Below are 115807 nucleotides of genomic sequence, written 5' to 3'. Positions count from 1 at the left end.
GCACTGAACGACACTCTAACCCTCACGTTAGTGGGACTGAACGGGTTGTCAAAAACTGCGTCGTCCGTGACGCAAACGTAAGAGATAATAAGAGTTATGATGTTTAACTTCCTGTTTCGAGAGCCATGATATTCAGTTTGCGTTATATGATGCCTTAGCAGTTCTGCTGAAGAACCACTTGGACTGTATCAACTTTATACATGTGGTACTCAACTGTCGGATGTTGTACAGTCATCGTCGTCGGCTTGAATGTGAGGGCCCTAATGGGGTTCCAGGATCCTCAGAAATTTAATCCGGGTCCACTTGCATCACTGAAAACACGCTTTATTGGTTCTTACCAAACAATTTAAGAGAAGTAATCTTTCGTGGTTTTGAAATACCTGAATGTTCAAAATTACTCCAATAATTTTGATTTTTTATCCATAGTACTTACGATTTGGAGTTGGAGATGATAACGTAACTATAGATACAATTTAATGTTCTTAAAATAGCAAACAGACTCATGTTTTCAAAATTTTTTTTGTTTACGCAGGAGTTAAGCAGCCGTACGAAATATATTAGCAGCTGTTATCTAATTTACATCCGGTGAAAGCAACCTTATGTTCGCGTCGAGTAATACAAATTTAAAGAGCAAACCCACTGATGAGAAGATTGATGCAACTAAACTAGGAGATACTCTTTCGCTTAATTTTGACTCAACACGTCTCGCGGACACCAATTAAAACTGGGTAACACGGTTGGCCTTCATCCGAGAAAGGAATTATTCCATCGTTTACTTGGTTTGGATTGTATAACACGCAAATAGTAATCATAGACAGTACGGTCAAATAGATTTCACCCAACCGCAAGCTCGTTTCATGCCAATGGGAGCTGGCGTCATCGGTCAGTGCCCACACAGCACCGGGCTGTCTTTAAGACGTCCTGAAGATGTCCAGTTGTCCCGAGTGGGGATGTCCAAAGGATGTCTTTGAGCTTTCTTAAAGACTCCTTACTTGTGTCCCAATTGACCGGGACAAGTACTATTTTCAGGATGTCTTTCAGATTAGCTCAAAGACTTCCTAAAGACGTTCTTACGACATCTTGCCGCCGTCTTAAAGGCATTCTTGTGCCGTCTTTTACATGTCTTCCGATAAGCCTAAAGACTTCCTCAAGAAGAACTAACGACATTTTTCGAAATTTACAAAGAAATCCTTTGGTCATCTTTCTGATGACATCTTAATGATATCTTTATGACTTCTTAAAGCCATCTGTTTGTCATCACAAAAAAATTTCGCAATGTTTGCGGGATTGTTGGCTTATTTTTTATTTGGTCCTTTTGTCAGTTCTTAATTCATCTGCACATATTTATTATATTACAACATGTTTAATATGCTTTGACATATATTTTTAAACTGTATTAAGACAAGATATTTTTCTTACGTAGATTGTTGGATTCGAACTGCAGACCTCTGAATTCTTGGCTCAGTATCCTAACCATTATGCCACCTTAGTAAATAAACAATTAAATCAAAGTACTTATTGAACTGACCTATGGATTTGTTACTTAGGTAGTATCATTGTCAAGTCCCGACTTAGTCTGGCTCATGGATATATTTAAGAATTTCTTTTTTAGTCTTCGACAGCTTTATCCAAAGGTAGTCCTGGACGGACATCTTAAAGACATCTCTATATAGTCCCAAATTGCTTTGGCTATAAGTGTCCCCTACAGGACATCTTAAAGTCATCTCTATATAGTCCTAAATTCCTTTGTTTATAACTATCTCTAAGAGGACATCTTAAAGACTTCTTTATATAGTCCTTAATTTCTTTGTCCATAACTGTCCCCTACCGGACATCTTAATGACATCTCTATATAGTCCTCAATTACTTCGTCCATAATTATCTCTTATAGGACATCTTAAAGACATTTTTATATTGTCCTTAATTTCTTTGTCCATAAGTATTCCTTACAGAACATCTTAAGGACATCTTTATATTGTCCTTAATTGCTTTCTCCATAAGTGTCCCTTATAGGACATCTTAAAGACATCTCTATATAGTCCTAAATTGCTTTGTCCATAACTATCCCTTAGAGGACATCTTTAAGACATCTTTATATTGTCCTTAATTGCTTTCTCCATATGTCTATCTTTATTTTGTCAGGCAGGTCCCTGTCCCAAAGTATCCCCGACAAGACATCCAAAAGACATCTTTTTTTGGTCTGGCATGCCCTTGTCCTAAAGTATCCCCGACAGGACATCTTTAAGACATCTGTTTGTAGTCCGAAAAGGCCTTGTCCAAAAGTATTCTTGACAGTACATCTAAAAGACATCTTTTTTTGTTCTGTCATGCCCTTGTCCTAAAGTATCCCCGGCAGGACATCTTAAAGACATCCTTTTCTAGTCTTTTTTTGTCTTGTCCCAATAGTAGGGATAACGGGACATCTTATAGACATCTTTTTTTTGTCAGTCATGTCCCTGTCCCAAAGTATCCCCAACAAGACATCCAAAAGACATCTTTTTTTGGTCTGGCATGCCCTTGGCCTAGAGTGTCCCCGGCAGGACATCTTAAAGACATCCTTTTCTAGTCTTTTTTTGTCTTGTCCCAATAGTAGGCATAACGGGACATCTTATAGACATCTTTTTTTTGTCAGTCATGTCCCTGTCCCAAAGTATCCCCAACAAGACATCCAAAAGACATCTTTTTTTGGTCTGGCATGCCCTTGGCCTAAAGTATCCCCGACAGGACGTCTTCAAGACATCCTTTTTTAGTCTTCTTTTGTCTTGTCCCAAAAGTAGGCCTGACGGGACATCTTAAAGACATCTTTTTTTTGGTCAGGCATGTCCTTGTACCAAAATATCCCTAACAAGACATCCTAAGGACATCTTTTTTTAGTCCGGGATGTCTTTTGGACTACCGGATATCCTTTGGATGTCTTAAAGATTACCCGTTGCTATGTGGGTGGTTTTCCGTCACACTCATCCTCCGCAGTCACCTAATGCTATTTCTGTTGAGTTTTCACCACATCATCACCCTCCAACCATCAGGAAGGACTTGCATCAGCCGGGCAACGGTGTAACCATCGAAATTATGGTTTTTTGTTAACAATGTTGAATGTTTGCAATTGTTTAAATGTTTTCAAAAAATTACGAATAATGTTGACTTAAATGTTAATTGTTATGCATTATCATGTTATTAATGTGAAAATAAACCATCCTTGAAAAAAAATTTATCCAATTAATGTTTTTCAATACTTAAACAAGATTATTAAGTGCCAATTTCTTCAAACTACATTTACATTGACAAGATAAAGAAACTTTTGAAGGTTCTCTTGGCTGTTGCAGGGACATCCTTAGGATCATATTTTAGCACATCCATTGGACTACAAATTTGTTCATCCAACGGACATTCCTGGAACTACCAAAAAAGGACAGGATGTATAGCGGATCTTCGGCCATGAAGCGGACGTCCGCCGGCAGAAGTGTGCTATGTGGGGTGCTGATTGACGGCACCTTCTTTTACTAGAAGCCCATTGATTCATTATTTACCGGCAATCCCACATATTCTTCGTTTACTTACGAAGGGGAATATTTCTTTGCCAGAGGTGGTGTATTTTCACTTTCGTTATGAAATTTTTATTTCCATTTGGCTGCATGGGAGATTTCATTTTCTCTTGCCGAGATGTGCTAGAATATATGCGTTCTGCCTGGTTTTCGTCAAATGGATCAGACCACATGCGATCTTTATGCAAATAATACCATTAGAATTGATGAAATCAGTATCCTTAGGTAGAGTATCTTTCATCCAGAAAGCTTATCAACGTGGACGTTTTATTGATTTCTATTGAGGGACCCTTCAATTAAATTTTGAATAAAAATTATTAAAATAAAATAATATTTACATATAAATCAAATTTTTTAAAGAAAAATTATTCCCATAAGCTTCTGCTACAACGATCCAAAATCAGCTTTAGATCTCTCGATCAATCAACGCTAGATTAAAACTGGGATAAAACTCCAACGGAACCCTCTGACTTAATGTACTACGTGAAAAATGTGCAAAAATTAACAGAAGAGTGCTTGAGACACAATATCTTGAGAAGATTACTTGAAGTTATTGGGGTCAGCTGTTGTGTACTTGTGGGATCTCCTAGTCCACTCGATCCAAAGTTTCCCCTCAAAAATCGAAATAGTTCCAAGTGGTACACTCTTATATATACTGCTTTAGCATCTTTTTCCAGGGCAATCCCAATTCTGTTTTCAATAATTTACACAGTTTGGGCAAAACTGGTTTTTCTATCGTTTTGTAGCAAAAGGAAAACAAATAAGGAAATAGTGTTAGTTACCGTGGTTGTGCCGATCACGTAGGATCTCTCCATAGCAGGAATGGAAGAGGCCGTAAAGGTGAATGACAGCGTCTTTTACCAGAGTAATAGAATACTATATATATTATACATAGTATTCTATTACTCTGGTATATATATATAGTATTCTATTATATATATAGTATTCTTTTACTCTGGTAAAACTGAAGGAAAAAAAACAAAGGGTTTCTAAGAATTCGGTAACTCTGGTTGATGCCGCAAAAAAGGAATTTCCATAATTTCGTTTTTTAACCTACTCTAAAATCGTTGAATAAAAAGTAAAAAATCTTAAAATTAGGATACAGGTAGAACTAACGTAGTTCTTTTTTTTAAGCCCTTTTGCGTCTTCGTAGCCCTAGCTGTTTGTTCAAAAAAAAAAGCCAAAGTGACCTCATTTGCATAACGTCCTCTCGGCTTTCTAAAGACGTTTTCATCGAATTTTTACCCACCCTTCCCATTTTAAAAAAATTGTTGAAAAAATTTGGGATGTTCTCACTATTTATGAGAACGTACACACAAAAAATAGTACCGTTTGGGTGAAACTTGTAGCACTGAGAGAACCGCAAAAACGGCGTTTTTGCATAAGGTTCTCTCAGGCTTCCAAAGACTTCTGGTAGGTACTATATATTTCAGTTCTTGCCTACCATAAAGTTTATGACATCTATATATTTTTTAATTACAAGAAGTAGTAAGGATTCACAATTGAAATTACCTGCACACAAAACAATGTTGTCTAGTCAGGCAAATCGAATAAAATTTTAAAAATAGGAATTTTTGCAATATTCATGAAATAAACACAGAAAAATAGTTAAAAATGAGTAGATACTACGATAAAAATGCTCCCGGTGAAAGTAATGGGGAAGATAGGTAATTTAATTAAATAAGTTTTTGTGGGAGAAAAATAACATAAGTATGACAAAAAGCTGAAAAGCAGACGACATAACATTTTGTGAAAGAGAACGAAAATGTTGTTTTTCAAATAATTTTTGTTCTGTATTCCATCAAATTGAAAATTAAGTTACATTTACTTGAGGTGATGTTTACAATTTTGTTTTACGATGTGTGACAAAGTTTGTGTCATTTGTAATCGTGTTGAAAGTTATGTATGTTGAGTGTTCTGAGTGAAAAGGGTGCAATTTCATTGAACTCAGCAATATTGACGAGGGGTGACAGCATTCCTATTACTTCAGAAGGACAATACGTTCACTTTGCAGAAAGAACTATTCTAGCAAACGGAAAATTCTCCAGGCAATTCAAAATAATGATACCCTTCAACAACGTAACTACTTTTCAGTCAACCACGAAGAACAAGGAGTTTCAGATTTTCCATCACGTTTTGATTTCAACAAGAACTGCTTTCTTTGTGGAGATTCTGTTGATATTTCAGCCTCACACAAAGTTAAAAATCCTGTGGTAAATGGGAAATCTAATGATGTTCATAAAGCAATATTAAAACGGTGTGTAGAGAGGGCTGATGAATGGTTAGCTGCTGTAAGCTCTCGTATAGAAACTGGTTTTGATTTAGAAAATGTAACTCCAGTTTATCATACCAATTGTTTTACTAACTTCCATACATCTAGGCGAATTCCTGTAAAGAGGAAAGTTGAAGATGACGATAGTGAACGTTACAAAGCCTTCCTTGTTGCACCAACTGACATTACAAGTCACGAAAAAGATTACGTTTCCTTCAAACAACTCAATGAAATAATGGCTAAGGAAGGTGTTCAACCGTATTGCTCAAAAGGATGAAATTTCGGCTATTGCATCATTTTAAAGAACAAGAAGTAATAATCGCCAGAGTATCACATATAAATGATCACGTTGTAATACTACATAAAAAATCAACCAGAATTATTCATAATTTCTACTCAACAACTATCAAACAAAGTGAAAATGATAAGAAAATGGAGATCATTAAAGAAGCAGCAAGATTGATCAAGAGCGAAATACTGTCCATATCTCCAAACAAAGAAGAATTCAATTTGTTTAAAGATTTAGGATCAACTAGTGAAATTTTGAATTTCATTTCTCAGTCCCTCCGCACTTTTATGGAAAATATTTTTACTGGAAAAGACATTGAAAGAAAAATTGGTGGAATTGGTCAAGCCAATGTTCAAGCAGTTCACCCTAAATCAATCGCTGCGCCACTTCAACTTGGATTAGCAATAACCCTTCATCATTCATTTGGTTCAAGACAACTTACAGATTTACTTCATCCACTGGGTTTATGCTCATCTTATGGTGATGTAGTTGACTTTGAACGTAATTCTGCAGTTGAAATTAACACTGATTTAGAGGGATATTCTCCTCAACTTTCCGTCCAACACATCGCAGATAACGCAGATCACAATATAGCAACAATTGATGGGAAAGGAACATTCCATGGAATGGGAATTAGGGCCGCAATGTGCCCAGCTCAATTGGTGAGAAAGAAAGCTATTCCTTGGAACAGAAAATTACAAATGAATACATATTAAATGCTGGAAAAATCCCAATCATTTCCTATCGTGGGGACAACAAGGTTTGCATCATCAGCTTCAGTAAATGTTTTGTTCATTGAATCTAACAGCCTGTTCCAATTTTATAATTATATTAATTAATATATGAACTTCCAAGAATTTACTATAACACCCTACTTGCTTTAAAAAGGAATGATAACGAAACGTGACTCGATTTATTATGGCCCTGCTCTTGGTTTTTTGGTTCAAGTAATAGACCTGGATGGAAAGGAGTAATGCAACGTGCAGTAAAAGGAAGTAACAGAGAAAAATGTGCAATTTTGTACTTCCCATTTATAAACCAATCGGCTAGTGACCCAACGTGCATTACTTCAACTCTCTATTTCATTGTTAATCAAGGGAGGAAGTATGCTTTTACACCGGTTCTAACCTTTGATCAACCACTGTACCTACAAGCTTTTGCTATGAAAAAGAGTAACAGCGATTTAGCTCATGTTGTTCTAAAACTTGGAGGTTTCCATACTCAGATGAGTTATATACATGCAATCTGCTCACTGATGGATGGGTCTGGTTTAAAGGAAGTGTATGAAAAGATCTATGCGGCGGAAACTGTAACCCATCTTCTGTCTGGTAAAGCTTATTCTAGGGCAGAAAGAGCTATGCTACTGGTAGATGACGCGCTACATCTGCTGTTATTAGAAGAATGGTTAAAGAGCTGTAAACAAGGTTAGTAATTTTGTTCTGAAGCTTACAGAAATTTTTGAAAATAATCAAACACTCCTCTACAACAATTGATTGTGTAGCAAAGGAAAGTGTTCTCATTGAGGTACACAACTCTCTTCTCAGTGAATTAACAAAGTTGAAATATTTAAGGTATTATGGATTTTAATTTCCTTATCGAACAATTACACATAGGGGAGACCGGGGCTACTTGGGACACGGGTTATTTGGTGTAATGAACTGAACGAGACGTGATGTGAAGAATACGGAATCTAATCTAATTTTTCAAATGTATTTGAATTGACCGTCGGCCATAGATGTCTACACAAGACTCAGGACAAAAAGAGCTTTTAGGGTCGAGCTAGATTCCGTAAGGGGGTGGGGGCTGTGCTGCCAGATGGCGTCATCACACTTGGGACAGACAACTTTCTGCGAACCCACCTGATCATAAAATTATGAAATTCACACAAGACGTTTATGTGTTACAAACGCATTGGAGGACGAGTTTTCGTTGAAGTTCTCGCATCGGTTAGTGAGATATGGCGAGAAGAATTTTAAAAGGGTCTCCAAAATCAAGTTTGATTCCTATTTAATCTTTCTTTTTGGCCTAGCCGTTTATTGTTCAACTTTAGAAAAAATAATATTAAATAAACTGTTCATTTTCACACATTTTTTCTTTTTCAGAATAAATTTATCGTACGCGGTTTACTTACAATCGAACTTTATCAAAGACCTCACCCTTGGGGTAGTTTGGGACACAGCTCTCTGGGGTAAAATGGGACAGAGTAAAAAGAAGCGTATGATCAGCTCGCATCGCGCACGGTTGATGAATCATTGCATCTTGTTAACAGTTACCAAGAGAAAAAAGTAACGTAGTTTTGGCTTAAAAAAGGGAGCTGGCGATCAGCTGTCTTCGTATATAATGAAGTAAATAGACCATTGTCGTCATAACTCACCTGTCTTCGGTCCACTCGACAACACCTCGGATCTGCTATCAACTTGAAAACGGTAAGCTTCTATTTCGTATAATCACTGCCATTTTGGGTCTGATTTTGACTTATTCGACCAAATGCGTGGCGCAGTAACCTCCGTGTTATCGGGAGGAATTTCTATCCGGTAAGCGTGTTCATTTTACAATGTCACGAAATCCACTTGTTCCCACTGTTGGAACCTGAAGTCTCAAATAATCTCGTAACCAGGATAAGTTACTTCTCCACGGTTTGTATTTGAGAGCGGGTGATGTTGATGCTAATGGATGAGGAATGAATGCAAATGAAAGAGAAAGCGAAAAGTGGTTCCTGGTAAGAGACAGGCAGAAATTAAAACACGAGTAAGAAAACATAAATGCGTGAATGAGCTTTACCTGGTAAGAGACAGGCTACGCACAGAACAGATAGTAACAATAATCCACAAGTGGACGGAATTTGGGAGAACCTAAACATGGAAAGGGAACCTTACACGAGAGATCAAATCACAGATAACAAGAAATATAATTTACCCGAGGCGAGAAAGAACGAGCATGTGAGTGAGATATGACCATACAATATCTGGCGAGTGTTGACTCACTCCACAGACTACAATCTGATAATCAAGTAAGATCAATTAGAGGGGATAAATTACAACAAGATATAAATCAACTCACCAGAAATAATAAGCACAATAAACTCACGAAAATGTGAGATCGAGTTTCACGAGACGTGACAGGACACATAGAAAATGATTGACAAGCGAGCAGACTAAATAATGAAAGCGAATATAAGCGCTAAGCGTGGGCGGTGGGAAAAATAAGAAGTAATAAAGAGATAATGAGAGAGAGGAAGAGTAGGGAAACAAAAGAGAACGACAACAGCGCCATTATGCGGACTTCGCGGAAACACCACTTTAGGTAGATACGTGAAGAAATTTCGTGAAAGTGGTCCTTCGAGTTCGACACAGTCTGTGATGCGAGTCGTTCGCCAACGTCTTTCCACTTGCGCTCGAGATGAACAAATTGGATTGAAAAAGAAAAAGCGTCTGAAGATTGGTTTTCATATTTTTTTAAAGCGAAATCCGTCGCTGTCCATCCGCGCACCTGAGGCGACAAGTTAGGCACGGGCTAGTGCATTTAACAAACCCGTAGTTTCCAAGTTTTTTGACAATTTGATTGAAGTTGTTACAAAACATAACATCAGATCCGGCCGCGTCTGGAATACAGATGAAACGGGTGTCCCAGCTGTCATGCCAGCTCCAAATGTCATCGCTACAAAGGGGTTAAAGCAGGTCCAACAAACGGTTTCGAATGAGCGTGGAGTTAACACAACCATGGTTGCCTTCATCTCTGATGATGGAACGCACATTCCGCTCGTCTACATCTTCCCCCGTAAGAATTTCCTTTCTTCAATGTCTTGTCACAGGCCCCCTGGTTGTCTTGCCCTTGCCCATCCTAGTGGTTGGATCAACGGCGACACGTTTTTAACATCACTGCAGCACTTCAAAAAGTTTGTAGACTGTTCCGTCAGCAATCCCGTCCTCTTTTTTCTTGACAACCACAGCAGCCATCTGGACTACAAAGTTATCTGTTTTGCAAAGGAAAACGGAATTCACATGCCCACGTTTCCTCCACATTGTTTCCATCGTCTCCAGCCGTTGTATATCACCGTCTTCGGTCCTAGTAAATCAGCTTTGAGAAACAGTTTTCAAGACTGGCTCAATGTTAACCCCGGAAAGAGAATCAGCATTCATGAAGTTGCGGAGTTAACCCGGAATCCTTATTTGTTATCTTTCACGCCGGAGAACATTATATCGGGATTTAAAAACAGTGGCATTTCCCTTTTAATAGAAACATTTTTCCTGCATCGCTCTATCTGCTGTCATTTATCACTGATCGCCCGATTGTAAGACATAACCATAATTTATTTTTAAAAAATACTTTTTCATAAAAAATGTTTTTATTATAGAGCCGCTGACGACCGATCCAAGTCCGCCGTCTCCGGCAGCGCCAGTTATGATCGATGCATTGGGTGCACCGTCTCAAGAAGTACCGTTTCCGATCTATCAATTGGATCCGTCGTCTTCGGTTGCGACCAATCCACCAATTTTAGAAGCTCCATCAATCCCCGTTCAGAACAGATCCAGCGGGATCTCTAGTCCGATTGTTTATCCCGTCAACTTGCAACCGTTTCCGAGAGTTGGACCCATTTCAAGTGTAGGAGTTAGGAAGAGAACATAGGGACGGACGAGAATACTCACGGCCACACCAGAGAAAAATGATATTGAAGACGCAGTGAATAGAAGAAGAAGCCAGCCTCCCGCTCGCCGGTCGGGTAAAAAAGCAGACAAAGATCAACTACGAAAACCTCTTTCCTCAAGGAGAAGATGATTTTAATATGGATATCGATCCCCTTTATCATCCTGCCTATATCGCCTCTGCACCAGCCATTACGCGTTCCGGTCGTCGGACTAAAGCAAATCCACGGCTGGATTTATAAATTGATCTCATACCTAAATGAATAGCCGTCTCTTGTTATGCATTAAAGTGTCAACCGTTTCTTCTTATTACAAAGAATTTCAAATATGATCTCACTTTTCTCGTTTTTTCTCGTCCCTTCAATGGTCTACAACTCTTTTCAAAATTTTCCCTCATTATTGGAATAAACCATGTCAAACTACATACTGACTGGTTCGTTATACAATAACGTACATGAAACAAATTTTTTTATAATTTTAAATCAAACCGGTAACAAGATATTAGCCCTGTCATGATTAACCCCTGGCCTGTCCCAAGTTACCCCAGCGATGAAATGAATCAACCGATTTTGGGAAAATTACTTTATTTTTTTTTTGAAATCGTAAAACTTATTGTATTTTATCGAAAAAAATACAACTTATAGATTTAGACAACGCACATTTAATGGTTTTTTTTATATTTGTTCTAACTCATCCCAATCGTGAGTTGGACCTGAATATAATTACGCGTCCCAAGTAACCCCGGTCTCCCCTACATAACACGCATTCTTTTTTATATTAATAACATTTCTGTAAGACCGCAAGGCTGTAGATACAATTTATGAATATGGTATCAGTTTACCGTAGTTTTTTGCGTGTAGAACGAACTTGAAATTGGTATCTCCATTTGCAAGCTTATGAGATGTTGCCTTATCTAGCAGCTGCTGGTCACAATAATTACACTAAGTCTCTATACCTATATCTTCAAGAAATGTCTCAACTAAAAGAAAAAACATTCTGATGTTCTTCAACAGTTTGAGAAAGAAAACCATTGTAACGATCCACCGACCAAATTAAAATTCAAACGGTAAAATTTAACGCGTTGCTTTTATTGCCCTGTTTTGACCCCAAATTTGTTGTCCCGAATGACCCACTTTCTACTTTTATTACTCTAACGGTAAAGTCAGTCTTCTTCCGCCAACCTTATATTTTTGAACACGCCTGACCTCGTTTGACTTTAAATTCGACTCTCTGTGTTACCGTATAAAAGAAGGACAAACTTCACCAGCAGTCAGCCGAGTAACCAGTCGACCAGCGAGGCCGTCAGTGAGTCAGTCTTCTCCCGATTCCTCCCCCCCGTCTGTTACCTTTTTCCTTTTGCTTCTGCAGCTGTGTTTTGTAATGTAATTGGTGTCAAATTTAAATAAACATCTTCATCACCCCAATTGTTTCACCATGTTATCGAAAGAAGTAATCCCGATTTTGCTGCTGTTTCATCTGATCACGCAATAAGCCCCAATTGTTTCACCATGTTATCGAAAGAAGTAATCACGATTTCGCTGCTGTTTCATCTGATCACACAATAGAACAGGATTTAATGGCTAGTTTCAAAAGTAAAGAGTTTTCCTATGCATAACGATATTTTCATTACCTATTTAGTTTTATGCAACACAACATTTATTCCCATATAGGAGGACTAACATCTAGACAAGGAATAACAGAAATACAGCAAATTACGTGGGTTAATTCTATACACACATGTGGTGTAATCAACAAGCTCACTCAAGACTTTGCTGGAATACGTTGTAAAACGAGCGAACAACACAAAGTACTAGATCAAAGTCGACCTAGAAGAGATCAAGAAAACACTAAGGTCATCGTAAATTACATGAAATCAGGTTCGCCGTTTGAAGGCGACCCCTGTGTCTTGAGGAATATTGCTACTGGTGTAGCAGATGCTAGTCACTGTAACGCTGATGACGCTAAGTCCGTGGGAATGCTTACACTTCAAACGATGAATGGACATTCTGTTGAAAACTATACGTTCAAGAAAAAGAATCAAGCAGTCCTCATGACTTCAAAGTGAAAAAATGAAAAAAACAGTCAAAATCGTAAAGTAGACCCTGCGCTTCTATTTCAGCGATTTTTAAGGATATGTCAAACACAAGATATTTCAAAAGAGACATTATTCCAATACGAATTAAGCTCACAAAATGTATTGAAAAAAATGTGGTCATTGATTCTTGCTGTGTAACATTTGATAGCAACTTCAGAGATTCAGGTAGGCCTATTATATCTCTTTATTATTTTTAAATATCTTATATGTGTTCCTAACGCTCACGTGCAATGGAGACGTTGGAGCAGAGATGAGATGAGGAGGATGAAAAAATAATGAAAATGAAAAATATGACTGGAGGGAAAACACACGGCTTTATTCTTTGTTGAAAAAGGGAGAACAAAGAGAGAGAGAGAAAAATTGGGAACTTAAAGTTTAGACTGGATTACGGGGGAGGTAAACGAGAGATCCTCGTTCACGACCGTTACGATACAATAACTGAAAAAACACAACTGAACAAAGGGGGCAAGGGCCACTTCCAACATGAACACACACCGAAGGCCCTTGCCACCTACAATCCTGCCCGTGAGGGCAGCACTGTAAGTGACAGCGGGCCCACCTGTCCACAGGTACTAAAATAACACAAAAGGGAAACAACAAAACAAAAAAAAAAACAAAGCTCGCCACGTTTAGCATCCACGGCTACGTTTATTCAGGGATGACTCCCTGATACACCCGCCTTGGTGCGCAGAGAATTTGGTGGTGGTCGTTGGTCCCGCACATGGCACAGAAGCGCGGGTGGGGACAACCGGCCAGCTTCAAATGACCAGCGACGGACAGCGGGAGAAAGCAGCCAAAACATCGGTGCTGTGCGAACAGCAGCTCCATCCGCTCCCGGTTAGTCAGCAGCATGAAGCCATCACACTCCCTGATCTTGCGGCCGCAGGACACCATGCCTGGCTGATTGAGGTGGGTCCTCAGGAAGCACACGATCGTCGGGGTGTGACGGGGCGCGACAAACTGTGGGGCGTTCGGCTGGACCTCGGCTGCTTTCTTTTTTTCCTTTAACAGGGATACAACAAAGCTGTTGAGGATTGTTTCCCGTTCGGACATGAAGTGAACGTGCACGTTCTTTATGTCCTTCGAGTTTTCTTCGAGTTCCAGATCGAGTTGGACGATGGCCTTTTGGTGGGCCAAAACCACGTCGATAACCGCCGTTCGCGTCTTCAGTAAATCCTGTCGACGAAGATGAAGATTGGACGTACACTCCTCTTCACGTTCACGGGAAACTTTTAACTTCTCTTTGACGGATGAGACGGATGGGCACAGATTTTCAGCCATGATGTTGAGTCGGCAACGGTCACTTTGGTGTTTATGGTACGAGAACTTAAGAGCAACTGTCGTCTAATGTTCGTGAAGGACTAAACAGTTTCTTTAAGTTCAAGGGTTAAACAGTAGGCGACCTAATTTTGCCTTTGCCCTTTGAACTAAGTATAGGTGGCGTTGCGATCGGAAATTTTACAATGCGGTTTTGGGGTTCCCACTTTTTACATTGTTACATATGACTATATAAACCAGTTTTACATTTTACATTTTGCCATTAGACATTTTACAATTTTACTATTTTACCATTTATACCCCTTTTTTTTTACTTTTATACAAGGATTGACTATTTACATTACATTTTGACCTAACGATCTCGATTTTTACTCAGGTGACCCCATTTTTTCATTTTCTACGTAAACGTCCTGCTCTTTGGCCGTAGCCATAACACAGAGCTTAGTCACTGGACGAATACAGGGGTTTTTGTGGTTGCTGATTTGCACTTTTACCACTCGTACAACGTTATCAGAGTCACTGGGGAGAACCTCTATCACTTTTCCCAACGGCCACTGTCCACGTAGAGTATTCGGTTCAATGACGAGTACTAGGTCTCCGACGGTAACGTTTGGCCGATTTTCCGACCATTTTCTCCTTTCCGTCAGGTGTGGAACGTATTCACGAAGCCATCTGTTCCAAAAATGTTGTACGATGGCCTGGCTTTGGAGGAATTGTTTTGATGTGACGTCCATGTTCTCAGAATCTCCCAACTTTAGCGGCACGTAGGGACGGGCTCCTCCATGAAGAAAGTGATTCGGCGTTAACGGATCGGGATCTTCTGGATCCATGCTGAGGTGGGTTAGTGGCCGAGCGTTCAAAAGGGCTGCTACTTCTGCGATCACCGTTCTTAGGACCCGATCGGTGACTAAACGATTCCCGACGCTGACCTTCATGGCTCGCTTGCACGATTGCACGAGCCTTTCCCAAACTCCACCGAAATGGGGTCCGTGAGGAGGAGAGAAATGCCACTCTATTTGTTGGCATGCCATCTTCGACTGCAACTCCTGGTGTTGTTTGACTAACTCCGTTAGAGCTTGTCGGAGTTCTTGTTCCCCAGCTACGAGATTTGTTCCGTTGTCACTGTAAACAACGTTCGGCTTTCCACGTAAACTCACGAACCGAGTTAAACATAGCATGAATTCTTCGAGACTGAGGCCGTCGGAGACTTCTAGGTGAACGGCTCTAGTTGTTAGGCACGTAAACAGGCATACCCAACGTTTCTCGTGTCTACATCCTCTTCCACCGACTCGTACCGTTAGAGGGCCGAAGTAATCGATTCCAGTATATGCGAAAGGTGGAAGATAGGGAGTAAGCCTGTGAACTGGTAACGATGCCATGAGTGGTGGAATGGGTTTCGAGGATCTCCGCTTGCAAGGCCAGCAGGTGTTGACAACCGATTTGATGACGTTACGTCCAGAGATTATCCAGTAACGTGAACGTAAATCCGCCAACAATCTTTCAGATTTAATGTGGAGATTCCGTTTGTGATGACCCCATACAATCCGCTGCGTCAGGAATTGATCGGCTGGAAGCAGGATGGGATGCTTTGTGGAATAATCAACTGGAGCCTGAAGTATACGTCCGCCTACACGTAGCTGACCTGTTTCATCCAGGAAAGGGCTAAACGTGCGTAGTTTTGACTTCAGAGGCAACTCCAAGCTCTTTTTCAAGGCGTAGATTTCTTCCGCAAATGCCAGTCCTTGGGTGCGTTTGACATAAAGCGTGAGGGCCGTCATCATTTCTTCGGCCGTCAACTCCCCCACGGTTGGTTTGTAAATTCCCATCTTAGCTCTGGCGTTGGTCGCGAACCTTCTGCACCAAGCGATAACTCTTTGGATCTTGAGTAAGCTGGAATACCTCTTTACACAGTCATCAATCGGGTGATTTTCGTCTTCCGTTTTGACTGCGAAGACTCGAATTACGTTAACGTCCCTTTCTTCCAGCTCTGTGATCTCTTCCCAAATATCCCACTCCGACGGATCGAGTTTCAGGAACGATGGACCCTCGTGGAATTTCACCAACTCGTCGACGTTCTTCGGGTCAATGCCACGACTACACAGGTCAGCTGGATTGTTAATTCCGGAAACGTGACGCCATTGTCTTCGATTCGTGTTCCGGAGGATTCTGCCAATCCGATTGTTCACGAAGGTTTCAAATCGGCAAGTGCGAGAATGAATCCAACGTAAGACGGTTTGAGAGTCGGTGTGGAAGGTAACTTCACGTAAATCGATTTCGAGCTCCCGACAGATTACTAGGGCGATATTTAAGCCTTCTACAGCAGCCTACAACTCTAATCTTGGGATCGTGAGTCCTTTTACTGGTGTTACGTGGGTTTTAGCCATGACGAAGGAAACGTTGATCGACTGGTCTCCGAAGGTGAAACGGAAGTACGCCACAGCTCCAAATCCTTTTGTGCTTGCATCCGTAAATACATGCAGGTGCTGCTGCGTCCAACGTCCACGTTGATGCCGGAAACATCTTGGTACTGTTAACATCTCCAGGTTATCCAGATGCTCGTACCAGTAGTGAAAGCGTTGGCCTAATTCTTCGGGGATAGGGTCATCCCAGCCGATCCTTTTCTCGTACGTCCATATATCTTGCAGAAGTGACTTCATTAAGAAAACAACAGGAGCGACGAGTCCCAACGGGTCGTAGACACTGGAGATTATACTGAGGAAATTCCTTTTGGTGAGAACGTCATGGCTAGGCTGCTTCCGTATCTTGAACGTCAGCATATCCGTTTCTCCGTTCCACATCATTCCAAGTGTTCGCTCGATGGGCAACTTCTCCAAATCAAGGTCCAGTGTTGGTGAAGCCAAACCGAACTCACGTAGGGCCGATATAACCTTCCTTGATGAGGACGTCCACTTCGTTAGATTGAAACCGCCTAGTTGTAAGAGTTTCTTCATCTGGCGGGCCCTTTTTACTGCCCCGTCTTCGGAATCAAAGGAATCGAGGTAGTTGTCAACGTAAAAGTTTCTTCGAACGCTCTCTGCTGCCTCCGGATACTGGTCGCGATGATCGTCTGCAGTCCGATTTAGGGCGAAAATACAGGTCGTTGGGGAAGATACCGATCCAAAGACGTGGACTGTCATTTGGTACGTTAACGGTGCTTGATTACTGCCAGGCGTTCGATAGACAAACTGATAGGCCGCCTGGTCTTCTACTGGGACCTTCACTTGGTGAAACATCTTCTCGATATCTGCGCCAACTGGTACCAGGTTCCTTCGGAAGCGTAGTAGGATACCGAGTAGGCTAACGAGAAGATTGGGTCCACGTAACAGGTTCTGGTTGATCGACGTTCCCCCATACTCGGCGGCTCCGTCGAATACAACTCGAACTTTGGTCGTAGAGCTGGATGGGCTTACGACGCCGTGGTGCGGTAAATACCACGTTCTACTTGACTCCTTCCGCAACTCTTCGGTCGTGAGGAGTCTGGCATGATCCAGGCCGATGTACTCCTTAAAAACTGCATCATACTTCTGGGCGAAGTCTACATCTCGTTGAAATCGCCTCTCCAGAGAATAAAGTCTCTTCAGTGCAGTTGCCCGATTGTCCGGAAGGTTTACGTTGTCGGTTTTCCACATAAGGCCGACTTGATACCGGTTACCAACATTCTTTACTGTTGACTCGAGGATACGTTGCCCACGTAGATCGTCTTCGGAGGGAACAGGCTGCTCCATGTCTACGTCTTTCGCCTCCAGCTGCCAGAATTTCTTGACTAACTCGTTGAGGTCTTCGGGACGTTCCTCTGCTACTATATGGGCGATGAACGGACGCCCATCTTGTGGCGGGCCCGTTTGACCACCCAGGCACCAACCAAACGGTGTTTTGAAGGCGATAGGCCCAGTTGTTCCAGCCGGCGGCTTGACGGAATCTACGTGATCGTGGGCTTCTGCTACGTCAATTCCAATTAATACTCCAACGTCTTCGGGTTGTATGTTCGGGACATCAAGACCGCGTAGGTGTGTCCAGGACTCCATTTGACGAGGGTTGATTGGAGGATTTGGCGTCACCTTCAAATTGTCGACGGCGTAGGCGTGTTTAACTTCAAACCGGCTTGTTCCGTCGACGGACGAGAGGGAGAAATCCACAACGGCAGCTTGGACATTTGATGTGGCTCCATCATAAGAGACAACGTTGATACGTTTATGCTGACCAACGAGTCCCAACCTTTTTACTAAATCTCTCCTGATCAGTGTGGTGTCACTTCCGGTATCCAGGAATCCGAAAGTGTCGACCCATCTTGTACCGACGCTAATACGAACGGGTACAATCTTGAAACGTACACGTCGCTTTACCGGTTCCTTCTGGGTTAGTGTCCCAAGGAATGCAGTCGATGTAGACGCTGATGGAGACGTTGGATCCGATAGTTTCCTCAGTGGGATGAACTCAGACCCGTGAAGCAAGGGATGGTGTCTTGATCCAGTGCATCGACCCATGGTACATTTGATGTCCCTGGGACACTCCTTGCGTTCATGTTTGCCGGTTAGGCATAGTAAACACCTCCCGGACTTAAATACGGCTTCATCCCTTTTCGTGGGCGTGAAAGACATAAACAGGTTACAGCTGGCCAAGTTGTGAGCCCTGCCGTTACAAGCTAGGCACCTCCATTGGTCAGTCTTTTCGGCCGCTTTCTCCTCCGTCTTCGGTTGTTTTCCCTTGGGAGCAGCCTCCGGAGGTGACGACACCGTTGATTTAGAGCCTTCTTCTGTCGAAACGTGTCCAATGGTCGACGTGTGAGCAGCGTTCTGTTTCTTGACAGGCTTCTTCTCATCAAACCGTACTTTGGACGTCGACGTAGGCAAGGACTCAAATACGTTTTTTCCATGTTGCTTGCTCATGGATTTTACGGTTACCCAGTCGTCCAGGTCCAGAACGTTCAGCTCTGCACCGGTTCTCTTTCGTTTTTCATTCCACTTCTCTTTAAGGTACGTCGTCAGCTTTACTTCCATGGCCATCAGAGTAGTACGGCTATGAAGCTCGTGGGCATATCTTGATTGTGACAGCATCACCACTGCTCCATGCAACCGGTTTGCAAAAGTCTTGAGGCTCGCCGCATCTTGGCTCTTCAAAGGTGGAATCTGCAGCAGGTCGTCGAGGTACGTTTGATCCATGACTTCGGTGCGGCCGTAAACTGCATCGAGTCGTTCCCACACCACGGAGTACATAGCCTCATCGGCGAGGCACTCGCCGATCTCATTCCGGACCTCCTTCGACAGCAGCTCTTCCAACATGAACAGTAGGGCAGGAGAACCGTTGTATTCTTGTTCGTATAAGGCTCGAAATTTAGCCTTAAACCGGGCGTAGTTCTTCGGATTTCCATCAAACGGCTGGATCGTGAAGGTCGGAGTACGTGGACGACTACAGCAGCCGCCATGAGGATGATTGGAAGGGCCAGCGGCAGGTGGAGGTTCAGGGGTCGTGTCCGAACTCTCCGAAGACGTATCGTCCCCAGGGGGTGGGCATGGATTGCAGGTTGAAGGCATGATGGGCAAGAGTCTTTGGGTAGGATCCTGTGCAGAGATACCGGCTGGAACGCAACGATTTGACAAGTCTCTACGGTGCATTACTGTGGCCTCAATTGACTTTAAGGACGCCCGAGCAGGGATGTCTTGTGTAGCAGCGAGTGACTGTGATCGTTTTGGAAGGCGTGTCTCTTGGTCCAGAACTTGCTCTTGTATCGTTCTCAGATGGATCTTGTTGACTTCCATCGTTGTTTTTAGACCTTCAATCTGAGCATTTAGGTCCAAGTTAACCTCTTTGATCTTCTGATCCATTTCACGTAGACTCTGACGTGAATCTTTCACCAAGTTGGTGTTAGCGGCGATTTCTGATGACGTCTTTTCCGCGCTGTCAATGAGTTTGCTCAGGTGCTCACCCATGCCTTTCAGCGCCTTGCTTAACGTTTCCGTAGCCGACGTGGTGCTCGCTTCCATCTGGATTCTTGCACGTTCCATCTTGACTTCCAGTTCCAATATCTGTTTCTGGATGCACAGATCACGCTGGCTGGGTTGACCAAGGGAAACATTTGACGCTGAACGGGTAGACCTCTTCCGTGATAGCGTGGTGCTAACTGTGACGTCAGAAGTTGTCGTACCAATAGAGCTGGCTGAGTGACGTGACGACGTGGCATACCTAATGGCGAAGTTGAGGATTTCCACGTGGTCGGTGTCGAATTGTACCTCCCATTTTTCACATGCTTGACGTTGTGGATCCGTAATATCGGGCAAGCTCTCCATATACGTGTGGTGAAGATCTTTGGCGTCTTCGTAGATACGAATTAATTCGTCTCGCCATGCTGCAACTTGCAACTTCTTGAGTCTGATGGCTCCTAACTTGTGATCTACCACTGCTTTTCTGAGCTGATTCGTTAACTTCGTGTGGGCCGCCTTTCTTCTCCCACGTTTCTGCTTGAGATCGTTGTCTGGGAGGAGGGGGCCTTCATTCTTCATTGCTTCTGGCTTCATTTCGTCTTCTATAGAGATATTGCACCCCGACTCAATACTCTCGGCTTTTGCTACGGCTTCACTCATGACGTAGAAACGTTCAAAGACAAGGAAGTAGTCACACGTAAACAGATGTCGATGATTCACGTAGATACAGCGACGATACAGTCAGATACGTAAAGGCGTGGTAGACCGGGTTTTGCCTTTAGGATGGCGTGGACGTGTGTCAAAGTCTTACAAAGGGAATACCCGACAATTTTACTGAGTCTAACAAGTTTTACTAGGGATAACAAGAGAAATGCACGTGTTCGTTAAATCCCGGGTTTCGGCACCATTTGTTCCTAACGCTCACGTGCAATGGAGACGTTGGAGCAGAGATGAGATGAGGAGGATGAAAAAATAATGAAAATGAAAAATATGACTGGAAGGAAAACACACGGCTTTATTCTTTGTTGAAAAAGGGAGAACAAAGAGAGAGAGAGAAAAATTGGGAACTTAAAGTTTAGACTGGATTACGGGGGAGGTAAACGAGAGATCCTCGTTCACGACCGTTACGATACAATAACTGAAAAAACACAACTGAACAAAGGGGGCAAGGGCCACTTCCAACATGAACACACACCGAAGGCCCTTGCCACCTACAATCCTGCCCGTGAGGGCAGCACTGTAAGTGACAATATGTATCCAGTTTTTTTTAGTTTGGAAAGGAAATAATACTAAATTTGTTCTTGATGGTGGAGCTCTTTTGCATCGGGTGTTGTAGCAGAAAGGAGAAACATTTGAACAGATTTTTAATAAGTACTCGTCATTCACGATACCTCTGTTATTGGTGAAGACACCGATTTATTAATTCTATTACTATTTCATGCACAGTCCCACAAGTTTAATTTGCATTTGGTTAACAAAGGAAAAAAAAAACAACCCGAACAAGTACTGGAACATTACATCTATTAAAAATGGTTTGGGAGAAAGTGTTTGTCAACAATTAATGTTTGCCCACGCAATTTTAGAATGCGATACTACTTCTCGTCTACATGGAATCGGTAAAGATTTTGTACTTAAACAGTTACTCACCAAAAATTCTCTTTTCGTAACTGCGGCTGATGGGTTTTTGAATCGTGAATCAGTGACACCTGAAATAGTTAAAGCTGGTGCATAGGCGATAGTCGCACTATATGGAGGTATCTCAAATGACGTCAATTTGGATAAATTTTGCTATAATTGTTATCTTAAGAACTTGGGTACTGTTCAATCCTTTATACACCCAAAATGTTTACCCCCCACTGTTGCAGCTGCAAAGTATCATAGTCTAAGAACTTATTTTCCAGTTCAAGAATGGAGAGAGAACAATAACCTAATACCTTGTGATTTTGGTTGGAATCTCAGAGATGGACAATTGCATCCATTAACTACCGACCTACTGTTGAATTGTAATGATAAAGTGTGGATACTGTTTATCTTACACCCTTTAGTTTTCGTCTGTTTACCCTTTTGTTTTCGTCTGTTACTGAGAGTGCTAGGTTTTCTGAGAAAACAAAAGACAGAGAAAAAGTTGGTCTGGTGTCAAGTGTGTGTTTTGCTTGTACGTTGTAATTCAGTATTGAAGATCAAGAGTGTCTGGAATATTCTATCGAATTCTGCTAGTGAATTTTGTGTTGTCTACGTGTAAGTATAAAGATACTCATTGTAATAAATGAATTGAAAAACTGATTCCTCGTTTATATTTTGACAGGTTATGGGCCCAGCTCACGCTTTGTTGAAATAAACGAGATTGTCGATTCTTTAGCTCATGAGGGCATTCGAGATAATATACGCCCTGTAATATTTGATGGAACCAATTTTGTGAATTGGAATGTAAACGTTTGGTTTTCCATTCAAAGAAATGGATTGGAGGAGATAGTCCTAGGAACGGACAGGATTCCAGATTAGGCGAATTTTATTATTAATTATATCATTCTGAGGCAAAAACTAACAAAAATATGGGTTTCCACAAAAAAAAAAAAAAATCATTTTAGGTGATGGAAGGAACAGCAGCGGTACTTGCTGCAAATGTTTTAACCAGAAAAACTTGGCTCAAAAGAGATAACCTTGCTCGCAGCTTCCTGTATCACTCTTGTGATAAAGGTCAGCAAGAAACTTTAGTTACATGCAAGACTGCATTTTCTATGTGGACGTCGTTAACGACACGATATATGCAAAGTACCGAGGAGAGACAACAAAGTCTTCAGACTGTTTATCTGAATTACAAGTTCAAGCCTGAAAATGAGGATGAAGGAAGGATGAAAATGAGGATGCTAAAGCTCCTGTCACTGAATCCAATCTTATTATCAGAATAACTACGTCTCTTCCTCCAAGCTTCCATAACTTTCTCTCAGCTTGGGGAAGTGTGGCAGTTGTGGATCGCAAGATTGATTCGCTCACAAGACATCTTATTCAAGAAGAGTCCAGAACTAAGGAACGAAATGGCGGTGATAGAAGTAAAGACGACAAAGCCTTTTTCGGAATCGTTGATGATCCACCAAATACTCGAGGAGTTTATGCAGGCAACAGATTTTCAGTACATCCTAGAGGACGAGGTTGTTATGTAAATCGTGGAAGTCGAAGTTTTGGAAATCGCAGTCTCCGAGGTAATCGGGGTGGAGGACAGAACGATCAAACTGGACAAGGACAAAGCAATCAAACTGCAATTGACAGACAATATTCTATTGATTTCGAAAACGGAGCTTGTTACAACAGTCACGCCCCAGGTCATCTCAGTCGAAACTGTCGTATTGGGAAGAAAGAAGCTCAACCTCAAGGAAAAATTGCTGAAGGTACTACTCCTTTCTGACATCAGGCTATTGCCCTCGCAGCTCGAACCAACTCGGACTGGTTTGCTGACTCCGGTGCCACAGTGCACATGTGCAGTCAAAGATGGATGTTCAAAACTTTTTCCCCTATAAAACCCGGATCTCAGTCGATTGTTGGAATTAACGGAGTTAGTGTAAAGGTGCTCGGAGAAGGAGACATAGTCTTTGTTACTACACTAAATGGCTCAAATCATCATTTAACTATCCAACACGTCCTTTTCGCCCCCGATCTGGGAATCAATCTATTTTCAATAGCTGCTGTTACGAATCTCGGTTGGGATGTACACTTCATTCGTTGTGAAGTACTATTCTTTTTGCAACCAAGTCAATGTCATAGTTGGGAGTCGTGTCGGTCTCTCTCTTTATCATCTGAACATCTCAGTTCCTCGGAAAGATGAAGATGTAGCTTGGGCACATCAGTAACGACATCATAAAGAAAATGTCTACCAATGGAGCTGTCGACGGTCTCACTTTATCACAGGATGCTCCACTATCAACGTCATCTTGTCATGGCTGCATCCTCGGTAAAATGAAAAGACTTGTGTTTTCAAACAGTTCTTCGCCAGATCTAAAAAAATCGGCCAACTCATACATAGTGATCTCTGTGGCCCAATGCAAGTTAAATCTCTTGGGGGTGCATTCTACTTTCTTACCTTTAAAGATGATTGTAGTGGCTATCGCACAGTAAGATCTCTTAAACTAAAGTCAGAAGTTGCTCAATGTTTCCAAGAATATGTCAGTCAGCTACATACGGAAACTGGCCAACTTGTCTGTGTTCTACGAACCGACAATGGGGGTTATTATGAAGATAATACGTTTCAATCATGGTTACGGAAGAAAGGAATTCGCCATGAGACTAGTGCTCCTCGCACCCCGCAAAAAAATGGAGTTGCGGAACGCGACAACAGGACAATTGTCGAAGCAGCTTGAACTTTTTTGTACGCAAATCGGGCACTCCCGTTGGAATTATGGGCTGAGGCTGTTCACTGTGCTATTTATGTTTTGAATCGTGTTCTCTCTAGCACCTGCACTGTCATTACACCTTATGAGGCTTGGTACAAGCGCAAGCCAAATGTTTCAACGTTGGGTATTTTTGGCTCTTATGTTTACATTCTCATTCAAAAGAAAGATAGACGTAAACTTGATCCTAAGGGTACCCTCTGGCCTCTGCATTTACCTTGGGAATTCTGATGCTTTCAAGTCTTTCCGTTGCTGGAATCCTATGTCTCGAAAAATTAAGACCAGTCGGGATGTGATTTTCCTTGATCAGTGTATTTCTCGTCTTGCTAGCCCCTCTAATCTCGATCAACCGGATAATCAACAAGATATGGATGTCTTCAATTCCGATTAAGATCAAATCAGTTCTATTGACGATCAAATGGATGTGACCCCTACCACTGATCTGCCGTCTAACGAATATATTCCTGATCTACAGCCAGTACCTGTTCTAAACTCAAGACCAGTACGTGAACGTCGTCAAACTGTCTGGAACAGTATGGTAGCAATTCTACATGGACACGCAGAGCCAAGTGATTATCAAGCCATTTCCAGTACCGAAGCTGATTTATGGCAGAAGGCGATGAAAGAAGAGTACGATTCATTAATTGAAAATGGAACGTGGGTGCTTGCAAAATTACGTCACGGTCGTGTTTTCATCAAAAGCAAATGGGTGTTTAAGCTGAAGCCTAGTTATCTAAACCTGATTCCTGCTCGCTACAAAGCTCGCTTTGTAGCCAAAGGCTATTCTCAAAAACCTGAAATCGACTATAAAGAAACTTTTTCTCCTGTAGTGAAGCATGACTCTCTTAGAGTAGTCATATCTTTGGTTGCAGCATTCGATTTGGAGATGCTTCAATTGGACGTAACAACCGCATTTCTTCATGGAGAGCTGGCCGAAGAAATTTATATTGAACAGCCAGAAGGTTTTGTTGAACCTGGCCAAGAATCATCCGGGTGTTGTCTGAAGAAATGTTTATACGGACTGAAGCAATCTCCTCGTATCTGGAACCAGAAATTTAATTCTTTCCTGGTGAAATATGGTTTGCAATCCTCTACAGCTGACCCTTGTGTTTACGTTGGTCATAGATCAGAACCAGATGACCTAACAATTATCGCCGTATGGGTCGATGATGGTTTGGTATGCAGCCGGACTAAAGAAAGAAATGATCTGATTATAAACTATCTTACCAGCCATTTTTTAATGACATCAGGACCAGTGGACCGTTTTATCGGCCTGGAAATTTCTCGAGTTTGTGCTGAGAAGAAACTTTTTGTTTGTCAAAGTTTGTATGTAGCAAAAATTCTTGAAACTTTTAATATGGAAAATTGTGTTCCTAAAACGGTTCTCATCTCACTGTAAAAGATTCTCCAGTCACTGTCACTGCACAATATTCCATGTCCTCCACTCCTTATCGCCAAGCCTTTGGTAGTCTTATGTATGCAATGATTATGACCCGCCCTGATATGGCATTTAGTGTTGGACAAGTTTCTAGATTCAGTGTTAATCCAGGACCTGCACATTGGGAAGCTGTTAAATGAATTTTGTCGTATTTAGCTGGAACCCCACGGCATGGTCTGTGTTTTACCGGAACAGATCTTACTAATCAATTTTCGGGTTATTCTGATTCTGACTACGCTGGATGTCCAGGCACAAGAAGATCAACAACTGGTACGTTGTTCATACTTAATGGAGGTCCTATTTCCTGGAAAAGCCGAATTCAAAAACCCGTGGCCTGTTCTTCGACAGAGGCCGAATACTATGCAGCTGGTGACGCAACTAGAGAAGTAGTATGGTTAAGACTGTTACTTGAGACTTTAAATTCCCGTCAAATTGAACCATCGCCTTTATTCTGCGATAACCAAAGCGCTATACGTCTTGTCCATAATCCAGAATTTCATGACAGAACCAAACCCATTGCTGGGAAATTTCATTACATTCGTCAAGTATTTTTCGAGGGAAAAATTGCTATGTTCTTCATCCCAACAACTAGTAATTTAGCCGATATCTTTACAAAAGCTTTACCCTCTGTTGCATTCACTGCATTCCGGACGGCTAAAGCCGTCGTTGCAGTTCCTTCATCTAACAATTAAGTTTATTTCAATATCACGTTATGATTAAGGGAAAGTGTTGAATTGTAATAATAAAGTGTGGATGCTGTTTATCTTACACCCTTTTGTTTTCGTCTGTTTACCCTTTTTTTTCGTCTGTTACTGATAGTGCAAGCTTTTTGAGAAAACAAAACACAAAGAAAACGTTGGTCTGGTGTCAAGTGTGTGTTTTGCTTGTACGTTGTAATTCAGTATTGAAGATCAAGAGTGTCTGAAATATTCTATCGAATTCTGCTAGTGAATTTTGTGTTGTCTACGTGTAAGTATAAAGATACTCATTGCAATAAATGAATGAAAAACTGATTCCTCGTTTATATTTTAACACCTACCACCTGCCCCTACTAATGTTTTGAAGTTATTTAAATGTTCGAGTTCTGGTTCATGTTCCAAAAGATGTTCTTGTAGAAAAAATGGCTTGGAATGTACCTTAGCTTGTAAAAATTGTAAAGGTTTAACTTGTACCAATTCAGATAAATGTAATAAAAATGATAAATCGTTGCAAAATACAGAAAAAAATTTAAAAAAAAGTATAATTCTGTTATTCTTACGCAAAGAAGTACTCTAGAGTACATTACAAATACATAAAGTGGTGTCTAAAAACATATATTACTGTTTTGAAACAAATAAAATGAATTCGTAATTTAGCAGCAACATAAATCGTCTGCTAGATGGCAGAAAAACATATTTTCAATGAAACGTCGTCTACTTTTAAGCTTTTTGTCATATATATGTAATTTTTCTGACACCACCACCATCTTCCCCGCCGCTTTGACTGGGAAATTTTTTTATCGTAGTATGTACTCATTTTTCCCTATTTTTCTATATACAGTAGGTGCCAAAAGTATCCGAACACTTCGCGTTTTCGGACCATTTTAGCATGGGTTCAAATGACGGAGCGCGCTTAGCGCGATTGAGAAAATAGGGTTAAAAAATCCACTAAAGTCAATGAAAATAATTTTGTGACCTTATAATAGATAAAGGTATCTAAACAAATTTTTTTTTTATTTTTATGACTTGTAGCCGCAAGCCAGCATATCAGTGCACAAGTATCCGAACAAGAGTTTTTCCGCCGTGCTTCCTTATGGCACTACGTGTCTTCTTTATTATTTTTTAAAATATACCAAATATAATACTATCAAAGGCTAACTAGGCTTTTTATGTGTAAAAATACGTAACCTACTCATTCCGGCCACTTGCTATGCTTAAACTTAAATCCCTTTTTGGTAATTAATTTTTCCGTGGCAGGCTATGTGTCATTTTCTGATTTTTTCCTGTCAGAAAAATAGTTACACATTCGGCAACTAGGGGCGCGGGTATGTGCCATTCTTTGTGAGATTTCGCGCATTTAGAGACAAAGGCTACCTAAATTTGCATGGTTTTCAAGTAGAAAAACAACGCGCCACTAGTTGTGTGGTTCATCTAGTGTCGTGACTAGACGAACCTTGTAACCACGTGAATGTTAAACCGAGAAATCGTGTCTATGTGTCAGGAATAATAGACCGAGTGAATTCTGACATTGATCTTTCTTTTAATTAATGGCCTGAATTCTTAACAATATTAAGTTGTTAAATTGACCGCCAGAAAGCGTGGGCGTGCACTAAATGTAAAAATTATTCCCGGAAAAATCTATTGCCCCTCAACTTTTGAGGGGTAATAGCCAAAATGTCTATTGCCCCTCAACTTTTGAGGGGTAATAGCCAAGATGTCTATTGCCCCTCAACTTTTGAGGGGTAATAGCAAAAATGTCTATCGTCCCTCAACTTTTGAGGGACGTTTCAGCTACTGCACCTCAACTCTAGATGGCACTAGTCACGGGGAAGGGTGGACCTATGTAACTTTTTTTTTTTTTTCACCGCGATCACCTTCAGTATCTCTGTTTATTGCTTTTTCCATTACCCTTGTTTTCTGTACAATGAGATTTGAAATAAAATAACAGAAAGAAAAGACGACCTTTTTGAATTTCAATGGCCTTGAAAATGTTCATCAACGATGAAGTGAGTCAACACGAACCCTCGCATCCGCACGGCGGTGGCCTTTAATGAGGCGGAAGTGGTGATGAGGGCCTAACACACCTTGTTTACCTTCCGCTTGTTATACAATCTCAAGGGATTGCAAGCAAAGAGAGGGACGGAAGGAAGGAAACGGGAGGTGGGAGAAACAACAGTCAATCCATGTCAGTTCGCCAGCGAAGACTGTCCATCCTAAGTTCTCTCAACAAGAATAAGTTATTTGATGGTGTAGAGGAGATAGTTTTTTTCGTGAAAAAGGTAGAAAAGACCGCCTGGGGTAGTCAAGGTCAAAAAGGGGAGACAGGGTAAAGGGATGAGTGAAAATGGCCGCCGAAGCCAATATTTTACATCAAAATAGGGAGATTTCAAACAATTAAATCGGCACCAAGGAGAATTTAACCCTAGTGGAAAAAATAGAGCATATACTATGATATGTCCTCTTTTTTTTAGTGCAAAAATTACAAATAAATCTCAGAAGCGAATCTGTTCAGGTTTACTTTTTAAAAAGAGCGTGAAAAACTGAAAAAGACGTACTTATTCAAAAATCAATAGAGAAATAAAAACTAGTCTTAAATAAATAAAAATGAAAACGCGGAAAAAATCCTAAGTTACGGCAAAAGGAAAAAATCTGATTTTCATTTTACTGTAACTTTTTCCCTAATTGCGCAAAAAAAAATCCTTTGGCCAATAAATTTTTAACATATTTATTGATTCACTTACCAAATTTGAACGAAATCCGAGTTTTGGTCGCGCATCGGATTTGTCAAATCCGCGCGGATTAACCCATTCATTACTAACGACTTCTGTCGTTAACACATATAATCTTCTTTCACATCAAAGACCACATTGAAACCCTGCTGGATCATTTTTGGAACATTGGCGGAATCAATGTTTAGAAGTAAAGAACTCATTAATTTAAAATGAATCCATCTAACCAATAAATAATTACCTTTTCAGAATGATGTGATCGTTCCGACAGTTGTGACAGCTCCAACTGGATTACATCGAACGAAGCAGGCCGTCCATCCAAACACTGATAAGGACCAGTTTAATGAAGCGATGACCTTCTTTAAGAAACTCATTGACACAATGAGCGTTTTGCCAAAGCCTAACTTCATTCAAAAAATGAATTTCTTCCAAGAGATTCATTCTTTGATCAAAAATGATAAGCCCCTGCAGATAATGAGGACAAATGATGCTTCCGCTGAGAGCCTTCCTTCGAGTTCCAAAGTGTTATTAAATCCTGGATCTACAGCTGTTGAGGCACCACCTTCTTTGGCAATAGAGGGTGCATCTGCTGACGAAGAACAAACTTTGCTGTGTTCTACAGAGAAAAAGGTAACAGAAATTAATAAATCAAACCAAATACTTACATCACACTGTTGTTGCATTTAGGATTTACCTCATTCTTGGACATCCCTCCACCTTCCGGCAGCTCCGAAAACAAGAGGTCGTCCGAGGAAAAATGCTGGGTATTTTTCATCATACCACACTCATAAGAAACGACCTCGAGTTGATCAGGAAATCACGGAACTCCAAAATATGATACTTGACGAAGAGGCCGAGATATTGCAAACCGAAGAGATGTTCATAGAAGATGAGTTTGTTGAAGAATCAGTATTGCACACTGAAGCGTCTTCTTCCATAGCATCATCACATGATGTAGTTGTTCTACCTAACGAGGTTACTAAATTTAAAATTATTGTAATTTATCTTCATGGTAGTAATTTGCTTTTTTGGGGTACCACCGAAAGGGCTTATCCTTAACTGCGTGCCGTCCAACGCGGGACAGAAGCGCTCAACCAATGCTATTCCTTGATAAGGTAGAGCCGCTAACGAAGACCAACCAACTGTCCTCAAGATACATCAACAGAGCTATGGAAATTTTGAAAACCCAGTATCCGGATATCGGTGGACTGTTTTGTTGCACTCTTGGCGGTACGCTCGAATATCCGCAGGCAACTGGTCGTCAGTGAATGCAAATTGTGCATGATGCATCCCAACAGTGGGTGTTGGTGGCAAACGGTTTCTTCCAAGAGAACCATGTCCTGGTATACGACAGCATGGCCGGAAGCAATTGGCGGTCGAAGCATATCCTAAGCTGTATGTCATCCCTTTTAAAAACACCTGAAAAAGAGATTACATACATCGTTAAAGCGTGCCAGCGGCAAGGAAACGGTTTCGACTGTGGTGTGTTCGCGATTGCCTTTGCAACAAGTTTGGCGAACGGCCAAGATCCATCAGGGTCCATCCGTGCCAACCAGTGTTTTGTATTTGGACAATAAAATAAAATACTTATCAAATAAAATACAGAAAAATACGTATTTTAATACGTATTTGTATTTGACATTTGAACGTATTCTCATAGCTGTATTTTATTTGGCATTTGATACTAAATATGATTAAAATACCAAATACATTCGAAAATACTTTTTGAATTTTAATTTTTAAAAGAATGGTCAAGTTTGATAGGAATATAGGGCTGTTTAACACGGTGTATTACAGTGCGGCAACCCTGTAAATCTTTCAATGCTCATTGGCTGGTTTCGGCTGGTTCAATTTTTGTTTGTTGAAGCAGACGAAACTAGCCAATGAGCATTGAAACTTTGAAAGTTGGTTCACAGATTTTACCGTGTCAAACAGCCCTATAGGATTAATTTGTGGAATATTTCAGGAGTCGCGTGGATTGTCTGCTATGTGCTACGCTACAAGAGAGCAAACAAGTGTTTATACTATTTGGGAAATGGGAAGGTTAGGTAAAAGGTATTGAACTATTGATGTATAACCTTAATTTGATAAATTATAATTATAATTTGATTTGACAGTCAAACAGTCCAATCTCCGTCCATTCTCATTGGAATTTCATTTTCAAAGATTGGATCAGTGGAAAGTGGATATTCTTGCATACTGCATAGTGGTGCGTTGGACTTTCACAAGTCAGACTCATGCATAGCTCGACTTAGTTAAACAAAGGTATTTCTCATGATTATATTGTTCAATCCCAGCAATAGGTAAATAAGAAATCTTTTAAATGTAACTTAGAAGCAGGCAAGCAGAAAAATTTCAAGTATAGAGAATGTCACCACCCTCTGCAGCCAGGGGAAAATCAGTATGTGGTGGCCAGACTGGAAGACCAAGAGGAAGACCACCAAAAGCTTTAGCTGGGCAGAAAACTGTTCCATCCAACTGTCGATGAAGAATTAGGTATGGAAATGATATTCAGATCTATTGAATGACATTTCATCAAATTTAAACAAATTTTTTCCCTGTATCAAACTTGACAGGACATGTACATGAAGAAATGATGTTGGAGGAGGCACAATATAAAAATTTTGAGTATTTGGTATTTTATTTGGTATTTGTATTTTATTTTATTTGGTATTTGACCAATTAATGAAAAAAATGTATTTGGAATACCATGTATTTTAAGATACATGTATTTTATTTGATCAAATACATAACTTTTGTCAAATACAAAACACTGGCGCCAACTCCACAAATCGGTGGCGCGATGAAACCTCCGATTTTATTCAAATTTGCACAGTAGACCAAGAACTACTATGCAATCACAACCCCCAAAGGATTTTTAAAAATATGTAGCCGTTAAAAAGTTACGGTGTTTTTAGTTTTGATTTTTGACACTTTCCCGTGGGCCTCTTTTGAATACATTTTTTTTAAATTTTCATTCTGTCTCGTCCCCTTATTCATTAAACATATAACATTATAACAATTCGATAGAGAATTTGATTTTCTTTCGAATGCTTGTTTAATTTTTAAAATTTATTCATAAATAGAGGAGTTATGTGAAAAAAAGTGTTCAAATGTTTGCCCACTTTAAAAATTAATTGTAATTAAAGCTGCTAACCGATTTTTATAATTTTTTTGTTAAATAACAAAGCGTTTTTAGAACTGTTAGCTGTATTTTTTTTTAAGTGTTTTTTGTTGTTGTCCTGTAATAATTCTTCAAACGCAAACCGTTTTCCGGCTTTTCGCCGGTTTCCCCCACATCTTGCCCTTGAAAGGGGTGGAGCCTAGTTCTATTCGGGTTTGACCCGGTTCCATTTGCGGCTGTTGCCGAAAACCTGTTGTAACAGAATTATAACTATTTTCCTCGGTGAACTAACAAAAAAGAGATAAATCTAATATATGAGCTTTATTTATATTTGTTTACTAAATATTATGGAATAAGAGAAAAATAATTATTTAAGGTATTTATCAGTTTATTTCACAAATAACATTTGGTGGCTGTGTTTTTTATACAAAAAGAGAATGAGAAAAGGAGGCTGAAAGGTAAATTTATTTCTTAAGAATCTTGCATCTTTTTCGTAAACAGTTCGGATACTTGTTCGTACTCAGTAGGAGATAATTTAAATGTTCTTCCACTTCGTGAAGTCTTTTCGAGGGAATCAATTTTTCTTAAAACATCGACACAGGGAATCCAAGCCTGGTCTTTAGAATTAGTTGTTGATTTGAATCCACGTATAGATGCACTTTCTCCCGGAGGTTGATAAAACTGCAAGAGACATTCTTGCTGTTCTTCTTTTTTTTCCAAGACAATGGCCAAATACCACCTGCCATCTTCAGAATACAAACATGCAACATGTTTTCCAACTGAAATGCTTTTAAAATCAACATTTGTAATTAGATCAAGTATTGGAAGAATTTGAAAAGTTTTAAAGTTTTCATTTTCTGAAATATCATAAGCATCCATGTGGGTCAGTCCACGCCAACTCATTTTTTTCCGTCGCAAAAAAAATTTGATTTGGCTGATTTTTTGTCTGTGTGTTCTCTATTATATTGCAATACACCTTGCAAAAGGAAATTTTTTTTTGCTTTACAGGAGATGAATTAAAAAAATCTAAAGTTTCTGCGCTTTTCACTGATTTTTTGCGCGTTTTTACCATAAATTCCATTTTTGGCCCGGTAAATTTCATTAAAAAAAAACAGAAAGGGCGACAAGAAAGAAAAAAATTTTTCCTTTTTTTTTGTTTGGGTACAATTTTGATAAATTTTTGTCGCCAGGGCGTAATTTCCATTGAAAGAATTTATTTTTAAATGCTCGCAGACAAAATCTTTTTGTTCGGACGACATTCATTTTTGGCAGAGCTATTTATATGATTGTAATGAATTACCACACAAAAATTGAAGCTTTACCCGTTATCGGTTACTTAGTTATATATTTTTTTAAATGGTGTATATTCCCCCATGCTGTCACCGCGCGCGCTCCGGCGCGCTCGCTCCCCTTCGATCAGAAAAGGCGCAACGGCGGCGCAACGGCATATGATCCCTTTTGAAGGCGGCGGATGAGAGAGTTAACAAGCTTGTCAATTCCACAATTCGTATGCTTGTTTAAGGTTAATGATATTTCCAAACAAGTATTTGGTTTTTACTTGGAAAAAAGAACAGTTCCATTTCATAAGTCCAAGAAATCGGTAGTTCATGACAGTTCTCCGCAAAGTTTAGTTGTGTATTTGATTCAGTTTCAAATTTTGCAAAATGGATATCTCTTTAGACAAGTGCTGTGTTGGTGTAATTTTAAATTCCGATTGTTTTAAACAGGTGTACACTACTAGTTTGGATTTAATTGTTTTACTCGATTTGCCTACTGACGCACAGCGTGTTATTAAGTTTAGAGTTAGCAGTGACAGTGTAAAAACAATCTGCGCTCATCATTTTTCAATGTACTATGAATACTACGAAACGCTCCATTTTGCGAAAAATTGTTGTGACCCATTTAACATTCACAAGCGCGTTATTCGTGGCTTTAAGAAAATAGATCTTGAATTAAGTGACCGAGTGTTTTCAGCCGACAATAATTTAAGGTTAATTCCTGGCAAAACATTATGTCCACGTTGCTTAACAAAAATAACTGTGCTTTCTCGTGAGCCACAAACACCGCGGCACAACGATGTTGAAGCGATTGAGAACGACAACGAAATTGTGAGTCCGTTCGTTCTTGAAAAAATAATAACACCTCGCCGCGTGATTGACGCTCTTTGTAGTGCTGCGGTCATCACACCTATCGTTGATCTCGATAAAAGTAATGCTGAAAGACGTTCTCGAATTTGTGCTAGTGCGCTAGAAAATTTAAAACGTAACATTCTCAGCAGTGAAAATGACTCGTCAATAGAACTGAAATCAAGTGACTATTCTGAGTTGATGAAAGCTGTCAAACAAAAAATCAAATCAACTGAGAAACGAGGTCAAAAATTATCACTCTTAACTCTTGCTCCCGCAAGTTGGACACATCGACAAACTAGTGATTATTTTGATGTGAGTGAATATGCCGCTGCTCAGGCAAGTGAATTAAAGACTCAATCTGGAATTTTAGCGTGCCCAGCTGCTAAAACAGCGTCTTGTCGGATGCCAAATGATGACAAACAGCGCATCATCGATTTTTACACATCAGATGAATACAGTCGACAGCTCCCTGGCATGAAAAATGTGAAAAGTGTGAAACAACCAAATGGCAAAAAACTTAAAATACAAAAACGTTTGCTTCTAGTCAACGTAGATGAACTACATTCTGATTACAAAAAGAAGTATAAAAACATCGACGGAATAAAAACATTCGGCCTTTCCGCATTTGCTGACCTCAGACCGAAACATGTCATTACTGTTGGGTCCAGTGGTTCGCATTCAGTGTGTGTTTGTATATACCATCAGAATGTAAAACTCATGTTATCCGCTATTGGACTTGGAGAAGAGCGCCATTTATTAATGGAAAAAGTTGTTTGCTCGGTCTACAACAAAACGTGTATGGTGACTCGCTGCCCAAGTTGCCCTAAATCGGAAGCGCTGGAATCATTCTTAAAAGATTTAATCGGGGATGAAAATGAAACCATATCGTACAAACAATGAACACACACCGATGGCAATAAATTGGAAAATATTCTGTGTGATAGTGACGATTTCATAGAAAGGGTCGTCTCTGTAGTCCAAAAACTAACCACTCATCACTTGATCGCTCGGAACCAAAGTGCATTTTTCGTTCAGAGCAAGGAAAGAATTGATCACGAATCTTGTGTGTTAGTCAGTGATTTCTCCGAAAACTACTCTTTTATCATTCAAGATTCAGTGCAAGGGTACTACTGGGCCAATGACCAAGCAACAATTCTTCCTTTTATGGCCTATATGAAAAGACATGATGGGAGTGTCTTTAATGTGAGCATAGCCATAATCAGCGACCATCTAACTCACGACACCATATCTGTGCACGCCTACCTAAATCCAGTGCTGACATATCTGAAGGCCTTAAATCCGTCGCTTAAAAGTGTTAAATACTTCACAGACGGCTCCGGTGCACAATATAAAAATAAAAAAAATTTCGCGAATTTGTGTGCTCACTTTGAGGACTTCCAGCTGGATGCTGAGTGGCACTTTTTCGCTACGTGCCATGGAAAAAGTGCGTGCGACGGAATTGGCGGAACTGTGAAAAGACTAGCCAGACTTGCCAGCCTTCAAAGAGGCGTGAACGACCAAATTACAACGCCAAAGCAGCTGTTTGATTGGGCAACGGCAAATTTAGAAATTAAATGTTTTTATGTCACATCAACCGAAGTGAAAGCAAATGAGGCATTAATCAATGAAAGAATGCAGAATGCAATTGCAGTTAGCGGTACACGAAAGTTTCATTGTTTCGTGCCAATTAATTTGTTTCAAGTCAAGGCATCAGTGCTATCCGGTGATGGTGCGGACTTCAAGACGTTCAACATTTTGCCAAACCCCACCTCTGAAGTATTTGATTTTTTCTCATGCGCTGTCAATGACTACATAGCATGCATAAACCCAGATGATATGTACTGGTACGTTACCCAAATTATTAGTCTTGAAGCCAGTAAGAAGGAATTTTATGTTACTCTTTTATCTCCTGGTGGAGAATCCGGTTTGATTCAGGGATATAAGCCAACAAAAACCAAAAAAAATATACCCTTGTCACACGTATTGTTAAAAATAAAAACTCTGAAACCAACAACTGTAAAAAATAGAATGTTTAAGCTTCAAAAGGATGAGCATGATTATATTTCCGAAAAATATACTTGCCAATTGTCAAATTTGGAATAATAAAAACTTGTTCATATTATTTTTATTACTTAGTTAAGCGTAACGATCTTTTATATGGGTATTTGTTGAAAAGTACTATTAAATAATCTCGATTTCTAAAACTCAGCCGCTAAAAAAAAGGATCGTATATATGCCGTTGCGCCCTTCTGATCGAAGGGGAGCGAGCGCGCCGGAGCGCGCGCGGTGACAGCATGGGGGAATATACACCATTTTAAAAAATATATAACTAAGTAACCGATAACGGGTAAAGCTTCAATTTTTGTGTGGTAATTCAATACAATCATATGAATAACTCGGCCAAAAATGAATGTCGTCCGAACAAAAAGATTTTGTCTGCGAGCATTTAAAAATAAATTCTTTCAATCGAAATTACGCCCTGGCGACAAAAATTTATCAAAATTGTACTGAAACCAAAAAAAAGGAAAAATTTTTTTCTTTCTTATCGTTCTTTTCATTTTTTTTTTTTTATGAAATTTACCGGGCAAAAAATGGAATTTATGGTAAAAACGCGCAAAAAATCAGTGAAAAGCGCGGAAACTTTAGATTTTTTTAATTCATCTCCTGTTAAGCAAAAAAAAAATTCCTTTTGCAAGGTGTATTGCAATATCATGGAGAACACACAGAAAAAAAAATCAGCCCAATCAAATTTTTTTTGCGACGGAAAAAAATGAGTTGGCGTGGACTGACCCATGTGATATTTGCTAGTCAGACTAGGGACAAACCGATGAAACGCTTGAGTCCCAGGTAAAGTTCGCGCATCACATAGGCTTCCTTCCAAACGCTTCTGATTTTCGTTGACATCTTCTGATGAGACATGAGACATAAAACATTTTCAGATTTTCAATTTGTTGCGCAGCCCACTGAAATAAAGCAAATGGTGTTTGGATATCTCCACCTTGCAAGCTGTGTCGATACGCCAACCGTTTTATCGTGCCCCCAATTCCGTCACATGGCCCCTTGCCGTGCGAGGTAGCAAAGAAATTCCATTCAGCGTACTTGATGTTGAAATCCTCCTCGTGACGTAAAAGGTTTACGAAATTTTTACAGTTCTTATACTGCCCGCTGCACCATCTGAGAAATATTTCATGGTATCAAGTGAAGGTGAAATAATCTTGATGTGTTGCAAAACGGGTTTCAAAAATGCATTTACGGAAAGAGCATCGTGATTTAAACAATCACTGAAGACGCACATGGAATGAGGCACATTTTTTCCGTTGATGTTGAGATAAGCCAAAAATGGATGTAGAGTAGCTTGACGAGGTGCATTGAAAAACATTGCTTGTGTTGCGTCTTGCACAATCATAGAGTAATTCTGGGAATAATCTCCCTGTAATAAACACTCATTTGGTTTCAATGTTTCTTTCAAATCACGACAATATTTCCCTTGTTGTTTGGCCACAAAATGATGTCTTGTAAGATCACTAATCATATACACTAATTTCCTTAAGAAATCGTCCGTTGGAAGCTCTGAGACTGCTAACGCAGTTCGATCAGTACTTTCCCACGGTTGAAATTTTATAGTTTCCCTTTCATTTGTAAAAGATCGCAAATGGTCAAGCAGGACGGAATTTGGGGGACAAGAAGCACACCTTGACATCATGCAATCATGATTGCCGATATCGCAAACTAATTTATCCATAAACAAATGCGCGATCGGTATGTTTTTGCACAGACAGTCGATCATGATTTTCACATTTTGGTGTTTTTCACAGACACAAACAGAGTGGGTTCCAGCGGAACCAACTTCGATGACGTGCTGCGGCCGTAACTGAAAAAATGTTGTCCGGCCACAAGGCTTCATAAGCAAAGTTGTTATTGCATAGTCTTTATAGTGGGAATACAGCTCGTCGATGTTCATCAGCAAAAGTCGTTTTTGATTCGAACCTCGGATCATTCGCATCACCGGCTAACCGGCTAACCATTACACCACCGTTAACATGCGTGGCAAAGGGAAAACATGGGGCCGTATGGTGTGGCTCAGGTAAACCCCCCCTTCACTGTCCCCTCTCCCATGGGTACGCGCAATCCCCCCCGCCCGACCCCCCTTCTGGCCGGCTTGGGCAGCGCGTCAGTTCCGTAAAACTTGAAACTTTGTACGCGTTTTACGGACACTCCCGCTCATTTGCACACCCTAAACTCTATATTAAAAATGATCAGCGTAAAAAGATCTACAACCCTGTATTAATCGTTTTTGGATTAGAGAAAACTTGTCTTGCTAGGGAAGAGCCCTGTCTTTAGTAACATATTTATCACTGAAACACAACGCGTCTCTTAGCTTTAATCCCACTGAACACTCTTTTATGTTGTTTCTGTTGAGGGAAAACAAACATGTAAAAGTAAACTGGCCACCAGGTAGCACTGACTTATGTAGGCTAACTAGAAGTATCTTAGGATACTGTTTAGCTACCTACTCTCTCTCTCATCTCTTGTCACTTGTGTTAGTAACGACGTAAATCTATTCTCTCGTCACGTCACTGCCAAATACTAGTGTCATATTTTCTACATTATCTGGTATCTGTCCTTATCTTTGTTCGTGTGTTTCCTGGTAATTATAACTGTTTACTATATTCACACAACTCAATCTATGATTTGTATCATAAGTTGAATGATGTTATATCCTGTATTAATATACAGAAGCCTCGTATTCACTATCCTTGTATCATTATTTAATAGGTTATGGGCCCAGTACCTTATACCAGTTATTGATTACATACAAGATGAATTCAATGCGAGATGTCAATCACATTGCCAAATTTAATGGCCAGAATTTTCCTCTGTGGAAACTTGGATTTTGGATTCTTCTCCAACAACACGAGTTGGTTAAAGTTGTAACTGGTGAAGAACGAGTTCCTACTGAGGTATATAGTAACATTTATTTTACATAAATGATCCAGTAGAAGTTTTTATATACCTCATATTAATTCATAGATACGTAATGAAGGACAAGTCACTAATGCTGCTGCTATAGCAAGTTGGCACACCAAAGACACACTCGCTCGTGGTTATCTCATCTCAACTATTGAAAGTCAACAACAGAGATCTCTTATCAACTGCACCACAGCTCATGAGATGTGGGTACGTCTGTCGGCACAATAGCTTAGAAATGCTGTTGACAATCGGTATGTACTTCAAACCAGATTCTTTGAGTACCGTTTCAAGCCAGACAACGACATCATGGCGCATATAACTGAAATAGAAACCATGGCCACACAACTTACTGATACTGGAGCAGAAATCGACGCCATCTCTATCATGACGAAGATCATATGTACTCTGCCACCCAGCTACAGAAGTTTTGTTACAGCGTGGGATAGTGTCCCATTTCCAGACAGGACCATGGCATTACTAACATCCCGTCTACTAAAAGAGGAAGAGATGGCGAAAAGATGGAACACTGGAAAACCTGACTCTCAGGACGCAGCTTTCTTCGCCCACCAAAACCCGTCTTATTCACAAGCTTCCAACTTCAACTCGTGTGGTCGCGATCGTTTCAGACGTGGTGGTCGTTCTAACTACAGGCAACAACCGTACAGATTTTGCAAATATCGACGCTGCAACATTGCTGGACACACCATAGAAGTTTGTCGAAAAAGAATTCGAGATGAAGAAGATGCAAGGAGAGAAAAGAACAACGCAAGTGCTGCCCAAGCTGCATCAACTCAAGAAAAAGAAGCTGCTGATAACCCTGAACAACATCTTAATGATGACGCTTATTTTTCGTCTTCATGTTACATTGGGTGAAGCAATTCAGACTGGTTCGCAGACTCAAGTGCCACGCAGCACATGAGTGATCAACGTTCCTTTTTCTGCACCTTCAAACCAGTTCTATCTGATTCTTGGACTGTAAGTGGAATCGGATCTACTCGTCTATTCGTACGTAAATACGGAAATATTAAAATCGTCGTTTCAGTAGGTACCATCAAACGTATAGTCACCATTGAAAGTGTCCTTTATGTACCCAATCTTGGCACCCATTTAATTTCGATTGCTGCCGTTACTGCTGTTGGTCTGTCCGTACATTTCATTGAAACCAAAGTCACCTTTAAAAAGAACAAAGCAGTTGTCATGATAGGCGAGAGGATTGGAAAAACGCTTTATCATTTGTCTATCCTTCCAAAACTATCAGAGATGCAACAACAGACAGACACAGCATTCCTTTCAGTACCGCCACCTACACCAATCGACGTGTGGCACCAAAGGTTGGCGCATGTAAGCTACAAGACCATCTTAAAGATGTCATCTAAACAACTGGTAGAGGGTCTTCAACTTCCGGCCAACACCAGCACACCCAAACAACCATGCCTAGGATGCGTTTCCGGAAAAATGCAGCGTTCCCCTTTTCCAATTGGGCGTGAAAGAGCTAACAAGGTTGGTCAACTCATTCACTCCGACGTGTGCGGTCCTATGCACGTATCAACACCAGGCAGAGCAAAGTTCTTTGCACTCTTCACTGATGACTACAGTGGATGGCGAGCAGTTTATTTCCTGAAGCAGAAGTCAGAAGTAGCTGAGTCCTTCAAGAATTTTGTCAATACTCTTCGAAGTGAAACTGGACATACCGTGCATACACTCAGAGCAGACAATGGCGGTGAATTTGTGAATCAATCCTTAAAAACTTGGCTTTCTGATAGAGCCATAAGGATCGAAACATCTGCACCCTATTCACCTGAACAGAATGGAGTCTCCGAAAGAGCTAATCGGACAATCATGGAAGGCGCAAGATCCCTAATCTATGCTAAACACCTACCACTGGAACTTTGGGGAGAAGCCATTGCCTGCACAGTATACTCTCTCAACCGCGTCTGCAACAGTACATCCCCACTCACACCGTATGAAAATTGGTACGGTAAGAAGCCTGATATTTCTCATCTTCGGATTTTTGGTTCGACTGCCTTCATACATGTTCCAAAAGCTGAAAGACGCAAGCTGGAATCGAAAAGTTTCAAATGCTATTTCGTTGGATATTCACTCACACAAAAAGCATACCGCTTTTGGGATCCAGTCGGTAGAAAAATTAAAATAAGTCGAGATGTAATTTTTGATGAGAATTGTAACGTTTTTTCTAATTTTTCACCACAAATAGACAATCTCTGCGAATTGTATCCTAAACCGACAAATCCTGCTACAACACCACAACAGCAAATAATCAACACCGTCGACGTAATGCCTCTAGTTGCAGGGGAGATGGATATTCAACCAGAATCATCACCTGAATGTTCAGAACAGCCAGAGACCACATCATTCCATCCAGAAGATGATCCAGCCATGAAGGAAGATCTTCCACCTGACAATCCAGCAACCACACATGGACAGGACCTTCTTCCTAGTTCAACACCATCAATTCGTCATTCGCCCTACCCATTACGAGTGCGTGTACCAACACGTCAGTGGAGTTCGCTTCTTTCAACTGATGTCCAAACAAGAGAAGTATATGAACCGACATCCTATTCTGATGCAATGGAGTGTGCGGATGCATATTTATGGAAAATAGCCATCCAGGAAGAATATGACTCACTCATATCTAACAAAACTTGGCACCTCTCATCACTTCCAACCAATCGTACGTCCATCAAGTTTCGTTGGATTTTAAGTAAAACCAGGTACCCAAGACTCTCCCCCGTGATATAAAGCAAGATTGGTTGCAAAGAGTTTCTCACAACGACCCGGGATTGATTTTGAAGAGACTTTTTCACCCGTAGTTAAACATGATGTTGGAGATATTGTCAAACCGTGGTGGTTGCGTAACCCTACCCAACTGTTTAGCACCACCTTCTCTGTTCTCATCCCTTTAAGTGCTGTCAATGTCTGATGTGTATGACTGTCTGGTGCTCTACTTGATGATAGTGATTTGTACTGACAGGTATGTTGTCTCAATAAAAGAAAGTTATTTGCATTCAAAAATAGTTGATAACACCTTACTCCAACAGGTTATGGGCCCAGAACACGTTATTTTGTTTCATTAAATGTTATACTGATCTTGTTTCAACTATGTCTGTGCCAATGTCAAAAGATATCAGCCATATTGTCAAATTTGATGGAAGCAACTTTCAACAATGGAAGTTTGGCTGCAGATTATTACTAGAGTCACTCAATTCACTTGACGTTGTAGATGGAGTAGAGAAGTTACCTGCTGCAGTAAGTTACAGTCCAAAGTTTACGAGTAAATATTCTTCTTACTCATGCACTCTCAAACAGGATACCAATCAAAAGTTGATTGATGCTTGGAAAGCCAAAGATGTGAATGCTCTTCATTACCTATTTGCTACAATAGAGAGACAGCATCAGAATACCCTTTATGGATGCCAGTCAGCTAACGATATGTGGGTCAGGTTGACCACACAACATGCACAGAACGCTGCTGAGAACAAGCATCTTTTGATGCAACAGTTCTTTGAGTACAAATACCACCCAGAGCACAGTGTCATGTCTCATATATCTGCCATTGAGTTACTTGCTTCTCAACTTAAAGACCTCAACGAGCCTGTAACTGAAGCTCAAGTAATGACCAAGATACTAGTTACGTTACCACCTAGCTATCGACATTTCCTGTCTGTTTGGGACAACGTGCCGATCAAAAACAGAAATATCCAGACACTCACTCAGAGGCTACTCAAAGAAGAGAACGTGACAAAGATCTACAATAACGGCCAGGCAGACGCTGCAGATTCAGCGTTCTTTACGAACAATTTTCCTTCTCAACAAGGCAATCGATTCACTCGTGGAGGGCACAACAACCGTCGCAGCCGAGGAAGATCTGGTAGATCAACAGGTTTAACATCCAGACATCCGTACATCAGAAAGTGTAATTACTGCGGTGACACTACTCATCTCTATGCCACTTGTCGGAACAGACTGAGAAACGAGCGAAAAGGAGATACTGGAGCTGTAGGAGAAACATCAAACTTAGCCAATGATGACAACAAGAACCACGATGACCACAGCTTTCATTCTTCCACCCAACAGACTATCCGTAACGACTCCATCTGGTACGCCGACTCAGGCGCCACACGCCACATGACAGACCAGAGAAGCATCCTGTGGGACTTCAAGCCTGATAGCTCGACACCAAGATACGTCACAGGTATTGGCGGCACACAACTCTTAACAGCTGGACAAGGTGATATCAGAGCTGCAACAACAATAGATGGTGCTGAAGTTCCGTTGATTATCAAAGACGTACTTTTCGTTCCAAAACTTGGAACAAATCTGTTTTCTATTGGAGCATCGACCAACGAAGGAGTAAAAGTAGTGTTTACAAACAACGAAGCCAGGTTCTATCGCAACGGTAATCTAGAACTTATTGGAAGGCGAAAAGACAACACACTCTATCAACTGGACATCACAGCCAAAGTTGTCAATGAAGACTCTGCTCTTTCAGCCAACCTGATTCTCCCCTTGTCAACATGGCACGAACGACTTGCTCATGTGTCAAACAACAGTATTCTAAAAATGGCAAATCAAAAGCTTGTTGTAGGTTTAAACTTATCCTCTAACCATTCAGATTCAAAAGTCCCGTGTATTGGATGCACTCTAGGAAAAATGCATCGGTCTCCTTTTCCTCAAGGAAGAACAAGAGGTACTCACATTGGATCATTAGTTCACTCAGACGTCTGTGGACCAATAACTCCCTCAACTCCAGCTGGATCACGCTATTTTGTCACGTTCAAAGACGACTACAGCAACTGGACCACCGTCCATTTTCTGAAAACAAAAGACGAAGTTCCAAACCTCTTCCGTGCTTATACAGTCTTTCTCAAGAACTCAACAGGAGGATCGGTCAAAACACTACGCAGCGACAACGGAGGCGAGTACATCAGCAAAGATTTTTCCAAGTGGCTTCTGAATTCAGGTATTCGTCATGAAACGAGTGCACCACACACTCCTGCCCAAAATGGAGTCGCGGAGAGAGCAAATCGAACCATTTTAGAAGCAGCTCGCAGTCTCATCTACACAAGGTCTATCCCACTAAAACTATGGGCAGAAGCGGTAGCCTACTCCGTATATCCACTTAATAGAGTCCTGTCCAAGTCAGCAAGCGTAACACCGTTTGAGATGTGGTTCCACAAGAAACCAGATATCTCTTATTTTCGAATCTATGGAGCACGGACTTTTGTTCATACACCAGATGCCAACCGTAAAAAGCTGGACCCAAAGAGCCTAGAAGGTATATTTGTCGGCTACTGTGATGCGTCAAAAGCATTTAGAGTTTGGATCCATGAGAAACAAAAGGTAGTCATCAGTCGAGATGTTTTAATTGATGAGAAAAATGTCTTTAAAGGTCCGTCTAATGAAGAAAATCATATCCTGATTTTCCGGATTCCAACTTTTCAGAAGAAGTGGCAGATGACAGCTCAACCCCTGACAGAGAAACATCACACACCACTACTGAACCAGGAACTGAGCTGTTGACCCAAGATCCACAGTCAGCCGAAATCAACATTGAAAATAATACAGTAGATGAACAAATTCCCGAAGGTGAACAAGGCATTGAACAGACGGAAGAAAACTTAACAGTTGTCACACCAAGGAGGTCTAGTCGACAACCAATCTACACAGAAAAATTCAAAGACTGGATACGTGATCTAGGGCTGCTGTCGTGTAACAACCAGCCACATGAACCACTTAGTTACAATGAAGCAGTGACATCAGATGAAGCTCATCTCTGGAGACCAGCTATTGAAGACGAATACACCTCGCCAATGAAAAACGAAACATGGCTGCTAACACCTCTTCCACCCGGAAGAACGGCCATTAAGGCAAAATGGATTTTCAAGGTAAAACCGGGCCACAAAGATGATCCACCTCGCTACAAAGCTCGGCTAGTAGCAAAAGGCTACACTCAAAGCCATGGATTAGACTATCAAGACACCTATGCACCGGTAGTGAAACACAGCTCTCTTCGCACCATTCTTTCTCTTGTCGCAGCCATGGATCTTGAAATCACACAACTAGACATCAAAACGGCCTTCCTCTATGGCGAACTAGAAGAAGAACTCTACTTAGAACAACCCGAAGGTTTTATCACAGCCGGACGAGAAAAAGAAGTTTGTCGCCTCAAGAAATCGCTCTATGGATTGAAACAGGCTCCCCGAGCCTGGAACACAAAGTTTAATGAGTTTTTACTAAAATTTGGTCTCACTCGCTGTGACTCGGATAGCTGCGTCTGTTACCGTCGTCAAGAGGAGGGTGAATAACAATTGTGTGTATTTTTGTTGACGACGGCCTTATATGTACCAACACAGAATCCGCCTCTATCCTCAGCTACCTTAACACACATTTTGATATTCGTACCTTACCAGCAGATCGCTTTGTCGGGCTAGACATTTTCAGAGATCGACCAAACTGAAAACTCTATGTTTCTCAAGTAGACTTTGTCAACAAAATCCTTAAAAAGTTTAATCTTAATCTGTGTCTTCCAAAGTCAATCCCAGCTGATCCTAATGCTCGGTTAACAGCCTCAATGTCACCAAACTCCTCACCTGATTCAATCAACCCTCATTCAACTCGTTACAGGGAAGCAATCGGCTGCCTCATGTACGTCATGACAATGACACGACCTGACATTGCCTTCGCTGTAGGGCAAGCGTCCCAGTTTTGTCAAAATCTTGGTGATGGACACTGGAACGGTGTAAAGAGGATCTTTGCCTACCTAGCTGGATCTACCCACCTTGGCCTTTGTTTTGATGGACAGCAGAGTAACAATCTAATAGGATTCACTGACTCAGACTTTGCAGGGAACATGGATAACCGCCGGTCAACCAGTGGCTTCGTTTTCCTGTTTAATGGAGCCCCAGTATCATGGAGCAGCAAACTTCAACAATGCGTCTCCCTTTCAACAACCGAAGCCGAATTCGTGGCAGCCAGCGAAACGTCAAAAGAAGCTATTTGGCTGCAGCAACTTCTGAAAGAAGTAAAAGGCGATGACATCGGTCCAGTTCCTATACTCTGTGATAACCAAGGAGCCATCCGACTAATCAAGAATCCAGAGTTCCACCAACGCACCAAGCATATAGCGGTCAAGTATCACTTCGTTCGACACCAACAGCTCAACGGCAACATCGAGGTGTCATATGTCTCAACGGAAAACCAGTTGGCTGATATTCTGACAAAACCAGTTCCAGGACCTCGGTTCATTCTCCTGCGTGAACAGATTGGAATAAAATCACTTCCTCAAACCCACACAGTTTGAGAGGAGGTGTTGGAGATATTGTCAAACCGTGGTGGTTGCGTAACCCTACCCAACTGTTTAGCACCACCTTCTCTGTTCTCATCCCTTTAAGTGCTGTCAATGTCTGATGTGTATGACTGTCTGGTGCTCTACTTGATGATAGTGATTTGTACTGACAGGTATGTTGTCTCAATAAAAGAAAGTTATTTGCATTCAAACATAGTTGATAACACCTTACTCCAACACATGACACTCTTCGAGTAATCCTATCTCTTGTTGCCACTCTTGATCTAGACATGTCGTAACTAGATATAAAGACTGCTTTCCTGTACGGCGAAATAGAAGAAGAAATTTATCTCGAGCAACCCGAAGGATATATCCAAGCCGGAAAAGAAAATTCCGTATGCCGCCTCCAGAAATGTTTGTATGGCCTCAAACAAGCTTCACGAGTCTGGAACCGTCATTTTGATAGTTTCCTCAAACGTTTTGGCCTCCAATCAAGTGACGCCGATCCGTGCCTTTATTTCCGTCGAAACAACAAAGAAGTTCTTTTCGTCCTAATCTGGGTTGATGATGGATTGGTTATCAGTGTTGACGGGAATCTGGTAAAACAAGTAATTGAATATTTGAAGAAATATTTTGAAATGCGGTGCACCCCTGCTAATCATTTTGTTGGCATCTCCATTACAAGAAACAGAAGAGACAAAATTCTTTACTTATCCCAACCAGATTACATTAAGAAAATTCTAAAGAAATTCCACATAATAGACTGTCATCCTAAAAACCTTCCAGCTGAACCCGGATGTCGTCTTATTCAAAATGTTGGTGAAGACCCCCTAGACAATGTGCCATATAGAGAGGCAATTGGAAGCCTGCTATACTTGACAATTATATCTAGGCCGGACATCGCATTTGCAGTTGGTCAAGCGGCACAGTTCTCTGAAAAACCCCAGAAACATCATTGGATTGCAGTTCGAAGAATTTTTTCATACCTTAAAGGGACGCAAGACTATGGCATACGCTTTGGCATCAATCACGATCGTCTTAAAAGATACTCAGATTCAGATTTCGCCGGTGACTTAAATTCCCGAAGATCAACCACGGCTTTCATCTTCATCCTAAATGGTGGGCCAGTAGCATGGACCAGTCGCAGACAACCATGTGTTACATTGTCCTCAACAGAATCGGAATTTGTGGCTGCGTGTGAAGCCGCCAAAGAGGCAATCTGGTTAAAACGCTTGATGAAGGATGTCATACCGGAATGGGATGAAACTATTCCTCTAATGTGCGACAATCAATCTACTATCCAGCTCATCAGAAATCCTGTATTCCATCAACGGACCAAACACATTGATGTCAAATATTACTTTGTTCGCGAGAGACAAGAAGCTGGGGACATTGACGTCTCGTATATCTCAACAAATGATCAACTAGCAGATCCTCTAACAAAAATTCTTCCTAATCCACGATTTTCTATCCTACGGGAGTTAATGGGAATTTTACCTGTCCCATTAGAGCACAATTAATTTTCTTCTCTAATTCTTTAGATTAAAACTTACATCTGTTCGAAGGATACTCAGACTGCCCTACATCCCATTAGATGAAATAATGAGAAGAAACCTTGCAACAATAATTTACTTAATTTTATTTTTGTCACTGATTTCTTTTTCATCTTCATACATGTTTGAGAGGGAGTGTTGAGGGAAAACAAACATGTAAAAGTAAACTGGCCACCAGGTGGTACCAACCACCAGGTAGCACTGACTTATGTAGGCTAACTAGAAGTATCTTAGGATACTGTTTAGCTACCTCCTCTCTCTCTCATCTCTTGTCACTTGTGTTAGTAACGACGTAAATCTATTCTCTCGTCACGTCACTGCCAAATACAAGTGTCATATTTTCTACATTATCTGGTATCTGTCCTTATCTTTGTTCGTGTGTTTCCTGGTAATTATAACTGTTTACTATATTCACACAACTCAATCTATGATTTGTATCATAAGTTGAATGATGTTATATCCTGTATTAATATACAGAAACCTCGTATTCACTATCCTTGTATCATTATTTAATAGTTTCTTACGGCAGCCATTATTTGCTATAATAGTTCTCGTAAGCAGCTAACTGATCGGCACAAAAAATTTAAAGCAACTGAAACTTTAAAGTGATCTGATATAAAACAGAAGGGTTTTGATCTTTCCGAGAAACGATTACCTGAAAGTTTCCAACCATGTCCTTGGTTGTAATTAATTAGTCCATAAAATAATGTTTCTTTGTTTAAATAATATTTTTTTCTTATTCCATAATATTTAGTAAACCAATATAAATAAAGCTCATATATTAGATTTATTTCTTTTGTGTTAGTACACCGAGGAAAATAGTTATAATTCTGTTACAACAGATTTTCGGCAACAGCCGCAAATGGAACCGGGCCAAACCCGAAGAGAACTAGGCTCCACCCCTTTCAAGGGCAAGATGTGGGGGAAACCGGCGAAAAGCAGGAAAACGGTTTGCGTTTGAAGAATTATTACAGGACAACAACAAAAAACACTTAAAAAAAATACAACTAACAGTTCTAAAAACGCTTTGTTATTTAACAAAAAAATTATAAAAATCGGTTAGCAGCTTTAATTACAATTAATTTTTAAAGTGGGCAAAAATTTGAACACTTTTTTTCACATAACTCCTCTATTTATGAATAAATTTTAAAAATTAAACAAGCATTCGAAAGAGAATCAAATTCTCTATCGAATTGTTATAATGTTATATGTTTAATGAATAAGGGGACGAGACAGAATAAAAATTTTAAAAAAAATGTATTCAAAAGAGGCCCACGGGAAAGTGTCAAAAATCAAAACTAAAAACACCGTAACTTTTTAACGGCTACATATTTTTAAAAATCCTTTAGGGGCTGTGATTGCATAGTAGTTCTTGACCTACTGTGCAAATTTGAATAAAATCGGAGGTTTCATCGCGCCACCGATTTGTGGAGTTGGCGCGGATTGACCCATCAACCCTACTCTACTCTCCAGATTTGCTTCGCACTCACCTCAATGAATGCATAGCGAAAGGTTATCTTTCTCCGTTTCCTTCAACTATCTGTCGCATTAAGAGAGCTCGAAAAGAGTCAGTTCTTTCCGAGTCGGTCTTTTGCCAATGTCGTAGAACATCGTACATGTTACCAGCAAAAGGATGGACCATGGTGGAATGTGAAATTTGCAAGGAATGGTTTCATTCGATGTGTGTTGACAATTTCCCTGAAAATGAGAATGAAACATGGTTATGTAAGTCTTGTAAATGATAAATGTAATATCTTTGTAAACTTTTGTTGGAATGAGAAGATGTAGCTGCATACTCAGAGCAATGCTTGCACATTGTACAAAAAGTATTTGCCAATACCTTTCTTACTGTTTAAACTTCTCGTCACACTTGTTCTATGTTAGTCAAAGTCAAACACCTGTAGGGGAGAACGGGGTCAACTTGGACACGGGTCATATTGGACAAAGACCCTAAGTGCTACATGTTATGAAAAAAAAAATTTTTTTTTTAATTTTTGTATAGACTGCAATGTTTAACGTTCTAGAAAAAATATTGATTAAAACCGAATCATTATTGTTCTTGTTATCGCAGAATTAAAAAAATGGCCCTGTTTGATGTAATATTCTTCCCTATTACTGTAAGCATTTTTAAAGTGAAAAACACTACAAATGAATAAAATAATGATATGTGAAATAGCCAATTCATTTCTTTAATGATTGATAAAAAACTTAAATTTTAATGCCTTTCCAGTGTTAAGTTCAGAGTTGAAACTAGCTCACCGAAACGTGAGCTTAGCTCAAGCTCTCCGCTCACGGCCTAAAAGTGAGCGGAGCTCAAGCTCAAGCTCACACAAAAAAAGTTGAGCTTCGCTCAAGCTCACGTTCGCTCAAGCTCATTTCCAAGTTCATTTTATTAATAGATTACCTTTGACAACTGACAATCAAAACAGTGTATTTTTTTCAGATTTGCTTTCATGAGAAAGCGGTCAATGCTCAATGGTCTAACATTGAATGAGAATGACAAATCTGCCAGAATCATGCGCATCGCTGCCCGAATCATTATTCTCTACATTTACAGTTTCACAATCAACTTGATCATCACCACCTACAGCACCCACATGACTTTGACTTTGTAAACTTGTAGAAGCTGTTCGCTTTTTTGACGCCATTTCTCATTAGTCTCTACTCTCTAAAGAGTTTAAGACTTTCAGTTTTAGATTTCCTGGTTTTAATTTGAACAAAAATTAGTGTGAATTAAGCAATTAACTACAGAAAACCAATATTTAAGACACAACTCACAAGTTTATGTTTTTATTTGTTCAGTTCAATCACTAAGCTGTAACTGTAAGCATAAGCAACTAGTATAGGCACAGACTAAGAGGTAAAGACTACGATCTGCTATAAACCCCTTGAAGACATGCACGTCCTATGCCGTATGGTGGCGCGTCGATCAGATGATCTGAAAAGAATTATTTTTCCTTGTCTCCCTGCCGACTTGAGTCTTCATATACCGTAAGTTTGTAATTAAACTACTTAACATTCCAACAATGTTTTTTTTTGTAAATAGAGCTTAGATATTCCCCATTTAGTATTAATTATTTCATATTTTTATGTGTTGTCTACACATGGTCCATAAAATACTTTATTACACCCCCTTTTTTCCACCCATTTTTTCCCTTTTTCCCACCCCCTTTTTCCCTTTTTCCCACCCCCTTTTCCCATCTGAAAATGGGAAAAAGGGGGTGTAATAAAGTATTTTATGGACCATGTGTAGACAACACATAAAAATATGAAATAATTAATACTAAATGAGGAATATCTAAGCTCTATTTACAAAAAAAAACATTGTTGAAATGTTAAGTAGTTTAATTACAAACTTACGGTGTGTGAAGACTCAAGACGGCAGGGAGACGAGGAAAAATAATTCTTTTCAGATAATCTGATCAACGCGCCACCATACGGCATAGGACGACCATGTCCTTGACCATTCCTCTCAACCCTATCCCAGTTCGTAGTCTTTACCCTCTTAGTCTGTGGTATAGGCTAGGCTATTAGCAAGTAGCACAGACAGCTTTCCACCTCCAAACGTGGGGATTTGTCTCATTTCGGCAACCACTTTCAATTTTGGCCGCTAGATGGCGCCACAAGCGTGAGCTTCCGCTCATGAGGCAAAAGCTCAAGCTCAAGCTCACACTTTTTCAAAAAGAGCGAAGCTCAAGCTCAAAGCTCACAAAATGAGTGAGCTTTTGAGCTAAAGCTCAAGCTCTCGTGAAGCTCGTTTCAACTCTGGTTAAGTTATTAACGAAATACTAAATAGCACCGGGTTGGGTCATTTTGGACACACAGTTTTGGGGTCATATCGGACAACTTCGATATTGGAGTGGGAGGTGCTTGTGGAGAAGCCATATACGCCCGTTTGACAAATCGATACTCGATACTCTGTTAAGCCCTCCCATTTTACTCTACCCGCCTACAAATTGTCCATTTCAGCCCCCTATTTCGAAAAAATGACATAACTCTCTATTTTTCATTTCTATTGCAAATATTTCAATATGAATGAATAAAATATTGAATAAGCAGTCTACCCATATTTTTTTTTAATTTATTTTATGTCTCCTTATGAGGAAAACTGGCAGTGTCCAATCTCACACCGTCCCTGTCCAGTTTCGCCCCGCCGTTTAAATAAAAACTAAAAAAAACCGACTTCATTAAAATCCTTATAACTCGTTTATTTTAAGACTTAAAAATTACAAAAAAATTGTGGAGTTACCCAAGAAGATGCTGCACCATTAACTAAAAATAAATATTAGAAAAAGAACATAGAAATCTAAATAAAGAGGAAAGAAATTTTTTGTCCAGTTTGACCCCGTTCTCCCCTACTCAGATGAAATTAAAATGTAAGATACAGAATGACTTAATTAGAATGTAAATAATCAAATACCTTCACCTATGTTCCTTACGCTTCACCTATGTTGGAGTTGAGAGGAACATAGCATTATAGCATTTTTCCCAGTTTGATTTGGTATGAATCTAAGTATGTCCTTATTTCATCTCTATTAGTTGTGGTCATAACAAGGGTTCTGAAGACACATTAATAAAGTGAAACATTAATAAAGTAAAAATTTACAATAGCTAATTGCACACTTACAAATTACAAAAAGGCATCTCTTACAGGAAAGCAAGCAACCAAAATACTGTTGGGGACTAGTGCAACCATTCCGTGGAACGCCTTGGCCTCTCTTTGGGTTCGCTAAACAGCGTCTTTGGTCTTGTTTTGCTCTCGTCTTCTAGTGACTGAAATACAGAGCACTTTTGTTCTCCAACACATTGAATGAATTGTAAGGAACAATTATTTACACACCTATAGAGTTACCTGGTACTATATATTATATAATTCTATGCATGTTAAAGAGCCCCACACAATGTAGAGGCGCTCGCATGTACAAGCCCACCTCACGTGGCTAGACATTATCGTAACACTCATGTGTTTCTCCCAACAAATACTGGTACTCAACGTTTTTGGGATGACGAAATGTTAACGAAAAACATTTTGATTAGCCAAGGAGAATTTTCTAGAAAGTAGAACAAATTGTTAATCAATGCAAATAAAATTTGAATGTATAATAAGAGAAAGCTTATACCACTGTATCTTTTCCGAAGAGAATGATGAAGAACAAAAGATCTAATGGATACTGAATGGAAACGAAAAACGAAGAATGAATGTGGAATGGGTAAAACGACACAGCACAGGCACACAGCACGGGCAGAAGGACCACCCTTGCCCATAACTAGTGCCATATGTAGTTGAGGGGCAATAGGCACGACCATTATTCCCCACCTTTACCTGTTTGGCTCCGCCCCTGACCTACCCTGCCCTCTTGAACTAGTATAAAAGGCGCCCTCTCTCAGTTTTGGCGCTAGTTTACTTCCACTTCTAGGGAATTGAAAGTTGGAAATTGCCATCTAGGATGCTAGGGACTTTCTAGGGATATCGTCTTTATTAGGAATCTAGGGATTTTCTATGGTTTTGGCGATTATCTATGCAGAAACATAGGCCACTATGGCTATCTTGTGTTTTCCCTCTCAGAAATGGGGTAGCCTTTTAATGGGAACATGTTTTCCACCCGACAAGAGCGCCTCTTGCAGGTGTGTTGGTTTCATTTGGAGCCAGATGGCGCTCGCCAGAGGCGAAAAATCTCCACCATGAAATCCTCGTTATTTCCTATAGTGTTCCTCGCAGAAGGGTACTTCTTTTCTGAGAGGGAAAATGCAAAATATAAAATTGTCATAGTGGAGCAACCAGGGATCTATAACACTGATCTACGCAAAAAAACAAATTTTTTAAGTGGGGATCGTGACCAGCTTAAACACTCACACGATGATGAAAAATTTAACACATTTAATGTGTGTCGCTTGAATACTTCCGTTTGTAGGCTGATCAAGGTCATCCCATATTTGAGCAGTTTTTTTATGCATGGAAAAGGGGTAAAAGAGGAAATATGGCAACATCGATCTAGGGAGAAATCTAGGGATTTTTAGATTTTGATACCGGGTAAAAAGGGAGATCTGGCAACTCGTCTAGGGTTTTTAATTTTTCAGCCGTGTAAGCACTACGGACTAGTGTAACGCGGGGCTGTTACTTGAACACCCGGTTAGTGACTAAGACATGTTTATTCACCGTAAACGTACATAACACTACAACAGATATAAGTAGACTGGGGGGCCGTAAGGGACACATACAAGTATTTATGCACTTTTGTGGACAGCAGCTACCGGGTAAAATATCCGCTGACAAGGCTGTCGGACATCTCGGGTAGAGTTGCGGTCAATAGCTGATACAGAAGCGCGGGACGTGACAACTAGTCCATGGGGCCTCAATAACCGCGACACTATCATGACGCCTCTCCACTATGACAAACACACAAACTATAGAGGTTTTTCCATTTGGTTCGTGTAAGTAGAGGGAAAAAGTCGTGCGGCTAGTCGACTAGTGCGCACCATGGCGGGGGATAGCCGAAACTTGCTGCAGACTTTGCTTGATCAAACATATAGACACCGTAGGGCCATGTACTGTAACCTGTCAGGCTGTCAGCAGCAAAAGTGAAACCTGTTTGATTTCTTAAGTGTTTATTTCCATGAAATTTTCATGTCCACAGAAATTTTTAAATATCGTTTGTCCCCTTTTGCATTGTCCGTGGTAGAAGAAGATCGGAAATATTACTACCAACAATTAGAACATCTAAAGTGTCACGATCCTTTGGCAATACCACTTCCACTTTTCAAGTGTGGATAAATTTTAAAAACAATTATCCCTTCCATTGAAAAATATCACCTAGTTCAGTATTTGGTTTTTGAGAAAAACAAAGATGAAGAGGGACGACGTGAAGCTTACAAAAACTTAGACTCTGAACAATACTTGTCAAACACTTTCACTGACAAGTTATTGGCACTTACTCTTTCTAATTTGGTTGTGTTGATTCGTACTCATGTTACCCATTCTCAGTCTTTAAACTTGCCAAAAGCAAGACCTTGGGCTGCTTTACAAAATGATGGCAAAGTGATTGTTGCTTTTTGTGATTGTATTGCAGGGTACGTACAACCAAAATGTTATTGTTGTTTACATTCAGAATGTTATCAAGATAATTATAGTAATTCAACTTTCTTCATTACTAATACACAGGTTAGGTTCAATTCAATGATGACGGAACATTGTCTGGTTGAGTTTTGAGATTCTTAGTAGGAACCCAGTCTATGTCTTCAGTTTTATACACATATGCAGGTTTCCCTAAAAAAACATAACTGTTATTCTACGTAAACGATTACAAATGTAATATGAAATAAACCTGAAACAAAATGATCAGAGCAAACAAATAGTTTGGATATATTATAATTCCTTTTTTTCAACTTCAACCACTCGGCTCTTCTTCTTTCAATGAGTTCTTTCTCAATTGAATTACTGTAAATGTTGCATTCTGGCACTTTGAAAAAACTTCGGCGATCTCTTTTTTTTCGATAAGTTGAACATATCAAACAAAAAGCTTTTGTCATTTTAAACACTTAAGAAATCAAACAGGTTTCACTTTTGCTGCTGACAGCCTGACAGGTTACAGTACATGGCCCTACGGTGTCTATATGTTGGATCAAGCAAAGTCTGCAGCAAGTTTCGGCTATCCCCCGCCATGGTGCGCACTAGTCGACTAGCCGCACGACTTTTTCCCTCTACTTACACGAACCAAATGGAAAAACCTCTATAGGGGAGAAGGAAAAACCAAATTAGCTACCAGCTAAGCTAACCGGGCTGATGATATTGTCACACGAGTTGTATTGGAACAAGAATAAACGAATACAACAAGTGATGACTTAAATTCTAAACAATGGTTTAACTCAAACAAAAGGGATAACCATTACCAAAAGTTGGAGAAGCGTCTGAAGACCTCTTGGGAAACCAGGGAACTCCTCCTACGGAGCCCAGCTCCGGGAGCTCACCCGATGGAGACTCATCTAACGCAGATTCGGGGCAGCGTTTTATACCGTCGCGCGAATTACTCCCCTTCCGGACTGCATATCTGCGTATCTTTCTTAGAGCGGACTTCTCCCGATAATTTCTTCACCACGATCGCAGCGTTGTCCAAGGAGCGGATGAATCATCTCTGCGAAGAGATAACCAATCTCCCTTTTCACCCGCGACAATATTACAAACGTATAAGATGAATTTAATCGCAATTAGCACTCTTCCAACAAAGTTTTCGACTATTTTACGGTGTCTGTTCAAGTCGGCAAGTACCTGCTTCAGTCAATGAAGCTCCTGAAGACAGACAGTCTTTTGCGTCCTAACAACTCAGAATCAAGCCCAATGATCTTACATTATTTTACCAGGAAGGTCTACCCTGCATCTCCACCATGTAACGAGTTATCGCCGATGGGTTCGGTGTATTTCTGAATCTCTACAACACTCAAGCACTACACAAAGTAAACACAACTGTTCTATTAACCTACTAGCCCCGAAGGTCTACACTCCAGTCCCATTTATAGTCTTCCAGGCGTGGGAAAGAGTCAATCGGCAAATCCGAGGTATCAGAAATCGGATGACGCTCGAATGATACTTCCGTCGGTCGTTTTTCTATCCCTTACAGCTATAACGGATGGCGACCCACATAACACAATGCAGTCCGTCGGATGTCCGACAGATGTCGAGGTCGGATGTTGAGTACATCTTTTTGATATCCTCCAGACAGCCTGATATCCGATTTAGATGTCCTTTGGATGTAATTTTTTTTTGGTTTTGACCGCCCTCAACAACGCCGTCGGACATTCTAAGGATATCCGAACGGGCTTTCATTTAGCTATAAATATAACATGTATTGGACCTCTAATCTTGAAAAAATATTAGGCTATATCAGGATTAGAACGAGGGTCTCCCGCACCACAGTCGAATATTATTCCACTGTACCAACCTACAGACATAATAAATATCGTTTTCGAACAATACAATCGAATTGTTGTAAAACACTTGAGTTTTTTTCGATAACAAATCACATACCGGATTTTTAAGAAGTCAAGATGATGTCGAACTTAGGTTAAACCTGAAGTGTATAAATTTCAATTAAACAATTTATGCTAAATACTTTTTGAATTTTAAACTTCAGCATGATTTATTAAGTTTAAAGTAGTTTTTTATTATTTGAAATTAAAATCCTATCATAAGTATACTTGCTTGAATATTATTAAATGCCGAATAATATTTATTTTCTGTTAGTTAATTTCCAATAGACCAAGATCGGATGCTGAGTTGCCAAGGCTGAATTCCGACCTGTGGTATTTGTCCTCTCGGGCCCTATAGAAGGGAAATGAAAAATAATATATTTAATTAAGTTGTAGTTAGTTTTATTACAAAATCTTTTGGAATCGTGTACTATACCTCTGTGCTGATATAATACAAAAAATTTTATCTCCAAAAAAGCTGTTATTTTTAAAGGAAATTTTTTGAAAGGTACTTGTTTACCTTTCCACAACACCCCCCTCCCCGTATTACAACTGTAGAACAAGAAGCAGACGTTTTCCTAAGTAAATTTCTTTTTCCTTATGAATAAGTCCTTTAGCATAATCAGATAACTTAAAAAGACTAATTGTGTCAAATAACTCATTACTGACATCACAAACTACACTACTCATGACATAAAAAACGAAAACAGTTTGACACTACAGTCACTAGTCACAGTCAAACACTTTACGTCTGCTACGGTACATTGTAAACAAGTACCTTTCAAAAAGTTTCCTGGAAAAATAACAGCTTTTTTGGAGATAAAATTTTTTGTATTATATCAGCACAGAGGTATAGCACACGATTCCAAAAGATTTTGTAATAAAACTAACTACAACTTAATTAAATATATTATTTTTCATTTCCCTCCTATAGGGCCCGAGAGGACAAATACCGCAGGTCGGAATTCAGCCTTGGCAACTCAGCATCCGATCTTGGTCTATGGCTTGGTTCCCGTAAGCTAAACGGAAAGCCTGTGCAAACAAAATCACGACTAACATATATTTTATTCATTTTTTGTAATAAATTTTTTAATAGAGCAGTAAAACATCTTACGTTGCACGTTCTCCACAAATGCGAAAATCTCATTTGTGTCCAAGTTGGTCTGCTGCGGCTGCAGCGTCTTATGGAGAAACCAACTTCTTCATGTAAAAAAATAAGTTTTCATAAATATAATTAAGATTTCCCCCCTTTTCTTCCTAGCAGTGGGTACCCTATTCATTTTTTCATTTCCCAATTTTTTTTTCTAGCCCTAGTTCTATCTGGTTTATTTTTATTTAGCTATTGTTTGTGAATGGTTTGTTGTTCATCCCCTCGTAGCAGATGAATTTCTGGCAGCAAACGAAATTCTTCGGCTAAAAGAGACGAGCAACTTACAAACAAAAATAAAATAAAAATAAAGTAGATAGAACTGGAGCTAGAAAAAAATATTGGGAAATGAAAAGATGAATAGGGTACCCACTGCTAGGAAGAAAAGGGGGAAATCTAAATTATAGTTATGAAAACTTAATTTTTAACGTGAAGAAGATGGTTTCTCCATAAGTCGCTGCAGCCGCAGCATACCAACTTGGACACAAATGAGATTTTCGCATTTGTGAAAAACGCGCAACGCAGGATGTTTTACTGCTCTATAAACCATCCGGCAAATAGATAATTACTCCTTAATTTTTTTAATTTTTCGTATTAAATGCTGGACTTAAAATAAAAATACGTTTAAGGGAAAAATTGGAACATGGTTAAGTTCTCCCCTTTTGGAAACAAAGAAATTTTGATAATTAATAATGAAACTTAGTGATTGGCCCCAATTAGTTCTTATCGAGTTAACCGCCCCGCACCGATAAAGTGCATTAAGGGTTGAATTGAGGTGCCACTTTTTCAACCGGGGTGGTGCGGGGAAAAATTTTAAGTTAACCCGTTGCCCGTAATTTAAAAAAAATGCTGTTCTTTCGGTTTCACAGTAAAAATTGGGGCCAGCGGGTAGAACGAGCTATTATCGGGGTTGTTATCGGATCGATCGGGTGAAACAGTCAATCGATAATGTTTTTTGCATTGATGAATCGATTGATTGCAATCCAATTGATTGCAAACCCCAATTGAATTCGGGGAGAAGAATTTTCCACCCTGAGCCACGCCTCGATGGCCCGAAATGAGAAACCCGATTTGCAAAAAAGCGCCCCGATTGGCTCGAGGCCGATCCTTAAATGAAGCAATTGAAAATCTTCTTGACTGTTGAAAGGAGGTCCGTAGAATATAATTTCCGCACATCCATTGCACTTCCAAGGTGACTAGCCGACGGACATCCCTGGAACTACCCATTGAGTACATGGATATCTAACGGATGTTCGGCCCTGATTCGGACATCCGACGGCAGAACGTGCTATATGGGGAGAGTTCTCTTACGAATGACGCGTGAACACTACAATATTGCGATATTCCCGAATCCACTCTGGAATCAGTAAAACGCTGTTGGTTTACAGCGATAAATCAGACCGTACTATCATGACGCTACTCCACTATGACCAACACACAAAGTATGGGGGAGAAGGAAGACCAACCTAAAACATTTAGCTAACCTAAAATCCTACATGCATGTTCCTATGTTACGGTTAATTGCACTTATATTTAAGGCTGAAATTTGGTGAACCTATGCATTACAAATAAAACAGTGATGGAACAACGATTCGCTGACCACACGCCCGATAAGGGACTTGAACCCTTGACCTCAGGATTAAAAGTCCCGCGCTCTACCAACTGAGCTAACCGGGCTGATGACATTACAAATGTATAAGATTAATTTTATGGCAATGAGCACTCTTCCAACAAAGTTTTTTTACTATTTTACGGAATTTGTTCAAGTCGGCAAGTACCTGCTTCAGTCAATGAAGCTCCTGAAGACAGACAGTCTTTTGCGACTAAAAAAATTCGGGCACAGTTTTCAACAATCTTGTATACATTCAGCATTGCAATAGGCCGTGTGTCCTAACGGATAAGGCGTCGGACTTCTAAATAATCAGTTATCCGAATCTTACGGGTGTAAGTTACCAACAAACTCAATTACGCAATGTTAGTATTTTCCACCTTTCCTGGTATTAGAACCAACTCTTTAACTTGTTTAACGGAAATAATATTGCGATATTCCCGAATCCACTCCGGAATCGGTAAAACGCTGTTGGTTAACAGCGATAAATCAGACCGTACTATCATGACGACTCTCCACCATGACCAACACACAAAGTATGGGGAGAAAGAAAACCAACCTAAAACATTTAGCTAACCTAAACTCCTACGTGCATGTTCCTATATTACGGTTAATTGCACTTATATTTAAGGCTGAAATTTGATCAACGTATGCATTACTAATAAAACGGTAATGGAACAACGCCTCGCAGACCACACGCCCGATAAGGGACTTGAACCCTTGACCTCAGGATTAAAAGTCCCGCGCTCTACCAGCTGAGCTAACCGGGCTGATGTTATTACAAACGTATCAGATGAGTTTAATCGCAATGAGCATTCTTCCAACAAATTTTTTCGACTGTTTTACGGTGTCTGTTCAAGTTGGCAAGTACCTGCTTCAGTCAATGAAGCTCCTGAAGACAGACAGTCTTTTGCGACTAAAAAAATTCGGGCACAGTTTTCAACAATCATGTTAACATTCAGCATTACAATAGGTCGTGTGGCGTAACGGATAAGGCAGCGTACTTCTAAATAAACAGTTATCCGAAAATTGCGGGTTTAAGTCCCGCAACGATTACCAGCAAACTTAATTACGGCGATGTTAGTATTTTTCACTTTTCATGGTATTAGAACCAACTCTTTAACTTGTTTAACAGAAATAATATTGCGATATTCCCGAATCCACTCCGAAATCGGTAAAACGCCGTTGGTTTACAGCGATAAATCAGACCGTACTAACCTAGTTGCCATTAGAGAGTCAGAATCAGAGCTACGGTCGGTGAGCTCTGTGTTTTCTGAAACAAAGCATTGTATTTGTGCTCTGGCAATACAAATTCGTTCATTTCTGAAGTGTTTCGCGTTGTGCTTCTTAATGTATTTACAACAGTCGTATTCATAATTTTCTACCATAGCATTCCATTCCTTTGAAGCTAAAGTGAGAGTAATAGAGCAGTAAAACATCCTACGTTGCACGTTCTCCACAAATGCGAAAATCTCATTTGTGTCCAAGTTGGTCTGCTGCGGCTGCAGCGTCTTATGGAGAAACCAACTTCTTCATGTTAAAAAATAAGTTTTCATAAATATAATTAAGATTTTCCCCCTTTTCTTCCTAGCAGAGGGTACCCTATTCATTTTTTCATTTCCCAATTTTTTTTCTAGCCCTAGTTCTATCTGGTTTATTTTTATTTAGCTATTGTTTGTGAATGGTTTGTTGTTCATCCCCTTGTAGCAGACGAATTTCTGGCAGCAAACGAAATTCTTCGGCTAAAAGAGACGAGCAACTTACAAACAAAAATAAAATAAAAATAAAGTAGATAGAACTGGAGCTAGAAAAAAATATTGGGAAATGAAAAGATGAATAGGGTACCCACTGCTAGGAAGAAAAGGGGGAAATCTAAATTATAGTTATAAAAACTTAATTTTTAACGTGAAGAAGATGGTTTCTCCATAAGACGCTGCAGCCGCAGCAGACCAACTTGGACACAAATGAGATTTTCGCATTTGTGGAAAACGCGCAACGCAGGATGTTTTACTGCTCTATTACATATTTTACAGCACGACATTATTTTATTTATCTATTACTATTACACATTATCTACATACAGAATTAATACCTAAGCATTCAATCATCCTTTCCGCCAATCCACTCCGCCATTAAGACTATGCGTAGACAGGAAAAGGAACAGGCTAGTTTGCGGAACGAGCCAGCCAACCAAAAAAATGCCACTCCGCTAGCGCTCGGCCCCGCGCCAATCGGGGAGCTTTTTAGTCGATCCGGTGTGGGGATAATCTTAATCGGGGAAGCGATTTCGGTGCTCAGTGTGGTGATATTGGTGATCGGTGCCTTCCCCGATTATCAATGAATAGTGATCTAAATTGGCAGCTGCCCTGCGGCCAACAAGAACAAAATGTAACCCTAGTCACGTGTTCCCGTTGGCCTATCAGAACTCAAGGTCACTGGTAAGACTAACCCCCTTTGGCTGAAGCGGTGCTATCGGTGCAGTACCGATTATAGCACCGTCCCGCACCGAACTTCCCCGATTCATTTTACTCGGGGAAGCTAAGAGGTGTCCCCGATTAGAATGTGATCGGGGCCGAGCCCTACACTCCGCGCTAATTCCGCTGTTTAGATTCCACCAATCCGCCGTTTAGAAGCACCTCCCCATCCAAGAAACTGGAAAGTAAACAAACATTGAAAACACAATAAGGCACTATCCTTTTACAATTTATGCTCTTCGTTTAAAGATTTTAAACGATTCACCACTAAGAATATTAAATTCAGAATACTAAATCGATAATAACAATCTGTCGGTGTTATCCGGTTTTCTGCGCTCTAATAATGAGTAATATCTACGTTCAAGAACCACCAACAAACGGAAAAGTTAGTATTGTTCCTGAAAAACATGAAATCAGGAATTAGACGTGATATCAAAATTATGTGTAATATCTCTTGAAGGTTGTTGTTACAACTTCGTTAGGCGAAATTGAAATTGAATTATGGAGCAAAGAATGTCCAAAGGCCTGCAGAAACTTTGTGCAACTATGTCTTGAGGAATTCTTCAATGGAACAATTTTTCACAGAGTAGTTCCAAATTTCATTGCACAAGGAGGAGATCCTACAGGTAAGTTAGCAGTAAACATACATAATTTGATCTGAAAAGTCACATATTTATATTAAAGGCACTGGTCATGGTGGTGAAAGCATATATGGGGAACCATTCAAGGTTACCAAACTTTTTTTTTTTTTTTAAATTGTTAACCTTTAAGTTTTTAATTTTCAATTTTAGAATGAAGTTCACTCCCGTCTGCGATTTGTTAGAAGAGGCATGGAACTTAAGTACTTCTGTTGTCTTTACAAACTTTTCCTAACAATTATTATCAACAGGACTGGTTGCGACCGCAAACACTGGAAATAATGACAATGAATCTCAGTTTTTCTTTACTTTGGGTGCTTGCCAAGAGTTACAAAACAAACACACAATATTTGGCAGGGTTGCTGGAAACACCTTGTTTAACATGGTAAATTTTCATTGTTGAAAGACTTGAAAATAATTCACTGATTAAATTGTATTTTCTCAGATTAAATTCAATGATTTGGATATTGATAGTGTAAGTATTAGTTCATATTTACTTATTGGACATACATTAGTATTATGATGATTATTATGATTTAACTCCTACAGGAAGAAAGGCCTAGGCATCCTCCTAAAATACTGAAAACAGAGGTTATTAACAATCCATTTCCTGACATAGAACCAAGAATCAGCCAAAAGCAGGTCAAGGAGCCAGAAGAAACCAAACCTAAAGTTAAAAAAACAAAGTCCGTAAACTAAAAAGATTTGCATTGTTCAAAATCACAGCATTCTTAACTATCTTTGCTTCATTCTGTAGAAATCTTCAGTTGCTTTCCTTTGGAGATGAAGAGGAAGATGAATCTGATGCTCAGCTAGTGAAGACATTTCAAGGGAAATCTTCTCATGACCTAACAGATGATCCCAGGCTTAGTATCATTCCCGCAGTTAATACGGAGACTGGAGTCGAAAAGAAGTAAGCACATTGTTTAACGCATCACTGTTTTTTAGTGTCCATTTTTGGCATGAAGGAGACTAGGTATGTTTCTAATTCAGTCATTTAGAACCAACGGTTTTTTTGTTAGAAATGATCAGAAGAGAATTAAGCCGGACGTTGAGAAAATAGTTTTAGCCGAAAATGAGCCCAACGATTCCCCTTCAAATGCTGATGACGAGGTAGTTGACGAGAAAAAACAAGAAGCGCAAAACAAATTGTAAGAAATTAAATATCAATGTATGCACACTGCAACTATAAAGGACTTAAATTTAGGAAAAAAATCAAAGAGCAAATAAGAGATCTAAAAAGAGAAATGAAAAATCCTAATGAAGATACAGAACAAGAATTGATGAAGAAGCAAAAACTTGACGATGATCATGTTATGGATAAAGAAGATAATGAAATACTAAAGGATTTCCATGAGCAGCAGAAGAAATACGCAGTGGTGAAAACAACGCGTCGAGGGAAGGGTAACCGATTCGCAGTCGTTAGCTAAACCTCACATTTCCACCATTTTCAATTTCACATGGTCTAACATAGGAGCTGATCGAGAGGCGGAAACACTTGCTTACCTAAAAAAATTTCAGCAAAAGCTTAGCGAAACGCGATTGAAAGAATCAAGTGACAGCGTCGCTGACGAACAATCGGATGACCATACCTGGTGAGAAAATTTCACTTGTCGCTAGAACAGCTGTAGTAATTGATATTATTATTATTCTTTTGATTTATTTCTTTATTTTTGCTTCAGGTTGAATCATACCTTAAAATTCGAAGACAACAATCCTACGTTAGCCAGAGATGCCAACACAAAAGGAGACGATTGGTTTGAGATATCTGATCCTCGTAATCCCTTAAACAAACGAAGAAGAGAGGAGTCAAAGAAGATCATGAAACAGAAAGGATCTTCTACTAAAATGGTCTAAAATTTGGAATACAAAAATGTTACGTTTTCGCCTATGCTGAATGGTTTTTGAACGAACATGTCATCTTCCTATGTGAGATGGAAATTGCGTAAATAATAATGACACTAGCAATCTTAGTTTGGTCAGTAATGCCTCACTTTGAAATTTAAAAAAATTTATTGGCATGATTGTACGTAATGTTGCTCCTATGATGAATCAGAGCCAAGCAACACAAATGCTGCTTTCACATAACAGTGAAAGCAAGAACTTGTGATAATCCATCCTACTAGAACGTCCAGCACTGAACCGGTAAGGAATAGGAACGGTACAACGACGTTGACGGGCTTTTACCACTTCAGTTTCGACCGTGAATCACGTGTACACAGGACGACTTTTTGGTTCCCCTTTTTAAACCCTCATTGCCACAACTAACACTGTAGCGTTGAGAATACATTTCATTAGAATTATCTATTCGGCAATATTAGATAATAAGCTAAGATTGCTAAATTAAACATGTTAACAATGGCTTAGGGGGAAAAGGTCCCATGTAATGCGGGAATTGTGTTTGCATTCAGACAAAGTCGAGTTTTTTTCAAGTCTTCCACGAAAAGTACAGTGTTCTGTCGAATAAAATTTTTTTGGTAAAAATTTCGAAGGATAAAAGAATAATTGATTTTCCATTCCTTATTCGTCGGAAAAAATTGGCGTTATTTTATTCGTTATTCTTATTCGTTTCACTCTTGTAAAGTTCCTTTAATCCGTGTATTTCAGCATATGGGAGTCTCTCAGAACACTGAGACACTCTGCCTGTACTGTTATAAGTATGCAACAGCATTTATACTAAAACAAAGCGTGAGTTTGAAGGAAAAGAGTAAGGAGTTACAATATTAATCACTTTCACTTTAGTAAGAGATAACCCGCTTGAAGGGATTGTAATGTGTCATTGAATGATGGAAAAAATAGTAAAATACACATCATATAGAATGAATTTGGCTTTATTATTGCTTGCCACCAGTGTGCAGATAAGTGTGTAATGTAACTCCCTTGACGAGGCGCTTGGGAGTCTCGCCTTTTATAGCTAATGCGAAGACTGCGTCGCGGATGTGAAACATAGCTCGCAGCGACGCGTAGATCACGTGACAGTGGCGTGATGCAAGTGGACGACGTGGGTGAATCTGCAAAGCTGATTGTCTGATGATTTGACACTTTAGAGTTAAAAGCCTTTAAGAGGCTTATCCTCATTATAGGATGTTGCAGGTCAGACATTCTTTGTTGGCCTTCTTACTTAATTTATTCTGGAGCCAGCATGCTACACTCTGTTTAATACCCCAATATTCTTAAATTCCATAGAGCAACATAAGATAGTGAAAAAATCCCCGACTGGGATCGGTCAATATAAATAAAATTGATCTACTTATGCGAGAAATGTTTTAGCTACGTGGACGGTATTTCGTGTGGCAGAACTTCTTTTAGATCGCAGTAGAACGCTACTTTGGGTGGGATAAGATATTTAAACATGTGTTAATTTTAGTTTATTATTTAATTAATTATTATGTGTTTTCATACAAGGATTGTACTAAATGTAGCACCATTCCCCTCTGGTATTTGTTTCCCATTTATCTGTAGAGGATAGTGTGGGGTGACATTGACGAATAATAGGTTTCGAACAAGGCAGAGGGTCAATACCCTATGGTCTTAGGGGCAGAGTTGAAACACGCTCACTGATTAGGGAACGCGCTCAGAGCTATCCGCTCCTTCCCCGCAAATGAGCGACTCATCATTTCTGTAAAACTTGTGACAAAATCTTCAGAAACATAAAATTTTGAAAACAAGCGACATTTTTTTGTTTTGCCAATAGGGTCGATCTACGTATCCGGAGCGCAAAAACTCCGAAAAACTTTTTTTCTAAAATTTTTTTGTTTATGCGAAATTCGTCACACATTTTATAGAAATGGATAGCTCTCATCAAGAGCTATTCATTGCATCTAAATTTGTGAATGCGGGACTTATGTTTTATGTTATAATAATTATTTTGGTTTCATGACTGTGAGAATGGGAAATACACAGGTATGAAGAACAAATACCGGCATACACTGGCAAAAAAAAGGCAAAAAATATTCAAATGAAAAAAAATGTTGATTATTCACATTACTAATTAGTAAAATTTTTTTGTAGCAAGCAAGTAGTTTTTGGAAATATAAGTCCGACAATGCCCACGAGTTGCAGGTTTCCCCCGCCCAGCGGTGGTGTTCTGACGTAGAGCTAGCAGGATTCCTATCTGTGAGCTGCAGACACCTCTTTGGCGAAAGAGATTTCATCAAGTCAAAAACTATATCATCGATTCGAAAAGTATCATTACGGTCGCGCGCGGATCATCATTCGTTTTGGGTCGGTACATTTGGCTTGCCATATTTTTCGCGGGTTGCAAAGAAAGAGAAATAGGTATAGCATGAAGGGGTATGGTAGGCACCATACTATCCCTTCCGTCAAAAGGAAATAAAAGGATATAGACCCATTTGCCTGCTAAAGAAACTTTCACGGATGACTATTTTTACAAGCGTACCCAGAGAAGAACGGGAGACTGGCAACTCCATGCTAAAAAACGTGGGCAGTTTTTTTACACTTTTTGGCCGACATTAGTGTCATCATCCTACGACTGAGAGACGCGTTTTTGTACAGTATCCTGCACAAAAAGGTGAACACCGATTTTTTTTGAAAAAGCCATCTGTGGGTAGAAAATATTAATAGTTTACCTTTTTAAGGAGAGGTAGGGCGGTTTTGGCGCAAAATCAACATAACCCCCTTATGATGATTTTTACAAAATTATTTTTATCAGTATGCTAGCTATCTATTACTATATTGTTGGTGGCTTATTGGGTACGTTTCCGTCGGCGACGCGGGAGTTCCGCGTTCAAAGCTTGTTTGCCTTAATAATATTCAGAGCAAATCTAACTAATGAATATAATCAAATAAAATTTTGATGAGATATATAATATTTAAAATTTTGAAAAAGTATTTATATACGATTATTGATTATTTAATACGTAAGCAATTACACTTTTTCCATGAACGCAATGATTTTGTAAACAGTAATCTCATCCAAGTCTAGAACGCGGATCTCCCGCGTCGCCGACGGAAACGTATCCAACAAGCCACCAACAATTTGATAACTAACAGCTAGCATACTTGTAAAATAATTTTGTGTTTCCATATGCTACCCGATTACCCGACCCGATAATGACAATAACGAGTACAGTGCCGGTCAAGTTATAGAACCACCTAGCTATGGAACCGGCTCGGTTATCGAACCGATTTTTCTTTGCCGTGTTTCAGCGCCACCGTTGGCCGTATTATGAACTATATCGATTTTCTATGGCGGGAATGAATGGGTTTTGCCTTTTAAAACATGCAAAAAAATATTACTGTAATGGGTTTTATCTTTTTAGGCAATGTTGTACATCGGTTCAATAACCCAACTAATAATAATAGGCGTTAAAGTTATTCATACCAAATACAATAATAATAGGCGGTAAAGTTATTCATACCAAATTCAATAGAATACAATAGCTTCCACTATTCATTCTTATCTTCTAGCACCTTGTTCCATTCAAGTCCTTCTAATTTAGTAACTCTAATTTCTTTTTCCTTCTGGTATGACAACAGTTCTTCTAGTTCATCAAACCACTTCCTCTGTGGATGGTCCCCCACCAATAAAATTACACTAGTATCTCACCATTCATAGCCATAGACTATATTACACATATATTAAAAATCTTTTTAAGTTAGTCATAGCAGCGGTTCAAACACGGGACTCTAGATCCATAGCGAACAGCATTACCACTCTGCTATGTGCCCTTACATTCTAAGACCGTCAAAGTTTGAGAGATGAAAGAACCGACGATAGGTGGCACTAAGATCGGGTGCTTGGTTATAGAACCATTCAGTTATAGAACCGCGCACAGGCCGGTTCTATAACTGGACCGGCACTGTAATGGAAAGACTCTATTTTGTATTGCAAAAATAGTTCTACTTAGCCGGCGGGTAGGGGAGTCTACCGATGATACAGTCTACACTTTTCCAGACATGTAATACCTAGGGCAAAAAAAAGGGGTCTGAACTGATATTACCCAACCCCCCTTATAATGATTTTGCGCCAAAACCGCCCTACCTCTCCTTAAAAAGGTAAACTATTAATATTTTCTACCCACAGATGGCTTTTTCAAAAAAAATCGGTGTTCACCTTTTTGTGCAGGATACTGTACATTCCCCATCCATTTTTTTTACTCAGAAGCGTAATTTGGGTGCCCTTTGTCAAATTTATCATGGCGCATGATCAGTGATAGGATTAAAATTATTTAATGAATGTACCAGACTTTTGGATTTTATACCCCCATCTCCCCACTTCTTATGTAAAAGCTGATAAAATGTGAGTAAGATGAGATGAGAATAAAAAGTCTAATAATATAGATCTAACCTTAACTTTTTCCAAAATAATTTTTTTGCTGGACGTTTAAATTGAAAGCTTGTAAAGAGAACGAAGGAAAATTGTAGAATACAGAAGAATTACTACATAATTATACATACAATATTATCTACATATTAAAAGTAAAAATACACTAAAAATTCAGTGTATTTTTACTCCACCTTAACTGCAAGCGTAAATTCATTGCTTAGCTCCTGGTGTGGGTAGATGACATACTAACAACATTAGCTGCCAATCTACGATCCAATAGGGTATAGAAACTAAACGGGATACATAGGGGATCAGAAAAGAAAAGAAAGCTATTTCAACAGTGCACCAATGCCTTAGCTTTAAGCCAAAGTTCAGAGAAAATAGGCTTTCAAATGCGACAGGAATACGTGAGAGAAAAAGAGGCAAGATATTAGACGCCTTTGTTCCAGGAGATGATTCAATTGTTCACACGAGATTGATCCTTGCAATGAGGTGGGACACGTTTAATTTGTGTTGCCTGAAGCTTCCAGGCTTTAGAAGTTATGTGGTACTAATCAGGTTTACTATAATAAATACCATAAGTAAGACTGAGAGTGGCAACGCTTCGTTTCACCACGTATAAAAGTAAATCGGGAAACACAGGCATACCGCAGTCAGGTATCCGATAGCTCACACCCGATTTGCATTCTCTTCCGTCTCCTTCTTCTCTCGAGTTACTTCATGATGCGCCCCAGTTTTATGATCGTTATGGTCTGTTTTGTCTTCATTTTTTCTTTTTGGGGACAATTAGTCGAAGGCACTCGCAAGCTGCCGTTCAACGGCAGCATTTTCGGAAAACGTAGCAATCCAGGTATGTTATTAGGCTTATCGTTGACATTTATCTGACAAGGAACCTACAAAGTTTCACGCATGATCACATAATTTTCCTCGTTAGAAAGTGTCAATAGTATTAACACTTTCTTACGTATTGACTCAATACATATAGAGTTTGTAGATTTCATTGTTACATTAGCCTTTGCTGAAAAAATTTTTGCACCTCTGCTAGGCTGTGTTGTACTGGCAATTTCACCAAATGTACCAATTATATAGTATAGTAGCTACCAATCCAACGATGATTCTATCAATTATGCAGGTGCAGGCAAGCATGCTGCATCACCAAATTTCCAGCTTCTTTGTGATGCGGCTATGAACGCGTGCAGTGACTGGCTACCTATTGGCTCCAACTAGTGGCGGAGCGATATAGCTCGTGTTCATTAGGCAATGATACGCCATACATGAAATAGTAACTGTTTTACTCTCATCGAGTTCCCCTTGAAAGATGGGTGTACATTAATCTATAAGACGTGAATAAACATATAATTCAACGTTCCGAACCAGTAACACCAATTATTGAATAACTTAAATATTTCTTTTTAGAAAAATACTGTCATATTCTCTTGTCGACATAAGTCTCTCTCTCGACGTCCGGACATAAACGAAGTAGCCTATCCTTAAGAATAATCTTGAGAACACAATCTAGTATTCGGTATATAGGTGCGGTGGTCTATCACACCTTTTTTTTTCGAAATCACTCACTTATTCGTCGTTTCAGTAAACCTGATAAAATTTCATTGAGCTAGTCAAATTGATTGTTTATTTTGTTGCCACGAAAATGGGTTTAACTTTAATAAGTGTATGCATAATTGCGTATAATATTATGGTATATAAAAACAGAGGGAATAAAACCAAAGTTAGACGTACGTGTGCTTGGGGTTGCTAATTAAATCGATGACAGAATAACATATCGCGATCCTGTTATACAACTAATGCGGCCGGCGGTACAATGCAAGAAAGATCAGCAAACGAAAGAATCAGCTCAGATGGGCATTCAGTTATTAATGCTAGAAAAAAAAAACATTTTGTTCACTAACGGAGAAAGTATGTAGCAGATATAGTCTATCTAGTTAAGTGTGGTTATCGTAAGAACAGCTCACACGAAAGAGAAGACAAACTTGCATTTAATCGCATGTTAGTAGTATACTGACTGTTGCATGACATCCAACTTACAGTTTTTGGAGTTGCTAACGTTTGCCGTTATTTTTCCCAGAAGCTCAATTTGACAAAGCGTAATCATTCCAACCATACCCATTATAAACCGTTAGACACGTTCACTAACATATTTCAATAGATGTATTAGTTTGAAAATTGGGAAGTCCATAGTAGTTCACTATTATTAGGAATGCATAATCGGATTAATTGCCAGAGAGCAGTCACAATTACTGAAGCTGTAAGTTGGTAAACTGCTTACAAAGAACGCGAAAGATGTTGCTACTTTTTTTATTGTCTTGTCTTTTATTGTCTTTTTTTGTTTATTTTTTCTGTAATAAGATCGAGAATAAGAATCAAATAATAAGATAAGCGGCTCACTAGATGGTCACGCGTATAAAACGAAAACGCCGTGAGAAGATGGACTGTCTGTTCGATAGGTACGGGTCTACGTAGGGCCAGCACGCTGGATGTAAACGTTGATTAACTTCATTTTGCTGCTATTCAGTGATTCCAAGTACGGTTTTAACTCGTCGGGCGCTCGTTTGTAAATTTCAACGATACAGAACACCGCAGCTTTGCGTACAATGCTTTCAGTATGGTCAGTGGCACGTAGCAGGGCGGGCATCATTTCCGGTAGAATCGTGACAGTGTCTTCATGAGGCCGCTGCTCAACCAACCGAGTCAAAGTTTTGATCGCAGTATAGTTTTCAGGATAATTATCACCAATCGCATGCTTTAAGATGCGAATAAGCTTGTTCAACGATAGAACGGCAGCTAAGGTTTTGGCGCAACTTTCAGCCGAACGTACAACCTGAAGTTTGGACAAGGATAAACAATGGAGTTACTACGCAATGATATTTGGTTACAACAAAGTTAAACCAACTGTACCTCTCTTTCTTGGTCGCGTTGTGCACGAAAAATGTTGACAAGAATTAGGTCAGCGTAGTTTTCCATCTCTTCCAGCAGCCTCGGGGTTGACAACATTGTTGCCCAGATATTAAATACTTGGCGGCGTACGAGAGAGTCAGGGTCTTCACGACATGAAACTAAATGTTTGAAAACTGGACGAAAGTTGTCTTCAATTAGGTTGCCAGCGCCCTGATGCATCAATTGCGTTAGCATACGCATTGCATCCTTTCGCGATTCCGAATCTTCTCTGCCGAATAATGAAAGGATTCGCTGCATTGTTGCTCTATCAGCCTGTTCCATGGGTGACATAAAGACATCCGTCCCAAGAGAATTAGGTATGGTTTTTTGACGTTTCTCTTCAAGAGGTAATGGCTTGGCTTCCCCTTTATTTTTTTCAAATGACAAATGCGAAAGCTGCGATATGCCAGAATCTTGTGAAGTCGAATCACGCTCTAAAGACGACTTCTCAAAGCTGTAATTTTGGATTTCTGCCGTGGTTTTTCTGATGGATCTTAAAGCAAAAATTTTTATTATTATACATTTGTATTAGGTGGTGTGGGGGAAAAAATTAATAGGGAAAATTTGCTATTTAACATACTTATAAACTTCCTCTGGGTTATAATGCTCATTTTCGTCATTTTCCAGTGACCTAGATGAAGAGATTTTGGAAAAATAAGTAGGCGTAGATGGTTGCTGCGAGGATGGGTTCGGTATTTGAAATTGCGATTGCGGAGTGACAGGTGATCTTAAAGGTGACGATCCAGCAACAACCGATGTGGGAGAATCTGACGCTCTGTTCAAACTAACATTATCCATGGTTCTGTTCAACTGAGATTGAATGATCTGTGATGCGCTCTCCTATAATGTAACAAGAAGACAAAATATTAGCTTCACGGAAGGGAAAACTACGCCCAAGTCTTAATTCCTTTCGGAACTGGAAAGGAATTTAGGACATCTTTTACTTATTCATTTATTTAATTTAAACATTTTTCATCATTACCTGGCACACTTTTGGGAGGGTATTAAGGATTCGCGTCACCTCGGCGGGGTGTAAACTGAATAAAGCATAAAGCGCATCCTGGGAAGCCTTCCGCACTTCAGCAGATCTAATATCGCTAGTCCAAGCGACCACTTTTGCAACTGATGCTTCAACGAGTTGCGGAGACACAGAAGCGCCAACCCCCGCCATGCCCATCATTAAACCTGGCATGATAGAGAACCAGCTCTGTAAATGAATTGAACTTTCGTCATTTCTCAAGTTAAAGCACCTGGCGATCCTGATTGCGACGTAACAGCAGTCAAATCAGACGGTTGCATGTCGCGTACCAATGCGGTCAAATAATTCAGCAAAGCAACTTTTACTCGAGAATTGGGTGTTTGTGTGTTGTCCATCATGAACCGCAACAGTAACGCCATTTGTAGGGAATATGGAAAGCAATATCTACAAATTTAAAAAAAAAATACATATATATATTTAGTTTGTAAGACGAAAAAAATTATAATAATAATATAATAAAATGCAAGATTGAATGTAGACATTCAGTTTTACCGGACTAAATCCAAAGTTTTCAGGGTTTTGGCTTGAATAGATCCTAAAAGATCACCACCCAACTTGTTAAGCAGCCGACTCATCAAGAAATACAAATTTTCGTGCATGTCATCCTTATGGATCTCAATCAATACTGTTAATGCATCTAAAAACAGGCTGAAAACCTGTAATGAACACGAAAAGAAAATTTTAAACATCGCTTCAACATCTTAATTTGAGAGAACATTTTTTTCATTCAAATAGTTCCTACTTTGGTATGGGCATCGGTAAACATTTTTCCAAGTATCTCTATTAGTTTTCGTAATTCGTGTGTTGGAACTGAATTGCCTGAGCGCAAGAACGCTTGCAATCCCATTAAACCTTCCTTCCGCTCGGACCAATGGGTACTGGAACACGCAGTAATAATATCATAGATATCCTTGTGAGGTGACTCAAGCCAGTTTTCCCGAAAATGGCGCTGAAATATAATAAACCAGAAAAGATACAAATTTGATTTGTCATTGGCTAGACAAAGAGTTGACAGGCTTACATCAGAACGACGATTTACTGAATCCATGGAGCGTTCAGAGCATACGCTCGAAGTTTCACTTTCATCGGAATGATCATCATATCCACCGACACGAGTACGAGTCTTGTGAAATAACAATCTGTTTTAAAAATTTTGTTTTTTCTCAAGACAATGTAGATAAGAACTATACCAGTGCATCGGAGAGGGCAGATTCGGCTTCTCGGCTTTGCTGGAGAATTTTTTGGGCTAGCACCGGGCGACTAGGCGTACCTTTTTCGCTACACCCAGACTGAGAACGAACCCTAAATTTAAAAAAACGGTTAAAATTTCGAATTTTACAGTTCACCATGGTTGCTTTTGCCAACCAAGGAAATTTTAGTATCACCTTGCAGGCTTAGATAGCACTGAATGATTTCCACCTCGATTGGGACTTGGTTCACGACTCGTATTACTGCTTCGGGGTCCACGTGGTGGTGTGGCGTTAGTTGCCATTCCACTACTGGACAAACGCCTGGGTCGACCAAGTGTTGAACTGTCTACATGCCGAACAGGTGTTCCAGACGGATCGTATGTCTTGTATGAATATCTGGACGATGGCGAACCTGATCGGCTTCCGGCTATTTAAGAATTTCAGAATACAAATGCGATTTTCGGAAAATGGGCTTTGAAAGGCCCTAGTCGAGTGTTGCCGAAATACATACGTTGAGACTGTGAAGACCCCGAAGTTCTTGAGCGAGTCCTAGAATTCCGATGATCAGGGGATGTAACGGAGCGAGGATCCGACGAATTACTATCTTTTTTGGAGGGAGCTAATATTTTCCCCCATGAATTTGCATCGCCATCATTTATAGATGAAACGAAATAAACTTTAAAACGATAATTCGAATATTTTTTATTTCAAAGTAACTTACGCAATGGAGCAACGTAACCTCCTCTAATGTTACGGACGGCTCGATTTGCCGCCTGCAAATCGATGGCACTATTTGAACGCATACCAGTAGGGACCGCTGTTCCGTTAGCCGTGCCAGGTCGCGCACCGTAACTTGACATGCCAACTTTTCTTGGAGGGATACCAGGAAGCCTATTTAAATTCTCCGAAGAGCCAATCTTTAGGCGTGGATGAACTGGAAGAGATGATGGTCCCGAATTTGTGTTTAATGGAGGTCGAGAAAGCCCTGCTGATTGTAGTGAATGGCTTGAACTGGAATTGGAGAGACTTGCCTCTCCATATAATAGCTTCTGATAAGAGAGATCCAAAGAGTGAAGCAAAGCATCTGCCTGAGCCGGGAAATGTGAAGCAAATCCACCATAGGCCCTAAAGATGTGACAGATAATGAGTTAAATAAATAAGAAAAATTATAATAAAATGAACAAAGTTTAAACCTTTTTCTTTTTTAGTATCAAAATCAAATACTAGAACAAAAATTAATGGCACTTACTTCCTGGAAAACGCACGTGCATCAGGGTCTGCGTCTTTAATACCGTTGCTCACTGCGCTCTGAATTAGTGCGACGTGTTTTTCAAGAATGTGTGTGGGCCATGTGTGAAGTAACTGATCTAAAAACTCGCACATGGCACGGCGGATATCCTTGGATTTTGAAGTCATGTGATTTGTTAGAATGGGAATAAGCCGAGCACTGTGAGTGTGAGCTATGATGAAGCGTACGCAAACGGTGCCTGCTGTAGCCATGATCTGTAACACAAGCGTTATCCATTAGTATGATCTGATGTAACGATATCCAATAAGTAAGCGACAAGACAGAGTATGACTAGTAAAGCTCCTTACCTTTGCACTGTTTGGAATCAATAAGATTAATGGATTCAATAAAGCTTCCGCAAAATGGTCCAATTTATTTTGTAACTGCTGTGACATGTACGCGATTGACACGCATGCCTCTCGGACAACCTGTGATCTACAAAGACGTAAGCGAAATTTCGTATTTAACGGCCAACATTTGTTGTGCTTTCACAATGTTTTGTACCTAAGATCTTTCACGCTGGTTTGAAAAGCTGGTTCCAAAAGACGAATATGCTGAAACAACTCATCGTAGTTTGCGGCACCAGCTATCAGCAGAGACCGTATCTTTTTTAACTACGATGCAGAGAAGAAAAAAATAAAAAATAAAAAAATAAATAAAAACGGATGGTAAACTATAAATTCTGAGATGCACTAGAGTGAAATATGTTTTACTCACTGTTTCGGCACGCTTAGCCCAATCGTTGTTAGGGTCTTGGATAATTGTTCTCATGCTGACCAGATGCTCTTCCATTTCTTTGGAGGAGTAGATCTGAATTTTGGGTACTTCTTCAAAGGCTCTAATGAAGGTTTCTTCATCCATCCCTCCTCCTGTCGCCGGACCTAATAAAAGAGAATTAACTGACGTTTTCCATAGAAAACAAAAACAAATAAATACTACGCCTAAAATTGTACGAACTAGACGGATAGTAGTAAAAATCTGAATAATTTTCTACTTCATCAACTAGGTAATTAATCTTATAAAGTAATTTTAAAAATGCAGTCAATACTTGTACCAGCAACAGATGATGCGACTCCTTTACTTAGGGGTGGCGCCATTAGTTTCCGAACGGCGGGGGCACTAGTAGCTCTTTTGGAACCGGTCATCAACTGCATGTTATGAAATGAGATTAATCTTTGTGATTTTAGGAAATTCGTTTAGTCGCAAAAAACGAACAATATCTTAGGACAAAGGTAAGGTGTATCCCCCATTTGCTTTCCCATCTATGGCGCAACTAAGGAATATGACCTACACTCGTTTAAATTGTTTTTAAAATGCAATTCATATTTGGAATACAACAAAATAACACGTTCCCTGGGTAGATATGCAAAAACCTTGGATTAAAATAATAATAAAAAAAAACAATAATAACTGGATTGGTGATTCAAATTCTTGATTAACATTACGCAATTTTATCCCTGTTAAAATTTCGAATTCTTGTTCTCTTTTTTCCGCCCAAAACTTAATCTTTTGCCAGTTTATCGCTTTTGAAAAATTCAGATTTCTTATCGTATGAATAACTCAGAATCGAGCACCCTGGGCAACGAAGCTTAGAGCTTTCTAGTCGACGATAAAAAACACAAAAGCCAAAGCAATTCGGTCTTCACGCAAGAAAGTTATGATTTTGCATACTTGAGTGACGACTTTCATTCCCCATTTCCACCTATTGCATCCCTTCCGTCACTATTCACCACGACACCTCAAATATAACAAACAGAATGGCAAACACCATTACGTTATATTTGAAAAGCCAATCTTTTCCGTTTATGGTGAAGAAAGAACACCTACAAGCTTACGGCGAAAACTGTCAGACATAACAAATGACAAAATGGAACTTACCAAAGAGCGGTCTGGTTCATCTTCCGTTGTTTTGGCAATACCTAAAACATATAATTAGTTTTGAGATGATAAAAGAAAACATGTCATGGTAATACATTAAGTACTCGACAACGTTACTCTAAGGGACTACCAATAGGAGTTAAATTATATCCTGCATTATTCGAAAAATGGTTGGTATCACACAATTAATACGAGTCGAAGACTCGTTAGTTACAAGTGAAGTTTAGAGATTCGTAGCACGTTTGGGTTTTTCATTACCTTTTCAGGTTTCAAATCCAAATCAAACGTACGTAAGCGAACACTCAGACTTTTTCACTCGTTAATGTCGGGCGTAACCAGTACATTAATCTAAAACTTGTACGTGAGGAAATGACGAAGCTTCACGTGACCTTCACTGTAACTAAATCGGTGGAAGGAGCGGTGAACGGGAATGTTGTTCTCTATGATGAGTTCACCGTCGCACCCAAAGTTTAAAACTTTCTCTTACGAGATAAAAAGAAAAAAAACTCAAATGCTAACAAAGAATTGCCTGCAGGGGCCCCATGACTTGGTATGCAGCATCACTGATGTTTTCCTCTCAGAGCTATCTTTACTGTTAGCAGCAGACTAACAACTAACGTTCCGTATTCTAAGCGGCATTATCACAGAAAATAACTTTTACCTTTCTGGCTGCATTATACTCCATTCGAAAATGTGTGACGAAATACGAAAAAAAAAAAAAGATTAAAACTGTGGCGCCTATGACGTTCTATTTGGGAATAAACTATTCGATAAAAAAAAGTGCACGCACGGCAGCCCTATTATCGATATTGTCCAAACAAACGGGAGAAGAAAAAAAAAGAGGCACCAGATAGGGCGGCCTAATCAGGTTGCTTTCCGTTATGAAAAGCAAATAAACCAAAAACGGTAACGTTAGCTCTTGTAAAGGTGGGCTCGCTTCCCACGTTCACAACACATTAATAACAAGAATCGTTTTAAAATTTTTACCATGGTATTCACCACTCAGTTGTCTGTTGTAACACGGAGGCGAGGACTTCGATTCAAGCAAATTGTCGTAACGCATAATCCATTCGCTAGCTGGACCCCAATCAACAGCCGGACGGGATAACGAGCCCTTGCGACATCGAAGACTAGACTTTTGACTGTTTATCGGAGACAACCCGAATGAACGTTGAATATTAGCAACTTGGGCTAAGCGGTTCTGTGTTTCGTATGACATTGGTAACGAAAATTTTTTTATTGCTGTTGGCCTCCTGTCCGGTATCAAATAGGTAGGGAACCGTTCATCGCTGCCACTATCCAGGCTATGATGTCGGATTAACAGAGGAATTTTAACACTTGTGATAGGGGTAGAAGAAGGTTGCTCGTTCTTCGTGCAATCTGTCGGTTGGTCTGATAATGAAGGGGCCATCTGACTAGTCTCCACACAGTCAGACTGTGATGGCGGAAATCTAATAATAGTTTGTGAAGGTAATATTCCATTGAAGTCTATATCAACGTCACTTAAGGTTGGAAGCTGTGTTTTTGTTTCTGAGTCACACATGGTGTTGTTTGACAGTTGAAAACCTAGATCTTCTGCACTGTTTCTAACGAAGTAAATTAAGCACCGGTGAATTTATCCTCATTTGCGCCGACCTTTCGTCGAAAACGGAAAGAAACAATTGAGAAAAAAAGACATCTTGTCTACACGGGGAGAAGACCATTTGACTAGCAACCGCTGTCTCTGAGTTCTAGCAGTCGACTGAACGATTGATCACCTGACCAGCAAAGTGTTACGCTAAACCGTGCTGTGTAACGAGATAACATATCTTTGGATTTTAATCATTTTCTCGGAGACGCACAGCTTCGACTATTTCAAAAACCAATGTTATTGCGAGTGTCGAATGCGAAATTCCATTCAGACAGAATGGCAATTTAGGGGAAAACCAGAAACAAAGAAACTTAAATTCAACAACGCCATCTGTCGAGTTACAGTACTTTACAGGAAATATAAAATTGGAAAAAGTGCCCACGTCTTCACAAACAATTAAATCATTAAACCCTTAGATTCAAAACGGCCACTGTTCTTTAACGTTTGTTTGTTATTAAAACGGAACTAACTTGTAACCCGTTAATTACTTTAGGATGAAAACATAACAAATTAAATGTTTTTTGCGAAGAATCAAAGCGCGAAGGGGAAAAAAAAACAGGGAGCCATTTAAGCACGAGGAGAGCCATTCTAAATAATGCATTAAAAAGTTGACTTACCATCAAGCGAAAGCACAGCAGTCGGTAGCATATCTCCCGCGTCGCGAACTTCATCAAATTTTGCGAATAGTACGTTCAACCTACAAACAGAAACATGTTCAGCTATATTAACCAGAACCAATGATCGTTATGAAAGTAAATCCCAACAGAATCGTATTGAACTTGTGAAATGGAACTCCCAAGAACGTCGACATATTGGCTTCTGATTTTAAGAAATTTTCAGCTAGAACTAACACACTTACTTGGCAGGGGGGACATTGCCTCGCTTTTCTAAATCAGCGCGAACCTTTTCACCGACATGGCGGTAAATTTCAACCAGAGTTTGATTTGCTGCATCCCGAACGGCAGGTGTAGGATCGCTAAGACATTTCACTATGGATGGCACAAGCTTATTCAATGACAGAGAGCTACTTCCATACCTTTAACAGATTGGTGATAATAACGATTAAAAATGTGAACGTCCAAAATTTTATATCTTGAACTGAAACTTACGAATTTAAGGTGATGATCAGTATTTTGTGAATTTCTTCTCTTACTTTATTATTTCTATGAACAAAGGCCGAAAGTAAACGTTCCCATAAGAGCTGTGGCTGTATGCTCCATTCCATTAACTTTAAAATGAAATCTTCGGCTTTTTCACGAACCGAGTCCTTTGAATCGCCTAAAGTAAAAAAATTGAAAACAAAAGCAACTGTGATTATAAAACGCAATAAATGAAGAAAGACATATATACATGCCCATTAGATAGCAATAAATTAAAGCAATTAGAAAATTATACTGTGAACGCCAAAGTGACGAAAATTGTGGCAAAATCATGACGATTGAACGACACGTGGGTTCATTATGGGTGCATACCTAATCGATCAATCACGGCATGAAGGATGGTCTGAATATACGGTCGGAAGTCCTCTTTCAGCCTATTCACAAGAAGACTTAAAACTTCCAGCCCATTTTGACATACCTGCATGTCAAAAAATTCACTTGAGTGCTAAGTTTTCATCTACAAGCTACACTTGGGGGTCAAATTTCAATATTCACAATTTTATGATAATCTCTGAATTACCAACAGCAAAGCAGGCCAATTTAATAAATTAGGTGCTTATATTAGTCTATGTTATGACATGTGGTACACCAGATGTTAACTTGTTAAACAATTTTAGTTTTTAATAAAAGAAGCAATAGTATCACCTTAAAATTGCTGTTGTTTATCCAAGAAACAAGCCCATCAATAAACAAACCAATATCTTCACATTTTGGAGGGTTATCCTGGCGAAAGGTAGGTAATAATGTCATCACCAATCAAAATCTTTTTCCTAACATCTGTTGTCCCCAGTACAGGTAAAAATAAATCCAAGTTGGACATTTGTCTGGCACTCTCAAATCCTATAATAAAAATAGAAGTAAAAGAATTAAAAACAAATTAATAAATAAACAATCCACAACAACAAAATTTCAGACAATAACATCTACTGTCATAAGAACTTTAGAACTTCATCATGTTTCTTTTCTTTTACCAGTTAAATAATCAAAGAACTTACAGCTGAAGGAGGGCATGTTTATCTTGATTCAGTTATGATATTGTTTCGTGATATGCCACACCTGACAGTGCCAACAGAACATCAAAGCTTATAATTCATTTTTGACAGGATGATAAGCTACTTGCGCCTTTACGACAATTTAAGGCAACACGAATTGCCGTGAATAGTTCGATTGAACGAAGACAAAATGGTAATTCTGTCGTTACGAGAAATATATCCAGTTGTGCGGTTTATTTCTTGTTGTGTAAAATGGCTCCAGTTCACCATTTTGTCTACGTTAAATTGTAGATTATAGAGATAAATACTTGCATCAATCTATAGTTTAAAACATCCAGCGAAGACGACGTAGTTTAGTTAGATTTAGCCGTGAAGAAAGGTCGATAGAATTGTGACGTCCAATCTCCAAACAATTTTCTGCTTAGATTGATGCGGCTAAAAGTGAAAATATCTCTGGTGTTTCGCTGCTAGTACACGTTCAATGTTGCCAAACTGTAAAAAAAAACGCAGAAAGAAAACACAAATAAACATGGAAAATTAACAAGATCATGAGAATGGTTCATGGGGCAGCACAATAACACGGAGTTGGAACTCGTACCAAATTTTAAAAAAGATCCCGATTTAAAAGCTTATCGATAGAATCATCCAACTTTATTTGCAAATCACAAGCAGTTCCTCGCCAGCGTAACGCCATGGAACGTTTTCATCTAAGGAGAGTTTGGGTGACAGCGCCCATAGGCCATAGCGACTGTGTAGCGCAGCCGACCACAAGAGATCGGCCTTCGTGCTTCAGACGTGCCATAACATCCCAAAGAGTAACGCTAGACGTCTCTGGGTGTCGGTTATTTCTGCCAACCCCATCTTGATTATGAAAATATGTAGTATTCTACACTACATGTTTATAACCGATAACAGCCTAGTGTAAAAATTTTTTCTTATTACCAGTCTTGCAACGTTAATTGAAGAAGCAACCAATAGCCAATTCGTTCGTGTCTAAATTAAATCGTTTGAATTTAAACCTGGTATTTGAATTTATTCATTTCCTGTTGTTATTTCTATAGATAGAGTGAACCCCTAAGTTGGTCAGTCTTTTAGTCTTGGAATCTCCAGCATAGTATTCCTGTAGTCAATAATAAACTATGTATATAACAGTATAGTATGTTGGTCTAATAATATATTGTTAAATAACCTTTTTGATTTCCCAAAATCTTAGCTGAGTGATGGGGCAAGCAAATAGTTCAAGAGAACGACATAAGTCAGGTGACATCCAACCTTGTTCCCCAGGCAAAGATGGCCAAGCTTTTGTTTTTGATAAAAAACCTAGCAAGCTTCTGTATCAGACATCTGGAGATGATGATGATTATTTAAATGCAAAAGTATGTGACTGGTGCATAGAGCCTTTTTTAATGCTTAATTTTACAAAAAATAAAGTTTCTCTTGCTTGCTTAGGGTTTTGAAATATCTGGCACACCAGGAAATATAGATTACAATCATTCAGCACTTAATCCTTCCCAGGAAGATAACTTTGGGGTTGAAGAAAGCTCTCCTAAGGTTCTCCCGACCGTTTTCAAATGGGACGGTGGTGGTAAACAAGTTTATATTACTGGTACCTTTTCAAACTGGAAAACCATCCCTATGGTAAAGAGGTAAATGGCACTTAAAGTTTGAAGCTTGTCATGATATAGTAGCAAATGATTTATACAGCCATGGAGATTTTGTAACAATAGTGGATTTGCCTGAAGGAGAGCATCAGTATAAGTTTCTGGTTGATGGGGAGTGGATGCATGATCCAACTGAGGTAATATATATTTAGATTCATAAAAAGTCTAATTAATCAGGATGAAAGATAAGCTTTAAAAAAGTTTTCCTTCCCTCTTAGCCTGTTACAGATAATGGAATTGGATCGAAAAACAATGTATGTCGTAAATTAATATTTCATGCACTTTTGACTAAATAATTTTTTGGATTGTTGGTCATGTTTCAGATTATTTCAGTGAAGAAATCGGATTTTGAAGTTTTCGATGCCTTGGATATAGACAGCAGTACTGTTTCAGGGTCTCAAGGTTCAGGTGAGTAATAAGTTTCCAGACAACATGAAGCTAAAACGTCATATAATATGTATTCTTTAATATGTTGGGGAACGGCTCAACGACAGAAGACTATGGCCAAGAAGTGCCGATACCTCGACCACAGGAAAAATTAGCTCCTCCAATTCTACCGCCTCATTTGGTAAACACTAGTTATTAAATAAGGTTAGCTTTTTTCTATAACATTTTCCGATATTTTTACTAATATGTACGCATCGAACGCATCAGCTTCAAGTTATTCTCAATAAAGATACCCCGTTATCGGTGAGATTACTTTTCAAATTTTGCACTCTTTAAGTGGATTTTCATGAGCCTTTCTATCCTTTGCAGTGCGAGCCTACCTTGTTACCGGAACCCAATCATGTTATGCTTTGTCATCTGTACGCATTATCAATTAAAGATGGAGTGATGGTTCTTAGCGCGACTCATCGTTACCGAAAGAAATATGTAACCACGCTTCTTTATAAGCCCATTTAAGGTGGAAAAAGTTAGTTAATCGAGTTCCAACTCGGTTATTCTCCTTTGTAAATCAAACTGCGTGTGGCTAGATCATGGTTCTTATTCATTTAGAGAGGAAAACTATTCAACTACTTCTACCCATGAAAATATGGTTGAAATGGGGTGTCATTATTTACGATTAATACTAAGAGTTAAAGCTTCCCAATTTAGCGCTTTATGTAGCTGTTCGTCGTATAGTTTGTTCCTGTTTTACCTAACCCCCTGATAATTCAGTCAGTCGCACTATCGCCATCTTGAATACATGTGTATACCTAAAATTTTCTTGGTCATGTAGAGTGAAATCTATTTTTAACGTTTTGTGTTTACTGTCGTCGTTGCACAGTTGTTGCGATAAAACAAAACGGTTTATACGATGCTAGAAAGAGCACAGGCCACAGGGCATGAAATCCATTTAAAGTTGAAGGCACGACATTATGATCGGATCAAGTTGTGGAAAAACCTAAAGTTACTTGCTAAACAAACAGTAAGAAATAATCTGTATCCGTCATGAACTGATCGGTTTCCCTAGACTAGTAAAAATGTTTCAACGTATGTTTTTCCCCCATTAAAAGTTTCATGTAGGATACTTCAACGTGTCAACATAAATAAAGTCTGGATTTATTTAAGCTAAAACTACAAAAAACATGCCTCAAAAATTGGCCTTTAGCTTTTAAAGGAGCTGATAAATGCAGCCAAAGTAAAAGCGTACGACAAGAAAACAAAAGTTCCTAACTTTGCTGGGAATTTCCAAGAATAAATGTTGTTTAGTTCGAAATGAAGAAACTCGTTGAGCAAGGAAGTTGTTTGTAATTTTAAAACACTTTTAAAATCAGTCTAATTTCCTTGAAATATTCTAAAACACGAAATTATAAATATTTAACCGGCTATGTCATAATTGTCATATCTTAAAAATAAACTAGCGAGTGAAAACCAGGAAACGTGTAAATATGGGGCTAAAACTTACCGCTATGGTAATTAAGAACTCCCTATTCGTCAAGATGTTTTCAATGAATCTGTGCGGTTTCACACTGTTTCCTGAAATATGGCATACATGTGGGCACATATAAATCCAGGCCCTTTAAGTAAATAATAGCCTAAATTTTATAAAAGAACTGTAGCAGCATATATATATATATATATGTAAGCCAATTTGATTGATGATAATAACTATCTTTTTGGTATGAATATGATTTCGCCTCCTTTGAACAACTCCCAAAAGTGGAACCTAACTTTCGAATAATGTAAGGCTTATGGCAAAATATAATGATTTTATAAATGATGCTGTGGTTAAATAAGAACTGCCTTCCCAGAACTATTCGGTCAGATAGAAGTTCAATATGCCTATCTATCAGTCCAGTTGTTTTGGCTGAGAAGGAAACTATCGCTTTAAAATAGTCGCATTTTTAATTTACAGAAACTCTACCCTTACGCAGCTTAGTCCCATAAAGGAAATCTTAAAGCTGCAGAGAGATATCGGACCAACGGATCAGTTTGGACCGCGCAAACCGAAATCAACTACTGAACTGACTCATAACGAGCGATCCGGTATCGGTATTAACTCTTAACAATAAAAATGAGCCTTACACTATGACAATTTCTCTAGAGTATATATCATATATAAATATGCGAATAAATATAAAGCCTTGGGAACATTTCACAACGATCCATCTCATTACTAATATTTTATACGTGTTTAATGTTTTATAAGTTACCCCAATTGGCAAAAAAGCAACCCTATTGGTTCGGGGCCGGGACCATCCCTACCATGTTGCCAAAATTCCAATCGTAGCAAATGAAGAAAAGTATTTTAAAACAGTATTTGCTATTTTATTCACTTTTAGCCAAAAATAACAATCAAAAATGCTAGAAAAAAAATCAAAAACAGTCAAATAAAAATACGTGATTCAATACACATTTTCTGTATTTTATTTTAAATAATTTTATTTTAATAGACAAATACGATACACTGTTGGTTAGTTACTCGATGGCAAATTTAAAAATTGCCTCTGTCCACTTCGTAGAACTGCCTTGTGCCTTCGTGTACATTATTTAGGCCTCATGTAGAATTAGCCGTGTATTTTACAATAAGTTTGGCTTCCCTGCATCCTACACAGCCTCATAGCATCTACCCACCTAAGCAGCGTAATTTCAAAGCTTCTTACGAAAAAAGGGCCATGAGGATTGACACACAGTGGGTTGCAACATTCCTTATGTAAACGTTGCTTAACGCATTTAAAGGGCATTTCTGGGAATGCTTCTTTCATAGAAGGTGCAGTGCCTGTACGATGAGCCGTATACTCCGTGTACTAAAATCAGGAAAATTAACCAAATTCACAAATCTCACCCCACCCCTCCTTCCTCCTGATGCCGGGGAATTTAATCACAAAACTTTTTCATATGAACGAGGCAAATTCATATTTATTCTGAATTTAGAAGAGCAAGCTAAATTTGAAGAGATAGGTAACTAAAACCCTTCCTGAAATCGATTTATTTATTAATTTTTTTCAAACGAAATTCAGCGAATCAAAAAAAAATAATAATAATGTTCTCTGAAGGAACGAAAAATTTGAGTGTTTGATTAAAGAAAAAAACCCTTTTCGATGGAAGCGCAACAAGTGAACGCGGTCGTAGCAAGTTGAAGACTGCACGAAAGCCGCAGGCCGCACTCACACATGATTCTCGACCAATTACTATCGGGTCCCAAAACCCTAAGAGATTAGTTAAAGGATTTTGGCCCTCAGTCCGAACTATCCCTTTATTAAACGGCAGAAAAACCGTCATATTTTTCAATATTTAACATTGTCCAAGGATTAACTGGTTCGAGAAAGGATAGGTGGAAAAAGTTTGTTGTGCCACTCGACGTACATCGCAAAGGGCGTATACCGTTGTCTGTGAAAAGTTGTTTGTTGTTTTTTCTGCATTTTAAAATAAAAATAAACATTTCTGAGTAGCACGGATGGTGATATTATAGTGAAAGATCAGTACTGTAGGATCAAATATAATTTATATATAAATCTATTCCCTCTTGGTGTGATAAGAACCCCATCTTTTCGCTGAAGACATGATGAAGCAAATAAGCTTGTTCACTAGGATAATTTCAGCTTCGCGGGTAAAGTTGTGGCAATATTTTGGTTCTGGGGTATTGCAAATGCACAGAGGTGGTGATAAAATTCCACGAGTGAATTTTATATTTTTCTATGGTTTCTTTTCTGCTACAGTCTACAGTCCTACTTCAGAACTTCACTTTCTTAACTTGAAACACAAAAAAAAATTTTTTTCCCTTTACGGAATGCCAAACTTTTCGGGTTAAACGGAATTAATAAATAAATAAATAAAATATGATCAGATTAATATTTTTTCTATTTTTCTTCGTTTGTTTCAAACTGTTGCTAGAAAGAAAATTATGTTTAATTTATAATTTGTCGTTGGGATACATTGGCATGTCCACAAATCACCTGAATACACCACATACTGGAGGTCATATCGTTCTATAAAAAACCAGTAGAGGAAAAACTGGAAAAGTTGCAAATCAAATTTAGCGAATACTATAAATAGAGAGAGCTGGTAGTAGAATTTTCAATTGAAAGTAAAAAAAATATTTGAAAAAGAAAACTGAATACGAATTTCTAAATTTTTCTATGTGATTCAATTGTAGCCTTCTAGATGGCGTTCACGAACCAAATTCGAAGCGATACGCCAACCCTGAGCGCCAAAGCCGGCAAACGGCGGTACCAAGTACCAATTTAAGCGCTGGTAGGCTTGGCTTTGGCTTTGAGAGTCTTGTTGAAGTGGTTCTTGCGTGTTCAGTAATCGAAAGTTCCCTTGTCCCGGTAAGTTTTCAATCTATTTCACTTTACATTGTATTAAACTGCACATCAGTGTTTATGTCCTTAGTTTTTCAAAGATGTACGTTACGAAAAATCAACATATTGTTCGATAGGAAGTGTCGAAATCTTGCTATTGTTCCCTGCCATAAAAAAAAAAAGGGAAAAAAGGGGGGAGGGGGTATACACAGACAGTGAAGCAAGTCTATTGCCCGACAAGCATGGGTGCGTCACATCAGCAGATCGAGGGGAGTAAGAAAAAAGAAAAGCACAAAATTGTTTTAATTTTCTGTCAGTTTTTTTATGGATGGCTTCTCTTGATCTATAACTTAAGGAAATTTTCAAATGATGTTGGGGGTTGACACTTTGGTCAGAATTTTTTGCCCATGCGTAACTTTTGACGTTTAGACAAGTTTTACGTTTTTAAAAGTAAATGCAAAAAAGCGTCCAAAATGGCTCCTTTATCTATCTTGCCTTGCAAAATAGGTGTTGGGTAGAAATCGTTGATAACGGTATGGTTTGATTTCGTTAGAATTTGACAGTTCATCGAGCGTGCTAGGAAAAGGTATTTAAAAGTCTCACGACGAGATTTTTGCCGCCATATTTGACCTGTCACGTGCGCCACAATTCAAAAGAAAAGATTTGGCTTATTTATTCTTTACCAAAGCTTATAACAAGACGTAATTTGTGTGCGGGAATGACGGGCGTCATGCTATAATGTCATCTAGTTTTGATGATGCTATCGTAACGTAAGCAAAGGTCGAAGAATCCCTAATGTCACAAACGAATCTCGGAACAAGTTGGCATTGCATTCCAAAGTTTTTCAGTTTCTTTACATTTTGTTTGAGTCTACGATTTCCTTAGTTCCCCCTTCTTGAGCTAGATTTAGTTTTATTTCAACCCCTACCCTTCAGGCTATAAGTATGGCGTCAAGAGCAAAGGGGGGGACGAATCGTTGGAAAATCGTAGCGCTAGGGGGAAATGTTGGGGGGAAGAGGCAGCTGGGTGGGGCCGGTAGACTAAACAGACGCCACCGGTATGCGCACACCATGTCCACAACAAAACTGACAACGCTGACAGGGTTGTTTCGATTTCTTTTTTTTTGCAGCCTTTTCCTAGTCGGTGGTTGTAGGCGTGGGGGTTTGGCTGGTTAAGAGTTAATGAAGGAGGAAATCGTTTAGTTGATTAGATTCGTTTTTGTCATGTACGCGAGATAAGGCAAATATAATGTCTGAAATTCTTCAAAGTCCCGCTATTTATTGGTTTGCTCGTCATAATTATCTGTTTGAAGCTTGGACTGTATCTTATCTAATGCTATAGGCGTGTTGAAGCATGTTTCTTTTTCCAAGTTTCGGTCTGTTCTTTTATGATAGCGTATCCTTGTTCTCATGTAATTTACGTCAATGAAGCAATGTAAGGAAAATAAGACAAATGATAAATATGTGAGGCTGTTGCTAAAGTTAACGGCGAATGGAAGTCAGAGAAACGATCAATACGGATACCGTGATCGTAACTCTTTCGAGAGAACTCATGTCTCCCCCCCCCCTTCCCCGGTTGCCGTTGGAAGTGAGTAATCCCGTAACCATGTGGTGTGATGGTTGCCGTCTCGCACATGTTGCTCTTGGGTTTTGTCTGTTTCAGAAGGGCCTGTCGGTTTGCAAACACCCTCTCACACAACCCCACGTTTTCTCTCTTGTCGTATCGATTTTTGTCACGCACACGCAGACTGGCTCTTTCTGGGCCCAGATGGGACGACGTGTGCGTGCTTGGGGTGGAAGGGGTGTAATACGCCAAACATTTGTTTCTCTCGCTAATTCTTTTCAATTTTTGACGTTGATTGTGCTATCTTTCCTTCTTGATATATATCCAGTGCCAATCTCTAGAACCTTTGCCCGCCTTTCTTTTATGAGTCACCAACTTACACGAGCGACTCGATGTAGATCGATTGTTAAGCATCCCACCCATATTCATTTCGTAAAGAAATGTCTCTTTTTTGTTTCAAGGAACCGGATCAGGCAGAGTCTTATTGAATCCATAGTCTGTTTTATTTTTTTATTTGTTTTAAATGACTGTCGTTTTGATATGCAACAATAGAAAGATGGTTTGGATATTTGATAGTTGCCTCTTCGATAGTGGACATTTACCATTGCGTCCTTGAAAATTAGCCTAAAGCTATTTGACCTTAAGGCAAAAAAATCTCCCCTTGAAAAGAAAGGAAAAAATAGCAGTATTTTCTTGTATCCCTTTGGGTCATCGTTCTCCATTAATTTTGCAAGCTGAGCTCATCCGGCTATTAGGTAATTCTCTTTTTAAGTTCGTACTGGGAATTTAAAGAGAACTTTGAAACTATTATAATGTAGAAAGTGATATTTTTTTGTTTTGATTTATATCCGGTTCCAAGGTTGTCGCGTTTGTAGTTGACAATCTGTTCAATTGAACCATCATGCGGATTCAATTCAACAGAATTGTTTGTCTTCCTCAAGGCCATCGTTTCTATTCTACCGTCATGGTGATGGAAAATATATAAAAAAAGGAGCCAGTCTGATGGAAATAAAGCTCAAACCATTATCTGCTTTTGAAATTGCGATTCAAGGCAATAATTCAATTCTGTCGCGATGGAACGTATTTTTGTTTATTAAATAGAAAACCATGATAACATTGTGTTTGTCATTCAAATTGAACTTGATTATGCTAAAAATGTGTGTAAAGAAACGAGAAGACTAGACGAAATATCGTAGCAACAACCCTTATTATTTGGAAGGAAATGAATCAGCGAATCGTCCAAACAAAGTGGGTGGAGTAAAGGGGAGGCGTCGCTGTGTTGCCAGTTTTTTGTTCTGATCTTTTTCCTAGAGCATTCACCCCGCTGGCGGTGTTTTCATGTTGGAAGGGAGGGGGAGAGAGAGACACTCACCCAGTCTTGTCGTTCACCTCAACCATTCGGCATTGAAAGTCGCTTTGGTTTTTCAGTGGCATTCTATTTTTTTGTTGTTTTTTTTTCTCGTCTTTTTCATCTCGTAGCGTCGGCGAGGTTTGTGCCGCAGGCATAGTGTGTTCTCGCTTCATCTTGTGTAGAAAAAGCTGGCCCGTGTCTCAACAATCGGTGTGGACCAATGCAGTTTCTCTGAAAAGGTGAATCTTGTTAGGTGACACGTGACGAGAACCACGTCATGTGTTGTTAGTTTCTTCTTCATCAGACAGAACTCGAGGCGGTAAAAAGAAAAGAACGGTTGAAAAAAAACACACTGACACCTGGCGGCATGTTTGTTAGTTGAGTTGGCCAGCAAATTACATTGGCCACATCTGCCGCCTTTTTCTTTTTCTTTCCCTATTCAGCGAAAGCGCGTTGGCTCTCCTGTAGCGTCGGTTGAAAGGTGGGGCTTCTAGTCTTGCTTACTACACATTCATTTCTTTTTTTTCGGGTACGTGCGTGTGTTTTCTGTGATCGGCAGTCGGGATTCATTCAACTGTCGTAACAACTCCACTGTGGCAGTTTATTAGCGTAAGTCACTTGTCATCGCTGTTTGAATAACGGCATCGACTCGAAATTTGTTTCCGTTATGCTGTAGACACAAAAGTGCACATTTTTCTTCTTTTTTAAAGAAACTTTTCCTCCTTACATCCATCTGAGCCACGACGTAAAAAACCTTGCGTTAGATGACAGCCACGTTTAACGTGTCTGTGACTTCGATAGTGTCAGCGAAGTTATCGTCCTCCATTTTGTCTTTGCTGCTATTTTTGTAGGACGATTTTTCAGTTTAGGCAGTGCTTTGTGGTCAGGTGTATAGTAAAGAAAATGTATTATTAGGCAACGAGCAGGTGCATGTTGAATAGCAGCTCTGAATACGTTGACTCATCGTGATACTATTTCGACTGGGACGTGCATTGATGTCTTCAACAGCGCAGTCGCCGTGTACGATTCAGTTACGAAATTCCATTCTATGTATTTGGTCCAACATATACTAGTCGACGAGGATGGCCCATCCAAGTTCCTATTGGCTTGTATGCTTCATTTCCGTTTTGGAAATTTGGTTATCGCCCCACCGGATGCGGCCAGCAACCGATACCACGTGGTTTTCATTCTTCTTTCGTTAGCCTCCTTGCAAGTTGGGTTCATTGCTCCATGTCCATTCCTTAGTAACACCAATGCACGCACGAGTTACCCAGAAATTACGGATCGAGACCATGTTCTTTTCTTTTTACTAGGCTACGAACGAAGAAAACGATTCCCCCATCGACTTGTGTTTAGCTCTAGGCGTCAAGTGTACATCTGTAGCGAATCAATTTCTGTGTGTGTGTGTGTGCGTTTGTACAAGCTTGTTTACTCTTGTATTAATAATTGTGTTTTTGCTATAGGTAAAATTTGGAGTGACGACAACGAGACGCCCGAGCGTGACGACATCAGTCGACTGAATACCAATTTTGTGGAAGAGCGTCCGTTCATCGTTAACCCTCACCCTTAAAAAAAAAAAAATCCCGTCTTTCGCCTTTCGTTAAAAAACACACACAGCAGAAGACAAACACCATGGGTTTGAGACAGAGCAAGCGGTCGGTTGATATTTCCGGGTCACCTAAAAAGGAGGCACCTGCTGCCGTGGTTGAAAAAATTCCACAAACCAACGATGCCCCAAATCAGACAATAGAAAATATTGAAGAAGAGGTTAAGACTCCCATCAATGGCGAAGCCAAGACTACAGAGCCAGCCGATTTGGTAAACAAAAAAACTAAATTGATTTTTCATTGGTTGTTACCAATTTGTTTTCTAATAGGACAAGAGCATTCAAGAGGACGTCAAGGATAAAAGCGTGACGGAAGCAGCGAACGATAGCAAAGTTGAAGAATCTCCATCTTCTCAAAAGGACGAGAAAAAAGAAAAGGTTAAGAAGAAGCGATCATTCCGAACCTTCAGCTTCTTAAGACGAGAGAAAAAGACGAAGGAAGAAAACAACAAAAATGGAGATGTTGCTAAAGAGGTAGGTCAAGATTTTCTTTTTTTATATTTTCTCTCCCTTTCTTAAAGCGTGTGTCAGTTTGAGCCTTTCCTGTCCGGTTTCGGCATCCTCCGTTTCAAGTTAACATACTATTTTCTTGTTCCCTTTTCTTTCCTACTGTAATTGGAGGAAGAGCCTCCCCCACTTTTCTTTTTTTTTCTTACTTGTCGAAGTAGATTGACCGAACGGCTTCACTGCGTCTTGAAGGATCAGGTTCCTGTTGTAAACATTTAGTTCTGAATGACAGTTCAACAACGTTTGACACAATATCCGTCAAGTAGTGTAACTCAGTAATGCGAAGGGTAACTTGTTTCTCTAAAGACGTTAGGCTTCGAACTGACCAAAAGATGTCGCGAAAGGGTTTTTGCGCAGAATGTTTTTCTTTTTTTGCGGAAACAAAAAAGTATTGATTTATCGAGAGTATGCGAGGAAGTAGAAAGCGTGCGCTACTTGATGTATCGCGTGTCGAGAAATAGTCGAGATCAGTAAAGAGCCACACAAAAAAAAAGAAGAGGGGGAGAGAACGTGGGCAGCATTTACGACTCTGGCTAGACGCGTTTATTGATCGCGTTGCGGGAAAGAGTTGAGTTCTTCTTATGTTCAAACGTGTATCTTCTTCGCTATTGCTGAAATGATCTGTATAACGTTGTTAGGATATTCTGCTCATGATTGCAATCGGTTTACTCATCCGTGCATTCCGTTGGGTTGTGGCAACTTCCTTTCACATAGATTTTTGCCTTTTTATTTTTGCACAATATGCGGTGCATTCCGCAGCGCGATTGTCCCACCCACCCACGTTTGCATGTTTCCAGTTATGGGTCTGGCTTAGTTTGGTTTGACGAATCAAAGTTGATTGGCCAACCATGTGGTGCCATCTGCAATCGGTATTGTCTGCTGGACCGAAGAGGGTCTCTGCGATGCTTTCCTGCTAATGGCTTCGTTCGGTTACTGCATCAATCAATTAAGATCCGAACTAACGTAACTAATGATTGTGTCTGCAATGAAGCAGTTTGGGCTTCTACGACTTTTTGTAATTAGGGCAAGTGAATTCTTTTGCCTTGTCGACGGCTTTGGGCTTAATACACCTGCAATGCAGGTGCACGAGGCAGTTTTTTTTTTTTTTTCTGTTTCGCCACTAGCTAGCCATGGGACACAGGAATTCAAGCACCAATATGGTGATGAACTTGGACATGTTTTAAACTTTCTTTTAGTCAAAGGCGCAGAATTCTTGTTCAAGTTGTAGGCTTTATTTTTGAAAAGTCGGAACACGGGGTCGTTGTAACGGTTGATATTAATCAAACTAGCAAAGTATCCCTCTTATTTGAAAAGTCGATCCATAAAAGGGGAGCTAGAGTAGAGGAAAAGAGTCTTTTTCCTGATAAAGATACGCGCCCGCTGTTTGTGGCATTTTGAAAAATATCGGTGTGCGCACAGGTGAAAGCGCCGACATTAGGAGCTTGTTAGGAAATTGGAATGTAGCTGAAAATTCCTTTCGCCGTCTCGTGGTGTCTATTATTTAAACAATAGCTCCAAAGTTTCGTAGTGATTTCCAGGCCACGTCCTTGGATGAGACCGTCGTTCGAGGTTAGCCAAGACAGTCTAGACATCTTCCATCGTTCAGTGAAATCGAAAACGATTGTGACGCTGGGAGAAAGCTTATACTATGTACGGATTATCGATTGCCGCGGTGGAGACAGAAAAAGAAATCGTGGGTTGATGCATAAAAAAAGAAGAAGGAATGCGACATGGAAGTTTTTTTTTTTGGAGTTTTTGGCTGACGTTGTCCACTGGTGTGACCAATCCGTTTGTTTGTTACGTCGGGTTCGGTTGAGTTGGACATGGCCAACGTCCGGCCGAATCATAAAAGGTAATTGAAAACGGCCTTGTGCGCAGTGAGGCCAGTGTTGCGGGATGTTAGAAAACGATGGCGGACACACACAGTCCAACATGAATGAATATTTTTGCTTTTTTAAGCTTTCGGTGTTTTGTGCCGCAGGAGATGCGGTGGAATGCAACACTAGACCCAAGGCCACACTACGCAGTTTTATTTGTATTTTCCTTCTTTTTTTTTTTTTTTTTTAATCGTTAGGGACGAGTCGAAAGAGGTTTTGTCCAGTTGGCCCACAGGCTAATCCGTACGCGTGTGCGTGTGTAGACATTGGAGCGGCCTGTGTGTGTGTGTGAGCCACTTGACTCGGCCATACCAAACTTTAAGAGGCAGGAAAGGGGTGATGTGTCTATGGAGAGTTACTATACTCTACAACGACCGTTACGCTTTTGGAATGCTGAACGTCGCCATATTGAAATGGGAACTCTGCCGTTTATCGTTAGAGGCCGGGGGGGGAGACTAGTAGATGAGTTGTATCCCCATAAATAGACCCCGCGCTTGTTATGCACAGGGGAAGTTTCGAAAAGAAAAAAAAAATGTTTGACCACTTTAGACCATATCGGTCGGCAAATAGTTGTAGGTGTTTTGCATGCCAGACGAGTGCGCGACGAATAAAGATTAGTAATTGTTATTATCCGATTTTGTGTTGTAGCTGCAACGAGGTGGGAAAAGCTGGAGAAAATGTCATCGACAATGCGTTTAAACCTGGGATTATAGGCAAGCGGCTAACGGATGAGAAAAGGGTCAGGGCTATTCGGTTTAGCGTTTTTTTTTTCTTTTAAGGAGGGTATGCAGCGTGTGAGAGACTTTGGTTCTATTCCGTACTACGCATTTTGAACACGGTATCGAGGTCTTTGAAACCGAGCTAAAGGCATGTGAGGATATACGTAACTAAAAACCTTTAGAACACACCCCTTTTTCTTCCTCGCGTTGCATACAGCGACGCACATAGCGAACGCGACGCGTTCTCCGACTGCCAGTCGCTTGTCTCAGTCAGCATTCGACCTCTTGTACAAGCACTAGCTATTGCCATTCACTCTACACTCCCTCCTAATACCTACTTTGAAATGGAATCGGTAAAGTTTAAGTTCATTCAACTATTCTTTATCTTTTGAAAAGGGCTTGACTCGCAACACTCAAGCTCTCCAATTCAATTGATTCTCATTTCCTGATTTGCTATTCTCGGTGGTCGTGTGCCCTTTGATTTGTTCACTTCACACACAGTATTGAATTTGAATTTTTTTTCTTTTAAAGCCTAAGACCGAAACTGCTGAACAAGTTGCCGATGTTGCACCCGTTGCCGCAGCCGAATCGACCTCCGTGGAAGAACCCGTTGCAGTCGCTGCTGAAGTTAGCTCCGAGGAAACGGCCGCTCCCGTCAAGGTATTTTTGGGCCTCATTAGCCAAAGTCTTTTGTGGTGCCAGCAAAAGATGGGCCCCGTTGTCGCACACAACTTCCTCGTTTTTATTTTCATTTCATTTTTGTGTGTTTAAGGATGACTCCGCAGCCGTAGTCGAGGAAAAACAGGAAGCCACGCCTGAAGCCGCTCCAGCCACCGAGGAAGTCGCAGCACCAGCTGCCGAAGAGTCCAAACAGGAGGAAGTGGATGCTCCAGTCGCAGAAGCTGTGGTGGCATCTGAAGTTGAAACCCAACCCGCTCAACCAGTAAGTTTAAAGAAACAAAAATTTAAAAAGAAAAAAACCCAGACATGTTTTCGGGTGTGGTGAAGACGGTCGCCCTCGAGTGGCGCAGTTTACCCGTCTGTCGCCATCTTGAGTATTTTACACCGTACCAAGGGCGTTTGCCTTTCATAAAAATACGATCAATTGCTACGAATAATTTCATGGAATGCAATTCTAATTCATTGCAATTCTTTCAGAGTTTCGTGTAAAAAGATGGCGATGTGGGTAGAGCAATTGGACAGTCGACTGCGTTGAATAAAGCGGGGTCATTAACGTTATTAACTGCTTTTGTTTTGTTTTTTTTAATTAGGAGGCAGAAGCCAGTGATCCAGCACCCGCTTCTGAAGAGGCTCCTGCTGAGCAAGTCGCCGTTGAAACAAATGAACAGGAATCTGCTCAGCCCGTCATTGAAGCCGAGCCTGTCCAGGTAATGGCGTCTTGATAAATACCTTGTTCTCAAACGTCTGCCTATAATATTTGAATCATTTTTTCGAATTTTAGGAGAGTGAAAAGCAAACAGAAGTCGCTTCTGAAAACTCTGAAACGGTGCAAGCCAGCGAAGAATGAAGAGCTGTCCGATGATCTGGATGGCGCTCATTTTAAAGAAACAAAAAAAAAAAATAAATTTTACACATAATCCTCACCTTCTCCTCTCCCATACTTTGATATTTTGTTTTCTGATATTTGGTCAGTTTCTGTATCCCTTCTTATCTTTATTTCCCCTTCCACCACCTTCTGTATTACTTCCATTTATTAGAATAGTTTGCCGCCGATTTTGCCAAGTGTTTTCTGCTTGAATGAAAGAAAGTATTGCAATTTTTAAGAAGAGAAGTCCCTCTTTTTAAAGCTGATTCGAGATTGTCATCGTGTGTGGGTTTTTTTTTCTTGGCTTAATTCGCCATTTTAATGGTTGAAATAAAGTCAGTTGTTTCTCGCAACATTTAGCGCCCCCTCTAATAACGTTCCGTGTTCGTAGTACTTCCATCTCCCCTTTGCTCTGAGCTAATAATCCTATTTCCGTTCGAAAATTTATTATTTTCTCCTATTTTCGTGGTAACATACGTTTCGACAGATATCGAAGCAACGGAATCGGAACACTCGTTGTGTGATATTGGTTATCAATTTCTCATGGTGCCGATGCTAAAATTGAAAAACAAAAAAGGAAAAAAAAATACGCATCGTTGTAGCACCAGTGATGATGGGTGCTTTGAAAAGAAGAAGGCAGCTTTTTGTATTGGAGTAGAATGATTAAAAAAAAAGAAAAGAAAAGAACTTGATTTAAATGCTTTTGAATGAAGCTACCCGCCCCCCGCTCTCCACATCATATTACTTTCTAAATGTCAGACAACACGGGTCGCTAGACCGAATGGCAAAATGTCCATATTCTCTCTCGCACATCTCGTTTTACGCTTGCTATCTTTAAATGCTATCTAAAAGAAAATCTGCCTCTACGCTTTCATGATTTTCATCTTTGCTCATCTTCAAATACAGCCTTGGCTCGAACAGTATTTTCTCACAAAGGTTTGGGCTTTTCTGAACACGGAAACATGTCCTCTTTATCGTCTACCACCCACCCATCCTTCTGAGACATAGGAACTACACACCTCCTCCCCTCCCTTGAAAAAGTCTTTACTTTCTTTTTGTTTACTTGGCCCTTTTTTTTTTGTACCGCTTGTACCAACGTCTGCATAGCCAATACATTTTTTGTATATAAATAACTTTTTGCCATTGCATCGATTTTCGTGTTTCCTACTAATTTGTTGGTACTTTTTACGATATGTGGTCGTTAGTTACAAGTCCATTATCTGAAGCTATTCTTATTTTTTTTTTTTTCCTAATGCGAGTCGTCGGCTTTATCGTCTGACTGGTGCAGATTATTGCCAAGTCTTTCACAAAGTAAATTTTCATACAACCTTTTTCTTTTTTTTTTCTTCAGGCAATTGACTGCCAAACTCTGGCCAATTTTTCCACGTGTCCCGAAATGTTTTTCTCCCCAGGGGAAAGCGATTCTGCAGTTGATTCGGAGCGAAGGATATTTTTACAAACGTGAGTTTCTGCTCAACGACCGCCTCGCGTGACAAAACAAACGTACGAAACCATTAATTTACGCCTTTCTTGTAGACGTCTCATGTTTTATCAATGAGAGATTTTACAACTTAACCCAAACTTGTGCATTGTCGTTAACAAATCGCCATTTTTGTTTCGAAACTAACATTGGGCGTTGCCTTTCCCACCTCGAAGAAGAATTTCTTCATTTTCAACCTGTTTTCTATTATGTGAATATCACCTTTTATTTTCTCGGTTCAGGTGGACTGGCGAGTCAAGTTGTTCCATTTGCCTAGTTATCGACAACGTTGTTGGAATACCTAGAAACTGAGTTATCGTTTTATACCAGGTATTTTTGTTTTCTTGTTTTCTTCCCCAATCTGTATCTGCTTTCAGGTATTCAATTTTTACTATTAGATTAGTTCTAAATGTTTAATAGGGGTGATACTTTATCACGAAGAACCACAGGTAGTTTCAGTTTGTAGCAAATCAATGAAGGACCTGTTCTATACTCGCAGCGGCACGTTTCGACGACTCACGAAAACAAATAATCGTGAAATGATATGGAAAACCAAAACAAACTCTGGGCACCTGGGCACCAAATCATGGCATTGCCTAACACGTGTCACTATTTATTTTTGTACAGCTTCTTTGTTGGTACTTGTGGGGCTGTGCTATAGTCGTAGCAATGTCTAAAAGTGTTTACGCAATACTTTCAAGTGTGTACACTTTCACTTAAGACGAAACCAACCGAGAGCTTAAAATAGTTACGAGACGTTCAATTTGATGAACTGGTCTGTACCAGCGCTTTATTGGATCGAATGGGGGAGAAAAAAAAGAGAATAGAAAAACGAAACACATCGGAACGATAATTTAAATAAATTAAATTGAAGTAGAGATTATTTTAAAAAAATAAAATTGATACCCCCTTAAAAGGAAAACCGAATATTGACCTCCCTTTAGCCGAATATGGCAAGTAAAAAAAAATAAATTATAAATAATTATAAAATTGAAACGGGAAAAAGAACTGGTCTTCTTGAAAACTTAACGGGAATCGTCAAAAGCAGAGTGCTTTCTAATCGAACGCTGCCTCTGGCATCGGTAAATTATGATTGATCATGTCGCTGTTGTTGTTCATGTCTTCATCGTTAGCCACCGTGAGCCGTGCTACACCTTCCTCAAGGAAAGTGAAACCTATTTGGCATTTGGAGAAACATTGAATCAATTTCCTATAAAATATTATAACGCGATCTTTATATTTCAGAAATTAAAATAGTTTTACCTAGTTCCTCGGTGCTGTTGTAAGAGATCCGCCGATCACGCCAGTTTGTTATATTTTCAGACCGCGAACTTGGTACCGATAACTCCCTCCTCAACGTCGGCCGTCCAGATCCTTGTTGGCGATTTAAAAAAAAAAAAAACAGGTAAATTTAAGGAAATTTGAATAAAAACTTTTGAATTGATAATTACTTCGCGTAACCGGTGAGGTAATTGAAGTTTCCGATTCGTTTGGATCAGATGTCACCCTGTTAAAAACATCCATGAATATAATTAGGAAAACGTGTGCAGCAGTTTTCACTTAGAATGAGATTCCAAGTTAAACTTTGTCTAGAAATCGATTCAGAATTTGCTGTCTGTTGTTTACTGTTTGATACTTGTGCATATTCTAAATAATAGAATCCCATTGGCACGTTTTAATTTGTTGAAATTCCAATTCCAATCCAAGTTTAACGACCCCGTTTCCGCGTTGCCTTGAAAATCAGGCAAAATTTCAAAGCTTTCACTACACGTTAATTGTACGTTGCTTAGCTACATTCAATCCTTGTTGTCTACAAATATGTAAGGCTGTTGTTTTGCGGCAAAATATAAATTGAAAAATTGGAAAAGTTTAGCGCTAGCAATTAGACCAGAGACAACGGAAAAACCGGTTTAAATAAACAAGAATTACGTTGCTGGTTTTTCGGGTTGGCGATGACGCGTCGTGTTGTTTTCAGGCAATTTTTTGGCATCTTTGTAACAATTGCGCTGATTGTTGCCTTGGTGATTGTCGGGCCCAATGCCATTCTCTCTGGTGTCAGATGACATCATTTGCTCGCTCATACGTCGGTTGCGCACATAATCACGGCACTGTGTACAACAATAATTAGTTAATGATCAAGCAAAAATGCTAGACATCGTCGAAATGGGATTTTCTGGTACAACGCTTCAGCTAGCGCTACTTTCCAATGTTGATTATCACGCAGATTTTACAGTCCATAAACTCGAAATAACTCTGTTTAAAACTGGCATCAAACGATTGCTATCTATGGTTGCGCTATATACTCACTGCCGAATATTTTCTAGGTGGTTGGTAATTTGCAAAACCGCAGTACTTTGACGAGCTATCACTCGTCCAAGATGAGTTGGATGTCGTTGAGGTCCTCCTAGAATTGTTGCTACTGCCAATGCTCATTTCGCTACCCTGAGAAGATGTGCTATGCTTGCGACGCGCTGCTGGACTAATAGGTGAACAAAGGCTCCCTCCCGTAGCCGGTCGGTCAAGTAGGAAAAAACTGGATCGGGTGGAGGCAAATCGTTCTGTTCAGGAGTTTGAAAAATCAAAAATCATAATTTGTCCAATGGCTGCGTTATTTTTTGTGTCATTTATCAATTGACTTGGATTGATTTTTCAGACCTCTGAGAGCCGTTGCGGACGAAAGTCGGTTGTCACAGGCACGCTGGGAAGTGTGGCTTGTTTGATTCTGCGTAATTCTTTAGCCGCACGAGCGTTCGCGTTTGTTTCCTTTGGGCTTGTTTCTGCTGTAACCGTACGGCAGCAAGTTTTGTCTTCGTTCTCTGGCGTAACACGTGTCTTCGTACGTTGCGTGGCTTCTAAGCTGAAATTCTCCGCGTTCTTCTTATCATTCTCGATTTCCTGCGTGTGCCGTACAAAATGCATCGACTGATATGGCCGGAAAATGTATATTTGATCAATAACACTTACTTGATACCGTTGTGTTATAGATGCGTTTTTCCGGCGCATTTCTTCTATCTTCTGATTGATGGCCGCCTCGCGCTCCTCTTTCGACATCTGCACCAAAACGCATCAAGTTAAACAAAACGTATTACTTTACAAAACTGTTTGTTTTTCTTTGCACGTGCGATGCGGGCGCAGCGTAGACCATTAGACCGCCCACATTAATCGTTAATGAAACAAGATAGCAAACATAATTCAGTAGGTAATGCATTTTAAAATAAACAAAAACAAAGAAACAACAGCCGTTTAAGTGAAGCTACATTTTAAGGCAGAAAAAAGAAATGGGATTAGATTACCTGCGGTGCTAATGCGACGTGCATGTTGGATGTCACTCTAATGGAAGACGTTTTTCGTCGAGAAGAGAGCGAGGATGTATTGTCACTGAGCCGTACTCCAACACGAAATGAAAGAGAACTGAACAGTCCTTCGCCTAGCTTCGTGTGACCCACTTTGTTGAGTGTTGATTGTGTGGTATTTTACCTTCTCCAACTGAAACCAAGGTTATACACGCTGCACGGCAATCGGCTCCGTCATCTCGGTTGCTAACATATCCACGGTAATGGCGCACCACCTATGGCAGTCACGGCCACTGCGTAACACTCCACCCATTCGGAATTAATTGTAATATTGTGATCGTCGTAAAAGAAAATTCGATCCAAATAACAACTGCAATGCCACATCCCTTTCATATTTTCGTGCATTATGCTCGTTCGTCTGCTGACTTAAATGCCCTTTTCTTTTTTGGAACAGTATCTCAATTTCAATCAGGCAGGCATGACCGGAATTTTTGTGTCACTCTAATGACTTTAGTAATATTGTAACTAGTACTGTGTAATGCAATATAAATATACCTTATCCTATCATTTCTCTGTTCAATTGAAATAGGTCTCACTGTTTTGGGCAGCAACATTTTCTGGGAGCTCACTGATCAAACGGCGGATTTTTATATCATTGTGCTGTGCAAAAAATTAGTATTCAAGTAAAAAATATTACTGAATAAAAATAGCCTTTTGAATTGATCAGAGTTGCAGTTGTCCTGACGCACGAAACGTACGCTTTTGAACCGCTTGCAGTTTTGGAAGAGATCGGAATGGCCTTGCGAGTAGTTCAGCATTGGCCCCGTTTCTTTAACCCATATTCCGGCTGGACCAAGTCGTTCTACTGGTTGAACGATATTTTTTGAAGGACTTTTGTGATGTGAAACTAGTTGGTAATTTTGAAACTGATGGCTCATATTTTTATCTTTTCATACTCAAAGGCAGAAAAATCGACTTGGGGCGTATCGCAATGTCCTGACGCAACAAACGCTAATTTACATCTTCTTGCAAAAATCAATACAGAGTAACTAATGTCACAGTCTGCAAAACGAGGACAGCCTTGAATTTTCAAAGATGGCTAAATACTAAAGGCACCCACACGTACAGAGTACCTTCGTGGTTGTAAAGATAAAGACCTCCACCTCAAGCGTTTAATCGCCGTGCATTTCGTTGGCGAAAGGAAATTACCGGGGTAGACGGATGGGTTAACAATCACGCATCTTCATTTTTTACTACTTCCCTTTCCCCACAAATCTCGGGATTCCTGTCGCAAATTTTCAGCGCCTTAACGATGGGGGGCGTTGGCTCCTATCTTTATGACCGCCGTTTTAGGTGCAGTTGTCACACCAAGCTTCGGTTCCGTTAATGATGACGTCATTGTTGAGAATCCACGGAGAAAAAGAAAATAAGCCATAGGCTACGTTTCCCCCCCCCCCCCAAAAAAAAACAAAAAAACTTTTAACTTTTAAAAATTAATGTGCGCAATGCATATGTAAAAAGCTTACACTTCAGTAGATTACTAACACACTAACACCTTCAAAATATTAGGGAAAATCTCATTCCCAGTTTTCCGTCGGTAAAAATGATTTCGAACCAGGTCGTTCCACGATACAAAATAACGGTGCCCTTGGAGACTTTCGCTTTGTTGTCACTGACGAGGCGGGCAGGAAATTCCGAGAAAATGCTCTCGAAATGAAAATTCAAAATATAGGCTAAGAGGTGTAGTAGGTGGTTTATAGGCTCCCATGCCAAACACATCGAATGGCCGGTACAATGTCACTCGATAATTAAGATTTGCGGGCACAACTAGAGTCTTGGAAGAAAATTAAGAACGTTGTTTGCTCACGTAGTACTAAAGGGATTATCTTTATGTTTTAATGCAAAATCGGTGTTGACTTTTCCTGTTATCTTTAACGGTGATTTCAGAGTCATTGTACCCTTACGTATTGGACTTGTTCTGATTGAGTTCTATCTATGCAGAAACAAGTCCGTCAAAGGCAGTTACCGGAACAATGGCTACGAAAAGGAATAACAACAAATGATATCAGTAAATTAAATTAAATTTGAATTAGAAAAACATTAAGATCACCCGAAATTCAATCCCCAGTCACTTTATGCTTATTTGCTTAAATCATGACCTTGGTAAGACCGGTCGGTAAGCCCAAAGTTTGAAACTCTGGATACAATTTGAACTTTCATTCCCGTTTTTCTTTATCGAAAAGCAATAAGGTTTTATTCTAGTTTATGTTAAAACAAATTTTTAAAAAGACAATTTTAATTTTTGTTCTTAGTTTTGCATTTACCAAATATAAATTGAGTACAGTCCTTGTTTAATTACCTGGAAAGAAAAACTGAATTTATTACGACGCTGTAATTTGTACAGTATCAAAGCAGAACTTCCTTGATGAATTCCGAGGGCTCCACCCGATGAGGGAACTGATTTTTCAGAGGGAAGGTTCTAGCATGACTTAAGCGCTATAACTTGAAAGCCCTATGCGAAACTATTATACTGGTGTGAAGCACGAAAAAGAAATTTCTACAGGAAATGGCAGACAATTCTTAATAACTTTATTGAATATATTGCTTTTACCAGATGAGCAAGACTTTAGCTGCGTTTGCGATCCTAGCAAAAACTATCTAATTTACACAATAACCGAATACTCAACTATAACAACGATAACTTCCAGGACATTCACTAGTTAGTGACCTAATGATCCAAAATGCGCAAGTTACCCGAGACAATTTTATTTTCCAAAATTGCTCCAGACGGAATATCGATACGGTCTCCGTGATTAGCAATGATAATAACCGTCCCCTAAAGAAAATTATAATAATATGAAATAACAATATACCAAGATTTTATAGCGGGACATTTGTTATTACCTTCAGCGAGACATGGCGTCCGAAAGTAACATCACCCGAAACAGTTAAATGATCCAATTCTAGCAAATCAGGAATTGTGGCAAACCGCTTCAGAAACTCGCGGACCTAAAAGACACCACATGGTTAGGAATATTGATAATTTTAATGCAACACGTGAGTGAACATAGTTATTTAAATAATAATAATAATAATAGCAATAAAAAGCACGTTGCACGCGCCAGGGAATATATATATATAAAACACTATTCACTGAGAAGTTTAGTCCTCACCTTGGCAAAATGGTTTTCTCCCAGTTTGATGAGCGGTGTTGATGGAAAACTCCTTAGCGCGCTCATGGAAAGGCTTCCATTCTTCAAATTGTACAGATTGCTCATTACTAAAAGCAAGTCGGAAGTCTTTTTCACAGGCAAGAAACGGCTACGAGGTACATTCAAGCCTGTTTAACGAAGACGGTTCATCAGACTGCTATCATATACGTTCTTTACCAACATACCTATCGATCCCTCAAAACACTTCATAGCAGCACCAACAGCAGTTTCTAGTTGGATAACGTTCAATCCGTTATCTAAAGTTTTGGGGTTGACTATAACTTCCATATCTAATGTGCCATTCTCGATAATTCGTTTGATGGAAGGCAGTTTCACCCACAAATTGTTAGTATTGAAGAACTTAAATGTCTTGACTGACTTGAAATCTTCCACTTTCTCTTTAGGAACTTGAGCGATTTCCAACAAGCGTAACTTATTTTCGTACTGAATTAACGTACCACCCTAAACATACCCGAGGGGAGAAAAGCAAACAAAGTTAGATTTTAAAAAGTTTTATGATTCATTCTGTTCCATATACCTTCACGTCAGCTCGTGTTTTATCGGTAACCTCCATCAGAAATTCCTTGGGTTTGCCGGAACCTTCCCCTGGGTTTAACAACATGTTGAGAATATTTAAATCTACAGTTGCGCCCAAGTTGTCTATATTGGATATGAAGCAGTATTCTCGTCCCTAAAACATTAAAAAGGGACCACTCAAGTTTGTTTTTTTACGTATGAAAACAAAACAAAATGATTATGTACATGATATGTACGTCAATCCGACACTTTGTCAAGAAAAAAAAGCCGAGAAATCACGCTAAAAAGATTACAAGCTTGATTACCTGTTTGATAAACTCTTCCAAGAGACCAGAATTGTAAAATGATTCGTAAAAATCACCGTGACCTAAAGGGAAATATGTCAATACGCACACGTTCTATGTACATCAATATTAAAATTACCAGGGGGATACCAAGCTTCCATGTCTGCAGAAGTGTTACAAGATCTTGCTACGGGCATTAGAGATTCCTTGTTGATTCGCGGATAATTACTTTGATTAAAAGTATGGATTTGGATCTTAAGGGAAAAAAATATTATACATAATACATGTGTACACTCCTTAGACTACTCACTTCAAATTTTGTGTATTTCTGAATGATGAGTTGAGTCTCCTCATCTGTGTTGAATGAATTCATCAAGACCAATGGCACATTTGCATTATATGTCTTGTTCAAACTCTGTATATGTTTCAGAATAATTAAAACATGGCTTAAAATAAAGATGCAATTATGGCAGTTACATACCTCAATTTGCTGGACAGTCAAATCAAGGAATGTAAGATCATTCCGAACTGAAATAACTGATTTAGGACCTTGACAACCCATTGATGTCCCAAGTCCACCATTGAGCTTAATCACAACAAGTTTATCCAACATTCCCGTATTTGAGTGAGAGGAGGAGTCGGTAGCATTTCATAGTCCCCCACCTTTGTGAAATGTGAAAAAAATAAAATAAAAGCAGCAAGAAAAAGAACCAATCTATTTGGTTCCTTGAATGCAATGTCTGTATCATTTTTATTTTACTTACAGCTCCATCAGGAAGTTTTTCTATTTTTTCCCATTGAACAGAGGATGTTGGGTCCAAAAGAAATCTAACAAATAAACGTCGGAATCCAGAAAACTCTCTTTCAATTCTCTACAGGAAATATTAATATGGTTATAGTAAACAAATTTAAATGGCAATAGGCTGAAATTTAGTTTTGATTGCCTACTTCATGATTTCCTTCTGAACATGTTCGTATTAGCTTTTCAAGTTCAACTGCTAATTGAACTTGGGCATCTCTTTGGTAAGCTCCTTAAATGCGGCAGAGTCAGAACCCTGTCTCTGATGCCCATACAACTAGAGAAGACGAAAAAAACATACACGTAACGACATAACAAGCTTTGGTGCATAAACACGTATTACCGCCTTTTTTCTAAGTGCAACGAAGACATGTTTTCTTTTGAAAATCAAACACTAGCTTTACCAACGTAGTATCCTAGCCGAACTTAAATGTCGTTCCTTGATGTGAACTGCTAAAACGTCAACTTTTCAAATGGCAGGCGAACGTACTGAAAGGATACTATCGGTTCAGTAGATTAGGTTCCGTGAAGCGCAGATGTTCGCGGCTACGTTTCAAGGTCGTTTAAGGTTGGTATAGCAATACAAGGGCAGTCGTTTTTTTTTTTTTGCTAGGAGCGCCTGTAGCGAGTTTTCAGCGCACCAAATGTGCACGTGCTAATATGTCCCATTTCAATTTCGAAATTTAACAGTTTGGAACACTAATACTGTGTGGCCATTTCGAACTTCTAAATACTAAGATTATTCACACGCAAATTTATCCACGAAAAATAAGTTTCGAAAGGGAGTTATATATCTAGCATTTTAAGAGTCCTGCTTAATGAGAAATGAGACTGTAACTGGCCTAGTATTCTAGCTGGGTGGAGTGATGACTGACGGACTGAGCGCTAGTGCGTCATATACGTTTGCCGGGGCATTCGACTGTTCCTGTTCATCCTCATTCGTGAACAGCTGATTGACTGGTTGTATTATTCTTGTCTTTTGTGGAGATTCGCCTGAATGTCGTACGCTGTAAACCAAGTCTTTGTAAAACTTTTATGGGGTTTGTCAGTTACCGAGTATTAACAATTTGACCTTTGGGAATACATTTATATTTATAAATATTTCAAGGAATATAAGTACACCGTCGCAATACTTGGGTATTACATCTTAAAATGGACGGTTCGAGGCAACATCTCACTGAATCGGAATCATCTTCTACGGAATCGGACAGTCACCTGGAATCTATTAGAATAATGGACTTCGAGGACAGTCAAGATTCAATTTCTACAAACCAATCAACATCGAATACAACAATTGATTCCCACAGGCAAAATCCTGAACTGGAAATTGATAGTGGTAACATTGTGCCCATTGTTATTTGAGAATTTATGACTTGATCTGTTTGTGACGAAATGAACTGTATTGCTTGTTTTTCTTGTTATGAAGATGGAACATATTCCATTGCAAGCAGTGGGAATATGGATGAAGAAACTTTCTGTGGAGTAGGCAAGCATAAGCCAAAACATAAGTGGCATGCGCTTAAAGCTTTTACTCAAAGGTTATAGCCATCATTCTTAATAAAGAATTTTTTGTTAGAAAATGACCATTACTTTATTCTTTAGGGGCCTTGGGATTTCTAGTCATAAGACCATGGACACTGTGTTTAATGCAAACTGCTATGGATCCCTACGGTTTGTCCAGCGTTTAGAACTAGCCTCAAAAATGGATTGTCATAATGGGTGTGTGAATGCCCTTCACTTCAATTCAAGTGGTTCAAGACTTGCAAGCGGATCAGATGATCTTAGCATCATTATTTGGTAATATTTGGTAATGTTTTATAAGCTGAAATATGTAATAGTAAGTTTCATGTTGCTGCAATGAATAGGGACTGGAGCCGAGCAGAACCGGTTCTGAATTATGACAGTGGACATCGAGGAAACGTTTTCCAGGTATTATAATTGCCTCATTTGGCAACATTTTAGCATTTTAGTTAATGTAATAGGCTAGCCTTACACATTGTAGCCTTTATTTGAATTTTGAGATTTTATGAATAACCGATTTTTCAAAAGGCAAAATTTTTACCGTTATGCGGCGACACACACATCGTTTCTTGTGCTCGGGACGGACATATAAGACTTGCAGAATTGTCACCCAGCGGATCGTTTCATTCCACTCGTAGGCTAGGATTGCATCGCGGTCCTGCCCATAAATTAGCCCTCCTTCCAGATACCCCTCACGTATTTTTAACGGCAGGAGAAGATGGAGTCGTTTTTGAAGTTGATGTCCGACAAAGCAAACCTAACAAGTATTATTATTATTATTATTATTATTATTATTATTATTATTATTATTATTATTATTATTATTATTATTATTATTATTATTATTATTATTATTATTATTATTATTATTATTATTATTATTATTATTATTATTATTATTATTATTATTATTATTATTATTATTATTATTATTATTATTATTATTATTATTATTATTATTTTTTTTTTTTTTTTTTTTTATCGTATTTTTCCCCTCATTTTTACATATTCTTTTCCTCTAAGGTTACTTACAGTAAAACATAGCGAACGAAAAATAGCACTCTACAGCATATCAAACCATCCAATTGATACAAGCGAATTCTGCGTTGGTGGCAGAGACCAATTTGTTCGTGTTTATGACAGACGTTACGTATCCACGGATGTTGAATCGTCTCTGGTTAGCAAATCATGTCCTCGGCATTTGGTTAGTTCACTTGATACATTCTTGCAACAATCGTACCGATTACAGTAAAGAATGTGCGTCGTGATTAAACCAGCTTCTTCTTTTCGTTTTCAGCTCGATTCTTCAGTTCGCGCACATGTAACCAGCGCGGTTTACAACTTTAATGGGTCCGAGCTCTTAGCTAGCTACAATGATGAAGATGTAAATATATAATTTTAGTATAAATTTCATGGTCGTAAAAATTAAATTTAATGACCAATTCTAGATATATTCATTTTCGTCGAAGTCTGTTGAAGGAGCAGATGCGCTTCATCGTTACAGCGTATGTAGCCCAATGGTCCAAGGATGCAACTGAAGCTTTACATTAATAAGATGTGTTTGAATTTTTTTTTTTATGCAGGGACATAGGAACAATGCAACTGTTAAGGGAGTGAACTATTATGGGCCTAGGAGTGAATTTGTCATATCAGGTTCAGGTAGGATAATTTAAAGACTTGTAAATATAACATCGTTGAAAATCATCGACAATATTGTGTAGATTGTGGAAATATTTTCTTCTGGGACAGTTCTACAGAAGCGATTGTCCAGTGTATACCAGGCGATGAAAATGGAGTGGTAAGTTTTCTTTCATTTACTGTTTAGATTTAAAACACTTGATACAGAATTGCAGCAGCCGTTACGGTTTTGAATGTGCTTGGTAGCTGCCATTCAATCTGTAAAAATTTGCTCGGGTTGCTATGGCGAATGGTATTCACTTTTATTTTCGGTCCAGTAACACTAAAATACCTCTACTGAATTCGTATCTGTACGTTACAGCATTAATGAAAAGTTGCGATTGCATTTGCCTCAAGTAAATAATCGGAGAGTATTGTATCAAGAAGAACGTTATACGCTGTTTTAGCTATTATGTCTGAAGTATAGCGTACTAAATTGTGATCGTTCTTCTTGCTTTAGGTCAATTGCTTAGAGCCACACCCAAGTATTCCCGTTCTAGCAACAAGCGGGTTGGATGACGACGTGAAAATTTGGACTCCAAAGTGTTTCGATGAACCCCAGTTATGGGAACTCAAAAAGGTATTTCAAAATCTCGTTAAGATTCCATTTATCTTATATTTTTAAAAAATCCAGTGTTATACTTTCCGTACAAAGATGATTTGACTGAATTCCTTAATTAAGGTAGTTCTATATGATCGCTGACTTGCCTCTTTTCATCATTAGACGGGGGAATTATTAGTCATAACTGATTCGCCGAAAGTGTATTGAGCATTTTTGTCTTAAGTTCTTTGCAGGAGCTCGAGGTTGTCAAGGTCTTATCAGTTATTTGTTTTCCTGAGTGTTCAATAGATTTAGTGTGGTTGTGCAACTACGCCCCCATCCCATAAAAATGAATGAAAAATTTGGAAGGTGTTGCTTTTGGCTTTTATCTAGCAAACCAAAATAACTATAATGTTTTTTTTGTTTTTTTTTGTTTGGTTTGTTTTGTTTTTGTTCTTTTTTCTTTTCTTTCCCCTTTCTTTGTGTGTTTTCTCATGCATGTTGGTAGACGGTCAAAACAAACCAACAAGAACGAGAAGAGACGACGCCGTGAGCCAGACACTATTTCGGGCGAACTTCTTTGGGTGCTGTGGCGTCACGTTCGTAGAACCGAGAGGAGAAGACGGGTATCACATGAAATGTTCAAACAAAAAATAAATCAAATTAAGCCTCTATTTTTTGCTTAGCAGCAGCAGCAACAACAACAACAGCCTCAGCATCAACGTACGTCAAGTCAGGAAGGGAATGATGAAAATGTATCGTCCAGTAGTGATGAATCTGACGTGTCAGAAAGTGATGAAGGTCCCCGAGGAGTTCAATGTGCACCCTCATGAAATAAAGAAAAAGAATCATGCCTAAATTGTTCTTCAAGTGGTATCACAGAAAAAAGTTATTTCTATCAGAAGTATCCGGCAAATGAAATCTTTGTTACAATTTGAGTATTTTACAAGAAAAAGGAAAGCGAGTGAGAAAGCAAGCCATGTGTAAAACCTATTTCCCTAAAACCGATTCCCTGTTCTACGTACATTAAAATTCGTTGTTATCGTAGGCGCCCCGATTGAAATATATCGAAGGAACCAAATATCGTTGGCTTTGTAAACTAGTAGTAGCAAAATTCTTCAAAATTTTGTTTCTGCTTATCACTAGAAGGACGAAGTCATTAATCATGCCATATTTTATAGACAATAAGGGCGTTCAATAATGTGGACAAAAACGTACGCGTTGCTAAAGGATATCGTGGTTACAATGATTCATTGCGCAATGCGTTGCGAGGGTATTCCTAAAGTAACTGTTTGTTCCTTTACTGTTTCCATGACAACCCTAACTTATAGACTGCATATCCCAAGGTATCGTCAGGTCGAGGTTTGTGTTCTTCAGAAGCTCGGCATCACTTAATAAAGATTAGTGCGACCTTTCGATTGAAACTGTAATGGAACAAACGAATTTGCTCTGCCATAGGATGAAAATTCGGCGGAAACATTAGAGCCATCTGATGTACTGTTTAACGAAAGAAATTCTTTGTAAACAGCCCGATAACGTGTATGAATTTTCTATGAAATTTTTCACCAGCTTGTGGAAGAAAGGGATGGACGTAAGTACCAGAAGCTTAAGTGTACATCTTTACCGCTAAAATGTAAGGTTACCGTGTGTAAGAATGCAAAATTTCCTGCTTCTTTATTTAATGTTTATTGTATGTGTTTAGAATGCTTTTTCGCACGCTTTAGTATCTTATTTAACGCATGTTAAGACTTTAGACGAGATGTTTCCATGATAAGTCCTTATGGCTCACTGAGAGCATTCAGGCAGTAGGGTGCAATTTATTGGTGCGATTTTTCCTACCCAGACATCAAAATCCAACAAGAAACTCCGAAACGGCCCAAATTGCACATACAGGAGCTAACACTAAGAACAGAATTTATTCCTTTGGAAGGAAACAACTGGAGAATCGTTTGGATTCCCAAAAAACGAAAAACTGATCAGTTGCCTCCTAACTAACGAAAAAAACTATCCGAGTCCATGTAAATAATCTAAAAGCTCAGTTAATATCCTCGATTTTACATTTCGCTGGCTACAGACTTGAATCTAAAATGTGGGAAAAACAAAAATTCATATTGTTTTCTGGAGTCACTCTTCTTAGTTCTTCAGAGAATTCAACAAGTTCTAATCTCATTAATTTTGTCGAAACAACAAGGACATAGAGTTAAGCGCAGTAACCTTAAACGCACAGTCATTTCTCATTTCACTATGTCTGCTTTTAACTTGCGTTGACGGAAAGTGCCTATGATGCTGGTGAAAATCTTCTAGGTGCTCTTTTTGGATGTTCGCCATAAGTATTTTTATAAATAAATAACGGAGGCCGACATAAATTCACTTGTTTTAGTTGTATTTTGTCTTAAATACTGTTACAGATCATCTTTGCTGGAGTGTGTGTAAATGTAATTGACTCAGACTTTTATTCACATTCTCCGACACGGGTTTGATTTCCCATTATATACAAAACGATTCTAGGTTATATGTTTGCGATAATTAATGTTATGGCGCATAATGTTGCAGAATCCATTGACGGCATTCCTGTCGTTGAAGGCTAGTGAGGCAGTAGGTGAGCAGCAGTGGCCGAGAACGAACGTACTAAACCAACTGGCAGTGTTTTATTCAGGTCTTCTTAAGCTAACAAAAAAGAGGATATGTGGACGTTTTCAGTGCTCCGCTCTCCTTTTTTTATGTAGCCAACCATGGGCACTATCACGCAGAACTGAAAAAATTTTTGAAGATCAAAGAAATGCAGACAGTGCTGAAGCAAAATGTGTTGTTGATTGCCACCGTTGTATGGGTTTATATGATGCCAACCACAGTGGCGACGGTGGTTAACGACGCATTAAAACCTAATAGCACCAGAATTTTAATCATGATTCATCAAATGTTCGTCATTTACAGTTCAGCTGCGAAATTTTATGCGAAAAAAATTTTATCCACTGAGGCAGTGACTTAAGTAAAACTGTGGTTCCAAATACCGTGTTCTTCAATTGACTGTATTCTAATAATAGAATCAGCGGTTCTTTGTACCTGAAAAGGGAGTGGTATATCTCTGTGTTGCAGATGTGAGTCGAATTTGTCTTCTCGTCTCATTTTCTGCTTTGTGCGATAGTCTGTCGTAATGGGCGGTAAAGAAAGTTGTTTATGTAAAACAAAACCTATAATAAGTTTAATACTATGTGAATAAAATTGGCTAACGTCTCTAAGGTTGGCTCTCGCGAATTTTATCTACATGCTTGAAAACGTTCGACAATCTACTCGTAAAATAAGTTGATTTTGGCAAAAGTTTTACCATTTTGTTTCCTGGAAGATTAAATCTTTGACGTTCAAGCATGCTTGGACGCCGCTTTTCTGCTCATATTTATGCTATACATGTTTTTTTTATGTATACAGTAGACTAGGAGCAAAATGTAGGAAACATTTTTGCTTCGATTAACAAACAAACGAGTAACGCCCTACCAAAATGGCGATGTTGATATGATGTACAAAGTACACGAAATACTATAGGTGGATGTAAAATTCTGTAGCTTTGGGCTATGTTGAAATCGAAGATTTGTATCTATACATCGAGTAGGACAGAGAGTAAAAAACAATTGTGGGTAGATTACATAGAATTACAATCAGAATTTTGTTTCCTGGAAATGCCGAATGGCTTCCAAATAAACGGAAACGTAATTTTGATGTCTTAAGTTTCGGTTTAAATGTTTCGATTTTCGCACTGAATCGCACATTCAGCTTTAGAATGTCAAATGCCCATAGCTACCGTAGTGACGTAGCGTCGGTACGCATGTTGGGCTATGACAAAATCTTCATATAAAATTTAGGGCTAGTATAGGATTTATCAAAGTGTGTGGCTTCCTTTCTCGTTCAGTATTTTAGAGGCGTACAACGAACTGTGTAGATGCAATCTAAAAGTCGATCTCTCTATGTTAAATTATTACGACAAGATACTGATCCAGTGGGCGCCAATTTTGAAATCTATATATATATTTTTATTTCAGCTAACCGGACCCCGCTCGTAGAATCAACCAGAAGTAAATCATGTAAACCAAGTTCATTAAGCATTATGGATGCAGGGACTGGCTACACCAGATCAGCCGAATGAAGATGGTGAAATAACTGACGATTTCGAAAAAGAACTGCAACAGCTAAACGATGAGACACTTAGAGCGGAGGACATGTCCCCCTCCCAAACCTTGGACGACTCGATGTCTGATAATGACACTTCGGTAACGAAGATTGCGGCCATTTAACCTCGAAGGCGCGAGAAATCACCACAAAACGCAATCTCTACGCCCAAGCCGGACGAACAGCGATGGAGCAATGGAAATCCCTAATAGTCCGGAAAATACTGAAGAAGCCATCGATGCGTTTGCTAATGAAACATTTCAAGAAAATGCCCTTGATTCGGATAGATGCATTGCCGGATTCCGTTACGGAAGTAAGTAAAGTTTAAATTTTTCTATATCTTTCACGTAGAAATGATTGTAAGCCAGAACATCTACTATATCCTCTTAATTTTCTGATAAACTGTTCAGAGGGACCCATCGAAATTTTGTGAGTTTCATGCTTGGACCTTTGACTAGAAAATAAGAGTGCTATGCCCGTCTAAAGCTGCTAATGCCACTCGTTTATACAACCATTTTTGCACAAGACAAGCTTTTTTAAAAAGTAACGAATGGGGAAAACGCGGTAGAGACAGCCAGTTGTTGGGGGAAAACGTTCCCCAACGGTAGATTGCCTAAGTAATTCACGGAAAATGCCTCAATTTCTGCAATCAGTTAAATATGCAATACAGTGAAATAAGAAACAAACATGAGGGCATATACAACAGAAACGCAATTAATTTCTGTCATTGAGCAACGAGGAACCAGGTTTTATGACTCCAGAAAATTCCGGTTACAAGCTTACATATGAATACAAAATAAAAGATTCAGTCCTATTTAGGCGGTTCTGTGGGATTTTTTACACATGCACATCCTTTTCAACTCGAATGATATCAAATCTCTTACAGGTATTTGATGATGGACAACCTAAGAAGTGGCACAGTCCACCCCTGAAGAGCATGTAGAAGGCACACTGCAGAAGGGACCCGCCACCAACAGAAGAGACCACTGATGACCCACAAATGCCAGCGGATTCCAATTGCACCAGAAGAAACTGAGCATCTTGAACCACAGGAGTTGGTCGTCAGGAAGAAGCTAAGAAAATGAATTGCAAGAAAATATCGAACGGCAAACCACAAGAAATCGGATC

General features: G+C 39.5%; 8 protein-coding genes, 5 long non-coding RNA genes and 1 other non-coding gene across 24 annotated transcripts; 8 read left to right on the top strand and 6 right to left on the bottom strand.

The window, feature by feature from the left end:
- Positions 1-31002: 31002 nt before the first annotated feature.
- LOC116936116 lies at positions 31003-32549 on the top strand. Of its 2 annotated transcripts, none has more exons than XR_006646404.1 (4): positions 31003-31339; positions 31402-31549; positions 31619-31780; positions 31861-32549. It is a non-coding gene; the product is annotated as an uncharacterized LOC116936116 (long non-coding RNA). The 2 variants fall into 2 exon arrangements; XR_006646402.1 differs by having other exon boundaries at positions 31013-31327; positions 31861-32277.
- A 1523-nt stretch (positions 32550-34072) lies between these two features.
- LOC123469389 lies at positions 34073-35437 on the top strand. Its single transcript, XM_045168273.1, has one exon. It carries the CDS (start codon positions 34073-34075, stop codon positions 35435-35437), a length of 1365 nt encoding a protein of 454 aa, XP_045024208.1.
- Positions 35438-46194: 10757 nt separating this feature from the next.
- Positions 46195-50368, top strand: LOC123471598. Of its 2 annotated transcripts, none has more exons than XR_006646406.1 (4): positions 46195-46987; positions 47103-48755; positions 49210-49316; positions 49717-50368. It is a non-coding gene; the product is annotated as an uncharacterized LOC123471598 (long non-coding RNA). The 2 variants fall into 2 exon arrangements; XR_006646407.1 differs by having other exon boundaries at positions 49210-49425.
- A 413-nt stretch (positions 50369-50781) lies between these two features.
- On the bottom strand, positions 50782-51356 carry LOC123471013. Its single transcript, XR_006644892.1, has 2 exons — positions 51146-51356; positions 50782-51068 (listed from the first exon to the last, which is right to left on the bottom strand). It is a non-coding gene; the product is annotated as an uncharacterized LOC123471013 (long non-coding RNA).
- Positions 51357-54778: 3422 nt separating this feature from the next.
- LOC116924271 lies at positions 54779-55717 on the top strand. Its single transcript, XR_004394813.2, has 2 exons — positions 54779-55435; positions 55527-55717. It is a non-coding gene; the product is annotated as an uncharacterized LOC116924271 (long non-coding RNA).
- Positions 55408-56096, bottom strand: LOC123471571. The gene is made up of 2 exons (XR_006646354.1): positions 55690-56096; positions 55408-55631 (listed from the first exon to the last, which is right to left on the bottom strand). It is a non-coding gene; the product is annotated as an uncharacterized LOC123471571 (long non-coding RNA).
- A 3983-nt stretch (positions 56097-60079) lies between these two features.
- On the bottom strand, positions 60080-60152 carry Trnak-uuu. Its single transcript has one exon. It is a non-coding gene; the product is annotated as a tRNA-Lys (tRNA).
- A 2565-nt stretch (positions 60153-62717) lies between these two features.
- On the top strand, positions 62718-65169 carry LOC116923948 (spliceosome-associated protein CWC27 homolog). 2 transcript variants are annotated; one of them, XM_032930507.2, is made up of 12 exons: positions 62718-62943; positions 63019-63184; positions 63243-63286; positions 63350-63386; positions 63448-63581; positions 63642-63671; positions 63746-63882; positions 63954-64109; positions 64198-64347; positions 64404-64600; positions 64671-64791; positions 64879-65169. In XM_032930507.2, the coding sequence occupies exons 1-12, from the start codon at positions 62902-62904 to the stop codon at positions 65051-65053; spliced, it is 1389 nt and encodes a 462-aa protein (XP_032786398.2). In that variant the 5' UTR covers positions 62718-62901; the 3' UTR covers positions 65054-65169. The 2 variants fall into 2 exon arrangements, with proteins under 2 accessions (XP_032786398.2, XP_032786477.2); XM_032930586.2 differs by having other exon boundaries at positions 62719-62943; positions 64219-64347.
- Positions 65170-71095: 5926 nt separating this feature from the next.
- LOC116927215 (CLIP-associating protein 1) lies at positions 71096-82356 on the bottom strand. Of its 4 annotated transcripts, none has more exons than XM_032934246.2 (25): positions 82216-82356; positions 81930-82109; positions 81271-81465; positions 80938-81043; positions 80575-80743; positions 80325-80501; positions 80083-80162; positions 77836-77876; positions 77006-77105; positions 76675-76838; positions 76462-76571; positions 76266-76392; positions 75919-76172; positions 75391-75794; positions 75181-75288; positions 74865-75096; positions 74670-74781; positions 74501-74602; positions 74222-74428; positions 73972-74135; positions 73691-73863; positions 73423-73625; positions 73021-73280; positions 72402-72933; positions 71096-72324 (listed from the first exon to the last, which is right to left on the bottom strand). In XM_032934246.2, the coding sequence occupies exons 3-25, from the start codon at positions 81373-81375 to the stop codon at positions 71959-71961; spliced, it is 4296 nt and encodes a 1431-aa protein (XP_032790137.2). In that variant the 5' UTR covers positions 81376-81465; positions 81930-82109; positions 82216-82356; the 3' UTR covers positions 71096-71958. The 4 variants fall into 4 exon arrangements, with proteins under 4 accessions (XP_032790137.2, XP_032790145.2, XP_032790152.1 ...); XM_032934254.2 differs by having other exon boundaries at positions 77012-77105; XM_032934261.2 differs by lacking the exons at positions 80083-80162; positions 80325-80501; positions 80575-80743; ... (2 more) ...; positions 81930-82109; positions 82216-82356 and adding an exon at positions 78823-79585.
- Positions 82357-82461: 105 nt separating this feature from the next.
- LOC116927240 (5'-AMP-activated protein kinase subunit beta-1) lies at positions 82462-84480 on the top strand. Of its 3 annotated transcripts, XM_032934274.2 has the most exons (10): positions 82502-82538; positions 82679-82758; positions 82831-82993; positions 83067-83263; positions 83322-83415; positions 83497-83532; positions 83602-83686; positions 83773-83846; positions 83933-83968; positions 84035-84480. In XM_032934274.2, the coding sequence occupies exons 3-10, from the start codon at positions 82838-82840 to the stop codon at positions 84179-84181; spliced, it is 825 nt and encodes a 274-aa protein (XP_032790165.1). In that variant the 5' UTR covers positions 82502-82538; positions 82679-82758; positions 82831-82837; the 3' UTR covers positions 84182-84480. The 3 variants fall into 3 exon arrangements, with proteins under 3 accessions (XP_032790167.1, XP_032790164.1, XP_032790165.1); XM_032934276.2 differs by lacking the exon at positions 82679-82758 and having other exon boundaries at positions 82462-82639; positions 83776-83846; XM_032934273.2 differs by lacking the exon at positions 82679-82758 and having other exon boundaries at positions 82462-82639.
- A 3404-nt stretch (positions 84481-87884) lies between these two features.
- LOC116927206 (testis-specific gene A8 protein) lies at positions 87885-98307 on the top strand. Of its 3 annotated transcripts, none has more exons than XM_032934232.2 (7): positions 87885-88032; positions 92383-92737; positions 92796-92999; positions 96160-96288; positions 96401-96571; positions 96900-97016; positions 97091-98307. In XM_032934232.2, exons 2-7 carry the CDS (start codon positions 92552-92554, stop codon positions 97154-97156), a joined length of 873 nt encoding a protein of 290 aa, XP_032790123.1. In that variant the 5' UTR covers positions 87885-88032; positions 92383-92551; the 3' UTR covers positions 97157-98307. The 3 variants fall into 3 exon arrangements, with proteins under 3 accessions (XP_032790123.1, XP_045022944.1, XP_045022945.1); XM_045167009.1 differs by lacking the exon at positions 87885-88032 and adding an exon at positions 91026-91158; XM_045167010.1 differs by lacking the exon at positions 87885-88032 and adding an exon at positions 91481-91528.
- LOC123466939 (coiled-coil domain-containing protein 9B-like) lies at positions 97465-102109 on the bottom strand. The gene is given in 9 exon segments (XM_045167008.1): positions 97465-99829; positions 99918-100028; positions 100106-100161; positions 100584-100762; positions 100962-101149; positions 101152-101212; positions 101310-101549; positions 101619-101705; positions 101948-102109. Coding segments are annotated over 9 exon segments (1065 nt in total). The 5' UTR covers positions 101972-102109; the 3' UTR covers positions 97465-99710.
- A 2412-nt stretch (positions 102110-104521) lies between these two features.
- LOC116933545 (UTP--glucose-1-phosphate uridylyltransferase) lies at positions 104522-106942 on the bottom strand (the record flags this gene model as incomplete). The annotated part of the gene is given in 12 exon segments (XM_045167007.1): positions 104522-104783; positions 104852-104956; positions 105121-105287; positions 105345-105621; positions 105698-105850; positions 106002-106063; positions 106120-106234; positions 106291-106395; positions 106462-106592; positions 106595-106643; positions 106745-106852; positions 106929-106942. Coding segments are annotated over 12 exon segments (1394 nt in total), but the record flags the coding sequence as incomplete, so codon positions are not given.
- A 190-nt stretch (positions 106943-107132) lies between these two features.
- On the top strand, positions 107133-111599 carry LOC123466909 (DDB1- and CUL4-associated factor 8-like). Its single transcript, XM_045167006.1, is given in 15 exon segments — positions 107133-107819; positions 107888-108115; positions 108206-108317; positions 108382-108576; positions 108645-108708; positions 108829-109064; positions 109324-109504; positions 109598-109684; positions 109749-109805; positions 109884-109959; positions 110022-110098; positions 110438-110557; positions 111027-111058; positions 111060-111144; positions 111208-111599. Coding segments are annotated over 14 exon segments (1650 nt in total). The 5' UTR covers positions 107133-107819; positions 107888-107931; the 3' UTR covers positions 111352-111599.
- The last annotated feature ends 4208 nt before the right edge of the window (positions 111600-115807 follow it).

Source organism: Daphnia magna, linkage group LG1, assembly GCF_020631705.1.
Source record: "Daphnia magna isolate NIES linkage group LG1, ASM2063170v1.1, whole genome shotgun sequence".
NCBI classification, from domain to species: Eukaryota; Metazoa; Arthropoda; class Branchiopoda; order Diplostraca; family Daphniidae; genus Daphnia; species Daphnia magna.
Note: the sequence above shows the minus strand (reverse complement) of the source record. Positions and strands in the feature narration are given on the sequence as shown.

Coding starts and splice junctions, on each gene's coding strand:
- LOC123469389 (XM_045168273.1), top strand. CDS start 34,073: ATGGATATCTCTTTAGACAAGTGCTGTGTTGGTGTAATTTTAAATTCC.
- LOC116923948 (XM_032930507.2), top strand. CDS start 62,902: ATGAGTAATATCTACGTTCAAGAACCACCAACAAACGGAAAA. Junction 63,582..63,641: donor GAAACACCTTGTTTAACATG/GTAAATTTTCAT, acceptor GTATTTTCTCAG/ATTAAATTCAATGATTTGGA. Junction 64,601..64,670: donor AACAACGCGTCGAGGGAAGG/GTAACCGATTCG, acceptor GGTCTAACATAG/GAGCTGATCGAGAGGCGGAA.
- LOC116927215 (XM_032934246.2), bottom strand. CDS start 81,375: ATGACATTATTACCTACCTTTCGCCAGGATAACCCTCCAAAATGTGAA. Junction 74,136..74,221: donor TTACCGATGCCCATACCAAA/GTAGGAACTATT, acceptor TGTTCATTACAG/GTTTTCAGCCTGTTTTTAGA. Junction 72,934..73,020: donor AACCCAGAGGAAGTTTATAA/GTATGTTAAATA, acceptor TTTTGCTTTAAG/ATCCATCAGAAAAACCACGG.
- LOC116927240 (XM_032934273.2), top strand. CDS start 82,838: ATGGGGCAAGCAAATAGTTCAAGAGAACGACATAAGTCAGGTGACATC. Junction 83,264..83,321: donor ACCATCCCTATGGTAAAGAG/GTAAATGGCACT, acceptor TGATTTATACAG/CCATGGAGATTTTGTAACAA. Junction 83,687..83,772: donor TTCAGGGTCTCAAGGTTCAG/GTGAGTAATAAG, acceptor GCTCAACGACAG/AAGACTATGGCCAAGAAGTG.
- LOC116927206 (XM_032934232.2), top strand. CDS start 92,552: ATGGGTTTGAGACAGAGCAAGCGGTCGGTTGATATTTCCGGGTCACCT. Junction 93,000..96,159: donor ATGGAGATGTTGCTAAAGAG/GTAGGTCAAGAT, acceptor TTTCTTTTAAAG/CCTAAGACCGAAACTGCTGA. Junction 96,289..96,400: donor AAACGGCCGCTCCCGTCAAG/GTATTTTTGGGC, acceptor TGTGTGTTTAAG/GATGACTCCGCAGCCGTAGT.